Raw genomic sequence first — 144179 nt, forward strand, 5'->3', positions numbered from 1 at the left:
TGGGGAAGCAAGCTGATATTGGAGTGTCTAAACATGGTTTCAAGGTACCTAGTTTTAAGTATGCTTTTTAAAAAGTGCCCATATAAAAATTAGATCTTTTCCAAGATTTAAGAATCATGAATATATATACTATGAAAAGAAAAATGGATCTGGAATATAGCTTCTAGATAATGTTAAATTACTTTTCTGAAAAACAAAAGATTTTTAGTTGGGTTATGTTTTGATTCGGGTTATAACAATTCTATAAAAAATACACCATTTTCATTATGCTCTTTCTGAGCAGATTTACTCTTCTGACAGTACAGACTTAGAGGGTACCTCTGGCACACAAATTATAGTCCAGGCACAACATGTTGGCCACAAGAGCTGGAGACAGAAGAGACAGAAATTTTATTCCCCAGGCTGCTTGCAAACTTAAGATGTTTCTGTTAAATTTGCATAGTCCCCCTGGATAAGCATCTCCTGTCTGACAGAGAGAAGACATGATGGATACCAGAGCTGTAGTTATCTACCGAAGCTAGCTGGTCCATAGTATTCAGGTTTTTTAATGTTTGTTTGCCTTAATTATTGCCCCGAGTGGGCAGCAGGATATTTTTAGGACAGCAGCAGCAGATGAGAAGAGCAAGAATCAGTGTGGAGCTGTGTATATTTTGGTGGAGTTCATCCCCAGGGAGTTGTGTTTTATTGATCTCTGCGTGCTCCATGTGAAAGCAGAGGAAGGTCTGGAGAGACTCCATTTTAGGGGTTTGGGGCTTAACTTTCTCCTCACATAGCAGTAACACTGATATATAACATTTCACAAAACCTTTGTGCCTTAGTTTTTTAAAGAAAAAATATTTAAAGAGATTAGAGATCAGGGTATGAAGGGCTTTATTAGTTTAAAGGGTTGTAAATTTGCATCCCAATGATGTGGTTTTATTCTTTTTCCAGTGTTCCATTACTTTCCATTTCCATTTCCATCTAAACAAATTCACTGTCCTATTGAGAATTTATCAATCCTTTCCTTACCTTTCTTAGGGTTTTACAATAAATAGATTTTGCTTATCTTCCCAAACAGAAGAAATGTCTTACTGCTTCCTCTTTTGGCTTTCTGATCCAATGAAGTGCAGATGCAGAGGAGTTCCCAGACTCCTTTTGGAGTATCTAGTGTTACCCCATCCTAAGTGCAGGATCTGACATTTCACTTGTTAAATTTTGTCCCTTTAATCACTACCTAGTGTTCCAATCTATCTAGATCCCTCTGTAAAGCCCCCTACAGAGTCAATAGCACCTCCCAGCAGATCTGTTAATGATGTGCTCAGCTTCTGCATCCAGATTGTTGATAAATCTACTGAACAGAACTGGCTCTAGACCTGAGCCCTGACAAGCTTCCCTGGTCACTAGCCAGATGTGGCCCCTCTCACTACAGCCCTTTGAGCTCTGCCTGCCCTTCAGCCAGTTCTTCAGCCAACGCATCATGAACCTGCTCATCCCATGGTTGGACAACTTGTCCACAAAGGTGCTGTGAGGGACAGTATCAAAAGCCTCGCTAAAATCCAGAGGAACTGTATCCGCTTTCTTCCCTTTATCCACTAGGCAGTGACCCTACCATAGAAGGATATCAAATTAGTTAAACAGAACTTTCCTTTTGAGAACCCATATTGACTGTGTCTGATGACTGCATTATTGTTTAAATGCCTTTCAGTAGGACACAGTATAATCTTCTCAATATTTCCACTTAACGTTTTCCAAATTAACTTCCAGTTAAGGAAGCTTTGTTTAAAGTTGTCTGTTATTTTGCTGTCCCTTTCATTTTTTAAATTAAGTTTTTGCATCTTCTTGTCTGTTTGGAGGAGTAGCTTTAAGTTTTGCTGAATTAGGTCACAGTTGTCCAAACTTACCAATATAGCAATAATAAATTTTACAGTCTTAGTTGAGTTCTTGACATCTTCATGACAATCAAAAATAGAAATGGACTCAGAACTGCCCGTATGGCAAGCAGCTAAATCTTGACAAGCACATCTCAGAGAGCAAACGGGAATGTCTTGCAGAGATGTGGAACATCAAATATCCAATAATCAGGCAGCAGCCAGCTGGTGGGGTTAGCTATTTCATGTGCAGCTAGAATACAGTTATTTTTAACAAGTGGCACAAAGACTTCAAGATGCATGTACAGAAGAGAATAAGGTTTGTTAAAGTTCTGCTGAGACCTACAACAGCAAATATGCTTTTTAATCACATGCCTGGTAAAGAGGTAAGATGTTGGGGAATTGCAAAGCAAATAGGCCTCGTATTTTTTATCATTTCATTGTTATCTATCACTGGATAGATAATATTCAGGCTATATTTCATTTAAAATAATTTACATGACCTGGTGCTATTTTCCCCACATGTTGTTTACCTTGCCCTAGGATGGATGTGCTCTGCTGGAGAAAGCACCAGGTGGCTGCTTCATTTGTTGTAGATGCAAGATCGATGAGGTGGGACCACAAAATAGGGGTTACAAGGCTAAGGGTCTTTGCTGCTTGGGAGAACTGACAAGACCAGGAAAATCACAAAGCTAAATCTTTCACGTTGCTTTTGTTCCCTTAGTTTTTGTGTGTTTGACTTGCAAAAGGCATTTCAGTTTGTAGAGCTGAGGACTCAGAGCTGAAGGCTGAGCAAATGGGAACATTGTGTGAGATGTTGAAAGAGCTAACTCTGGAGCAGCAGGTACTCAGAATCTGTCCAGGCTCTGCCTCAGCTTCCCACTGTAAGATGCAAATAGTTCCACCCTCATATTCCTCCAGGATACTGTGGAGATGATTTGTGAAGCAATCCGTGATGAGCACCACAGAGAAGCTCATCAGGGAACAGTTCTACATGGAAAGCAGAATTTGTGAGTAAATCAGGCCTGGGGCTAGACAGTGAATAACAACACCAAAATAGTACTGACTAACTGCTCATTAACTGAGCACTGCCTATGCTGTGCCTAGTGGGAATTCCTGCATTGGTCATCTGGGATAGTAGTACATACAAATGAGAGAAGCAAATGGAATATGCATAAACAAACTTACCTCTGACATTCCTTAAACAAGTGCTTAACTTAGCCTCTTTGATGATCTTTTAATGTATTTTTTTTCATTTATTCAGATTCTATTTAAGTATCCTCAAATGTATTCACATCCCCATTGCAAGTATTTGTTTAGCTGGTATGGACAGAACTGTAAAGAAATGTAATCACTTTTATGGCCTTCTAATTTCTGTTTCATAGTTGCTTTCTGTAGTAATTTTCCCAAGTGTGAAACAAACTCTCAGAACAAAGAGAGCATGTGAAGTCTGAGAAAGAAGACACCAGAGAGGCTGCTATCTGTAACATTTTTTTTTTTCCTCAAAGTTTCTGTAGAGGAATTTTTTCTTGAGAATCTTAGCACCTGAAGTTTTGTCACTTGATCTTTAAAGGATATGACTGACATGTTCATATCAGCACTGCAGATACATATATTGGAAATCTATTTATGTGTACTGTATTCTGATGAGTAGGATAAAAGCTGGTGTGCTTTCCAGGGGGAAGCCTCTCAGACAAGAATTCATGCTAGTGAACAGTTTTTGCAACAAGAAAGTAAAGGATAAAAAGTCATGTGAGCCACACTTGCCAGAGATACGTTGTTATACTGTAAATATCTTTAAAGTCACTACTTGAAAGGTTTTTTTAAAAGTCACAATGATTCTTTCCTATAAAGTATGGCTTACTCCTTCTTTCTGCTTAAAATTTGTGCATGTCTTTACAGTGTGCCATAGAGAGAATGAAGGGCTCAAGGATGTCACTTAAAGCTCAGACACAAGAGGTGCAGTGAGAAGCTACACAACAAATACATTTTGTGGAATGGGTGGTCTTTTGAAACACATCCTTATGGCATGTCTAGTGTATTTCCCATAAAATGCCATTGTAAGCATGAGCAGTGGCCTAAGCTCTGTCTGACTGTATTACTATGCTGTGGCATATGAGGAAGTATTTGGCCCAGACTCCAGTAATTGGAGAACACCCCCCACCCCCGAAATAAAAAACCCAGTAGACAGGAGTGAAGTTTGAGTGTGAAGGAACAGAGCAGCAGTCAGTGAGAGCTGTTGGATGCTCTCTGGGCTGGGGGCTCACTCTGGCCTAGAGCTGAGCCTTACTGCTGTTAGCAGCCACCTCACCTGCTCCAGGGAGCAAAGGGCACAAGTGGAGTCTCAGCAGCACTGAGGAACAGATATCTGAGTTAAACTGGAAAATGAGCTCCAACTGATACACTCAACGATTTCCACAACTTTTGAAGATGTTTTTAGCTAGACAACTTACCTATTTAACCAAGTGATGTATTTGTCTTTTGTGTCTTCTTAATTTGAGCAGTCTGGAACTGAAGCATGGAGTTTAACTGCACCCCAGCAGTGCAGCAGTGCCACAGTGCCAGGTGAAACCTTACACAATGCAGCTCACAAAAACAGGAGTGCTGGCTCTCTGTTTTGGACAGTTTGCGTATTAATTTAGGATCCCTCTTTTGGTCATTACTTAGTTGGTGTTGGTACTTTTTCATCTCAGTCGGCTGTTTATCACTTTATCAATAGGTGGCAGTAATAGACGAGCCTGTGCAGTTTCTACTTGTAATAGGAATTTGGTAAAGAAAAGACCCAATTTTAGGGTAAAGCTGCTCATTTTGTTTGTTCACAAGCGTGAGTGGTGTAAACGTACTTGACAAACTCAGACATACATCCTCTAACAGACAGAAAAGTTGTTCCCATACCAGTTCTGGTATTTGTGGCCGTACTTAATTTAATAGTGCTGTGAAACTGAATTCAGTTAGATGCAAACGGACAATATTTACCTAGAAATTCAATATGCAGGTGCCTGTAAAATTTTATGTAATACCTATTCTGATAAATTTGCACACTATTTTTCACACATTACTATTTAAGTCAGTTTAACAACTTTAAGTATTAGTGTTCAGTAAAAGAAGCCTGTATTTCCTAGGAACCACTCCTCCCCCAAGTCTTCTTTAGTCTCCTTGAAGAAACAAATCCATATTCTGATGCAGACCCAACAGACAGCCATAATTATGGCATTTTCTAGGAAAATTATGTATAGAGATTTTTATCCCTATATAATGAAGATATAGGAAAAACTACATAATCAGGTCCTCCCAAAGTACGTAATTTGTTACTCCTTTGATATCAGAAATCCAACTGGGTAAATGACCGCCTTGTTGAAGTTTAGGCTTTAATATGTACCTTTACAGACTGTTGTTCCCAATGTGGTCTTTCCTTCTGCTAGAGCTGATCCTGTTGTAAGTCACTGCAAAAATGCCTGGTTACAATGTCCTTACGAGTCAGTGTTTACCTTAGTGTCATTGACAGCAAAGCTTGTATTTATTTTAAGCTATGGTGTGACGTAGAATAGCTTAAACTTCTCTCCATATTTTTTTTCTCCTTTGACCATAATTTCATAGAGGCTAGCTTAAAAAATTTACCTGTCAGCACCAGCCAAGCACCCTACTACTAATTTAATACATGGTATAGGAAGCAAAGAAGGGGAATTTAGTATATAATAGAGAGGAGGAAAGTAGTTTTTAGTATTGAAATGGTAGCATCTTAAATTCAAAGTAAACCAAGGAGATTAATCTCAAGGAGGTGAAACAGCAGCCCCAGATGTGCTGAGATGTTACAATTTACCACCAATCCACCACTGGGAACTCTCATTTCATCAGAGCAGCAATAGTTGGGATATGAAGAAAGGCTTACTCACAACATGTCAAAAACTCCTTGAATCCAATTCTGTTCTGAAGTTCTCACTCTGTGAGATGGCAGCCCCAACTCACACAGTTAAGAGAGAGCACCCATTACTTTCTGGGCCTGAACTACAAATAAATGAGCTTAATGGCATATGAAATGAAACACAGAGAGAAAGAGAGGAGTACAATGTTAGGATGGCAGCAGGCCTGGTCTTATTTTTATTGAAGTTAGCAGGAATCAAATCAGACCATTTGATGAAAATATAAACTCATTGCTTCAGCCTGCAGGAAACCTTTCTGTTAGATAAATCCACATGTTGGAGACCTTTTTATTTTTTTATATCATTGTATACTTCATGATATCATATGTATTCATTATTTAGAAAAATGTACAAGATCATTCAGATACTTTTGTGTAGAGCTGAGGCAAGGTGCTTAAGCATGAAACTCAAGTATCAATAGCAGATTATCCAAACCGCCTCAAAGGTCAAAGCAGCACAGAATATAATAATGACAAAGACATTTTATGGTTTGTGGGGATTGGAGGAAAAGATATTCTTTTAAATGTTGATTTGTGGATCAAGTTGGCATTAAAAAAAAAGCAAACCAGATGATGCCATTCTCTTTCAGAGAGTCAGTTTTTGATGGTGTTTGTAAGTAATATATTTGAATGCAATTCAAAGCTGTTACAATTTTATTTGAAGTGCTGATCTTCCTAGTGCAACTCAACATCTTCCCCTTCAAATTAGTAATTTGCCAACAGTATATCTTCATTTAACGAACTGGTAAATAAGGCCCAAGGATATTAGAGAAAGCTGTTCTGTTTCCCAGTAAGGAATTATGCTTCTAGAGTTTAACCTCTTCAAACACATTATAGACATCTGCTAACATAAATATGCACTTTATGTTATTCCATGTATTTTTTTTTTTAATTAGAAGCATGAAATCATCTTAATAGATACATTTTCTTTTTTTTTTAACCTAATGAAAGTTGTGAATTGATGAAAGAAACCACAAACATGGGAACCAGCTATTTAAAACATAACTCCAACACACTCATGACTCCTTGAAGAAAAATTTTGGAGAAAAACCTGAAGATCAAAAGAATGACATTCTCCTCTTGTGAAAAATAATTCTGGATTTTTGTAAATGCAGCTCTTGTAACCAGAGATGTTCAAAAGCACTGTGAAATGTTTCAATCTCAGTATGTCAGACACTAACCCTAATTGGAAACAGAAAGCAAGCTGTTTGCAATACCGTAATAAGCTATGGCAATTTTGTTATTTTAGATGGGAATGTTAATGATGAGCTGCAAATGCAAGTTATTGCAAAGCCTTAGAGAATAAGGCTGTATGCCCTATATTCTCCTCCCATGCTGTTCCAGTTAAAACCATACATGTGGAAGGACAAATGAAAATGTTGCCATGGTGATCGGAGCAGTTACCAAATCATGCACACTGTAGGAAGAATTCCCTAAAGAACCTTATTAAGCATTTTGTTGCTCTTTTTAAATAAATATTTTCAGAAAGCCTTTTTTATTTCACTGTCAATAAAATAGTTACTCAGTTAGCTAAACCCTATTTTTCTACCCCAAAAATAAAAACACACCATGCATTAAGAAATATTCTTCTTAAAAGTTAGGAATGGGATTCTTAAGCTGAAAACTTTAAAATAGGAACCAAGAATGTCCCTAACAAAAATAAGACGTTCAAGACACTTGAATGTTTTTCAGCATATCAAGCAGCTCTGTGCCTACTAAGATATTGATGTCTTCAGCTGCTCAGTTAAAAAAATGAATCTTTGAATGAAAGACCTCCCAAAAGCCCATTTGGTTAAAAGGAATATTGTTATGTAGGGTTTTTTTACAATAATACTGCATGTGAGACATGAGGTGAGTTCTGCCAGCAGCAGAAGCACAGTCCAAAGCCCCCTGTCTCGTGTGACCAGGCTGGTAGCTGAACGCCGTCGAGTGAAGCACATTATCCAAGTTGAATGGCAAAGAAAACAAAACCTGTACAATGCAGATATCTTGTATTTCCACTGCACAAAACAGTACAGCAGACATCAATGGAAATTGCTAAAAATAAGCTGGAGAAGGTACATGCACTTCGGGGAAAATGCACATAGCTTTGTTCACCAAGCAGCCCTTTTTAGCATCTAAATTCAGAATTTAAGTATACCGCAAGGCCCTCAATTCCTCAGCTAGTTCTTTGCCTTGCAGGTATTTAAGATGTTTATGGAATACAAGTTTGTGCGCAGGAAGGGAGGAAGCTTGATCTATTATCGGTGGCTGTTCAGAGTCTCAGCTAATACTCGGGCAGTTCTCCAACAAAATTGTCTCCTGCCTTATGGGGCTGACTGATACATTGTGTATATGAGGTACTGCAGTGAGAGGACTGTCCTAATGCACCAGATTGGAAAGCAGCTTTCATTATTTTTTTTAAGGAGAATAATAATAATAAAAGTCTGTAAAGTAACAGTTGCTTCCATCAGGTGCCTTGTATGAGCTTAATTTTACTTCTTGAGTAAGGCAGTCTTATTTCATACCTCATTCTTTTCCTCTCACTGCACTTCAAAATTAAAACAAAAAAATTTCCCAGAACCTCCACAAATTACTTGCTGACAACTAATCTGCAGCCACAAAATATACAGACGTAGTGGCTGTCAGCAGCACAGTGGTCTTGCTGCATATCCTAGAACAACGTTTATTCACCATTACTCTCCATCCCCATAAAGTCCTATTCTCATGGGCAAAAGCATGTAGAGGGCTGCTCAAAAAATGTAATCCCCCTCCCTGTGCTGTTCAGGGCAGATTTACACCCTCCACTAAGTCCCTCAGGAAGAGTTATTTCACAGTTCAGTTTACTTTCTAAATAATTCAAATCATTACAATTCGAAAAAAGATACAAGCAACCACATTTTTCTACAATTTTATTGATGCAATCCTGGTGTGTGACTGTACATCTTCATTCTGCTTGTAGCTACAATGGCACTTTACTAGGACTGGTTTTGTAGTCAAGTTTCTTACAGTCTTCAGAAAACATATTTATACACACCACTTACTGTATAAGACCGATCATTCCAAACATTGTATATCACTGGGACTTTTTCCTAAATAGTGCTACTTGAGAAAAAGGTCACACAACTCTCTTTAGATAGAAATTTGTAAAGGCAAATGAATTGAATTCACCTTCCAAAGAAAATAAGAATGTTAAAAATAGCTTCAAGGATTGGTATGACTCATTTAGGTCCCAGAAAAATCTATGACTGGCAAAGATATCTACAATTTGATACTGTACTCAATAATTTCATTAAGACCAAAAGAATATTTATGAAGAACTGAAATTAAACTTGTACATTTCTCTGAAAGATAAGCATTACCTTGAATTTTTTAGGGTTATTTTTTTTATTTTAGGGGTTTTTTTTTAGCAGAAATTGTACTACCTTCCAAAAATATTGTAGTTATGGGGTAAGTATTGACATCTGAAGAAAATAATGCTAAAAGCATGCAAGACTGATACCAAGTTTTAGCAGATGACATTTTTAATTGAAAACTGACTCAAAGAATAGTACAAAAGAGTTTCTTCTCCCTAAAGGGATTTTCAGATGCAGGTACAGGAATAATAAGGGGATCTTCTCCAATGTGTGCATCACAATATGCCAATAAATCTGCTGCAGCCTTGGATACCTAATAGAAGAGAAGAGAGAGCTACTGTAACAATTCTGAACCGATCTGAATTGCATAGATGTTTTTCATAGAACAAATGATAAGGGAAGCTATCCTAAAACAGGTAGTAGATTGCTTCATCCTTTAAATTATTAGATATCACATCTCTCAATTTGCTCTTACTAGGCCTTACATACATTTTGTCTAATATAGTGACATAGATGGTATCAATTGATATGATCCATGTGAAGCTGTTCCTCTCCATCAGAAGGAGGTCAGGAGCACAGAGTCATTAAAACATTTATACGCTAACCTCCCACAGGCAATACGGCTTCTCCTTTAAGGTGTCTGCTTCTGTAGAGGAACCTGCTTCAGCTCATACTCCCATTCATTGGTTTTAAGTTTTCCTCAAACACTCTCTCTGCCCTTTGCTGCTCTGGATGCAAAATAAAAAGTTATTTAGGCACGTGACCATGGGATTAAAAAGAAACAATAAATCAGGAACAAAACTTGAATGCCACGTGTCATAGCTCTCATTTAAGCTAAATACTGCTCTCTTCAATGAAGCAAGACTAATGTCTTCTGCTCAGTAAGTTACTATAAGTAGTCCTTTATTCACAGCATTCATTTAAACTTGAGCACTACCTTAGTATTTTTTAACTTAATATTTTTATACTTCTAAAATAAACAATTCTCAAGTCTCCAAATTCAGAACATGGGGTTATGCTTACTGAAAAGTCATATAAAAATGTAGCAGTGTGTTGAATATTCGCAATGCAAGCTGTTTTGCATTAAATGAAAAATGAAATATTAAACCTTGTAACTTTTGCAGCTTTGTGCCATAGGAATATTGGTGACAGTAGGCCAGAGTGTCTCATTTATTTTTTCAAGAATTTAGAAAGTATATACATAATTTTTTGTTCTGCTCTGTCAGCAAGATATGCAGAGCTATCTGTATCTCTTTGTTTTGGTGAATTATTGTGTTTTCAATATTCTGATATTTGAGAAAATGAATTCTGGAGTCTTTACAAAGAAGTCTTTTCCCTGAGCACCATGACAGCTTGTCTCCAGTCAAGCACTGAGGTCAGCATGTTTGCACAACTAGAGTGAAGAGAAGAAACAAATCACATTTCTGGTGTTTTTCTAGCAGGTGCGTCATCAGTGTTAGCTTTAAGCTTCCCCACTTGCTTGCTTTGACATGAGCTCAGCCCATAGCAGGCTTCAGATTAGACCTACGAAGTCAATGGGTGTTGAATCAGAATTGGCATGAAATTTAAATGAAGTTCTGAAGACAGTTACAGACTCTTTATTTCTCTATTTTCATTATTTTTAATTTCTGTGCCTTTGTAGAATGCTTAAACCTATGAAGTACCTGTGGTCGGCACCCCAGTATAGACTATCCCCCCTAACAGAGGAAACGAGTGTTATTTAAAATTAGTTTGTTTTTGAATTGGCCTGTAAGACAAAAGGGTGGCAGAGACACTACATGTGAACAGCAGGCTGCTGGGCACAGGCAAAACAGAAAACTGATCAAATCAGAAGAGGTGTTCACAAGGACCAGTGCTTCTCAAGAAGGAAGCAGGTAAAACAAGAATGTGTGCAAAGTTACAGACCTCAAAGTACAAAGGATTGTAATGATTTTCCCATAACGATCTTGTTTCTTCCATGCATGGATAAGCAACATCAGCCCAAGTATATTGCTTTTCATTCAGTGGAAGAGAAGCACAACTTCAATCCCCATTCTTAGAAGGGATAAACCCAATAATATAATTTCCTGTTTCTCTACGTATTGCTGTGCTCTGATATCATCTAACAATTAAAAGGGTTTTCACTACCAAAAGGTCAACATACATTTTTGTATCTAACTTGTTGTGTAATGCTGGTAGGAATGTTGTGAAGCAGAGTAATACATTCACAGAATCACAGAATCACCTAGGTTGGAAAACACCTTAGAGATTATCAAGTCCAGCCTTTGACCTAACACCACCACCTTGTCAACCAGACCATGGCACTTGCTGCCACATCCAGTCTTTTCTTAAACAACTCCAGGGATGGCAACTCCACCACCTCCCTGGGCACCCCATTCCAATGCCCTATCACCCCTTTCTGTGAAGAGAAACCCTTCCTTCAATGTCAGAGTGTTTAAATCACAATTTAGTTTGCTTTTAAACAAACCATAGTATAGTTTATTTTTAAAAAATCCTGCAACAAGGAACTAAGAAACGTGATCACATTTCAGCACATTTTCACAAACTAAACCTGCACTGGGCCATAAAATAAATGTATTTTCATCTGTTAATCAAATAAAAGGTTTTGAGAGGAGAAATCCTCCCACTGGGATTACAGTAGTCATGAAAGTGAATTACAGCCATTTCTTCACTGGAAGTGGAGTAGCTTAGGCCTGCACAGTGGAATAATGACCATTCACAACGGGGAGTTAAATGAGCTGATCACAGTCCAGGAGCAATGAAAACATGAGTTCCTGCAGCTGGGAGCAGTGTCGGCAAAGTCAGACCCGTGGCCCAAAATAGAGCAAAATACAACATTGCCTCCAGCAAGTTTCCTGCTCAGTGTCATTATTGGGAAGAGCAGTGGTGGAAGGGCTGTGCACTGAGCATGGCACCAAGGCTCCAGCAGGGATGGCTGTTTTGGCACAGTCAGCACCCAGAGGTGCCCCACGGCCAGGGCTGCAGCCTGTGCTGTGAAAAGGGATGTGCTGATCATCCTGTTTGTGCCATGGAAGGAGTTAAATGGAGCCCACTCTATTGTAGCTTTTACTTGCCTTTGGGGTTATTTGTAGCTGAATGTTGCTGGACAGCTTCAAAATAGCTTTTCCTGAGAATTAAAATAAATGCATGTGATTTGAATATTCAAATGAAGCTAACACATTTATCATGTCAGCTTTCCAACGCAATACGGCTTGGTCTGCGGATTCAAAGTAATTTATACATATTGCAGAAGTGCCTAAAGGAAAAAATCAGATTCCAGTTTGATTAATGAATTCTAGCAGAAAGTTAACATTTCACTTTTTAAAAATCTTTTAAGGTGTATGGAGTAGAAGAGATGGAGTATATAGGTATCACACTGATCTCACATTTTGTAGAATTACTTTTACTCTCTGTAGCGAAAACCACACCTTGTTACCAAATCAACAAAAGGGGAAAAAAATCTAACAAAACACTCAACCCTGATGCTTTAAAGAATTAGTCTCAGGAGGACTGTGAAATTTTACCATTATATTTCAGAATAGCAGAGGTGATAAAAACTGCCAAAGTTAGAACATCCTGTTAGCTGCACTAATAATTATAAGCTTCAGTGACAGGGCAAAATGCTGCAATTACTATGTCTTCTGTCTTGCCGTGGGTTGTGACTAATTACCATCCCTGCTAAAACACCCCCTCTGCTTATCCTTTACATCTAAAACAAAGAGATTCACACACATTTATTGGCATTCCCACTGTTCATCTCCCAACACTATTCACTACCAGTTAGGAATACTTCCTATCTTCCTAAGGAAAAAGAAAATGGAATAATAACTGATATGCCGAGGGTCCTAAATGTCAGAGCACTCTTGCTTTTCTGCTTGCAAAGAGAAGATTAAATAGTGCTTTATTCTGAGGACAACTCTGATAAACACCAATACTAACTTTGCTTTCTCAATTTTACTGCTAGCATCTTTAGAAGACATTATTCTACTAGTCACGAGGCCACTGTTCATCTGATTTCATTTGGTATTTCCTATCTTGAATCTGCATTTCTGGCTTTCTACTTCTTCATTATAACTCTAGCTGTTCCTCTGCCAGGTAAGACAGGTTCAATTATGATCCTTCTGGGATTCCTACAGTTTACAAAAACACCCACAATACTCCTCCTTCCAGCTACCGATCAATACACCAATAACTCCATCCTCCTCTGTTGAGTTGTCTTGTTTCTTTCACACCTCAGCAGCGAATTGCCTTTGTGGAACCTCAGAACACAGCACTGCTTTGCTGCTCTGACTGGCTAGAGGACTTGATAGGACTTCTTAAATTCGTTGAAAAATCCAGAACACAGTGGGGAGTTGGCAACTATCAACACACTTTTGACTACAACATTTTAATTGAGCAGACCCAACTCTTGCTGGTTACAGCAGCTACTGTGCATGGAAAACAAAGTGCCTCTGTAGTAGACAAATAAACTGGAACTTCTGATTTCCCCAGTCAATAACACAGATACCTCTTCAATGTTAGCAATGTGGTCTTGCCTATTGTGGGAATAACCACTTGGCTATGGCTGTTTGCAAAAGAGGGTTTAGTTAAAATATCTGGAAAGCACTGATCTTTTGTTAAATGTCTAACTAGTTTAATCAGATGCAAGACACCAGAAAAAAAGACATTAAGTTAATTTATCTGCCTTCACAGTGATGATCCGAGAACTTAAAATCTCCAGTTGAAACCACTGGAAAGTTTCTTGGTAAAATTTGGCTATGCTGAAGCCCACACTTAACTGATTCAAGATTTAAAAGCCAAGCAGATTTTTTTAAGGAATAAATAGCCAAGCAACCACTTCTCACAATCCCCCATATGCTTGTTCAAAGAAATTCTAGAAATCAAGACATTCTGAAAAGTTAAATTTGTTTTATATTAGTATAGGAACCCTCATAATTCTGAAACGTCAGATTTTCTTTGGTGTGTTTTCAGTTACAGGCTGTTTTGAAAGGTGAAATAATTGCACTTTCAAGCTATCAGTTTTTTAGGTCTGCCACATTTGCTAATAACTGTGTTCTTTTTAATTAAACTGACTGCAAAAGTAACTTATGTCTTTCTTGCACCTTTGTCTTTCTCACATATGTAATTAAGGGTGGTATACACTTAACTAATGAAGCTATCTGCATAACTGACCTAATGATGTGGTACGTGACAGTTACTACTGAATATGTAGAAGCAAGTCTAAGACAATTTACTAAGTATCAATGATTTCAAATTGCAGTAAATTGGGCTATATTTTTCCAACACTTTCCTCTGCCACCACCCCCTTGTCAGTTCTGGTCATGCAGCTGCCATACGACCTGAGTTGGGACTAACCAAGGCAGACCTTCTTTTACTGCAGGAAATAAACACCTGTCCCTGTGAACAGCTTATGTGATGAATTTGTAACACACTATGAAAGAGAGAAACTACTTTTGCAAATTCAGTGGTCTTACAAGACATTGCTAAAAACTGCCACAAAATAGAGCGACTGAAATTTCTATTTTCATATAAGAAAGACTGATCACTCATCTGAATTGCACTAATATTTCTGAATTATAAACACTTTTTTCCCAGCTGGTGAGTTTGTGATCTGAGACTATTTTAAAAATCATTAATATATACTACTGTCCCCATGCTGACTACATGCAGATTTTCAGCACACAGGATGGATGGACAAACAGATTGAGTTAAAACTACTTGAAGATTTTAATGTACAGCATTTCTGAATTGTCCTACTGACTTAATAATCTCAGTTACAGTTTGTAACAACTCAGTTACAGTTGTTTGCAGAGAACTGTGTAATTTAAATGCATTACTTTTTATAGACAGAAAGACTAAAAACTTCTTCCTTGTAGAGACTGGATTTTTTATAAAAATAATTATTCCCTATTTTCAGAGGCAGAGAGTAAAAGAAATGAGCATTGCTTTCTTGAAAAGTTCTGTGACATTATTAGCTTCTACGTGCTTGATATTCCAAAACATTTTAGACTAGTGGAAAGCAGAATGACATGCAAGAATAATCCATGGGATTTTCTAGTTTAAAAAACTGAAATCCTCTGTTTAACAGTGCCTTTAACAAAAATATTTAATCCACATATATTTAGAGGTATGATGAAACCAAATTTTCACATACAACAAGTTATCAAGTGTGAAGAATCATAACTGCATGCTGCAATCATACACATTTTTTGTGCAATGACACCTGCACTAAAACAGAACAGAGCAAAGCAGTTCAGCTTGTCTCATCATTATTCAAAAATATTGCAGTGTCTTAAAGACTTTTTCTGATTTTTGAAGGAGAAAACCCAAGAAACCAGGGCTGCACTTAAATTCAGCTACAGGTGACAAAGAAGAGCACCCGGGCACCCGCCAGCTAATTTTAAGCATTCACAAAATACCACTTTTGACAAATGTAACAGACAGTCACACAGAAGCAGACTTGAAGCCAGGCTTTGGAAATCTCTTCACTAGAACCCACCAGTACTGTGAGTTAGTATGTAATCACTCACAGTACTGAATAATGTTTTATAGCTCAACACAGATTCTTGTTTTCTGCAGTATTAAAGGGATGCTGTTTCACAAACTAGTCAGCGAACTCAAAATATCAACAATAAGTCTAAGTTTACCTTTATTCTATCCATGTATGCTTCCATTTTCAGTTGCTCCACAGCTTTCCTGGCTTGAGAAATACTGGTTGTACTGTTTGACACTAGTTCCTTCATTTTGTTTTTCCTAGAAGAGACAAAGTTGAGACCATTTAAAGTACAAGTAGGAAATACAGCAGTCACTGAGAGGACAGTTATCTGAAGTATAACCAACCCTCGCCCACCACATCAGCGCTGCCAGGCTGTAGGTCACAAATACAAAGCAGACACCATTTATTTCTGTTCTCTTGCTCCATGGCATCTTATTGCATTACATATTTGCATCCTCCATCATCAGCATTCTGCCTGAATCCTGCAAACGACATACAAATGCAGAGCATATGACCATGACTTCAGTGTGAAAATGGTTGCCCTGGTTCACGTTGCCAACGCAGAGCAGCTGTTCCCAAACAGACCTTGCAGGCATCACACAGTTTGGCTCCATGCCCCAGTTACACCTAGAAACATCAAAACAAGCTCAGAAATGTGTGCAGTGGAAATGAATGCCACACCACTCTCACCAAGCATCAGAGAGAAATTTTAAGATAGAGAACGACTCAGAATTCTGACTATCGATAAAAGAAGTTTAGAAATGAAATAACAGATTAAGAGGACATAATGCAGTGGTTTCCAACTTTTTGCTTAGACATCCCCAGTAAAGTCTAAAGATTACTAAACCCAGTACAGTACACCATACAGGATAGGAATGCTTTATTTTTTTAAAGATCTGCAGCTCTTGGGAAGGGACATCTAAGTAAGGTATGTCAGTGTTTGGTTCTCTTGTATTGCTACTCCCTGAGGGATTAGGAGTAAATCAATATCAAGCAGTCCTCAGCACTGTTACCAAATGAGTCAAGACATCCACATTCAGACATTGAATAACATACAATATTTATGCCAGAGGTGGTCTGCATATTAGACCCCCTTGTGCTGACACCACTATGGAGGGCTGGCCCAGCCCAAGAACAGTTACTATTTTGAATTCACTGGAGGTTGGACTAAGCACCAAGCCTCAGAAACCAATACAAAGTTCAGCAGAATGCAAAGGACACAGAGTGGGAGAGGCAGATGGGACACACAAGAAAAACACACAAGGAAGCATTTTGCATTGCTGCCAAAGGGGTTTTAGGCTCAGGTCTTTCAAAATGAATACTTCCAGCTTATTGCTGGATAAGAAGCAAACACCCAGAATCACACAAATTTCCCTTCTTGAACCTTGATAGCTTACCTGATCAGGTCACTGGGGTATAAGATACAAACAGGAAATAAAGACACTGGAAATGCTCTTGTAAAAAAACCTGTATGTACAATGCCCATGTTAGACTCAAGAGAAGTACACTATCCATAGTACAGAAAGAATGGAGGAATAACTCTCTAACTGCTTTGATTTTGCAAAACACAAATGCTCAGAGACAAGGCAAAGACAGTTTTTTCTTCTCACAGCCTGGTATGAAACAGACTATTTCTAAAAATCAGTAACCTGTGCTGTTAAACAGGATGGTGGAATACAAATGCCATGGTGAGCCATGCTCAGCACTAATTTGAAGAAACAAAAGAATCTTTTTCTTTCAGGTCTAGTATAAGTCAAGGCAGGGAAATGCTACTTTATATTAATTGTGCCAAAGAAAACAAGAGCTTTAACATATGCCAAGACAAAGAACAGGTTTTTTGCATATACGTGTGTCATTTGAATGGAACACAAGTTTCCCCCTTGCATGCTCTGATGAAATAAAATCGTGTCAGAACACAGCAGGTTCTTTGTCTTCAACTTTGTTTACAATATTTTAACTCATATTCCTCACAAGGCACAGGATTGAATACATGTGGAGGAACTGGCTTTGCATAAAATGCCATGTACGGTACAAAACCCCACAACCAACCCACAGCCTCCAATCAATTTTGAGACGTGTTTTGACTCGCAGTGGAAAGTCAAACAGCAGGAAGGATACGAGACAGTCACAAAAGGAGAAGATTCTGAATTACAGCACATCTCTGGGCTTTTTGTTCGACTCAGCCCCCTCACTTTTAAGTATCAACCTATCCATAAAAATTAGAATAAACACTTTTAGCTTTGTTTACAAAATGATACCCCCACAAGGATGAATCATTTGAATTTTATCATCTCCACACCTACCCTACTAATGATCACAAAGCCAAAAAAGTCAAAGCTAAATCAAGTCAGAGGCCTTTCTACATTTGCCACATACATTTAAATTAAACTGAATTAAGCAACTGCAATTCCTTGAACAGTTCAGAGAATTCCAGATCTCCCACGCGTTTCTGGCAATTCATTCACTCACACTGTAAAAGCTATAAACATTAGTGTTAGACAATTTGAACTGTCACTGGCTGCAACAGAGTTGGCAGGAACACTGTTCATAGTACTTCCAGCTAGTGTTTAAGCATTTACAGAATAAGGATTGAGTTAAGTCCATAATAGAATTTTGAAAAGGCTATTAGGCATAAAAATGCTTTAAAAAAACCTGAACCATGTTTCTAAAGCAATGCCACAAAGATAATATATCCTTACTTATATTCTGAAACACCAAATAGGAAAATTTAAAAAAAGAAAATATGTATCTTGTCTAGTAAAGCAATTTAGAAATTTTTAGCACTAATTCTAATTCTAATAAATTCTAATTTTTTTAGTATTAGAAAACAACCAGAATATGAGGCTTCATAAAAAAAGAACTTTAAAGCCAAAAAAAGTCTGGCCTTACGTGTTTCAGACATTGGAGAAAATTTCCACTTATTCCCAGCAAGGGTTTGTTTATACTCTGAAGCACAAACATTTGTTCTGTTCCAAATCCTGCTCCAACCTTGGCCTTTCCATGCATTTAAATATTTAACTACTATATTTCTGGATGTGTTTAGCATCCATTTAAGTATTTAATTTCAATATTTTTACTGACAGGTCTGGTTGCATAACCTTCTAAGACTGACTTCTCACATACCAAGCTACATATACCTCTACCTTCGCTCACTCTGCAAATACAGTACATATTTGTGCATCATTTAAGGCCCTATTACAAGTGGTGTGATGTTGACAATGAGAATTATACTCACTTTCAAACCAGGCTGTGATAAAGGTCCTTGTTGCAGACAAAGCTTTGTATGACACTTGATCCTGTTCTCCTTAGGACCTATGATAATAACTTTAAGCTTAATATTCTTTAATGAAATAAAATCATTACTTAGAAATAATGCTCTGGAGAGAACAGAAATTTTAATTACGAGATAATCTATTACACACCCATCCCCTGGAATGTGAGGAAGCCTCTCCTTCAAACACCCTCTTGTAGGATATGTTTCCTCTGAGGCTGCAGCCTGACAAATGGCTCTGATCCTCTCTCTTAAGACGACTCCTCTTAAACTGTCCAAGTGTTCTCTAGGCCTTTAGTCCCACAGAAAGGCACATTTATCATTTATTTTTATTGTACCTGGGTCAGCAGTCTGTAGGATCATGGAATGGTTTATGTTGGAAGGCACCTTTAAAGATCACCTGGTTCAAGGCTCCTGCAATGAGCAGGAGCATCTTCTACTATAACAAGTGGTTCAGGGCCTCATCCAACCTGACCTAAAATGTTTCCAGGGATGGGGCATCCACCACTTCTCTGGGCAACCTGTTACAGTGTTTCGCGACACTCACAGTAAATTTTTTTTCCTTATATCTGGTCTAAATCAACCCTCTTTTAGTTTAAAACCATTACCCTTTGTCCTTTTGCAACTGGCCCTGCTAAAAATTCTGTCCCAGTTTTTCTTGTAAGCCTCTTTTTGATTACTGAAACACTGCAATAAGGTCTCCCCAGAGTCTTTGCTTCTCCAGGATGAGCAATTCCAACTCTTTCAGACATCCTTCATAGGAGAGGTGCTCCAGCCCCTTGATATCCTGGTGTCCCTCCCCTGGACTCACTCCAATAGGTCAATGTCCTTCCTCTGCTGGGGACCCTGGAGCTGGATGCAGTGTGGGGTCTCACCAGAGCTGAGTAGAGGGGCAGAACTGCCTCCCTTGACCTGCTGGCCATATTGCTTTTGATACTTAAAAGGAGTAATGTCTCCCCATCATTTGAATTACCTAAACCCCTTGAACCAGAAATTCTCAGCTGGGTTTCTTAATGCTCATTCCTGGCTGTTTTTACGTTGGATCGATAGGGGCGTACACAGGTCCTGATAATCACCGTAGTTACAGTAACTATGCTAATGAGCAGCCTACATGCATTCTGCATGTGACTGATGCAGCCAGCAGACCTGGCTTCTACAGGAGCTCATTTATGCAGTGTGTTTTTGTGCAGCACACCGAGTTCATTGACCTGGTCTCTGTTGATTCTTTTCATTTAGGGGAACACCAACTGTGCTAACAGAGAACAGTGACAGCAGCTACAGAGCCTTTTTTAGCCAAACAGTTTCTGCTGACTGGCACCCCACACCAGACAGCCCTTTCCTAAAGCATCACTCCTGGGAGCTGCATATCAACAGCCTCCCAGCCAGCTGCATTTTGTGGGGTTTTGTGCTTTTTTTGCCTTACTTCATCCTTTTTCTGAGTGCAGGTAACGCACCTGTGCCAAACTTCTTAATTTCCTGGGCTCCTAAAAATGCTTGTGAAGAGCAGCTCTTCTTATTTTGTTTTTACAATGGATGATTATACCCAACAGCACTTCAAAGGCAAACTTAACTTATGATAATGCAGAAAGCTGCGTAAATATTTGCAGGTATAGCTTGACCCTGCATTGGGGTAAGGAGTGCAACTTTTGCTTACTAAACATTATAAATATTTGTTAGTAAAATGCAGAAAAAGTCTGAAGACTTGAGTAACATAGAAGCAAAATAGAATTTTCAAGTTCCTTAGGATGGATTTCTACAAGTAGCAGGGATGAAAAGCCACAATTTCCCCCCCCTCCAGCTCCAAGTACAACCTGAAAATGCCATACCAGAAAAGCAACCTCAAGAATTAAATCTAAAAAGCCCTAAACAAAATTGCTGCCTTAATCTGAAGTACTGGACCTGAAATTACTAGATTAGAAAACCTGAGGTTGACAGCTCTGAAGAACACCTTCCACACAAGCTCTGTACTTCTTGGACCACACAATCCAAGAGAAAACTTAATCCAATCATTCAACTAAGTCCCAGTGACATTAGCAGGAATCATCCCTGGATAATGATCTGCAAATCACATCCTAAACTGAGGAGAGATCTTCACATTTAATTATCCACTTGCAGGAACATAAACAGCAAAATTTACAGCCTCCCAGCTCTTTGATGCCAAACTGGTATACCAAAAATATTAAAAGAAAAAAAAAAAGGAAAAAAAAAAGGAAAGAAACCCAACTTCCCCTGCTATCTCACTTCTTATTCTAAGATTTACAGCAACTGGTGTAGCTCTGTAAACAGAGAGGGAGGGTAAAGAATCCTTTTCTTTTTCTATCTCATGCCTGCACAAAGAAACACTAGGAAATCACTACAGCTTTTCACTCCATCTCCTAAGGAGAAGCTTAGTAGTACAAGCAGAAATGACTAGATTAAAGGCAAGACTATTGTTCATGATAAGGAAAGAATGTAATTTTCATACCATAAACGTGGTGACTTTGAGAATAACTTCTAATCATGCAACTGCAAAACAGTGAAACTCCAGCAGCTCAGTTCTCATCTAACATACCCAGTCTAACTGTCAAGTTCCAAAAATTCTTGCCACCGTACCCAAATTTTTACTCAAAAATATCATCTTGCTTTTCAACATTTAAAAATCAAAGGAAACAATGGTTAAACTAATACGATATTTCCCAAGGACAATATTTCCGTGCAATATTATTTATCACCAGCATACAGGTTATGTGAACACACACCCCAGTAAACCATCAGAGATCCATAAAGTCTGAGGCAAAAAGATGATTCCTGTCTACTGTTTTACCTCTTTAGGTAATTTAGAAAGATAGCTGTGAGCTTTTAAAGAAATACACAGGGAATTCTCATTATTCCACTTAAACTCCTCTTAAAACGTATTTGAACTGATTTGTAACCTACAAGGTAGGAAGAGCACCTCTGGGAAGCTCGGCACTGCATCGCCTGCAGGGCAGAAGCGTTTTTCAAGTTGTTATTCCGAGTTTTGTGTCTCAGTGCACGGCCCTAATGGCTCTGCTGTGCAGCAGCTCCCAGCACCGCACACCAGCGATCCCCGCCGGCAGCAGCCGGGCAGCGGGAGCTCTCCTCCGTCAGCGCGAGCCAGCAGCGGGAAAAGGGGCCACTTCCTCGAGCCTCCGCCTCAGGCAGCTGACGGAGGAGGAACGAGCACGCCGGGCAGACCCCCTCCCCGCCGCCCGCGGGATACCTGGGCTCGGGGCAGCTTCTCCGGAGAAGGACGTGTCCCGCCGGTGCCAGCGACAACGCAGCCCAAAGCCCGACGCCGACTCCTGCGGATAACCGGGGAACTCCGGCTCGCGCGGCCGCCGCCGGCCCTTGTTTGCCCGCAGCAGCCCACGGGACCACCGGGATGCCGGGCGGAGCGGCCAAGGCTTTCCCAGGACACCAGCGCCGACCGCGAAACCCCCGCGCGGAAACCCCGACCCGCCCTGCGCCGCGCTGCGCGCCCCCGCCGCGCCCCTCCGGCACCTTCTCCCGCCCGGGCCCCCGGGCACTCCCTCCCTGCCTCTGTCCCTCCCTCCCTGTGTCCCTCCCTCGCCGTGCGGGGCGGCGGGCGGGCGCGGAGGCTGCGGGCAGCCCGGCGGTGGCACATGGCCCTGCGGGGCGGGGCGGCCGCGGCCCCCGGTGCCACCGCCCCCACGCTCTGCCTGCCTCTGTCCCTCCTTATTCCTGCTGCAGCCGCCTCCTGCCCCGGCTCCAGCAGGCGCTAGGGATCAAGCGATCATCCAGGTATTTATCAAACAGAATCACACATCACAGAATCAAAATCAATTAGGTTGAAAACGATCTCTGAGATCATCGAGTCCAACCTTTGATCGAACACCACCCACTGTCAGCTAGACCATGGCAATAGGTACCATAGCCAGTCTTTCCTTAAACACATCCGGGGACAGTGACTTTGGCACCTCCCTGGGCAATCCATTCCAATGTTTAATCACCCTTTACGTGAAGAAATTCCTTCGACTGTCGAAACCGAACTTCTCCTGGCACAGCTTGAGGCCATTCCCTCTCATGCCATCACTTGTTACCTGGGAGAAGAGACCGACGCCCACATGGCTCCAGCCTCCTATCCGGTGGTTGTAGAGAGCGATAAGGTCTCCCGAGTTTCCTCTTCCCCAGGCTAAACATCCCAGCTCCTGCAGCTGCTCCTCACAGAACCTGCGTTCCAGACCCTTCACCAAGTTAATTTCCCTTCTCTGCACATGCCTCAGCACCTCAGTGTCCATCCTGAACTGAGGGGCCCAAAACTAAACACAGAATACTCAAGGTGCAGCCTCACCAGTGCTGTGCACAGTACAGTTGCTGCCCTGATCCTTCTGGGCACGCTATTTGTGATACAGGCCAGGCTGCCATTGGCCTTCTTGGCCACCTGGGCACAGCTGAGTCATGTTCAGCACCTCCAGCTCCTTTTCCACTGGGCCACTTTCCAGCCACTCTGCCCCCAGCCTGTAGAGTTGTACCTCAAACATCAAAGCCCGAAGGGCACTGGGATTTGGGGTGAGAGCCCACAGTGCCTGTCCCGCCCTCACAGCGAACATAGGAAAGATGAAGTAAAAAGCCTGCCATGAGGAATGGAACTGCTGGGGGAAAGGGGCTGCTTAGACTCACCTTGTCAGGGCTACTATGTCAGAACAATACAATTCAGCTTCATAGATCAATTTTTATATGCTTCTCCCTATAAAAGCTGTATGGATCAGCAGCATTTAAAAGTGCCAATTAACATTTTTAACTGAAAATTTTGTCAGCTGCAAAAACCCATTGGCAGGAGCGCCAGAGCCTCAATAATTTGTTCCCCAGTAAGGTGGCTGTTCCCTCTGGAGAGGCGTAGGTTTTCTCCTACCCTGCCCTCAGCACTATTTTGCATTCCATGATAATGGAGCAGAATTTCCAAGTAACATTTGTTTTCTATATGAAAGAGAACAAGGAAGAGCCCTATTTTTAAAGGTGCTTCAAAGCAAAGGCAGCCTCTTCTGAGACGGAGTCAACGGCTTTTGGGACAGTGGCGTGGCAGAAGGAGATGCAACAGGAAGAAGGTAAATATCACAAAATAGAAATAGGTAAGTTCATAAGCTTCCTACAACCAGAGTTCCAGAAACTGATGGAAACCTCACTGGCCTATGCTGCTGCTCTTTCATTCATGTTCAACCACATCAGCAGCCTACAAAAGGCCCCATTTCATAGGCAAAGGATTTACACGCTGTTAGACAAACAACACCTGTTAGATGGTTCTAATCATGAAACCGTTGTCACTCCCAATATTTTTACCACTGGATTCTAACAATTTTATGACTTAAGCTAAAATCTAAAGGTGGGAAATGGCTGTTTTAAAACATATTTTCATCATATATTACAGAGATATTTCTTTTAAATTGCTTTCTTTTAAATCTGCAAACTCTTCCACCACAACCAGGAGTCTCCCCTACAGATTCTGAAGGCAATACCCATAAAACTAACACAAATTTCTATTCCTTGAATTTACACAAACTAGCCCCTAATGAGTCTTATATGGGCTTCAGTCAATTGCATTAGAGAATCAGGATTTTAATTTTTTTTTCTGGGAATGCTAGCTCAAAGCTGGAAACAGTAAGCAAGCTCCTGTTTTACTCAATTCCTTTCTGGTGTGTAGTCCAGAATAGTTTAAGAAGAGTCTAATCAGAGCAGCCACATTTAATTTTAATCCATTTTCAAAATTGCAAAGTACACAATAGAGCCTATTACAGAAACCCAGAAGCAAAATCAGTGCCTTTCTGACCCCACTCCAGAGCAGTAATGGCTAATAAATCTCTAAACAATGGCCATTTGTCAGTAGTTTGTAACTTACTGCATTAAGTAGCTACTACAGTAGCTAAGGAAAAAAAAAAAACAACTGTCTGCATGTATAGAGGCTTAAATATTTCAGTGGATATTTTTCAAGGCAAGCAGAGCTTTGAAACAGTAATTGTTTGATTGCTTTTGTGATAGACTAGCAGCATATGGAAGCATGACTTCCATTATCATATGCAAGAAGGAAAAAAACCTCAATATAGCCTTGAGCAAAACAAGGCATGAAGAAATTAAAAGGTAAACTGAAAACTTGTTAGTAGCAAGCCAGATACTTCCCCCACTGCTCCATTAAGTTATCTTCTATTATTATATTTTGCTTAATTCAGTTCAGAGTTTTGTTTTTCCTCCTGTTCAGTGTCATGGGTTTGTCTAAGCACTGGATCTCTAAATGCAAGATCTGGGCTGCCTTTCAGTAATGGGTTGGAGACTCCTTCTTCCTACCACAGGTGAATACCCAGCTATTGCCTCCCCTTTCTTTCTCATGATGTCTCTGCACTACCAGAACATAAAGGCCTGGGTTTACCCCAGAATCCTGCAATCAGGCAGATAGGCCTTTCCCCATGAACCTCTCCCAAATCCTGGCTTTCTAGAGAAAGAGCCTCACATCCTGTCAGATGCCTTCCCGAGATCCCAGTCTTGCAGTTTCCACCTCTCTAAGAATCCAGAGAGAAGTTGCTTTTCTGCCTTTGCAGCTCAGACAGGTTTTCAGTGAGAAGGCAGATGGAAGGAAGGGGAATGGCTCTGCTTCGAGAGCCATCATTTCATCCAAATTCTAGTCATGCATCATATGGGAAGGAAGGACATGTGCCCACATGTGCAAAGTGACATGCCCAGAGTTTCCCACTTCCCGTCTTACACTGTCTTACCCTCTTCAGTTTAACAGACACAGGATGTAGTCCATAAACAACTTTCCCACTTCATGATTTTTAAAATATGAAAGACATGGGAATCAGCAGACTGATCTGGAGCAAGGTGTGAAAAATTCCCTAAAAGAAGAAAGTTGCAATTAAGCCAAAGACGTGTTTCTAATCATCTCAGAATGGTTTGGTACAAAGATCTGTTTATTACCCAACAATGTGACAGTGTATATACAAATACAGTGTGGAATGTGACATTTACAGGAAATTTAAGTACACCATGCACAGACACTATTGCAATGTTATTTTAATAGTTCCAGAATATTAAGCTGAATAAATATTCCTTGCTTCAAAAAATCATTTTTACTTTTACATAAAAATATATAATATTGCACTCTTTACAAGGCCAGCAGTTTTGCATATCGGTTTGTAACAAGTGGAATTCTACTTTTAAAAAAATAAGCCTTTGTGAGCAACACCCCAAAACAGGGAGCACAAAAGCACCCCAAACCCATGATGTTTGGTCTTTTTTCTCTTAAACAAAGCACATCACATCAGCATGAGCCAGGAAGCTTTTCAGTCTGTATTTGGACCTTACATTAACATTTAGACAGAGAAAAATATGACTAAAGCCATCCCATACAATGCTGCTACAATAATATGCAGTTTAAAATTCAATCCATATAGTATGCAGCCACTTGCTTAACTGAACCAATGATGAGTCTTTGTGTCATGAACTACGAGAATATTTTTCTTAGTTTTTTCTAGTTTGAAAAGTTCTTCAACCAGGAAGTCTCAAGAATTTCTGAAGACTATTTGGAATTTTCAAAAGAAGTGTGAAGACTGCTTGTGTGTGTGCGTCACCTTCGTCACAACCTGACAATTTCACATAAAGTGTTCTGAAAGCAGATGAGCTTTAAACATGAGAAGATACAGCAGTTTGAATGGCAATAGCAGAAGATGTCAGAGATGAAAAAGCAAAGCAATTTAAAAGGAAAATGTAACTACATCAGACTTGAATAGCATTCTTGCTTTACCATTCACATGACTAGTAGGCACTCACTCACGGTGTCAGGTTTAGAGGTCTTCTAATCCATCAGCTGAAATACTAATTTTTCATCTGGCCTAAGAATTCAAATTTGTTAAGCCTTTCACAAGAGCGGCTTATTTTTTCCCCTCAAAACAGCACCCAGGAATACACAACAAATTTGCACAGTGTATCTGTGTAAACCTTTCCAAATCATCTGATGCTTGTGAACATTGATTATTCAACCAGTTAGATTCAAACATTTTACAGTGTATTGAACCTCAATGACACTAGAGCAGGAGCACATCTATGCCTTCTTTAACACCTCTTTTCAGAGCTCTGGAAGAAAAGGTCTGTGTGTACATAATAGATGTTCTTCCACAGAACTGCGATAGCCAACTATCACAAAGTTAGGCAGTTCACACTGCACTGGGATCTAACCAGTGTGTTTCATGATGCCAGGAGGTGTCTGCCCATCACTAAGACAAATATTTTACTTTCATCTATTGCAAAGACTATTACGTTAACAGAGAAGATGGCAAAAATTACAAATATAAAGATAACAGAAATTCAATTTTTAGCATTACAATACCATAAATGGTGCAAAAAGCACCTACTAGGTTCTTTGCTTCTCAAAAAAAGCAATTTTAAGTGGTCATTGATTTTTAAGTTTTGGATTGCTTATCCTGGAGCTAACTGTACCACACTCAACTAATCAGATATACATATGCTGACATTTGAATAGATATTTACAGAATTGATGCTGCTGATATTTTACAAACGAAGAGGGGGGAATAAGCATAATTAATTTTTTTTAAATACTTCTGTGCAAGAAGTGATTTAAAAAAATATTGTTGGTGTTTTATATTGCAGCATTGAGCATTTATTAGTCACTTTGCTGGCATTGGATAATATGACCAGAGCTTCCTGCTGACCTGGATATGCTTCAAGTTTGTGCATGCACATATGCAATCTTACAACCACCTCAGGCTGCTCTTTTAAAAACACCCCTTCTATTCAGTCATTCTAGAGACATTCAAAGTACTTCAAAGTCCAGTTAAATAAGAGATCCTATAACCTATCTTGGATTAAAGTGCATCAGAGACATGAGTTAGCAGCAGACCCACTGTCACCCAGCTGCATAGCTGCTGAGGAAGGAGTAGAACATGGGCAGCTTCAAGCGCTGCTGGTCCTTGCGGCACCAGGCGATGACATTCCCATCACTGTTAGCTGTGAACAAGTGATGACCGTCGCAGGAAAATGTAAGGCTGCAAAACAAGAAAAGAGTCTGTACCAGATGTGGCTATTTATAGTGCTGGAAGACATTAAAAGCCCATGAGAGTTCAGCCAACAGAGACCAGCTGTCAGGGGAGGCTCAGAGCCTACATTAGCGTAGCAATGTTTGCATATACCTGCTTATCCATTCGTACCCAAACTGGCTGAACTACAGCTTTGGCCAGCGCTTCAACATCCCCTGTGGTTTAATACTCATTTCTTTGCAGTGTCAGAAAAAAGGGCAGGATCAGGAGCAAAATCCTACCCTCTTCCCCTCTGTTCCTGAAAGGAAGGATTTTCTACAACAGAGCTCAGTGCCCTCTCAACTTGCTTTGCTGACAAAGGCAGAAACTAAATCCATCAGATTTCATGGCACAGCACAGGACTTTTGTTCAGATGGGCATTTCTTGAGCCATAACAGGGCTAGTAAAGCCCATTACCCTTGCCATGGGTAATGTCAGAGAGCATGAAGGTCAGCATCCATTTTCTGTCACATTTAAGCAGGAAACTTTAAATTATTCAATAGCTACTAAATCGTTATCAACAAGCTTTGTGAAATATACTGCTCAAAAAAAGTAAAAAAGACAATAACTGCTATATTTTTAATTTCTAAAAAAAAATGGTAGCTTGGATTTTAAATGGTATTTCACCATTTAAATGGTATTTCACCAACAGTCAAAACAATTTTTCAGTCATTTGTTACTACGCTAACATTAAGATGATAAAATTTGGGCATAACTCTAAGACCTCTGTGCAGACTCCTGTACCACCGGGGATATCAGAGACTCGATCCTTTGACTGTGTTCTGAAAACACTTTCGCACAAGAACTCTGCTCATATAAATCAAGGAGACTTAGAGAAAACTAACTACACAAGCCCTCCAAAATGGCAGCTTCCAGGCTACTCTGAGTTTACCCCTTTCTCCACCATTTCCCTCCAGTATCAGAAAAGAGGGTGAGGGAAAAGGCAGTACTTTCATTTAATTTTGAGGAAGAAACACTCCATCTATTTAAGTCTGACAAAGTTAAGCTAATCTCATTTTAATGCAGCTTCTGAGGAAAAATATTGAATTTAGAAACAAGAGGAATAGCTTTTATTCTGTTTTCAAGGGAATCCTGCTAATTTCCATCTGCCAGCAGCAGAAGCTAGCTATTACTGTCATTACAAATACAGTACACTTGTGCTCACTTTGCTTTCATGAATAATTAGTAGGTTTGTATTACTCTTTTTAGACATGGGTGTTTACCTCCTATTTTCATGTTCAAAACTCAAGACTATTTTGTTGTGGGTTTGCTTTGTTTGTGGGTTTGTTTTTTTTTCCCCCAAAGAGAAAAATGCATTCATTTTATACTTAAGATCTTTTTACCTTACAATAGGTTTGGCTGACTTTGAAAATGTTATTTCTCGTACTGGCTTCAAGTCCCATGTACTCCACAGTCTGAAAGAAAGAGGCATTTTTCTTCACACTTGCTTTTACAAATATTTCAGTGATAAACAATCTATTTAGCAACTGCTAAGACTGGGAGCTGAGTAACAGCTTGTCCACATTCTTTAAAGCCAAATACCAGCATGATGTTTGGCTACATGCTCTAAAACTGTGAGCCTAAGTTATAGAGCATTTTAATAAATAAACATTTCAAATGCTTACCTTACAACTCCATTTTCAAGGCCCCCTGCAATCACATTGACAGACACACCTTCGGGCTGGTTAGAGAAAGCAACTGAGCAAATACTTTCCCTGCAGTGCACGTGTCCAACAAGATCACCATTAACTGTCCAAAGTCTCAAATCACTGCCTCCTCCAACTGCAACAAAACATAGCATGGGAGTATTAAAAAAATAAAACCAGACCACAGTTAAGTCTGTAGTACTTAAATATTCTGTGCAAAGAATTCAGCTTCTTGAGAGCTCATAAGGTTTAAATGACTGAGTGATGTCTGCAATTACTTCTCTCTCTCTGTGACAGGAAGCACGCAAACCACCAAGCCACTGCAGTGATTTAGAAGCCATCACATCATATTTATAGAACATTTTACTTACAAAACACTACATGAATTTACTTTTAATGACCAATTCTCACGTACTAACAGTGAAGGCACTAAGATAGCATTTATACTAGTTATTTAAGCAGTTGATTCTCATACCTCACCTTGCATTTTAAGCAAAACACTTGAAAAATAGCAAGCAGTTCTCTTACTTGGTTGTCTGGCATTATTTGATTCTGTCAAAGAACTAATAACCCAATTACTGCTTTTGTCTTAAAAGGAAATGTAATGCTCCCTTACTAATTAAAGAATACAGTGCTTTTCAGAAAAAAAAATTAATTTGTGAGCTATAGACTTGGAGACTTTCAAGTCCATTTAAGTTTAAAAATCTAAATATTAGGTTTCTGAAACTGCCAGAATAATGTCCCCTTGCCCGTGCTCTGTAATACACTGTACTCCCCTGAAAAACTTTTGACAACAAACCTCTGTTAAAATGAACACAGCCAACATCACAAAAGTGTGAGTCTCCCAGGAATCTTTGAAATTTCAAGTCTTTTTATAAAGAGACAAGCTGTTGGCCTTCGTATCTCTACATTAAATTCAAACACCTGCCTAATCACTTCTGGAAAAATTTGTATGTTACTATGTAAAAAAAAAAGCAAAATATTGCTCCTGTATGACTGAATGAATCCTCAGATGATTAATACACACTCAGTAACTAATTTAATTACAAGTCTCATGATTTATTGGGTCTGCAAGTCAAAACAGCTCTCTTGACTGACAAATATACCTGAATCACAAACTGTTGCAATATCACCAGTGGTTTCACTAGCTGAAACTGCAGTCACAGGACTCTTGTGTCCAGCCAGACTCTGGACATAGCACAGCCTGAAGAAAACAAAGGGAACAAGCCTAAATTTCAGACTCAAATGCAAAAAAGGTCCTTTGAGTAAAATATTAAAAAGAGTTACATTAATTTCAATTAACATTTTGCTCAACTATGATATTTTTCATATTCACTATAAAATTTTAGCACCTTTTATGAGAAAAAACAGTAAGGGTTTGACTCCACAATAAGATACACACAGAACAAATTCAACTTCAAAAGGGCCAAGATACCCAAGAGTGGGAAAACCTGCATTTATAAGAAAGCTATGGAAGGAGTTACAAACTTGTACCTGTTCAAATCCCATATGATGCAGGTTCCATCTTTGCTGACACTTATCATTATACTGTATGGTTTGCACACAAACAAGCTTGTTATTTCTGCTGTGTGTCCATACAGATGGACTTGTGACTCCATTTCTATCTCTGAAGGCTGAAAAACAGCAAGATAAAACAAAATCTCATTAAAAAGAAAATTAATGTCTCTTTCTTTAAAAAAGATAAGCCTAGTTTAATTTGTCAATTTCAAAGGATGGTTCCCATTGCTTTTAATATCATTTTAGCAACTATGTTCATGCTTTATTATGTTCAACACTGACAAGACATAGACATCATTAATGTTCAACTTCTTGCTTCCAGTGCTTTAGCCTCAGCAAATACATTGATGTGATCCAATGAACTGAAATGAAAAACCACTGTAGTTCCAACTCAATTACACACCTTGAAGTCGGCTGATTTGTTTTCTGTAAGACTGTTCTTTCCATACGACAGGGAAATGACAGGGAAATATTTTAGCATCTAGTGGAAGCACTTGGAAACATAAAAGGAAAACCCAGCTCAGAAGTTGTCGCTCTCTGAACAGCGAATTACACTAGGAATTCCTCAAGTTGGTGCCAAGTTCTTCAGTGATACCAAGTTGGAAAAACATGCAGGAAGTCAAGTTTAAATATAGAAATTGCTAGGCAAAAATTAAAGCAGCAAAATTTAACACCAAACTACACTTTTTATTCAAGTTATATATTTGAAATTATTCAAACTTCCTGAAAACTGGCTAAGTTGAAAGAGCTGCTTAATCACAGTGCTAATGCTTTATTTAAGACAACTTGCTGTACAGAGATTAGAATAATCTTTGTAAAGGAAGAGAACAGTTTTCTGCTTCTTTCCTCACACGTCAGAGCACATCATCTGCATTTTTGTATGAAGGTACAGGATGCCTACCTATAGCAGGTCTACAAAAACACCTTGGAAGTTCAAACAGACAAGATAAAAGTACACATATGCTCAACTCACAGGTTGTAGAAAATTTACATGTCTTTGCACAAAATATAATCTGTGTAATACTGAAAAAGGCAATGCACTGTCTGAGAAAAAGAAAAACCTGCTAGTTTGCTCTTGCTACTGAGCATCTCATCCATGTAAGACATTTATGAAAGTACCCAGGTGTCATTCTCAATGACACCTCACATATAAAAATCCTTCTTTAATCCTTCCTCAGTTAAGAGAAAATTTACCAAAATTTTCTATAACAGCAACAAACAAGACGTGTGTTTTTATGAAGAACTGATTTTGATAACCCTTTTACTGTGCTCCTGCCACTTCCTTTAAAGCATTAACACTTGATCTGCATTTCAACACTTGAACTGAAAGCAGCACCCACATTTAGCAGCTTCTCTCTACCGTACTAATAGCATGATTCTTATGATTCTTATTGTGACAACACTGCAATGAGACAAGCTGGAATTCTAACACCAACTGTATTAAAAGTTATATTAAGTTCTTATATTAAGTTAAGAAACAGGTGCTTCTCATGCCTGAAGTGTTGTTCCATTCTTACTTCCCTCCTGTTTTTAGGTGAGAACCCCTACAATGGTATCTAGAAGTGGGAACACCTGCACGTATGTGCCTACCTTTAAACAGCAGCTCTTTCTGCCTACAGCACTCAAGCGGGGAACTGAAGTGATCACTTCCCAGTTTTACTCAAACAAGTCCCTCAAGAGCACTCTGTTTGCAAGACACCTCTAAGAGTCAGCAAGTGAAGGCTGAAGTAATATGTACAACCAGACACCTGTGGCTGAAGGGGTCATGCAGGTGTCACTTATTGTCAACACAGATCACAGTGTCAAAGCAGTACTTCACGGGGTTTTGACCATCGTAAGGCAAGGAAAAACAGAGCACATGTTGAAGCACAACATGGAGGCATTCTTTAATTCTGACAGCATGCCTTGGAGTTCCCATATCCAATTTACGTGATACCTATTTCATGCCCATGCATTGCACTTATACAAATGTGAAACAGGGCAAAATATTCATGTTTCAAGTACTGCATTGAAACAAACTGTTCACTTTATCGCTGATCAGCTGACAAGATGGATACAGAGCAGATGTCAGGAAGCACATTTGCATTCCCTGCAGCCCTGACTTGGGTAACTGACTCAACAACAGGAGCTACAAAATTGACACAAGGTCCCTCTGCCTGGGGCACATAAAACTGTCAGTGCTGAGAAATTCAGCAAAAATGGTCTCAAAGAACATCATCTGTGCAGATGAACAAAAATCACTTGTTTCTAGGAAGCAGAAGGAATTCAAGAATCATAACCCCACTAACTAGAATTTCTTTTCAGCTTTGCAGGAGGCAAGTATATTTAATTTCTACTTTTAAAAAAAATTAACTGGAATCCAAGTCTCAGTACAGATTATTTACAAATTCACTATTCTGGTGAGCAGTTAAGGTGCCTGCCTTAAGATCCAACTAACTAAAGCTTGCAGGCTTCAACTTCTACTTCATTTTCTGTACTCAGAGTGCTGCTGAGCTTAGGAAGTATGAGTGGCAGATCACCAGAAACTGGAAGAAAGCCAAGGGAAAAATTTTTTTTAAAATCACTGTGTTTATGCTCTTCTTAGTCTAAGCATCTGCTGTTTGTCACTACTGAAAACGGAAAACTGGGTAGGCATAGCAGATCATACCAAGGTTCTCTCTAGCTCATGCTAATGTAGTGAGATTCAAGAGCATCAAGGAGTACAATGCTACAAATGTTTGCTAATGCCTGTATCAAGCTACATCTAGGAAATCAATTTAGTTCAGTTTTTGCTATGGGTAATCCTGCAGACACACCTAAAATGAGCTGTTAGGAAAGTTGCCTACTCTTTGTTAAAACTATGGAGAATAGAAGTTACTGCTAAACAAAGTATGAAAGCTTCAGATGGAAGGTTCAAAACTCAGAATCAGATTTTTAATCTGGAGTTCTATTTATGCTTTCTATTTTTTTCTATTTATACCATGATTATTAGCAAACAGTATCAAGGGAGTTTCTACTATTCTCAGTATTTTCCACTAACAGATTAAGTTATGCAAGTTACTGTCTCCCTTCCCTACTCACAGCTTTTCCCCTTGGAGAATATGACAAAGTAAAGAGGCTGGGTGGTTAATACATACACTGTCTGAGAATTCATCCTGGCTCTCTGTAGTTTAAGTGCCTTCTGCACTTGAATGATTATTTACTTTGGGGAACTGCATTCTATAGTTTCAGTTAAAACATTGAAAGGCTCTGTCTCCTTCAGAGAAAAAGTTACTCCTTAATGCAGGGAGCTTCACTGTGGCAGAGACCTTCAATTCCAAGCCCTGGCCTGAACACAGTCAGAGCTGTACACGTTGTGCACTCAGGTGATGAGGGCTGTTGTTGTAAACAACAGCTTAAGAAAAACACACAAATGTGCTGAGATGTCAGAGGAGCCTTTAAAAATAAATACTAAAAATGCATGTAATTTTTTTAGCAATTATCCAGAATATGTCTCTTTCTCATTTTTCCTCTTAAAAAAAAAGACTGTAATAGTGAATACACCTAAACCCTTAATTATGAATTCCATCCAATGCAACTTACCGTACTGCTAGTGAATCTGTTCATATATGCTGTGATGACACCAGATTTACTACCTGTGAACAGCTGACAACTGTCTGGCACCCAAGCACAACTTGTTACCTTGAAAAGACAAAGCCAGAAAAAATTGAAACAGAAAAACTATTCTAACTGCTGGTTTCATTATGGCACAGCATTTGGTCAAACTGATTCTTTATTAGTTATCCTAAGAAAAGCTATGTAAAACACCTAAAAAACTAAGGAAATCCAAGGGCTAAAATACAGCTGCTCTACATCGTATTTGTTACTACGTCAGAAACAAAGTAAAGAGAGAGTTCTATGCAGCCAAAAATTCACAGCTAAAGAGCAGTGAACTAGAGCAGACTTCAAGATCTGCAACTACATCAGCCACCAAAAATCTTTTTGGCAGCATTTTACCGCTCACTGGCATATGATGGAGATAATGCTGCATTCCCTAGCAATCTTTTAGATAATCTTTTTCAAATGGATCCTAAACTATAGTGGAGTTGTTCTTCTAACATGAAGCACCTGTATTTTTTTTCTGTATTGATTTTTTCTGGGACAGAACTTTAAGTCCACGGCAATAGTCTATAGGAAGGAAAATCTACAAAAAATCGAACAAATTCAAAAGGAATCTTCATCTAGTACAGGAAAACAACGAGGAACAAGATACAGTGGAGCCATAAGGAACACATTCCAGAGGAAATCAAAAAGATTAAAAGGAGTTGTGATTGGATGCTCATCTCCAAAAAAAGCTAAAGCAAGAGTACCTACTGCTGCCAAGTCAAGCCACTAAAACTACCAGTATTAAATTGAAGAGCAAAGGAATGACTTCTTTTTACCTGATGGAGCTGTGAGCTCTGTATAAAATTCACTGGAGGTTCACTTTGCTTGCTTTTCAGTCGTAAAATGTTATCAGCATATCCCCAGCTCAGGATCGCTGACCACTGAATGTCAGTGCTGTGCATGCTCCTCACGCCTGAAGGAAGGCACGTAAGATGTGTCACACACACAGCAAGACTCAATCACTTTAACAGTCAACAACAAAAGTCTCAAGTGCACATTTTATCACAAGCTAAAATACAAAACCCTCCCAAGTTTCAAAATAAGATATTTTCCATTAGGCTACATAATCTGTAATGTATTATAAACAAACACAGTTTTCAGAGACCGAATGAACATTTGGTCTTCTCCAAAGACAGTTTGCAACCTGGACAAAACTTTTTTGCAGAAGCATTGCATCTCTTGAGAACAGCTAGAGAAACAATTGGTCATAACTCCAAGGAAAATGTTACTTGTTTTTGTTGATTAAATGTGATTTACTTTTGGAAAACCTGCACTAGAATATGCTACCAAGAAAACAAAAGAGATTGTGAGAACCTGCTTGTATATTCTCAACAAGAATCCCTCCAAGAAGTTTAACTGAAAGCAGAAGATCCTTCGCCTCTGCCTCTTTACTGCTAACTTTTCTCATTGTCTGTCTCTAAAATCCATTTCCTAAGTTTTCCTTTCTGTTGCCACAGGAGTTTTTTCAGCTGTTCTTCAGTTCTTGGACTCAATCTGCTGGCAAGTTCTAAAATTAAATCCTCACGCTTCAGTCACTTCAATGAAAAATATGAACTTAATTACAGAATGCCTCTACTGTAGTTTTGACTTGAAAATTACAAGTAAAATCCACAGTAAAGATACCACACACGTGGAAGATGTTAATGGAATTATAAACTAATCTTTGGCAAAAGCAACTAAACTTAGAACAATAGTAGCATTAGATTTAATTTTTCCATGGCTCATTTCACATATACTGTGCATATAGAGAATAAGCACAAATTCATACCTTGCTCCTTGCTATATATCATCAAAAGGCAAAACTTGCTGGACAAACCACAGATAGCTTTAGTTGGTAAAGCTTGGAGAGAGCCAAACCTTTCTCCATGTGGTTGGCTAAAGCAGACAACAGGGTCTGGAGCACTTGGGGAACCAACGTATTCTCCCCATTTCAAGCCTTTTATCCATGGTAATGGACTCTAAAACAAGCATAGATAAGGTTCAAAATTATAGAAGTTTCAGAAAAAAATAATTTCATTAGTAATGGAGAATGATTCATGTCACTTTCCTGTAAGCAATCACATGTTAAGGACAGCTGAAATATTTATTCTAAAACCAATAGAAAGATGAGTTCAAAGCACTGCAGTACCATCAGTTAAACTGTTAACTTAAAGGTAGTTCTACTACCTCTTTAAAGGCATAGGCAGCAAGCTTCTAGTTCAGGTAGTTTAGTGAAAAATAAAGATTTCTCTAAATCCAAGGATTCGGTTTCTGACTGGACTTTGGCAAAAACAAGTGTTTGAAGTGAAGAAAGTTTAATTATCCTACAGGCAGTAAAAAAGCTGAGGATGGAAGAAAGCACAGTATGTGTTCGCCTGCTATAGGTCTGCACATAGATTCCACAATTCATCACTGAAAGTATAAAACTGGTTAAGTGAAATGCTTTCCAACACCTATTTGCCAAAACCAAGATAAACTCAGATCTCAGTTTACACAAAATATTACAAATCCATGAAAGTAATTTTCACTATCACTTACTAATTTTGTGTATTTTCTTTACAGTACTATATAGCAAGTAGCACTTTTAGGGAGAAAATTCTAAACCAAGGATACATGGTACAATAATTACAGCATATGAATAGTAATTAAACCATCTTGCAACTGAAAATTACATACTGGATAGATTATTTCTTTAGTGTGTTCTCTGGTTTCTCTGAAAGCGAACTGCACTAGTAATCCCATGGCAGCAGGAAGTTCTCCTTCCATGATAAGCCTGGATCCAGGTCTACTAACATGTGCTGCATGGAACAGCTGGCGAGGCGTTTGCCCATATGTTTTTATCATTGTTTCAAGGGCTCTTCTCTGAACAGGATCTTCAACAGCAGAAACATCCATCCCAAAATAGGTCTACAGGGAAAAAAGAAAGGGGATGGGCAAGAATAAGCTTGTCAGGTTTGTCTTTGGGAAAGATTTTGCAACACGTACACACAAATTCAGAGGCATAATATTCAGTTGTTTGCTTAAGGTGTGGACCAGAAGCCATCCCACAGTGACTGATGATTAAAGAGCCACTGAGAACAGTAACCTTGTCATGTCCTCTTCATTGGAATAAACTACCACTTCAAGGATTATCATATAAGCTGCTCCTACATATAATGCCATGACTAATTTCTGTCAAAAAGGTTTTCTTTGAGACCTTTACCAATCTGCAAAACTGGAAGGGTTGCTGATGATAAACAAAAGAATTGGAAAGAACTGGAGAAGTTTATTTCCTTAACCTCTTTTTAATGAGCATATTAAAGCTCTCTTTTGGGCTAAGGAAGGAGAAAGAAACCTCATACTTCAAGAGAGTGGAAATTATTTCCTTTTGCTTGTCTTTTTCATGCCTCTCCAATTGTGCACCACACACTTTTCCTCAGTCACACCAAAGGCCTTGACTTTTCACTTTAAAAAATGAAGACAATCTTAACATTTGAAGCTCAGGATACTAACCTAAACAATACTTAAGCACAAAAAGAGGAAAAGAAAGGGAAGTATTCAGATGGCTACTTGAAAAAGCCATCACTGCCAAACACTACTGTTTTATTCGCTTTTCCAGCCATAAACAAACACTAAAAACACAAAACATTTGAATGCATTTAAAACCAGGACTACCTGCTGAGCAAACCTTGTGATATTAAGGATTGAAGCTAAAAAATACAATCCAAGATATCCATGTTACAATAAAGTAGTGAAACCCTGGAAGTCTTTACATTCAAAGACTTACTTGAAATTAAATTTACTGTAGAGAAAAATGCTCGTTAGAGGGACAGAACACAAGACATGTATGAAGTAAAACACAATGAGCCTAGGACAATCAGAACTATTTTAGTCCTATCAAAAGCTGCAGCACCACCTGCCTAAATTAAAGGCTTTTGAATTAGGCAGAAGCAGATACACACAGTTAAAATAATCAGACTACTGCAAGCCACTGCAAACAACTATCCACAGGGTTTAACCCCCAGACCTGATCATCCCCCACACCTAGCTCAAGGCAAGAAAGAGGAACAATTCACCAAGTCTCACAATACTCCCTGGGATCTTACAGTTTGACATTGAAATGGTTAAAGCCTTTTCTTATTCTTCAATACTTCATGAGCAAGAGATCTTGTTTTCCAAGCAAGCCAGACCAAACTCTCCCCCATTAAGTTACTAAGGACAGTGAACAAACAAATACTTACTGCAGGATGAAAGACATTAATAGCCTGAACAGAGGCCTTGCCTTTTTGCTTATAACCAAACACCAAGTCAATCCAGTGACAGATTGTCTGGGAAACATGATCAGACTCCAAAGCCTGACGATGAATCAAGATGAACAGACGAGGATCATTACGGGCCCAAGGTGGAAGATTGACATGGTTAACTCTGTCACCATTTTGACGCACTCCAAAATCAAAACCTAGAATCAGGGGAGCGAATAATCCAACATTTTAGCTGACAGTAACTTCAAAAAGGTCTATAGGGTTGTACAAAATTTAACAACTAAGCACAGTGATTAACAATCAACAAAGCAGCATCATTAGCAAGTCTCTCCAAAACACATTCAGCTGTACATACTCATTCAAATGGAAAAATGAGAAAACAGCAAACTCCTTTGCCCCACTGACAAAATTAGGGAAAAACTTAGCTTAACTCCCACATATCAGCTTTTTTAGCATATCCCACAAATTTGTGCCAGATTTCTCCCATACATCTACAGCTTAGCATATTCAGCCAAGGGATATAAATGTTCTCAGTTTCAACCCATATGCTCAATCATACAACTCTTTTGGGTATATAGTTTTGTTGTTCTCTTAGTATACCTTCTCTGTTAACTAGAAAGTCAGGAAGGTAGAAAAATTCTGGTATAAGCTCCTTTACGTCAGTCATTGATTCATACGAAGAGAGCCGCCAGGTTGTATTGGTAGAGTGAAAAGTTCTGTCTGGGATGTCAAAACTTTGATCTGTAAAGAAATCCAAACTCAATTGTTACATTGATGATGGACCCTAACAGTTGCACATCTGCAACTTCACATAGTTAACTACCCTCCAGTTAGCTGAGAGCATTTAGAATTCTCTTATCTCAATTGCTTTGTGTTACACATGGACTGCAAGTCAAATAAAGGTCAGATTTTTATGCTATAGAAACAAAGGTATAAACATCAGATGAACAGCTTTATGGTCTAGCTTGATAATTTCAGGAATGGATCTACTTACTGTTAAAGCATACCAGATTAAATTTTACTGAGCTCAGCTGTTTGGAACTGAAAAATTATGCTAAATAGGGCAAAATACAGCAATCCTGGGTCATTGGAACAAGGCCCAGATATGAAAGGCAAGTGCAAGCAAATGTAACCTTACCTTGATAAGCTAAAAACATTTTAGTAAAAGGTGGCAGCCTAACTAGGAAATGAAGCACAGTTCCACTGTTAGAATAATGAGATCCATAGTGATATGGTTGTACAGGGGGCATTGGATCATCCTCTCGTGCTCCTTTACGGTACTCTTCCTCTAAATACTAGAAAAATAGTAGAGAAAAAACAAAAAAAATCACAAACCTCCTCCTTAGATGCATTCCAACAACAAAAATAAGAGCTTGCCCAAATCATTTAGGAATAAACTCTCTAACTTTTCAGGAACATACATTTTAAAGTGATTTGGAATCAAATACACTTCTAAATGTTTTAAGACACACAATCACTTTTACAATCCAGTTAGGTATTGAAGTCTTTAGCCAATTTAAATGACCTATTTTCCACTATTTATTACTTTCACTTTTCCCCACTCCCCCCTCTTGATTTCTAACACAGCAGAGTCATGGAAAAACAGTATTTGCAAATAATACACCAACCATGGTGACACAGACAAGTTTGAAAGTCCAGCTGCAGATGCTTTAATTCCCCAGTATGTTGCTATTTCCTACAGCCTTTAATACATGTTAAAGAGGAAAAAAAAAAAATCAAAAAGCATCATTATCATTGTAGGGCATGTTAAAATAACAGAGTATGTGAGGGAAAACAGCCTTTCTGTTATCAAACAGAACAAATAGCTACAAATTCCACCAAAGTAATGTCAAGTAAACAGCAGTAAATTATCTTCCTGATCTTTAGCGTTCTTTAAATGTACACATGTTCCAATATGAGGCGGTACCCATTTAAATTCCTCAACAGTATCACATGGATAGGCTAAATTGATTTATGATTTTGGGTACAGGAACAAACACAAGTTCCAAGCATGTCATAAAACAATTCCCAGGAAATGTTTCCTGGAAATAAGAGTTCTGTAGCCAGGAAATACTGTATTTGTGGTTTATTCTTCCCCAATAAATATACATTACAGAAACTAAAGCCACTATGTCATTTATACATGGGACAAAGGCAAGAAGAAAAAGTTATCCAAATTACCTTGTAAGTATCCACATAACGATCCTCTTTTTCTTTAGACTGCACAGCTATTGGTTTGACCAGGTTTCTGCAACAGAAGCAGTACTGATATGTTGTAATTTTTATTACAATATTAACACCGATAATTTAATAATACAATATTAAGAATAATGCCTTTAATATAATTAAAAGGACAAGGAAAACATAACATTTTTCATGAAAGTTCAGAAAAGAAAAGAACAACTTTTAGTTAGTGCTAAAGGGAAACTCAGATCCACAGCACAGTTAACAGGCAAGCAAATGCCAAGTGCCTCAGTCAAATCAGAGGCCTCCTATAAAGGCAGACTTAGTGCACACAAATGTTAAATCAGCTTAACAGAAATTTATTAGGGTGGGACAATTCACTCAAATCCATTCACAATGAAGACTGATTTTGTAACTGCCCAAGTATTTTACAATATTATTTCCTTTTCTATTTAATTTTCGCTAATTGGCCAGGAAGTCTGTAATCATATGAATTTAAACATACAGCTTCTATGTTAAATCTGTGAACTATACATATCCTATTAGGACAATGGAAGTCAAATACGTTCCATTTGCATCTCCACACCTGTTTTATTTCAATATCCCAGGCAAAGCAGCCACTTACTGTAAAAGCCCAAGTTATTACAGATGAGGCTTGTCCCTGAACAGTTCCATTTGTGCGTGTCTGCAGTTTAGTACAACAAAGCTAAAAAGCTATATAGGGTGATCAGTTAAAGTATTTGGAAAAAAAAGGGTTTCAAGCATTTCATATTACCTATATACCGAGGGATCATTTAGGTCCAGCGTTTCATTGGTGTAGTCAGAAAGTATAAAAGGAAATACTGGATATTGCATGAGATCATTGAAGGAACGGCCCGCATGTTTGTTTAAATGAGTCAGATATTCAAAGTTAGTAATCTGTCCTGTGCACCACAGGTGGGTCAAAGCAGTAATGTTTCCATATTCCAAAAGGTTAGGCAAATTGTTAGTCAAGATGTTGTGGTACACATCATCACGGACCTAGAAGGAAATACCATACCTTTAATCACACAATTTAAAAGGTTAAAACTATCAAGACTAAGTTTCTCTCATTTTACGTATTTCCAGATATCTACTGTAATAGAATAATGTCTAGGATTATTAAGATTCTTTAATGTCTTACTATATCAGATGTGTTTTACAACATGCCTATGATTGTCTAGAAGTTTAGCTGAGAAGTTCTTTCAAAGGTATTAGGCAGAATTTAATTAGCAGCAACAGTCCATGCAACAGGTCTCTTTAAAAACTAAGGCATGAATATACATGTTATAAAGACACAGCAAAATACTTTGGTGCATTACTCTGCATTGGTGCACAGTACCTTTGTATTATCAAAAGCCAAGAGTAAAGTTCTGCCATTTGTTAGAAAGATTTCCACAGCGTTGTCTCTTAACTGCCACCAGCGCTTATGAACTTCCTTAATTTCCTCATAGGTCCAAGAAAATGATGCTGGTTCAGTTTCTCCATGAAAACTCTGTAGAATTTGCAATTTAAAAAGTAATTTTAAATAGTGGATTTTCCAAACAAGAAACCCTTCAATGCAGCCAGTTTATAACAATACAGCATATCATAAGGCAAACTTTAATTTTAATGCAATGCTTTAATACTTCGTTGTGATTTTCTTTAGCTACTTTCCCCATCCTCCACTCTCCTCAAGGCAGTGGGTAGAACATCACACATGCTCCTCAGCTGCTCCAGTTCCCTATCCAGCACTAGCAAGCAATGCCACATTTTCACTGGCTCTTAAGCTAAAATACTGGACAGACAATCAGAGCAAGCAAAGCTTTGTTGTGAATCCCAGCTCTGACAGTTCTGTGAAGGACAAAGCAGCTGGTAGCATCCTAAACCACAGGAGCTGTCTGTTTAGTAGATGCAAGGAAGAGCTCTGTAAAAGCAGTTTAAATCTTTCAGGAATGCAATCTATATCTTGATTACTTTTACATGTCTGTTGGATGGATAAACAATTAACACATCAGAAGGATTAGGTCAGTTCCCATTTCCTTCATGAAATAGTCCTCTTGAATAAGGGAAGAGCTAGAACATCATATATAACGTAAAAGTCAAGATTCAGATGCTGTGGAGCACAGCACAATTCATAAACTTTTGAGTTTCTGCACTTCATAGTGTTCCAGCTTCCACTAAGGCAACTTCTCAGGTGCAGATCAAAGCAAACTCTGTGCATTTGCTGATTAACTCAAAGCAATGGACTGCAAGGTGCAGAAGCCTCTCACATCACCCCTTCCTCATTCCCTCCCAGTCTCAGGCCCAGGCCCACATCTTTCCTGTTTTCTTCTATCACCACCAATTCCATAGCCAGGGCTATGCAACACAAACCAAACTAATCAGTTTGGTTGGCTTTGTCCAGAGATCTCTAACTCTAGTGCTACTGCCACTGAAATTGCTGAAGAAGAAAGCTACTCATGGCCATAGTCTGGAAAAATTAAAGCTGGACAACATGTTCTGACACTTACCGAATTTTCAATTGTGTCTGAAGCATTATCTTCTACAAAATACATGCCACATTTTCCTACAGCAAAAAAGTTATAAAAACGTACATGATATTGCACAATGCATCTTTGGGTTATATAAACATTATTCAAGAGTTAAGAATGCTAAGAATAGCACCTGGGGCAAGACAGTACTTAGCAGAAATACAATTTATCATTCCACATATTTTAGCAAGTGGTCTGCAGATCTTAAAACTCAACGGCAGTTCAAACAGCACTCATGCAAACAGTAAAGAAGAAAGGCAAAATTGACATATAAAGTATCTAAGCCACAAGAAGGCAGGCAACAGCTCAATTACTTAAAAAAACTAGCCAGGTTTATATATACAGCAGAATCTTACACCAAAAATATATTTATAAAGACTGAAAATTCTACTTACCTAGCAACAGTTCACCAGCAGTCTCTCTAGAAGGTGCTACACTTACACATCTTCTATTAACTCTGAAATATTTCAAAGTGGAAATGCTTATGGATTATGGTAATGCCTATCCTTACAGAGTTATGTACCTTTCAGCAGACCTAAAACTGACCTAAAGTGTGGTTTTGTTGAGGTGGACATAAAAGCATGCACTAGTCATAATCCATAGTCGAGAAAGGTAGAAAGATTTTTTATTTTCTCTACTGCTATCCTTATACCTTTTCACAGATGCTGTGGCCTAATTGAGATTGGCTGCTTAGCAAACAATGACAAGGCTGTCTAACAAACAATGACCATTCAGACAGCAAAACAATTAGCTATACAAGCAAAAACATAGTTGCTACATATTATCCACAAGCTCTTCCTTGTACACTCTCAATGTCCCATAACAAGAACATCCTCCCCTTGTGTCCAGAACATCTTCTCTCACTGACTATCTTCTTGGCCTTCTCTGTGGATTTCACTGTAATATTCTCATGGGTAAATTCTTACTGGCTTCAGGTCTGACTCTGTGAGATTGTCAGTCCAGCTGTCAACCTCCTCACTAAAGCCAACAGCCTCCAAGGTTACAGCTGAAGAAAAACTGTCCAACGTGACTAATGGTTCATATCCCAAAGAGGAAAAGAAAATAGTACCTCAACTTTCTAGACTTGCTCATTAGTCTATTTTGCATGTATATTTCTTTGGATGTGTTTTAGGCTGTATTAACAGGTGGCAAATTGACTCAACTGCAGAGTTGAGTAACGCAATGATAAAAGCAGAGAGGATGAAAACACAATTTGCTTTTGAACACTGATGGAAAGACCTACCAGATCTTAGATATCTAGGACAGTCAGAGATACTAAGTGAAAATCAGATATCCTGTCCGGTTATCCCACAAAAGTCCTATCCACAGCACACCAGATGGTATTTGGTAGCTCTAGTATTTTGCTTTAGAGTAAAGCAAGAAGCCTACTGTTTTTGTCACTTGTCTCATTTCCCACCACCTTTTTAAAAAAAATAGTTTATTTAGACAAAAAAGTGACAGCTGTTTCATTCGATTAGGAAAAGATAAGAAAGGGAAGCAAGTGTTATCCAAAACTTACCTTATATGTTCACTTGCAGCTTTGTCCTTTACAGTAGAGGAGTGAGAAGAATGTGTTTTGTCTTCAAATAAGTAAGACAATGGAGTTTTAATCACACCTATAAAGAAATCACAAATAATAAGGTACCAAGAGTCATTACAATTCAGACATTACACTACATCCAGCATAGAAGATGTTTTAATTACCTTCTTGTTTTTGCCTGTCTGGGAGAAGGTATTTGTTTGGAATAGTTAGGTAGCACCTCTGCAAGCGGCGCCTCTCTCTGTTTGGGCCCTCTGTTGGATCCAGTTGCCAAGAAGTTGGGTAATAGACTGGGTCATACCAGAGTGCACTGACCAAAAAAAAAAAAAAATGTTAGGAGTTTGGCAGCAGAGGCAGAATATGCACTTATTAATTCTGTTCTTCTTCAACTACTAGAAAGATAGAAGTTGCACAGTAGTACACAGGACAATTACTTCTGAAAAAATACTGAGACTAAATTCTGTCATTTATTTTCATGTACTATTCCACTGAATAACTTCTTACAAGCTTCTGCTGTAAGACCATTCTGAAGCTACTCTAATGAAAACAGCAATACAATGCATCCAACATTATTTTGAAAACTCTGCTGCTGCAAACATGAGATAATACTAGTTCTGCAGTGATGAAAATAACAGTTTGGTTTGTTATCAACATTAACATCCTTTATTCTACACTATTTAGTGAACAGTGCATCTAGATGCTAATACAAGCAACATTACCCCAAAAAAATTTTTTTACTCCATCTATGTTGGGAAAGATATGAAAACTTTAGGACACTCTTCATTTTACTGGGCACAGCAAAATGTATATGATGAAAGAAAAAAACTGTCTAAATGGCATAGAAATACTACTTGGCTACTCACCCAAAAAGATAGGGTAAAAAAAAAAAATCAAGTCTTTTATAAGTCTTACTATCAGATGGTTAGCAAAAGTAATTCTAATTTTAATATCATCTCAATTTCACATGCCTCTGAGTAGCATGAGAAGTGCATGTCAGGCATCAAGTCTCTCTCACTTTTTCATCGAGATGAGAAAACTCACCGATCGTGGGTAAGCTGCTGAACAAGTTCCTGCCAATGTCTGCTGGCACTTAGCTCTGCCTTATACATTCCCCTGATGTGCTGGATTACTTTCTTCCTTTCCATTCCTTGTGACAGCGACACAGCTTGTGTGATGTCTCCAGCTATTTTAGAAATGTCTTTAGATTTTGTATCTAGACGTTGAAAGAGACTGAGGAGGAGAGTTGTGTTTTAAAATGTCAGATAAACACACTGAAAAGGGAAAGACACCAATATGCCTTATAAAATACAATCAGTTTAGCAGTAGATATGTAGAATTCTTGTTACAGCAGATGCAGAGCAACTTAGCCTACATGAGATTCATGGACACCTTCTGCTTCTTAGCCATCAAAAAACCTATTACTTTTGGCCAAAGACAAGACAAGCCAGTCAGAAGATCAATGGCTATGTATTACCATGCTTGACTAATTCATGTATACTCATTACAGTAAAAATCTGGAGTAAGGACACTAATTTACCACTGATTAAATCTCCTAAGCCACTGAACATAATGAAGTCTTAACACTTGTCTGTGTGGACTTGACTGAGCTGACCTTTACAGTTACTGCACTTGCCTACTTTAAAGCACATTGTGTGTGCATCTCAAATCTGATTTTTATGGCAAAGCCTGAAATGTAAATTAATGGAAAACTCAATCTACCACAATGTACAGAAATTTACAATTACGCCAAGGAGCAGCAGTCTACATAGGTCACAAAAGTATTCAAATTGTATACTGAATACAGTATTTTATTAGTTGAAAATCAGGGTTAGTTGCAGGGACATTTAATTGCACAGACCACAGCAACAGGAGAAGTGATTGGACAGATGCAGTAGTCGTAAAATTAAGGGTGAAATGCCAAATGTGGAAAAAAGCAATTCAGTATTCTGAGGTTCACACAATGCCATTTATTATGCAACCTACCAAAATGTATATGCCTGTAATATAACAGTAAACTTAAAAGCTTGAAAGCTAGTGATGCTGCTAGTTTGAAAAAACCCCATCCATAATAACCACACAGCAACTTTGCAATGGAAAGTGATGAACAGAGGACATTTCTTAGAGTTCTTGCAGCCCCTTTAAGGTACTTACTTCTGTTGATTATTAGCCATTGTCTTCTCCCAAGCAGCTCTGTTTACACCTTCTTCCATCTCATATTTCTTCTGATCCTGAATGGAAGTTTTACACATTACTTTCTTTTCTCAGGTGGACAAAATAAGGAAGGAGAAGCTAAAGGTGATGCCAATTTAAAAAAGGAAGACTGAAAAAACTGTTCAACTGATATCTTCACAGCATTTAAAGCCAGCAAGGCTTCATTTCAGTTACTGCCATTTTATTATATTTATATATAATTTTTCTCTTTGCAAGAAATCAAAAATTTTCTTGACAATAAGAGATACTAGTAGCTTATTATGAACTCCCATCTTCATCTGGATTAAATAATACATTTAACCAAGAAGCTTCTGAGCTTGCTGTGAAGTGCTGATTGTATGTGACACAAATATTTAGAACCCAAAGAGAATTCCCAAAAGCATAAGCCATGCACCAAAGAATACTACAATCTGCAGTTAAACTCTGATCCCGTATAAGACAACTGTCTCAAATACACCCAGTTTTTAAAGCAAAGTTTTTATTCACAAACCTCTTTCAATGCTTTTATTAAATCTGGTTTTGGTCGTGGGCTCAGGGGAATGCATTTATAGCCACAACTTTTCAATGTATTCATTAAGTCTCCTGCCGATCTTTGCTGCTCTTTGGTCATCCCATCGCTGTGACTGTGCATTAACTCATACAAATAGAGCACTAATTTAGGCCCATGCTAGAAGATGAAAAGAAGGAAAGAGGGGAATACAGATGTATGGTCACTCTCGTTTTGACAACACTGAGCAGTTTTTTCCCCTCTGCTTTTATTCCCTTTTCTAGGCAGACTGCACAGATTTCTTCTACTAATTATTCTCTAATTTTAAAAGATGTCAGCTTTAATGGTTAAACTTTTATAAAACTAGAAAAACATGCTGAATTTTATCCTCACATAATAAGATTTGCCCCAGCATCTTGTGACTTTTCAAATGGCTTGCAAGAGAACTGTTTCTTCTCCCTGAGTACTCAGCTCCTGCAGCCTTGTTTATACTTCAGGAAATATGTGCCAGAGACTTCTAATTTTTCCTGTCAAGAACGCTACACCTCATTTGATTAATCAAATTAGAGCTGACAGATAATGAAGTTAAGCAGACACAAGCCATAAATTAAATGCACTCAACATGACACTCCCACACAGAAGCCATTGCTAGTAAAAGAGGGGTTTTTTTCCTGGTAAAACTGTTATTTATTTGAATAATGTATACGTGATCAGAAATATGAGTGCTATAAATGAATCCAATAAATACTTTCTCTTCTTAGTATACAGTGACTCAAATTGTGGCATGTCTTATTTCATTCTTGCAGTTCCTGAAGGTCTCAAACTGCAACATTCCTACCTGCTTTCTCCCTGTGGCTCTAAGAAATGCTTGCTCTCAAGCTTGAACTAACAGAGTACAATTAAAAAAAGCTTTCTTCTGACAAACTCAGAAAAGCAGGGAGAACCTATTCAGCTATTTGACTTAAGAAAATGGAATACACAATCCCACTTTAAGAACTGATAAAGGCTAAGTAAGGAAAGAGAGAGTACTGCTTTGGTTGAGGATTGACTGCTTCTTAAAATCTAGTTGAAATCAATTCTTACAAGCTTCAGGAAGTCTGCAGTTAAGAATTCCAAAGCAAGGATAATTTCTTCCTTAATTTGCTATTTTAGGGTACCTTAATTCCTAGCTTCCTCAGTAAAATCCTTCATGTTAAAACTCATACCACCTTTTGTCTCTACACTGCACAGGGAAGGTGTTCGATGCAGAACAGCATCAACATACCCAGACTTAATTCTATCTGTCCTCAAGACAGCACAGCAATTGCAGAGGTACGTGCAGGCCTTTTGTATGCCAATTGTCAGTCACTAAACATTGCTAAAATAGCAGTGAACAACTAGGCACATACAGTTCTAAATAACTGTAACATCTAAAACAATTGAATAGAGGTTTTAAAAACTTCTCCCAAACACTCCTGAGCTTACTTGCAAAGTTGGGCTAAGACAGTCACGCAAAATCTCTTGGTGGTTTACTTCATGTAGCATCTCCAAAGCCTGCTTCCTCTCCTGCAGCGGCCTTACAGGAGACAAGTTATGCACAAGAAGCCTCCCAAGTTGCGTACGGAATGTGTCCTTACATAACAAGAGGATCCTGTTCCACTGCTGTTTTGGAGTGCTCATTCTGCTGGTGCCCTTAGTAATGGAGACAACTTTTTAATATTACACAGTTAGGGCTTACTTCTACCAAGTTTTTCACATTACAAAATAAACACAGTTAATATGATCAAAATACAAGACAAAGTTTTATCTACCAAAATAAGTGTTTTAATTTAGTACAGTGATTATTATTATGGGTTAAAAGGCATTCAACTAAAACAATCCAGAAAGTGAAAATTGTGATGTAGAGGATTTAAAAAACAGAGGGTTTTTTTGATTGCTCATTTTAATCAACAGTCCTTTTACATTAATCACCAGTTTCTGAACAGATTACCTCAAAAGATTAGAAACCATGCCTTGGAAGGAGATGTGTGTGTTCACAAAAAGAAACTTGCCATCTTTGCAAAGTGCTACAAGTATGGCACAATGGAAAGATAATCCATCTATCAAACGTAATTTTTCTGAGATAGAAAGAAAATTATGTAGAACCACTTTTACCAAGATGACCTAAGAAAGAGTAATAACACTCTTCATATTATCCAAGCAAAAACTGATCACCTTGGAAAGGCTGACAAGCTAACACCTGTATGTTAGAAGAGAAGACTTTCAGCCCTTTGGAAGGAATTGAAAAAAAGAGAAATCTGTCCTTCCCAACTCCAAAAAATACTATAAACACAAATTGCTCAGAAAATCACCACCTGTGGAGGCACAGAAGATCTGGTTTTATAGGCTTCAGCAAACCTAAATGCTGAAGTTTAAAACACCAAGCAAATTTGCTTAGTGCAAGAAAGTCTATTTAAGTTTTGTGTTCTTGTTCAAGCAGAATTTTGCTAAATGTAAAGATAAAAAATCAGAACAGATCAATTTATTATTTTACAACTGCAGAGTAACTGGGAAGCTGAACAGGGTTTTTAAAGCCACACTTGAATGGGGAGATGCAGTAAGAAAAGCATTTATGGACCGAATACACTATGCATGAAAGTTCCTAATAAAGGAATCTTACGAAATACGCTTCAATGTGGAGAGCATCTAATTACTTACAATGGATACTTTGATTCCTTCCACCAACATTTTGACCATTTCTTTAAGAAAAGGATTTATTCTGCTAGTCAGTTCTTGCTGGCTTTCTTCTTCAGGAACTTCCAGTTGAGATGTTGAAAGTCTGCTTTGACTTGTATTTTCTGTTATACCCAGTACATCAAGGCACTCTTCGGTAGAGGCTTAAATTTTAAGAGGTACATATTGATCAGTACCGTCTCAAGCGTGATAATCCTACAATCCTTTATATTTAAAAGATTGTACAATACAGGAGAAAGTACAAGATTATATTTGTATATTAATTATATCAAACACTGTCTTTGCTGATATATTTACCATATTTATTCTCTCTTGCTTTTGCAGAATTTGAACTAGCTCTCAAAGTCATCAAGCCTTGATAACTAATGTAGTCATTTCATTAAAAAATTGCATTTTAAGAGAGCAGATGCTCCCTTTGGCAATTAAATCTTCAGGTAATAATTCAGGCAGCTAACACACGAATGGACTAATGTAGAAATAAAACAACTGTTCAGTTCATTCAGATAAAAAACATTACCCAGATTGCCAGTTACATAATACTGAGAAACAAATCACAGAGAATGATGTTTTATGGCTAAATCCATTAAACTTGTGTCAGTAGTACGACTTTCCTAACACTTCAACACTGCAAAAGCAAGAATTCATTTGTCATCAAAACAGAAACAAACAAAAAGAAATCCTACCTAAATAAATGAGCCTGTTAACAGCCAGAACAGTCAGCCTCTGTAACCTTTGTGCAAACTCAGACTCAGTGGCTTGGATAGGATTTTCTTGGCTCATTCTCCGCTGCATCATCATGTTGAATTCCTCACTTGCTAGTGAGCGCATTTTCACCAGCAGAGCATCAGACTGAGCAAGTGAAAACTTCCTGGAACCTTTAAGGAGAGAAGCATGAATAGAATTCTACTAAAATGTAGAAAAACTCAATCACTCAGCAACTGCTTACATCCAAAGAGACCACATCATTTAAGGAAACTAACATTCGAAATACATCAAGATCAAAGGGAACAGAAGTGTCACTGGGTGTTTTTGTCTTTCTTATTTTTAATTTTTAAAGCTTTTTGATAATAAATATATAAATTTCAAATAATAAGTAATACCACAAAATGAGTTAGTCTCAAGATCAGATTTATCATATAACTTCAAATGTTTTTGCACAAAAATATGGAACACACTACTTTTAGTCCTCTTTTTATTGTATAAATTGGATAAAGGATTAAAAACTAGCGATGCAACAAAATATCACATATTGCAGAGTGGGTTCATCAGCACAAATGATGGGCCAGACATATCATCAAACACATTTTGTACCATACCTATTGCCACTAATAGAAGCACAGTATCTAACTTACAAGAATATTCCTCAGAATTTTCTTGAAGTGAACTGGCAGGCCTTGACTGTACTTCCTTCTTTTGGAAATAACTATTTCTATTTACCTTTAGTGCCTTTCCAAGTTCACTAATATAAAAACATTTCACTATACTTAATATATATGTATATAACATTTCACTAGGTTGATGGAGGGGGTTCTCAAAAGATGACCATCCCAAGAGAAACATTCCCATAGTAAACAGCGAATAACAAGTCTTTGACAGGTTGTTAAATTGTATCTTTTGTGAAGTCCTTAATGCAGCTTCATTTATAAGAAACGTACAAAATCAACTTACAGCCAGAGAACTCCAAAACCTCTACAGAAGGACTGACAAGCTATTGAATACTGGGAAAGTATTACTGCTGAAGCTAGAACTGAACACAGGTTTTAAAAACCACAGTGGCACTTCCAAGTATAAATTTGGAGTGGCAGGTATTTATTTCAGGATGATCTCTAATGAAAAGCTGTTGCAACGAACCAATCCTCACATCATAGCAGTGTTAGTTACAAGCACTAACTTGATTTTGGCATTATCTTACTGTGAGGTTGGCTATTACAAGCATTATGAATCACTTTAAAAGCATCTTTACTAAGCAACTTGCGAATTTAAGAGAATCCCAAAAGAAGGTAATCTTGTGGAACCATCAAGTAATACATACAGGAGAAAGTACAAGAATGCTACGCTTCTGCTACTCACCCGCGATGCCTTTGCGCTTTTGAAACATTGTGTGATGTGGTGCTGAGGGTGATGGGGCTGAACTGGCCTGCTCCTGAGCATCTTGGCTTGCTGTGGTTTTTATTAATTCAATGGCTGCTTGAAGAACTCTTAACTGCAGAACAATTGCCATATCTAGAGAGAGAGGCATAAAAAGTATACATGACCTGCTTTACAACTCTTCAAGAATTTTTACCAGATGTTTGTAACAAGTCAAAACACAAAATGTGTCAAGAGCTATAAAACTCTAGATTCCACAGGAGTCACACAAAGTCAGCTCACTATTCCACAGATACAAACACTACAGAAATGACTTCTCATACAAAAGCCATTGAATTTGATTACTCCAAAACAAGCTACATGAAACAGCACAGAATGTTTCCATTTAAATATCCTTAAAGAACTTTTACAGTCACTGTTTTTTCAGATTAGCAGTACACAATTCTTGACCACAAGGCAGGCTCTTAAGGAAAACTACTAATTTGAGTATGACTTAGAAGAGAAAGATGCATCACCAGGAAACTCCCCCTTCTCCCTCAGCAGGAATATTAAACAAAAAACAATGGGGAAGGGATTTACTTTTCCAGTCCCATGACCCCAAAAATTAGCAGAGAACTTACTTTGCATCCTTGCATTTTTACTATTTTGAAGATGACCCAGCAGCACAAGGAGGTCTTCAATAACACGAAAATATTGAGAACCTGAGGAGCTGCAGGCATGAATTGCAACTGCTACCAGCAGCTGTTGTATATCGCATGCAAGTAACTTGTAGTCATTCAAGGGAATGCTGCAAACAAAGTTGTAGTTACCAGAAACATGACAATTCTAGTAGACTGTAACTCTTAACAAGACCCATTATTATTCCCCTTGTTACTTCTGCCTGCTGTACCTAGTATTACATTGTACTTCATATAAAAATGTTACTGCTGAAGACTAGAAAGTTGTATTTCAAGACATTTCTTCAGTGTTAACTCTGGCAGATTGGAGGCCTGCAAATTTTTGAAGCATTCTAATGTTGAGAGCAGCACAGTTTTATTGGAAAAGCAATGGTGTATTACTATCAGACTTTTAAGTTAAAGAACAAGTCTGAAATCCTGTATTTCTCAAAAAAATATCAGGATAATCTCATTTTGTAACCATGCTGAACAAAAACTATATTGAGGTAAAAAGGAAACCTTTCCATTTCTTCAGGATACCAACTAATGGAATAAAATAAGAAAACCCTGTCTCTCTTTTGTTCCCTCTATAACCTTTTTTAAAGTACAGAATATTTATAGCTAATAAAGTCATTGAAGTTACTCAAAATTTCAAATATTAAATCACAGACAGTACAGGAGAGACTTTTCAGTTTTGATATTGACCATAGGTACAGTAGAATGCTATAATTTTCTGGGCCTTTATCTTACTGATCAGTTTTATCAAGAAAAGCATTGAAAGTGCAGACAGTGTGAGAAAAATCACATTTTAAAATGTCATTTTCCTTGAATGTTTAAGATATGGAAAGAACATTTTATATTCCATTATTTGAACTGACTATCTAAACATTAACTTTAAATTACAGATGTAAATAAAGCTGAAAATCTCAAACCCAGTATTATTTTGTACATGCTCTCTGATAATTTCAGAAAGTAGAAAAAATACAATACAGTACTTTCTTGTGAGCCTTAAGGCTGTGCCTAGAATAGATAGCAACAGAAACAATACTCACTTTGTTTCCAGTCCATTGAGAGCAGCCAGTGTATTACACAACACATAGAGCAAACCATTATCAAGCAGTAGGTCAGCAACTTTTGAGCAGGAATTTATGATTTGCAGGAGGAGGCAGAAGCAGTTATGCAGCAGAACGTTATCATAGAGAGAATTCTCTATTAGACCCAGAACAGGAATGACACACCATTTTCGAAAGAGTCCAACATTCTTGACATCTTCCAGATCAAATCTGTTACCAGAAATATGAGTAAGTGGCATCCTAAAGAACAGCCTGATTAAAAAAATAGTACATGCAACTGGAATACCAGTTATATATCAGGTACTGGTATTTTGGCAAAGATATCCATGGTAATTTTCTACATTTTGCTGTAGTATCAATACCTATCTACTAAAAAATCCAGTAAGAGAAAAATAAACTTTTCATAGAGCCTCAAAGAAATTAAGTGCCTAACAATTAAATCTGATGCTCCAGCTAACTACCAACTGTCTACAATATAGATTTCATGAAAATAGAGGGGTTTTTAATCAGTGTAGAAAAAGGATGCATCACCTTTCCAATAGTCACTATTACAACCAACACAGACACTATCAAGAAAACAAATACAGCTTGTCATCAATATAACAATATACTGACTGTCAGGTTTGATATCCTATATCTGTTGCTGCTGAAGTTTAAGTTTAGCACCTGGCTTATTGTGATTGCAGAATGCAAAGCAGTGCTTCAGACCTTATTTTACTGGTGCACTAAGAAACTGCGTTACTATTGTAAGGTTATCAGCCTAGTTATAATAGTTATCGTATGACTATTATACACAATCCTAAAAATTTGGGACATTAGAATTACCTTTCCAGCCTCATAATAAATCCTGAAGTAGTAACAGTTTTGGGGCAAATTAAGCAGCCATGACTAAACATTGCAGTTAAACAGGAATAGTTTTTGAGTGGTGAAAATCAGGTCAAGAGGCAGAAGTAATATGGCTACAAATCCTGCAGAGGCAGCGATTGAGAAGGAACTTTTTGGAAGATTTTTGCACTGATTATATTTACACATGTGATTTCTGCACAAGCATTTAGTCAGACTAATTCTAAAAAATATCATTTACTTATATAGCTGTCTGCTTAAAGATAATCTCCTTTACTGTCAATATGAGGTGGCTCTTTGGTTCATGAAAATGGGGTATCTCTGGGATTTTCCCTAAAAGGGACAGTCATTTAAATTTAGAGCCAAGACCAGGAAGCAGCCGTGGCTTCAAGATTTTTCCTTAATCAACTTCCAAAATCCAAGAGCAGAAGTCTAGTGACTACTACTTAAGGATACAAATCAGTATCATGTAGGATCAGAGACAGAGTTAAACTGATTACAGAACATTTGAGTGCAAAGGCCTCTGAGGCACTCAGAAAGTCTGAGTGTTTACAAGATCCCAGCTCACAGCCTCCATCAGATGAAGCTGCCTGCAAACAGTTTAAGGGCCACACAATAGCCCTAAAGATTTTAATACATTTCAGTGTTAAGCAAGCAAAACATACCAAAATAGTTTTGAAGGAACTTTTTTTATGGCTGTTGACCAGCAAAGTGTACTGCTTGTAACTCACACATTGTTACGGGACATAAAAACACAGCATTACTTACTCTTCATCCAAGCCAACAGAACGGCCAAAAAGCATTTCCAAAAAGCATTCTACAACTTCCTGAGTCCCTTGATGAAGATACAGCTGGTTGGCTAGCAAAGAGAAGCCTCGATTCTTTAAGAACTTCTCCTTCTGCTCCCTCCTTGCTCTGTTGAAATATGCATCCAACAACTAAAAATAAATGCATAATTATGGTGTAAGAGTTAAACATTTAATATAATTGCCCTAAAAGTTAATTGTTGTCTGTGATTGAAATAACATTTTTTAAAATTCAAGATTGAAAACATCAATTATACTATTGCAGCTGCAATCAACACTGTCCTTGTTACAATCAACATCTGATAATATATTTTTGATCTGAAGATTCTTATGTTTTTCATAAAGTTTGGGGCAGATGCAATCACACAACAGTTAGCAAAAAACACTCAAACTTCCTACATTTGTTCCATCTTGCACTTTGGTGTGCACACAAATGCATGCATGACTTTTGTCCTCAATAAAGCCATACAGTCTTACTCTTTTTCAAATTAAAATAGAAATCTACTCAAAGTTTTTCATCTACATTAAGGAACACTGTCCTTAATACTACAAAAATCTCTGAAAATGTTGTAAAGCCTCAACTCCATCTTCAGTCCACAAATGTGTGGATGACTCCTCAGAATAGCTCAAAGTCAACTCTGATAAAAGCCAAACTAAAGTGCAAGCACTTTTTTACCTACTGCATTGTGTTTTGTGCCACTGACTTTCTACATTGTTGCTTCCATTTACATTGGTAATGCCATCATAAACTCTTAAGGCCTTTGGCTTATGTTATAGACTTTGTTTATCTATTCAAAGAGTCTGTGTTTATGTTGCTTTGTTTGGTTGGGTTTTTTTTTAAATCCATGGGGTGGAAACTTATCTTAAAATTCAGAAATAGATGCAGAAAATTGAAGAAAGCTTAACAAAAATATTAAAAACCCATCACATGTCCAACATGTTAACCATGCCAGTTCACATCTTTTTATCAGAAAACATTTGATATAGGCCTACTTTAATGACTCCTTGTTGTATGAGAGGAGATGGGTGGTTCACCAGAACTATAAGATAATCAGGTTGGATAAGTTTGTCCATCACATCTTCTAGCATGATATCAGGTAGGATTAGGAGAACTCCACGCAAGAGATCATATAATCCACAACAGATAAGCACAAGATAGTCTTCTGCACATCTGAAAACAGAGGAATATGTTTTACCACTATTTATGATCTACAGCAGGGAAAATTAAAAAATGCAAAGTTGTAATTCTTGAGGGACAGGAAGAAGGTAAGGGTTAGAAATTTGGAAGACATCATTTCTCCAATACTCCTACTACCAATCTTCATTAACACTTATTTTTAGATGGCAGATAGTAAAAAGTAGTTCTGACCAGAACTACTTTTTTTGTGAGCAGTTCCCACTTCTACTGTACATAGCAAAAATCCTGATTTTAAAATTTTTTAATGTAAATACAGCAAAAACTGAAACAATGTACACTAAAAGCTTAAAAATTTGTGTATGACAGCCATTGGAAACATTCCCTTACTTTTCAGGCTTCGAAATTTTAGAGAATAGTAATCAAGACCAAGAACTGTAAAATTAAAGCTCATGTTAATTTATTATTTTATGCACTTACCTGTCATCAGGGCTTTCAGATGGTTTTGGGGTATTCTCATTGGCTGAAGAAAAAGCAAGACTGTCCCAGTCTTCAGGAAGTACACTCTTCTGGTCAGCAAAGCTTGGCCAGCGAGCAATGGCTGATGATGTTCCAAGAACAGAGAATGCTAAGCCCAATCCTGCAAAATTACTCTGACCCTTCTGAAACGAAGGCAGTCCTTTCAGATTGTCTGGACGCCGTAGCAATGCCTCAGCTGCACCACCACCAGCAGCTTCATTACCTTTCAGGTCTGCATCAGCTTCTTTACTCTCTAATGCATTTTCAGATAATTCTACTTCTTTTGCAATATCCTCAAATGTTTCAGCAGATGTTAGCTCTGAGTCACAAACTGTTTTTGCAGACTCACAGCTGCTAAGGAAGAGTTCTTCCTGTACTCTCCTCATAGTTTCAGAACTTTCTACAAAACCAATTCTACCCTGAAGATCAATGTAGTCACGTTCACCAGTGATCTGCAGGTCATCAACACTGCTTGCCATTCTTTCAGTAAGTCTTTTTCGATGAACTTGGGGTGAGGAAGTAGGTGATGCTGGTAAGCTTTTAGAAAGCCTTCTATGTGCCTGAGAGCTTATCTTCTGCTGTACACTAGCCTTGGAAGTGCTCCCTAGAGAAATAAGGATATGATCAGCATTTCTTTCACACTAAAACCCAGCTTTTCTCTCAATGTTATGCTCTTCACCCATTTAAATTGCAGTGACCCAAGTTAATTTTATGTGCAAAACTGATTCAATGCCTAACACAGCTCAGATTTGGTTAATCAAAGTAGAGATAGTAAACTACTATGTAGCCATATGTTTAGCAAGTCACAAATGTGAAAGAAACAAAATGCAATGTAATTTTTGCCAATATACTGGAGTTTCTAGATTTAAGTTATGATCCTTCCACCTAACCCTCAGCAGGAACTTCTGTAGAATCACTGAGGGTAGAGGGCAGAGCTGGAGGTGTCTACACCAGACTCCTTGCTCAAAGCAGGGTCAAATAGAGCAGGTTGTTCTATTTGGAGCTTTGTGTAACAGGTCCAATCTGCAGTATTTCAGTGGACATCAAAATACTACTCACCAACCCTTTTACACTAAGGTTTTACACATACTTCAAATTAGAACAAGTAAGTGCATGTTTTATTTAACAGCGCTTGCTTTTAACTGCATCTTTTGACCTGAAACAGTCAAACTTTCAGAGCATGTTACAAGTCTTTAACAAAATATAGTTTTAAGAGGGGAAGTAGTCTGTATACAAGACAGGTAGAAGAAGTTTCCTGTTAGTCTAGGAAAAGGAGTTTTTTCATTCACAAGTATTTTGGAGACCATGAACCAGTTAGTACTAATGCAGTGACGATGCATCAGGAATGTATTTTTTTATGAGCGAGATATATATGAAAGAAATGCATGAATATACATACACACATACTCGTGCCAACACAGCCTGACCAAGCTGGCCTTCACACAACAGGGGAGATCTACACAGCTGCAACAGTCTTACAGTCAAGCTTTCACACACATTAGCAGGTAGTACAACAAACTGCAAACCCAAGTGCAGGTAGCAGGCTATTTAATGCACATACAAGTTCAGATATTTTATAGAATCATGCAATGTTAAGTGGATGGAATGGAGCTCAAAAGTCTTCTAGTCCCAGCACCTCCTGCCATGGACAGGGACACCTCCCCACTAGACCAGGCTGCTCAGTGCTTCATCCAACCTGGCCTTGAACACTGTCAGGGTTGGGGCATTCACAACCTCTCTGGGCAACTTGTTCCAGTGTCTTGCCACCCTCAAACTGAAAAATTTCTTCCTAATATCTAATCTAAACTTCCCCTCTTAATTTGTGCCCATTACTCCTTGTCCTATCACTATTACAGTTCCTGATTAAATATAATATTTTATATAAATAAATGTATAATTTATATAATTTTGAAATTAAAATTAGGAAGCACAAACACTCAAACATCTATTTTCACAAAAAACATTATTTTGAGTATTCCTCTGGCTCATACGAATAATCTCTATTCAACAACAACAATCTGGAAATACTGACATAAAAAAAAGCACTCATTTAGAAGAGTGAGATTTCATACATTTTCCATATGGGAAAAGGACTGATTCCACACACAATTTAATACTGTGATATGCTCTTTATACCGCCGCTTTACTAAAAAGACTAAAAAAACTTGAATAAACACTGTTTCAACTGAAGTAGCGCTTCAAGACTCAAGTTCCTTTTCCTAAACAAAGTAGCAACAAGATATCAATTGTAAAGGTGTTACATTGTGATACACAGAATATAGCCAGTCACATATGAACTGAAATACATGGATGGATGTGAAGGATTATGCACAAAAAGTATCAGCTTAATGCTTTCTACCCAGATAAGATAGCTGCCTATGGCTCGCTACTTCAGCTGCTGCCAGGTCAGGGTGCTCTCATACATCTCTAGCAGGTCTGTTTAACAAATGAAATGATTCTGCTTATCTGGTCCACTTCACTGCCTGAGCCATCAATGTGGCAATTTGTTTCAGCTTAAGAATGAGGAGCAGTTTAGGTAGCATGTTCTGTTCCATCCTTCTTACTCTGCTGCTCAGGCATCAAATTCCAAGGGACAGGGGGAGATTTGTAAGAAATATCTGTGGGAAAGTAACACTTTCAGGCATTCTAGTCATTTGCCAAAAGAGTGTGTTTTAACATCCTTGTTTTTCCAGTATTGTTTTACCTTCCAGTGGTAAAGCTGTAAATCCAGTTGGAGATGTAATCACAAATGCAGAATTGTCTACTGACTTCCCACCACTGCTGGAATTTCTCAGGTACCTAAGTGATTCAACTTTCTCCTGGAAAATTTTGCCATCTAGAAAGAAAAGATAAGGGGGGAAGTTACATAAAAACTTTTTATGTTTGCATTGCTGATAAATTAGACTCATAGTAGCCAGGCTACATTTTGAGTTGATCACTGGAGGCTAATGAGAAGTGCTCAAATCCAAAAGACTGAGAAAAAGCACTTTTTGGTTTAGTGATATAACTTCAAAATTTACTTTAGAACACTGAAAATATAATGATGAACTAAAGCAATTATATTTAAAGACAGTCCTTGCAGACATACTGACAGCACTGACAACTGACTTTGTCATGTCAAAAACAGGTGACTGTTCTCAAACGGCCTAAAAAGGCTTCAAGTATCAAAACATGCATTCTTCCCTCACTCAGAATTTTATAACAGTTAGTATTAGAAGACAGATACAAATAAACACAACCGTGCTGCCTTTGAAACGGATCACTAAAACTGGAGGTACACAGGTATTTGCAAAAGGAGAAAATATTTCAAACTTGGATGATGCTTTCCACGCTTACATAAATCATAGCTTAGGTTGTACAATGCTAATATTCAAGCATGAACTATACATTGTTTCACATTTTTAAGAAGTGCAAGAAATATTTTTTAAAGCTCACATCATTTTGCCAACATGATGATCCAGCACAGATACATTAAAACAGCTGTTGCTCTAGGTCTGCACCCCTCAAAGCCCACAAGCACTGCCAGTAGCTCGTATGCAATGAACTGATGGAGCCTGACAATGACATCCTGCAGTGCAACTAATCAGTTGCTAAAAATGCTCCTCAGGCTGATTATTTTTCTAGGAATTCAGTAACAAGAAACAAGAAAAGTGCAGGAAGGACCAAATACACATTTCTGAAGAAGTTCCATTTATAGGTAAGCTAGATGTTTTTTCTAAATTTGCCTGCAGACAAATGTGTCCAGAAAGGCAGCTAAGATTAAGCATTCTATTTAGCAGCATCAAACTTTAAAGAAAGTTAAAGGCATAACCACCAGAGAAATTATCTAGACAGAAGAAAGCTCTCAAAGTAAACCAAGCAAACAAAGTCTAACTGTAACCTGTCTCAGAAAATTAAAACTAGTCTATAGTATTAAGTTCCAACAGTTCAATATTTTTTAATAGATATTCATTAAAATACAGCACATCTTTTTTCTTTTAGATATTAGTTTATGACAAGATTTTTATTTTATTGTTTATTTCTAGCTAAATGTGGCATATTTACCTATGTGTAGGGAAAAGTAGAAGTTGACAGGGTTGTGACAAACATATGTATTAGTGGGAGGGTGAACTGCTAAGAGAAAATTAAAGACCAGTGTCAGCAGTTCCAGGTCTGGGGGAGAACCAAGTACTTCTTCAATTATTTTCACAAATGACCTGCAAACCTCCCGAGGCAGGGATGTAAGGTGTCCTTCTTTATGCTCCTAGAAAGAAAGAGTAGTACAACTGTAAGCTACTGGCAATTTTAATTTAACAAATTGTCTTTTTTTTTTTTTCCAATTGTCATGCTGTAGTAGAACAGACAAGAAAAGAAGCTCAGCTAATAAAGCTGTATTCTTTAATTTTGAGAGGAGCTACTGTACCTCCTGAAGGTTATTTAAATCCATCATGCACCAAATATTGCAGATGTTATACAAGTTGATTTTCAGAAAAATGAACATCTGCATACTATACTGCTCTGTCAAGAAATGCTGGAACTTTAGGACATGAATCACCATTGAAAGTACAGTTTATTATCATTGGATTACATATTTGTAGAGAAACTAATAGTTGCCAAAAGCAGTAACTCAAACATATTAATAACTTTCTGAACAATACCACACTGAGTCTTCTGTATTTCCACTTCAGCAGCCCTTCTTATAAACATACACATTTGAGATTCACTGATAATTATACTTGTAACTTCAGCTTGATCAAGCATTCTATATAGTTTGACAACGGCTAGCTGAAAAAATCTATGTATATGGATTTTAGAACAAAATTTCAAGAAACTTGTGGGAAACTTCATTGTAAGGTGAGCATGGTGATTATCTTGTTTCTTTCCAACTTCTCTAAATTTGCCTCTTTTTTTGATACCCAAGCACCTTAACTGAGACTGCTGTAGGAAAAGATTAAATGAAGTTAATCTGAGTAAGTTTTTTCAAAGAAAAAACTTTGTGTAGTTTCACCTTTGTTCCATCACAAAATTGCCAAGTCACTGTTGATCAATTTGAGTAGATTTTTTAACCAAGAAATTAATTTTTCCCTAATATACAAAAAAGACAGAAGAAATACTATGAAACATTCTATATCTAGGCATTTGCACTAATATACAATTTCAAAAGTTAACTATACCACTAAAAAGTTTCAAAAGTAAGGAAAACCAAGACAGAAAATAAGAGTGCAGAGAAAAGGGATTACAATACATATTTTCACAAATGGATACATGTACTATAAGCAGGAAACCATTTCAAAATCATGTTCTTAAGAAGTGTTTATCAAAGGACTGAAGCATTTCCCTAAAGTCCTTTCTGGTGTAGCTATTTCCATGCCAGGGAAGAAGCTACTACTGTACCAAAAATTTGAGATGAGTGCTCAGACTGAGCACTACAGGTGGGCTGCCCCATTAGCTCTGATGAGATATGGCACAGACAGCTTCACTGCGCAGTATCTGGTTTTCAGTAATGAAGACAAGAACCAGCACAAGACATCTCAGGTGTTTCTACATAAAAGGGACAGTTCATTTCAGCTCCTGCAGGTGTATGGCTGTGCAAGTAACCTGGTACCTAGGTTTCCAAATCACACCAGATGGTTACAAGCTCTTGTCCCTTCTGTCCAGCAGTAAATAGAGCACCCAGTAAGGAACTGTACCAGTTTACAGCAACAACATCTGTTGAAGATGGAAGTAGTCCGGAAGCACAGAGGGCAGTCTACTCAAAGTTTGCTACAGAATTTAGTCCCTTCTACACCACCCTCCCCAAATAAAAATGGGTATTTGCCAAACACAAAGTAGGATTTCAGAGTGGAAGTACCTGCAGAACCTGACAAGTTAACAGGAAGTGATGTACCACTTGAGCTTTCAATAGCTGTTTAATGTTAAACATCTGTTGGTGATGGTTAGCTCTGATAAGGATTTCTAGAGCTGCTAACAGGGTTTCCCAAACACCTTGCTGAAAAACAAAAAACAGGAATGTAGCTTCAAAAATATATTTGTGAGTCTACACACCAAGGGAAAAAAACCCAACAAAAAACGATAAACACAAAGTCAAGTTAGTTTTACACCTAAGATGATGACTAAATCAATGCAACTGGTCAGGTCAGAACAGGTTAGAAACTAACCAGAAAAGTCATGTTTGTACAAAATTAAGCATGTTTTAATGATTAAGCTATGAAAAAAATTACTTGTCTAAAATTAGTTTTGTACATTCTTAGCTATATTAAGCCTGAATGGTTATTTTCAACAGTTTAACTCCAAAAGAAAACAGGTCTTCCTTAGTTTCTCCACAAAAAAACTTATCAATTCAACTTAGAAGTCATATGCATGCATCACATTTACAGATTTAATACACTAAGGCTACCTCCATCATTGATAATGGGAGATAAATATTAAAACAGCTATTCAAAGAAAAACAAGGAACATTAATTTCTCCAGTTACATGTTAGTAACTGGAGGAGTAGTAGTTGTTAGTTAATTACTACAGTTTTCTAAAATTAATTTCAGAGCTGATAATACTGTTTCTAAATATTGAATATTAGACCTGAAGTATTTCCAAAATTAAAGTATTTACCTTTGCTTTAGACCATATCTTCCAGTCAAGCAGCAGCTTTTCTAACAATTGGACATCTTGAATAACTGCAGTAGAATCTGGGTCAAGCTGGAATTGCCCATTTTCATTTATATAGAGAATCTCATCACTGCAGCATCCTTCAAGGAGAGTCTTAAAAAGGGGGGATTTTTTTTTTTTTGAGTATCAAAACACAAAACATTTGTTCTATCCAATTTATAAAAACATTTGTTCTATCCAATTTATAAAAACATTTGTTCTATCCAATTTATAAAAAAACATCTTTAAAGAGACAGCATACTCTTGATAGGGAAGACATATCTACCTGGTCAACACCAAACTTGCTTCAAATCACTGTTCTGCCTTTGTAAAAGCAGCTTCAAATATACATTTAAAATCACAGAGAAGTTTTTTGTCCTAATATTGACCAAAATACCAGGTTTAAAAGAGGACTTTACCTTCAGCATGCGAAATCCAACAATGCATTTTGGTTTGATCAACACCCGATGAATCATAGAATAACCATTACAGTTGTCCATCTCCTGTATTCTCTGTTGATTGCATTTTGTTAAAGATAGTATAAGTTGTAGTGCTAAAGCTTGAGTGTCTTCACAGCTGCTAATCTCTACTACCTGAGGAAAAGGCAAATTTAATAAGACAGTTTAAGTGAGAAACATCTAGAAAAAAAGCTTTGTTGCACTCCTAAATAACTACTTCTGGATTAAATCTCTTTTGTCTATGTGTGTACATGCAGATATTATGCTTGAGGTGCTAATTTCTACTGTGCTAAATTACTGCTATGGAAATAGAAGTCACATTACAGAAACCCCTTTCTAAGAAAAAAATCTGTTCTAAATAAATTTTAAGCAGAAGATACTTGCCATACTACAAAGTCACAAGGTCATGAAATACATGAGCCACTAATAAGAATAAACTGTTTGCCCTGAAAAAAGTATTTTTCTTAAGTGTTTAAGGAAAGCTATAAAAAAGTTCCTGAAGTTCTAGACTAAGTCTAGCTGTAAATGTCAAACATTAAAGTTTTATTTTATCCATAAAGAGACAAGCAATTTGATAGATGAAGACCATGAACCCTTTTCCCCCTCTTTGCTTTCTACGATTCTTGAATCCCAAGAGCAACTACTATTTTTACCAAAAATGTACAAGAATGAAATCTCACATTAATGGAACTTCAGTTCCTATAGGTTCCCTTGACATGTACCTGTTAATTCTGCTGCACTTATAATACAGGTGTATAAATGTGTAAGACCTGCATTGTCTCACAGCTGATCTATTTGCTTGCCTTACTGATGCAAACAGTCTTCAGCAGGATCTATAGAAGATACTTAGCATAAATTTACATAATACAGTAACATGGATTAGGATTTTCTCCTCAGATTTCACTATCAGTGGTAAAATTACAACAGGCAGTGTCTTTATAATCATTATCTAATGTGCATTTGTTACTACTCTTGCCATACCCTTCAGAACAATGCCAGAGGCACACAAATCAGACAAGTCTTAGGCCTACATTAGTATTTTGTATTAACTGTAGTACTTCAGAGACTGCTAGCACAAATATTAGCCTCTCCATGTAAAGGCCACAGTTAAGCAGTAACTAAGTTACAGCCTTCCTATTTTTCAAATTGCAATTTTTATTAGGATAAGACTTTGAACACAGCTGAACAGTTATCACCAAAAAGCTCTCACTAGTCATTAGATAAAAATAAAGCTTTGCATACCATGTAGTTTCATATTTATTCATACTTGCATTTTGAGTATCCTGTGGTTAAAGATATGCAATGAATTTAGGTGCCTCAAAACAGAGACCAAAAATACAATCAGTTCTACAACACCCTTAAAAACAATCTCTTTTGATATTTAAAAGCCTCATTTCTAAATCAGAATGTAACACCCCATCTTACATATTGGCAATATTATAAAAGCCATAATGCAATAGAACTATAATTACATTTCCAGTTTAAGACAACCTGCATGATGCGGTCTTATGCCACAGATATTTTCAACAAGTTTTGTTTAACAGAAAAGCATCACATGCAGACTAGAGCAAGGCAGCTAGAACAATGATTTTCTACCCAAGATACATGGAAAATTTTATATGGGAGAACAGATACACACACACCCCTCCCCTTACCCTAGCAAAGAGGAAAACAAATGCACCAGTTCCTCCAATTTCATGTAGTATACTCTGCAGAGTTTTATATTCAACTGGCTGAAGTGCTTTTAGGTGATGAGAGTCCAATACATTGCTCTGAACTTCTTTCAAACTGAAAGGTCTCTGAGAAGGTACAGTTTTCACCTGACCCTTCAGTCTAATGACAGGCTCGTATATGGTGTACTGACCAGGGCAGCTTGTGGTATAAACAACAGCAAGACTCTCCTGAAAAAAAAAGGAGTTTAAATTTTTTTCTAGAAATATAATACCAAAAACCACACACACCAAGGACACAAAAAAGCCAAAGGCAAAAGTCACCTAACAGCAAGTTGTAACAACTGTGGCAGTTCATTTCTACTGTAGCGTTAACAGGCACTGAGGTTGCGTGTGGATGCATGCACACTAAAACACGACAGGATTTCCAAATGTTAGCTAACTCATGCAATAGCTAAAGCATAGAAAATTAAGAAAATGCTAAGAAATTTCACTAAGGATCCCCCTCTCATTATCTGAAGAATTACATAACTTTTTTGCATAAAAAAACAAAGTTACTGACAAAATTTAAAATAAAATGAGCATAGAGAGGCAATGAGTAAATAGTTTCCTTTTCTAAAGTAGCAAGCCAAAATACTGATGCTTATTAAAAACTCCACCAGTTTTTTGTTTTAATTCTATTCTTTATTCAGCTTTGCCATAAGAGAAACTCAACACAAGTTTTGTTAATGAAGAGACTTAAACCAAAGCTCCTATGGAAAGGAACTAACTTATTTTCACAAACATGTAATATTATCTTATTTGGATGTTATTTAGAACAGAGAAATAATTTCATTTAAGCAGCTTGCACTCTATGCAAAAGTGCAAAGATTAATTTATCACTTGAGCACAAGTTCTCTCTGGCTATTTGGTGTTCAGTAAGGCAAAATAAGCTTATAAATTGAATGACTGATTTGTTAAGCTCTTATCCCATTCATTCCTTCTTAACCTACTCAAAATTTAGTACCATTGTTTACAAGGATCACATCGAGACAGAATGATCCTTTGCCCACAAAATGAAATCAGAAAAATCCCTCTAGTGGGAACAATTCATACAGCAGGAATTGCTAGCGTATGAATTCCCAGAATATAGCAGGCTTCACTGATAAGCAAGTTTTATTTTTTCTTCCTCTAGCCTAAGTATATTTGCACCTGAATCTAGCAGGGCTGTTTCAGCTGGGAAAGATGACAAAAGCAGTATCTGCCAGCTGGAAAATGACTTTTCAGCTAAACTTGATGCAAACTTACTCCCTTCAAAACCTTCAAGGAATTGGGATGAATTCTTTTGCTTTCTTAAAGCCAGATAAATCTTCATTTCTCCTCTCAGTTTTAATCTTAAAAGGTTAACTTAGCAGTCCTTGGCTACCTTTACACAAATGGAGGGAAGAGCTACATATCCATTCTAGAGCTTTTGGAGGTGCCTGTTTATCCACTATGATTTATGTGCAGTATTATTTATAGATGCTGGAACATGTAGAAATTTTCAGAACCCAACCTAAAGCAAGATGAAATGGTCACCCTGTGTGGAGTTCAGCTCCCATTAAAATAAGTAGGAAGAGCCCTGCAGTGATTTTAATGAGAAGAAGATTCAATCCTCTCTACTTTGATCAAATGAAGCACTTTGGGAGACAGCGGGAAACATGTTGCCACTTTCTTAATCAATTCTAAAATATTAAGGAACATTTTTAAGTAGAAACTTACAATTAAAGGCCCAAGATCCACTTCCTTTTTTGTCATGAAGAGCTCCTTAATTTGTTCACATTGTAGAATCTCTTTACTTATGTACTTAGAGAAGTCAGACAATGTTTTGCCATATTTACAAGGCATTATAGATGTGAAGTCTGGGCCACATGTGTATAAGTAAAATGCTTCCTCCAGTCCAATATTTGCACCTAAAACTCAGATAATAATCTGTTAGCTCTTGACTATACAATAAGGCAAAATTCATACATTGGTTAGCAGGATCAGAGACTTTACAAGGAATATCACCAACTGGATTTTGTAGGCTCTGATGATAAAACAATCAGTGCAGCCTTTTGCTTGCTATTAGCCACAGTAGATCAGTGACTTCTGACACATCACAGGCCAGATCAATTCAGTGGCAAAGACAACTGAAACCAAGCCAGGAAAATGACCTGCATGAACTGAAGATCAACATCTCTGAGTAATTTCACTTTTTAAAATTAAAAAGTCATCTATCCAAGCCTCCTCAAAGCTTTCAAAGCATAGCAGGATTACAGACAGAAACAATATGCTGCATTGTCTTGGGGACTTGGGTAGTGACTGAGCAGGATGCAACAACAGCACACTACAAGTGACAGAAGGGAAAAAATCCCATAGGAGGTAGAAGACCAAATGAATCTTCCCTTTCTGGGCAGCACATCTTGGGTCATCTGTGACCTGAGAACACAAGCTCAAAAGAAGCACCCAGAAGTACCCAGGTCTGATGTGTGGGGGCATGACAACTATACAGCCGCAAATCCAGGGCTCTCTGCATATGTCAGCCATGCAGGCAGTAGGCACGTGGCAACCAGACCATGTAGATTCTACAGGTTACATTTATGACAAGTATCTTGCCTATGCCCACACAAATACACAGCTACACATACAGGACCTGTATGCGCCACACACCCTGGGCAAACTGATCTCGCTTGTGGAGTAGTCCTGACTGAGCCACAGCACCTGAAATGCCAGGTGACAAAACAGCAGGGTTCCAGCCTTCAGCATTAAACAAACAGTCCAAAATACTAGATAAAATTTCCCAAGGAAGGGGGGGAGAATTATACATCTAAGAAATCCCCAGAGTAACACTACAAGTTCCAGAAATAAGCATGCTTAACTCAGCATTCAGTAGTTCAGATTTTGTTAACTTTTTTATATGCTTCAAGTGATTTGAAGCTAGCAGCAGGTAACTGAAATCAATTTTCCAGGTAAGAGACTGAGTGCTTTAAGAAAAAAAAAAACAGAGCAAATATCACTCTCTCTCTACCCCCTATCCCAAGGTATTATTTTAAAAAATTCTGAAAAAATTGCCAATTATGGCACTAAACAGAAAGCAAGAGAATATGGCAGAAGGACACATTAGGAAGTATCCAATACTGAAACATTTGCCTACATTCTCCCTGATATATTATGCTGCTAAAGGGTGTATTGTTTTTACTGTAAAAACTTGGCATGTTAAACAACATATTAAAATAAGCATTTGATTTTGGAGGGGAAAGAGGAAATGAACACTCATTCAAGAAAAAAGCATACAAAAGTACCATTAAATAGAAGCAGATTTCCAAGATCCCATCTACCCGACAATCGAAGCAAATCTTCTTGGGATGATGCACAATGGCCAATCATGCAAAATGTTTTGTTACTGTCAGATGATAAGCTTGTTTTCCTTGGTAGTGCAAAATCTAAATTAATTTCACATTGCCTAAAAATACATATAAATAAACAAGTTCAAATATTAAGAACTGATCAAAATTGCTATCTAAGATATCCAGCTTACGTTTAAAATTCATTTTAATATTCAGTAGATGAGAAGCCATGCTGTCATCAATGCTAAATTACTGAAGTCCTCTTCAACTTCCAGGCACCTTAAGACTCAGTAACAATGATACATGTATTCAAATACTGCACAGAACAGATGAATACAGTCCCAGCTAGGGCTGCCATGAAATCAAGTTTTCCTAGCTCTGACATACCTTCCTTCTTTCCTCTGACCTCAAAGTGGAAATGGTATGAGCACTATACACACTTTTAAAATACCACAATTTTTCAAGCATTTCTGCTATTCCTAACAAGTCAAAGCCCTTTGAGTATGCTAAAGCATATCATGAAAACTGTGGCTCACATATGCTGGAAAACACCATGTTGAGGATTTGCTTGTACCAGGAAACATTGTCAGAATTGGTGTGCTGCACAGCCACAGGCAATAAGCCTGATGCTTTCAGAAAGCATCCAATTAACTTTATGTGCCTTTATATAAACAGACTGATTGGACTGTAAAGGTCATTCAAAGCTTCCTGAAAGAGCCTAACTATTAGCAAACTAGCAACTAAATCTATACACAGAGAGGCCTCAACATCTACACATGGGGAGAACATTGTAGTATTTTTAGCTTCCTCCCATATCTCCATATTTGGACTTTATTGAATACCAGCATGCACAGGCTTAACATAGCCCTCACAGTCTGGACTTTAGGAAGACAGGGAAAAGACTGTGATATTTAATAAATTCATTTTTCTCTAATCAGTAAACAATTCATGCACATACAGGCCCACTCAACCTAGTATCAAGTACCTCACTTAGGAGCATGGACCTTAACTTTGCAGTGGAAGTAGTACTTCTCACTGTCAGTTCTTCTCTAAAGTATTTTTTAACTTCTTCCCTATTCATTTCTCTCAGTGGAACAAAGTGACTGCCTTTTCTCCGACTCCTCTTAATTCCTACTTTCAACAATATTGCCAGTACCTGACCTACACCTCCTTAATTTGGATTCATCCAGATACATTATGTCTACTGCTAACTTCATGCCATAGCTTATTTTGGCTTCTACTCAAAATCTTGTAGTACTTCCCTCTTTCACTTATTTGTGATGAAAAAAACCATTGATGTTAGCACTGGTCCATGGTATAAACTGACAATTCTCAAAGTAATCCATGAATATTCCGGATTCCTCTAAAGAATTCCTAGCAGTGTAACACACCCCCTTCTCCTATCCTAGAAGACTACTCAGCCATAACTGCAGCTTGCACCAAAATATTGCAGATGTTTTCCTACCAGACAATATCTTTTAAAGAAGATAAATGTCTAGGTACAACTAATATGTTCTTTACCTCTGACCAGAAACCCACAGGAACAGCTTTCCATGGAAATTTTTCTTGCCTTCTGGCTTCTGCAGATATTTTAATGCCAAATGCTGCCACCTGCCCACAAGGAAAACGTTCTCTGGAGACTCAGCCTGTGCCAGCAGACCAGCTTTCATCTCATCATTCGGATCCATGCACATACTATGCAAACAGCAGAAAAGGAAAAATGAGGGTGTGTGTTTTCACATTTGCATTTTAAGCCACAAATCTACTCATTTTGGCCTCAGTTAATTTAAGATTGCATTCCTTAACTTTGACAGGTAGTTTTTTGGATCACAGTTCTATTTTTAGAGTGCTCAACATAACCTAGGGAAATCATCACAACACTTTCAACTTAGTTATTTAACTTGTCTGCATAAATCTGCTTACATTTAATATAAAGATATCTCTATTTCAGAGAAAAGTTATATTTAATTTATTGAAAACACGCAGGTGCTTTGAACACTGAAATAAAGTGTTCTAAAATTGCAGTTTTAGACACATTTCAAAGATATTTAGGGATTATTTATGAGAACTAAATTAGGGCTAAAATGTGCTCAGAAGATTAAAACCAAGACTGTCCCAGTAAGTATTACACAACAGCAATTTTCACAGCTGAGGTGTGAAAACCTACAGCTGCAAAAACCTTTTCCATCTTCACACCTTTATTGTGTCATTTCACTAAAACTTGAATCGCTACCTTGTGGGCAGTTATTTATAAATGACTACATGAAACATGAAAGACCAGAGCTTAACAGCTGAAGCTGATAAACCTGTAGATCTGTATCCAATACACTTACTTGATGTTGCCCCATCAGTGTGCAAGATGTCTCTACTATAGAAATTAGTTCTCTACTCTCCATCAGTATTCTCTGCAAGCTGCTACTAGAAGTAACAATACAATACGTCCACCAGACTGCTTCTGGACTAATACACCATACCGAAATATGAATGCTCCAGTGTTCAAGTCTGCCCAAACTTGTATCATCAGAGCTTTGGAACCCAGGGAAATGATATGAATACAGCCATCTTCAACAAGTTTATCTCCCAGGCTTGGATATTCCATTCCTATAGACTTTGTTTCTTCTAGAAATATAAACATGTTGCCATTACAATTCAATACAACAACAATGCTTTTCACAGCATATATCAAGCGTGAAAAGAAACAGTTCAGGTACTGCACAGAACTGGGGTTTTTTTTTATTAAAGTGGTTTGGTTTTGGTTTTTTTAAGTGGGCTGACTAATATGCTTGATTCTCTTTAGAAACCTAGGTCTCAAACTGAAACTTAACATTAACTCAGCACTTCACGTGTTTTTGTTTGTAATATGTAAATCCACTGAGCTGAAAACACTCCACCAATGATGCTTTTGACATGCCATATCATAAAACATTCCTATGCTGAACTATCAGTATGCACCAAGAAATCTTCAGAGTTTTCTTCACAAATCATCCTACCCTTAAAAAGCATGATCTTGTATCTTGTATTCTTACTTTACCAAGCAAAAGCACAGACCTAACAAAAGCAACTCTAGTGAGTTCCAAGGTTCAGGGTTGGGTTTTCCCTCCTTTTATTTAAATACAAAGAGAAGGAAAAAAAGAGTAAAGGTATTCCAAGTGTTGCGAGTGGGAGACATTTTAAATAAGAAATGTTTCCCCCTACAAATTATAATCCAAAATATTCTGCTCAGAACAGTTTGGGAGCAAGCGAGTCTCTACAAAAGTATAAACAAAATTATTGCACAGCTATTGGCATTTACATGGTGCACACACAAGGAAGAGTTAAGAGGATTTATACTGAGTCAGCCTGAGACTTGATCATCAATACATGAAGTCAAATAAACTTGAGCACTTTTTCTCCATGACCACAGCTGCAGCATTTACTATTTTCATCATAACATGAAGTAGCATAAATGTTACTAAAGTTACAAATTCAATAAGAATACTAAATTTTTAAGGAAGCAGGCATTAATCTAATTTAAGCACTAGGTGTGGAAACATTGTATCTGTAAGAATATGGTACAGTAGTCATAAAAAGACCAGAAATACTACCACTGCGCTGTTTAATATCAATCATAAAATTTCAAACTTTTGAATACGGTAGATAGATTAGTAATATTTGTAACCAGAGTCCTTCAGTGCTACCTAAATAGAAACAAAGTACTATATTCTCACCTGTGCTGTCAAAACTGTTCTCTCTTACAGCTACGAGTCTGCTTCTTCTCTTGACTTTTTTCCCCTTTTCTGTTGAATTTTCTGTTTCATGAGCATACTCCAGACGAAACCACAGTGAGACACTGAAACCATCAGACATGTGTGGCCAACAGTTTTGTCCAACTAAAGGCAAGTGAATTGGGGCTACATGCCAAGAAGAAAGTAGCTGGTGACTCAAGTTTTCACCATCTGCCTCTTTCTTACTCTGCGACAATTTTGCTCTTTTTAGTAGTCCAGCAGTTTTACTGTTGGAAGTGCCAGCACATTTTTGTGAGGAACTGCTACTCAAATTTGTGCCATTTAGCAAAGGGAAGGCAAGGTATTGTAGTGGATTCATATAAATATTAGTGTCTACAATCTTCAGTACACCCTTGAGTAGTATCTCCTAGAAGAAATAAAACAAACAAATGAGGAAAAAAAAAAAAAAAAAAGAGAAACTGTTCACACCACGTAGTCAAGTATCATGCAACTAAATAGAAGCCTACTCATCATTTAAACTTGGATTCATGTTTTTCCAAGGGAGGTGGACTTGTATATCCAAGCCTACACACATTTGCAAAAGCATCAGGTAGCAACTTCAACAGACTGTGGCCCAACAAAGCTCTGGAGAGTCAGTCTGGGCACATCAGACTTCAAGTTTCCACGCTTAGGAATCAGCTGAAATGCAGCAGGTGGTCATTGCACAGTCTTATCTCATTTCTGTTATGTGCAAAAAAAGACTGCACCTTTTACCCTGTGTTTTGAGGCTGGTTAAGAATGCACACACAGGCCACCACTTTGTTATTTTGCATAACCAGTAGCAAAACTAGCTGAGCCCTTATGCCAAAAAAGTTTCTCTTGGTAATTTGGCCAATAATTACAAGCTACCATTGAAAAATTGACTTGTGAGTCTTTGTTTGGTTTAGTACTATTTCACACTGCACAGTCATTTTCTTATTTTCTTCGACTTGTATTTTTCTACAGACTCTAACACAAACCAACAGAGTTATTTCAGCAGTATATCCCACACAAGCAGTAGATTCCAGCATTACACAAACCAGCTTCGGACACTTTTGAAGGTAATTCCTGCTACTATAGCATTCCTGAAATAGTGAGATGCTTCATAACTTTAAAGGAATTGCTTCAGATTTTACAGTATTATTGTTCTGCCATCCATAACCACAATGTCAGCCTCCTTGAGAGGATTCTTGATTTGTTGTGCTGAAGAGAGTTCCCAAGACCAACATACCCTTCAAAACCCTTCTCTTCTTATCTCCTCTTTCCTTTTCAAGTTTTGAGAATGAACTATTTCTACAATCAAATTTTATTTGCTCTGATAGTTCAAACACTGCTGTTCATCTCCTTATTTCCCAAAATTCTTGGACACAAAAGGATTTTCTTTTTGCTTCATTTTTCTCATTAAACCTCTGAATTTTGCTATGTGCTACTCCATACATACCGTACAAGGTGTCTTCTCCAAAAATATCCTCAGAAGAAGGGTTAGCTCTTCTGAACAGGTCCGTGAACTCATCAAGGAAACTAGCAGATCTACCAGCACCATCTGGCATGCTAAAAATAAGGAGACAATAATATTGTTGAAATGAATTTTTTTGAGCTTTAAAAATTCATATTCTATACTATTATGGGGAAAGATTAACTTGGAATTCAATGTGTTTTTCAAAGACATTTCAAATTAAGGAAGCAATAACAATTACAAGATGAATTCTAGAGAGATCCAACAGTACTTCCTGACACTACCATTCAAAATTTCATTGAATCAATCAATGCTATGCTAAATTTTGTCCCAGGTTTGCAAAATGGAGTCTGAAAGTCTGAGAATCAAGTGTCTGCCTTGCAAAGGCTCTCCACACAAAGCCACCACGGATCCAAGTCCTGGGATAGGTTTACATCATCTCCTGGTTGTGAAGCACTCTGATTATGTGAAACTATATTAGGGCAAGCATTTCATCTGCTTCCACATTCTTGGATTAGCTATCTGCTTTCCAGTTAGAAATAAAACTCAGTGCATCATCAAGATCTGTGTTACAAAGAAACTGGAAATAAGGACTGATGTTGTGATGGAATGAGAATTCATCAGCTGCTATTTTTTCCAAGCAATGTTTAACACTGTCACACTAGTGTTTATGGTTTCAACTATCATTTTCAGATCTGCCAGTATTTGTTTAACTTATTTCCACTAGCTCAGAAATAACCCTATATTTACACTAAAGTTGCACAAGTTTCTTACAAGTTAAAAAAGCAGCTGTGTAAATTCACACATGCCAACAGATTTCCTTTGTCAATTTTGCACTTGCACTGTGAACTAAAAAGTTCGACTGTGTATACACTAAATTTTAAAAAACAATATTTAAGTTACTTGGACCTTTAACTCACCATGAAAACTAGATTCTGTTTGTGTCAATATATTCATAAATCCTCCCAAAAGATGTTTAACAGCTCCCTGTTAAAAAGAGTAGGTAAAATGAATATCTGAAGAATATACACCTGCTCAAAGAGCTAAGAAAGAAATTCTTCCAATCAATTCCTGCCTACTATTGATTTTAATGATAATTCCAATTACTTGAAATTATGGACTTTTTTTATATTTGATGAATAATCTTTCTGTAGTTCAGTTGCAGAGGAGAGACTTTGAAATTCAAATTATTATCTTTTGCAGGAGGGATACTCAATTCAGTTATTAAAAAACCTATCAGAAATTCCAAAGGATCATGAGGATATGAACATTTGCACAACTAATTCCTAATATAAACTTTTGAAGAAAAAAAGCATGGAATATTTTTGAGGTACATGACTCACAGTTTCTAAAAGTGTAAATTCACACATGCCAACAGATAAAAGTTTAGAATGCTTACATATACACACATACAAGCAGATATCTGCCTGTTTTTCTTAAGGCTCTGACAGTCACCAAATCTATCTCTCTCTCTAGGGATTGAACAGTCTTGATAAAAAAAGACACCTACAAACTTAAAAACTTTGCAGGACAAATACCTTTCAATAAATTACTCAGTTCCTGGTAACTTAAACGCAATGCAGTGGACAATATCAGTAATTTACACTGTTTCACATCTTATCAAATCCCATAACAAGTGAGAATATTCAAGATCACTCTATTAGGTACTAAAAAATTAAAGAAAAGATACACAGCTGCTAAACTGTTGCCTCTGTTAATAACATTTTTACCTGTTCTATAAGTACAGTGGCATTTCTCTCCTTCTGGTTGATGATTTTCAGGCAGCTTTGGAATACATGAGCAAGCACATCTAAACTTGCATTACCAGCTGAGAGTAAGTTTAATTCTAACATGCAGATTTCAGGATACATTAATTCTCCTTGATTGATGTGTTCAGCTAGGTCATTAAAATAACCTGAAGCACCAGTACATCCTGGTTCTGCTTTTGCGTCTGCTCCTAAAAAGAAACCACATGTGTCTTACTGAAACTTACTCATCCAAATACAGTTTGCATGACTTAAGCAGAACATCCAAGGACATATCTCCAACCTTCTCAAGGTACAAACCAAAAACAGTCACTAGGTTACAAGCAATTTTCCCAAGTTAGCATAATTCGATATTCTGCTTCAGATTTTCCTATTTTCCTGCTAACACAGAAGGGCAAGGATGCAGTTTCTCCCATTACATGCTCTTAAACTATCTGGCTTAATTTCCTGGGAATTGGACACACATAGTAATGGCAAAATATGCAGTTCATGAAACACAACAGTAAAATCATTGTAACAGAGGCTCAAGCTTCTATACAAAACTTTGAGCCTGCCAAGATAGGAAATACATTTAAGTAATTTCATATTAAAATTCTGGAGGAAGCAGATTGTTATTTAACTCAGAAAATACACATGACAGAATATCTGTATGACAATCACAGAAAAAAAAAACCCCAAACATGTAAACCTCCCCTATTACATTTTGGAGAGACTTTAAAATACATTACTTAAAATTATTTGGTACAGACATATGCTACATGCAAATGTATCATGGAAGTGTTTCAGATTAATTTCTTAGTTCAGAAATGCTTTTAAAATATTATAAAACTATTGACAAAGCCTAGTCACGCAGATAAACAGCAGCAGTTTGATGCAGCTCTATTAAAGGCCATTACCGCTCATGCTGATCTCATACCAGAACATATGCACCCAGATGTGCTCAGCACAAAGGAAAAAATTAAAGCAAATTCATGTTTAAAATTAAATATACAAACAGAATACAGCAAGATATGAGCACATCAATTGTTTAGAATAAAAAGAAATGTTGTATAACAAGGGGACTATCAAGTCAAATGAAGCATGTGATTGGGAAAAGCCAAATAGTGCTTGACAAACCTGATTGCCTCCCACAAGCGACTAACCTCCTGGGGTGACATGGAATGAGGAGCGGATGCTGTCTACCTGTATTTCTCCAAGCCTTTCCATAGTTTCCCACAGGCTCCTCCCAGAGAATCTGATGCATTAGGGTGGAGACAAGGGGTCTGTGCACTGGGTGGGCACTGGCTGCCTGGCCACATCCAGAGGGGGTGGTAAATCCTTTTCAAACTGGAAACTGTCACAAGTGGGGTCCCCAGGGAGGGATTTTGGGTCCAAGGCTGTTTAATACCTTCCTGAGTGCTCTGGGTGATGGGACCAATCTCCCCTGATGGAGCTTGCCAGTGATACCAAACTGAGTGGTGAAGTGGACACTTGGGAAGGGAGAGCCAGCCTGCAGGAAGACCTGCATAGGCTGGAAGAGTGGGCTAACAAGAACCTTATCAAGTTCAACACGGAAAAATGTAATGTCTCACACATGGGAAAACAGAATCCAGGAGTGCAGCACAGGCTGGGATCTGCCTGTCTGGAGAGCTGGGATCCCAGTGGACAGCAACTTCAGTATGCATCAACATGTGCTGCTGTGGCAAAGAAAGCCAAAGGGATGCTGGGCTGCATCAACAAGGACACCACCAGGAAAGAGAAAGAAATTATCCCACTCTACTCAGCACTATCAGGCCTTACCTGGAACTCTGAGTTCAGTCTTTGTCCCCACTATGCAAAAAAGACAAGAGGAAAGATTGAGAGAACTGGGCTTGCTCAGCCTTGAGAAAAGGCAGCTTGGAGGACATTTTACCACCATTTAAAAGGTGTCTATGAAGAAGGTAGACTCCTTTTTTCCAAGGAGTCACATGGACAAAGCAAAGGGTAATGGGTACATGTTACTTCTGGGGAAATTCCATATAGATGCAACAGGAAAGTTTTTCCTAATGAGAAATCAGTCACTGGAATAAATCTCCCCAGGGAAGGGGTAGATTCCCCAACATTGGGCACTTTAGATTCAGATGGACAGGGCTCCAGGCTATCTTGTCTAGATTGTGCCTTCATCAAAAAAGGTTGAACCAGATGATCCTTGCGGTCCCTTTCAATCTGGTATTCTATAAGACAATTAGACTATTTAATTTTCACCAGATACTTATAGTTCTAAAGAAAAAAAATTTGAGCATTGATTTTCAAACATGCTACTGATAAATATCTCTGGAGTTTCTAAACCACAATAATATATTTGAGCAACATGAGTTTAGAACAAGAGTCACATAAGCCAAAACAACCAAGACAGAACTTCTTCAACACTCAATAAGAATATTTATCATCTCTCCATCTGTAACTCCATCCTACTTAAAGTAAATAAAGTTAATTATTTCTATCTGTTAAAGGTGTTTGCCTTGTTTTGGTACATTTCAAAAGACAAACAAGCTTTGCTATATTATAAAGACAGCTTTGTATATTCAGAAAGTTCCCATTTACCTTCATTCTTAGTTTCACTATCATCAGGGTTACTTTCACTATCTGCTTCATATCCTTCCTCTTCAGCAAAAAGTTTAAGACTACAGCTTTGCGATTCTTCGGTTTCTTCAGAAATTTCTCCAGGTTGTGACACAGGCTCCTTCTCAGTGTAATGGGTCTGTACAATACAGCCAAATAGACTATGATTGGTCAGAAAAAAAAATCTTTGAATCAGAAAAGCAAATAATTTAGAACCATCCAAATGCCTATTTTCTCCAAGCCCATTGGGAAAATAAACAAATTAATTGTACACTTTCAAGAAACTTGAGATACGTTAAAATATTTCATTCTTTTGTAAAAAACTGAATCCACAAAGAGGGATTTTTCTTACTAACTACCTAATCAGAGTTTTAGTAAGCAGCATTAAAAGTAACTGTGTTTCCAAATCACTATCACCATCAGCATGCACCTTGACATTCACTCGGAGGTGAAGATGTTCACAGTCAATAAGGTCACTCAACATCCCTGTTTGAGGCTCTTCCTTTAGGAGTTCATCACACTGTTGTGAGATGAAGGAGTAAAGAGAACATCAGGTTGACTGAGCTTGCTACTTTTTGGGGCATGACTCATTTCTGAGCAGCAAATGTGGGGATCGTATCAATAAACAGCATTCCACTTTCATACGAGAAGCAGAGATTTCATCTTCAACTGTCACAATAATCAAACATATTTAAACATTTCCTGTCAAGTTTACAAAGACCCAGAGAACAAACCTGAGAAAATCTTGCATTATTCAGAATTAGACTGCTTAACTGGTGTTTCATACCTTTTCAATTTTTTCTTCAGAATGATCCAGATCAGCAGAAAAAGTGCCCAAGGCAACTCGAAGCAGTGCTTCAAACAGAGGCTTTGCCAAGTCAGTTTCTACCACTTTCGCCAGAGCAAGCTGCTCTCTTATTTCAAGTAAGATATCATCCACACAGGTATTCTGTGTTTTGGGGGAGAAAAAACATTTTGATTCACGTTTCTATTTCTAGCTGACACAAACAGTCTAGCTCTTTCATTTAAGAGCCTCTCCTTCCACCTACACAAATCTTGATGCCATGATGATTTTTTTCTTTTAAACCCCTTTTATACCTTTTTACAACTTCTGTATTCTTAGTGGGTTTTGCCTACATTCTTAAACTTGTTTGTTAAGCTAAGAGATTAAACATTTTAGAAGTTTTGTAGTTAAGGATCAATATGCCCCAGACCCCAAGGTCCTCTCCAGAACACATTTTACAAACTAAGATAAAACCATCCAAGGGAAAGTTCCTTAGAGAAAGAGGGGCTCATTTGAGCCTCTCATTAGGGAATTTTTGATAGATATGCTAATTAGTAAGACCTATAATGTTATACCAGATCTTTTGTGGGGTGTGCATTGCAATGTGCATTGAGACCAGGAAAAAGCATCAATCTGACTTCTCATCTAAAATCACCAGACTTCATCCAGTCTCTTGAAATAAGAAAGATTCATCCTATATGCCATGACATTTAATTGGAACCTACACACTGAAAAAATCTGGCAAAATGCTGTTTTCTACTATTTGCAGGTAAAAGTGCTGTTTCAAAAATAAACATCTTTGAAATAGTTTCAGGTATGCTGTGCATTCAAATCACACCACAACACTACTAGAAGTTAACAAGACAGAGGGTGACATGTCCAAGATCACAAAAGTAATGAGTGTTGGAGACAGAACTCCAGTTCTTTCCTCTACTTAATGCCTCCTGCTTTGCAACAGATTGCCAAGTAAAATTCAAAAGAGCAATTAAAACATTAAAGAAAAGAGGTGTCTTCTGTGAATTAACAACTTCTTGTGGAACACTGAATTAGTCCACCTCTAAGGCTTAAGGAATAACTTTTTCAGGTGTCCTTTCAGTATCTGTGCCCTTCAGTAGTCCCTTCTCAGGCAAAAAGCAATGTGAGTCACTATGTATAACGGTGACATCTTGCCTACACAGCTTTCCTGCAGCATCCTTTTCACACACATTCTCCACTGAATACTCTTTCTAAAAAGAGTATTACTCAAGCAGACCACCACTCTACCAATCTCATTACTTAGCTGTATGCTTTCAGTACTATACAATATATGGTACCATAAAAACAGCATAAGGTTTTTACCTCCCTAGAAGAACTTTTGACAAAATTACTGTTAAAATAATATTGTATGAAACAAATATGAGCAAAGCAAGCTAGGGAAAGTTGCACAGTACCTGGTGAAACATCTCCCCTTCCGTCTTCTGCTGCATGGTGCTTGCACTGTGTAGACAGATGGTCAGCAGAGCTTCTAGAAGTCTGATACCTTGAAGTGCCCACTCAGTCTCTTCTCTTACAGAAGTCCTTATCCCTTCAAGCTTGGCAGCTGAAGTAACTGAAGCATGCTCCATGCTCACAGGGCTGTCACAGGAGACAGAGCCAGGCACCAGCTGTTCAGCACCAGCAAGACTGCCAGAACTATCAAGCTCCAACTGTGTCATCTCTCTGCTTTTAGCCAGCTGAACAGAATCATCCTTGTTGAGAAGCTCAGTACAAGGATTCCCATGTGAACTTCTGCTGCTTTCACTCAATACTCTCTCCCTCTTTTCTCGTTCATTTTCCTTATGTTTTGCAAGTTTCTGAATTATCAGGATTAGTAATCTATGGCATGCTTCAAAGCCTCCAAGTCTATGGAACTGTCTCTGGAAAACTGAACTATACAAATAGATGCAACAACACATGGACCAAATATCTGCAGCCCTATGAATATGTTCCAGAGAGGGCAAAGTAAGGCTTTCCAGGGACAGATAGGGTAATTTGTGGCCTAATGGCTCACTAGCTGTACTATCATATCCTGATGTATCTTCACACTCATTAGCTGAATCCAGATCACCATCTGCTTCTTTACTTACACATAAAAAAGCAACACAGAGGAACAGGTTTATTGTGTTGACACGAATGTCTTGGCTCACAGACTTTTTCTTTTTTGGGTAAGCCTCTTTCAAGCCAGCATAAAACTTGCTCAGGCTTTGAGTAACTTCTGAAACAGCATGCTGGCTACAAAGAGAAGTGGGCAAGTCAGACACAGATTCCTTTTGTTCACTGTTCAGGCCTTCCAGTTCTGGTGTTGCTTGGTCTTCCTGCTGATCATCGAGGCAGAGTATCAATGTCTCTAACACCTTCAAAGAATGGCTTCTTAATGTATCTAAGTAATTTAGCTCAATCATTTGATTCACTCCATTACAACTCAGAAACAAGTCTCTAATTACCCTGCAAGAGAAAAGCATAAGAAAGTTACCTTTACAAAATCAGCCAAAAAACTCATGTAAGGTGAGCAATTGCTATAAATTACTTTAGAGAGAAAAGGAAGTTGTCTGCAGTACTCTAGGATCCTAAGTCAGCATCATCTAGCTGGTAGTGGAAAATTCAACTTTTTTTTGAGATATAATGTAGGAAATACCTCCCGCTAAAAGGTGGACCACAAAAATATATGATGTTCAAAACATTAAAGGCGGTTTATTAACTTTATTTATGACATTTTCTCTTTAGCGGTATTTCCTTCCCCCAATTTTTTATTAGCAACTGAAGCTAGTAAGTATCTTTATTTCTCTGTTCTGTGATTTCAACAGAAAGCAGAGATTCCTTCTCAAAGAAACTTGAAGACATACTCTTAGCTATGTCTACTAGTTGCATGGATGATGAATTTCAGATAAATTTAGGAATACCTTTCAAGCATAAGTTTTTGTGCAATTGTTATGCCAGCATATCCAATGACAAAAAAACTTTCCATATATTTGCTTCCAAGTCTATTTTTCCGTTCTTCTACTCTCCAAGCATTATGTTAAGTTCATACAAAATTTGGGGTAAGGATCTGGAAGTTTTTTAGCATATTATGTTTGCTCGTAGATATCCACCTTACTTACCTCCCATGTCCTTCCCCACAGGATCAGCTTTTAATCTAACCAAGTTACTCTAGAATCAGAAGAATCATTTACTTGTATATTCCCACCCTTAAGCCAGCAAAAAAAAAAATAGGACATCTTAAACTTTTTTCTTAATCTAAGCTTTATTTCTCTTGCCTCTTTGCCACTAAGTACACTTTCAAAAATGAATAGCTTCTGACACAGTTTAGGTTAGGATAGAAGTTAAAATTGTATGAGATAATCTCTTTACATAAATTGGAGTACTAGTCTACTCGTTGTCTTAAGTAAACCCACTAAATTCACTTCAGGACTCCAAGAGAAATAAAATCAGAAGCTTTCCTGGACAAAAGGACACATTCATATTCTGAAAAAACTTCCATATATTTATTAAACAATTACTTAATCCATTTAATAATGAATAAAGTTTCTATTTTATGCCCTGGGAGAATGTTTGTGCCTTTTTTATGTTTTGGGGTTGTTTTAGTTTGTTTTTAAACTATGTTTCAACGAACAGGATTTTGTAAGTTAGAAACCAATTATTTCAGGAAAAGTAAACATCAAGCCTTATTTTTGAAAGGTAGTTTCTATAGTTCCTTCTATTATAGAAGGAAAAAGGAAACAGATCAGAAAACTAAGTAGTCTAATTCCCACAGAAAAATGACATATCAATCTGTTTAACATTCCAGACTAATTTTAGAATAAGAAATGAAGAGGCAGAGAGTATGTCACACAGGACAAAGATTTTATTTGTTGCTACACAGTTTGGCTTGTTAAAGACCATAACTCATGAGTAAAGAACCCTCACCTCCTAAGGTTTATGAATCTAGGCTTATACCTCGTTACTCAAGCATTTACCTTGTTGCCACCTGCAATAGCAAAACATTGCCTAGAGTCCAAAGAAAACTTACATTCTGATCAGTAAAAAATATACAAAGCTCTGTACCTAATTAGCATGTTTTCCAATAATTAACAGAAAATCAACCAACCTGGATTTCAGCAACACAGGGAGCATCTGCAAATAAACCTGAAGCACTTCAGAAGGCAAATTCTGGCTATGGTAACTGCACATCTGTTTATCACCTGTACTTATTCCAAGTTGCTGCTGAGCATGGCAAGCTAGCTCAACTCCTCTCTGAAGCACAGGATTATAGATACAGTTATACAGTTTCCACTGGACCACTACATTTCCCTTTTGAATTAAGTGGCAAATATGGCTTGCGATCTGGGTGCCACGTAGTTTGTCCTCTTCAAAAACAATGTCCTGATAAGCCTCCAGTGCATGCCATCTCAACAACATATCTTCAGATCCAGTGCTAGGCAGAATTCCCTGAACTCTGCAAGAGGAACTAGACAAAGGACTGGCATCACTAGAGTTGCCCTGCAAGGCATCTTCCAGCTGAGCAAGCTGATCACAGTCAACAGTACATATATTGCATGATGACTGTATAATTTTTGGAGAGACTTCTGCTCCACCTAGTTGATCCAATATAAATTTGTTAAGGATGTTCAGTATGTGCTGTTGAAAGTTTTTTAGGATTGGCAACTTGGAAGCGTGGAGCAATGGGACAATCACAGACTTCGGGTCCATACAACAACATATTCCTACATTATGTACACCTGAGAGAATCTCAGCACAGGTACTGGTCAAAGAAACTTGCTGCAACAAGTGCAAACACTGGTGTGCACAAACAGCAATGCAGCAGCATCTCTCAGGATAATCAACTTCTCCATCAGCAGTTTCAAAAGGGTTTTTGGAAGCTTGGTTTTTAAAAGCAGATACAGAGAGCCCAGAGAGATCTCTGTGGTGATTCATGAAGTGAGAGTACTCACATCGTCTGTGCCTCTTTCTTGTACACATTGATTGGTGGAGCTGCTCTGATTTCACTTTTTTGACAGTGCTGATTATTTTCATGATGCTGTTGATCAGGGCTTTCAGATGTTCTGAGGCTTCTCCAGGTACTCCCTCATTCTTCATACACAGCCATTCCATTTGAAGCACTGTTACTTCAAACAGCTTAAATCCCTGCTGCTGTATGAACTCATGAACCAGATCTATAGCTTGGCTAAAGTAGAATGGATTAGAGGCTGCACTTTGTAGGCAGCAGATCAAAATCTGCAAGACCCCTTCTATAACCTCAGGTAGAAGCAAGGCTCTGTGACGATACCTAGAAAACATATAGTCATCCTGAACCAGCTGCTGTAGTGTTTTCTTGTATCCTGGAGCAAAAGGACCAGGTTGCTTTTCCAAGCAAACTCTGATTTTTAATGCTGCTTTAAGTAAGTCTGTTAAATTTCTTCGTAAATTGTCAGGCATTGTTTCTGTATTGCTAATGTCTAAAGACATAAGATGTAACACTGTTCGAAAGAGCATCCTTTGGATCAGAGCCACGGGTTCTTCTGTCCACCCTGCAGAAACCACTTCATTTTCTGTGTTACTACTTACATTGCAAGAGTCTCCAAATCCTGATAAGAACTCTGTCAATGTGGGCACAACATTCGCTGAAAGAGCAGAGCTGTGATTCAAAGTAATATCAAATTTGCACACTTTCTCTAGGAGAGATAGTAAGACATGGCATAAGTCAAAAGGAGAGTTATTCATGCTGCTCTCAGAAGTTCCTGCAGCTGGCTCATTCAAAATCCCAAATGCTGGCCTAACTTTGCTGGAACTTTCTAGATTAGGGGCATCAATATTAGAATCTGGTACCACTTCGGCAGGTCGGCAATCACTTTTACCTCCAGGGTAGCTGTCCCTACCAGAAGCCATTAAAAAGGGCTGCAGTAACTGGGAGCGCCTGTGTTTTGTTATTACAGCAGTCTTTTCATCCGAATTGCCTTCGGAATCGGACGTGGACAGCTGGGACCTCCTTGCATCTCGCACAGAGTAGCGGTGGGTGGTTTTGCGCAGACGGCCGCTTTTTCGAGAGCGAAGACTGAGTTTCACAGAAGTCTGAAGAAATGAATGAGCGTTTCCATCCAAGCTTAGTTTTTCCTGAGTAGGTTTCACAGAACTTGTATTATTCTCTTTGGTCACACATATGTCTACTGTAAAGGGTATATTAAAATCTGTTGAAACAGCAAAATAACAAAGGAACATTAAAGGAGCATTATAATATGTAAAGCATTTTTCCTAATTTTATAGTTAAATACTTCCAGATTTAAAATATGCAGCAAATTTGTATCTTAATAGGTCATGGTTTTGCATACACCTATGTCAGACATTTTCAGTATAAAACAGGCAGCAACAACTCATGTTTACGGGCCATACTGGCTATTTTTAAAGCCTAGACAAATTATTTCATTTTCTATTTAGGGTTAGACAAAAGTGTGCTAAAAGGTTTCCTAAAACTTTTTGTTGGCACAACTATTCTCAAAAAACCATTCTCAAGACAAGATGTCATCAAGGCAGGTGAAAGAACTTTTTGGCAAGCAAACTAAAGGGAGGAAGAAAGGTCTTTTTAACTTGATGCTCCGTTGTCACTTTTTGCAACTCAGCTGCTATAGGAACTGGGTGTGTTAGCTCACAGACCTTTTAGAATGCATGAGGACATTGTTAGTGTACTAGTGGTAATAGAAAAAATAAATTTCTCTACTTATTATCAGTGCAAATCTTCAAGTATACAGACCTCAGTCTTTACTTCACCACTAATTGCTCCAAATATAAGCAGCAGAAATAAAAGCAGGGGATTTAAAAATAGTCAGGGACAAAAGGGAGATGGAAATGAATAAAGGTTAGAGTCCTGAATATTCCTACAAAAGCCAAGACAAAATCCCCAACTTTCAGGTAAGCAGTATAAAATAGCAAATATAAAATTTAAATCTGATTCTATGGGCAAGAACATTTTGAAAAATAAAACAGAAGTACCACTGGTTCATTTATATCAGTAAACTCAGATCAAATTATCAAAAAAAGCAAGCAGAGAAACAACTCTGCATGTTCTTGGATTAAGTCCATTGTTGTTTTAAAGTAGTGATAGGACTAACGGGATGCTTCGGGCAGTAAAATAAGTACCATAAAATAAGTGCAAGTATCCTTCACCCCATAAGTTCAGTATTTAGAAAAATGCCACAGTTAACAACAACAGCCCCCACCCCCACAAAACCCCAGAAGCCCACATAATAGCTATAAACATGATTTGAGCTGAAAGAAAAGATGCTTCCATGTGCAAGCACTATTGTGCCATGCTGTTTCAAAAGTCATAGTTGTGATACTTAAGGAAGAAACATCATCTACTTTGAAGGCAGGAAATTAACCAGTACTTTACCAAACAAAGGATATTACCTGCACAGGAAGAAAAAAGCTGCCTAACAGGGGAACTTACTTCAGTCCAAGAAAAAACCCAACTACTTAGTGCACAACTGCATACATTGTGTTTACTGTATCAGTACTAAGAGAGGGTAATTTGTAGAAGTAAAAGCTGTGCATTACGTAGTGTGTAAACCACATCTTAAAACCTCTCTACACAACAGCCTTTTAAACTAACTCTGGAAAAGCCACTAAGAGCAACCAAAACATTTCATTAATTCCATCATGCTTACAGGCATGAAAGAATGATGCAACTGAGCAAGCAGGAAAGCTTATTATATAAAAGCTCTATGAAACTGGCCCTTTAAAAACTCCAAGTCTACAAACATTAACAAAAGCGTTCAATTTGGAGGAATTTCAAATAGCAAAAAGAACCCTGGAAGAGCTTCAGGTATGAATCCTTAAAAGCTCTCTCAAACAGTCAGGTAACTTCATTTCTTTCATTCTCTTTGTTTTACCCTCTGGGAGGGAAAAGAATGCATCAGACAAATCTAAGAGCCCAAAACAAAACAAAAAAATCTGACTAAGATCACTGCCATTTCATTGTTCAGTTTTTAGACAGCAACACAAGCACTGCCTTTCACACTGACCAAAAGCCTTTACCTTCTCTGCACAATTTTCACCTTCCTTGTATGCTGACAGGAGATTGCCATTTTTTAATTTAAATTCTCTGCAGAATTCACATCTTCATTCCACATTAGAGGATATGTGCTACAATGAGCTACTTTTAGCACAAAGTCCTAGGCTCTATAGTAAAACACAAATCACTTATTTTACATGCTTAATACTGTCAGTGATAAAACATACCTATTGCTTTTTCTTCCTGGACAGGGATTTTCCACACCAATGGCAGAAGGGACAGCAGGAGGGTCAGAAGTTCTTCTCGACATGTCAGCTCCTATGTTAGGAACAAAATAAAACCAAAAGATCTTGTACTTTTAAAAAATAGATTAACCTTCTTTATTTTACCAAGCTAGTCAGCATTCAGTTCCCTATGACTTTCTGCTGTTTTAAGCACTGAAAAAAATGACCCAACTGCAAAGACTGCTATAATCATTAACTAGAGCCAATCAGAAAGCATCCAAGATATTTATTACACCTCTGCAACAGTTTCTATACAAAGCTCTCCTAAAACCCCTTGTAGAAAGAATTACCCAAAAAAAACCCAAAGCCCCACAGAAAAGTCAGAAGCACAGAACAGTGATTTTAAAAAGTCAACATGAAACCCCAGACAAATTTGAAACTTTGCTCCAAAAATGTAACAGCAAAAAAGTCAAAACCACAGAATAACCACTAAAAACCCTCCACTCCAGCTGGGATTCTAACACTTATATACTAAGAACTTCAGTGGAGGGAAGAACTGTAGAAATCAGATTTCAAACACAATTCCTATGGGATGCTTTGCAGTGCTATCAGAACGGTTTCAGTCCTAAAGAACAAAAACTTTTAAACAGAGAAAGCTGACTCAAGCATTTTGGCACTTTACATCATTCTGGGACATGCAACTGAAGTCTCTTTCCACCCAGCTACTGCACTTGAGCTTCACAGATGCCTAGGCAAATATGAGCTGGCAAACAGGTATATGATTATCTAGTTTTGCATTTTCAGCTCCTGCTAAAGGACAGAATGCAACTGCAACATATCTTTTTGAATTTCCAGTTTTCCCAATTAACTCATGCACTCTCCCATAAAAAGGAAAGAAAACCAGCACCAAGAACAACATGAGCCAGAAAAATCCACACAGCCAAAGCTCAATACAAAAATTAAAACCAGTTAAGAAAAGCTACTACCTGATCAATAATTGAGTTCAGAGTGGTAAGCAAAATAAACCCACGGCCTTGAACTAAGTATTGTCCCAGTGCTGCCATATGAGTTTCTTCTTCTTCATCTTCCTTGGCTTCTGTCCTCTGTACCACTGCATTGCACAGTCTGTTGACATCAGTCAAGAATTCCCGTGCCAGTGAGTTACTGGCACTGCTCATGTCTGAGCTGTAAGTAGAGGAAAGGACAGAAATTAACTCCATCAGAAAACACATACCTTTTAGACAAAATACTGGGGGGAAAAAAAAGGAGTGTTTCTTCCCTGTCTCTCACCTCCTCCAAAAGATAGTGTCTGTTGAACTAAGGAATCAATACAGCGATGTAGGGTGGAAGGGAAAGAAAAGAATGAACTTAGAGAATATCAGTGAAACTTTAGCTAACAGCTCAGGACCCCAAACACTGATTTTATAAATCTATCAGGTGAAAGCATGTGACAGACCATTCCCTCCTACTGCATAAATGGAAGCTAATGACATTGTTCCAGCTTTTCTTTGTAACCTCTATGCAAGCTTCAACATTTGTCTGCTACTAAAAGGTATTGGACCTGAAGCATAAGAGCAAAACACACAGCACGTACACATCATTGTACGGAAAACATATTCTTTAATACGTTATTTGAACAATATCATATTATGTATTCCAACAGTATTCAGGCTGTTTCAAATGGAAAAGAAAAAAAAAATTACTGAGTTCAGATAATTTTGGGAGTTGCAGAAGTACAATGCTTTAGATTTACAACTAAACCAGAAGGTGTTTTCCTTCTGGCACAACTGAGTGGGTAGCAGTCGCTACTAGAGTGTGCTTAATTCAAGAGACAATTCTGCTGCCACTGTTCAGGAGGAAATACCAAAAACATTGGTTCTGCTTCCCAAACTGATTAATTTTGCTTTGGATGCTCAGCACTAGTACATGAAGAAACATTTAACTCAAACAAGACAAGAAATGCAAGACTCAGCTGTAGAAAATTCTCAAGAGGATCACTGAAGAAAGCAAAACAAAAACAAGAACCAGTGATGGCAACTATGGAAACAAGATGATTTAATCCACATAAACCCTACTTAATAAGTGCTACAACAGCACATTTAACTCCTATTTCTGTATAAACAGCTGAAGTAAAAGCTTCAAAAGTCAAGTATTTTCATTATATCCAAGCACAGAATATGCGAAAAAAAAGCCAAATAACTTTCAGTGCAACATTTAAATATAACAGATGGATTAATATGTAATTAGTAGGTAAAAAATTAGACCTTCGCAGTAAAAGCAAGTTTGTTTGCACTAATGGTACAGAAAGCTCCTTCTAGTAGCAAAACTGCAAGCACTTATATATATGACATTCACTGTAGAAGTAACAAAAAAATTCTTACCAGAATCCCTTTGCCAGCTTAACACATCTATCTCCTACCTGGAAGAAAAAGCAAATATATTCTGGAAATATCACTCTTGGTTCACCTGTTTTTAAAAACAGAAAATTATCATGGTTAATATGAAATTGATTTTTTTAAAAGTTATTTTATGATAGCTATTTGAAATTTAGGAAGAGTCCTTGAGGGTTTTTTGAGCTTCAAAGCCCTGGTTTTCACTTTTAGCTTAGGACTGTGCACAACAGAAATCCTATTACAGAGAAAGTAATTGGCATATATGAGATAAATTAACATAATAAAATTCATTAGTTTTTAAAAAGCAAAAGGAGCTAGGTATGCAAGTGTAAATAGTTCCCTCCAGGAACAGTATGAATTTTTAGTGATCACTACCTGCATATATAATATTTGAAGAACTTGCAGCTCCAGGTACAAGTGAGGGATAGCAGGAGAACTGAATTATGCAGTCAGGTGTTGAGTAAATGCATCTTAAATCTGTCCTAGTCTGTCCTGCCAGAATACCAATCTTTATTACACTAAGCACTGGGGAAGATTTAGTTAATAAAAATTGAAAATTTGTCAGTGGGAAACTCATCAAGTGAAAAATTATCACTGGGAATGCAAAGGGTCATAACCAAGAAAAGTCTCAAAAACATTAAGCTACTAAAGGTCTCTAAGTGAGCACTCAGAAGACATTTATTATATCCACAGTTAATTTTGGGGGGAAAAAAGCCCCCAACAGATAGAGACAGGAAAAAAAGGAAAGAAATACACTAAATTCATTATTTTAGTATTCTCAGATGGCAAGTAAATAAAAATTGCAGCTTTAAGTTAGTTATGATGAGCATGACCATTACATGACAGACTTATTTAAGGAAGGAGACAAACACTACAGGTTACCCAGGCAAGCACCTAATAATTGGCCTCCCTCTGAGTGCTAGGAAACGTGTTGCATCCACAGCCTCACAAAAAAACTAACTTACCCATTCAGCTAATATTCACAATTTATTGAAATAGAATAGTTTAAGCTAGTGGTTTTGCAGTTGCTCCAGACTAATAGATGTAGAGATAAGCTGTCCATCACATTTTAGTATCCTTCCAGTTGAAGCTTCAGTCTCCAGGTTTCCTGCACTGCTTGCATTATTACATGGATTAAACATACATTGCCATACTCTATCAAAAGGGTGGATCAGTAGCAAGATAAAGTACGATTTTGTTACCATTAACACAAAAAGACACTACGCATATATTCTGAATACAATAATTTAATATAGAATGGATAAGGAATTAAGATGCTCTCATCCTACAGTGCAGAAAAAAAAATTGTGAAGAGATATGCTGTTTAATGGAGCACTTCTTTTAGGACTTGTTTCAACAAGTGCTAGCGAGTTTTGTTGTACCTATTTCTTTTTCTGCAATTAAGTTCTGAAACAGACTGACAGCACAAATGCGTCTGTCAAAACAGTTTGTGATATAACCTCATTATTCAACTTATCTTGAGGCTAGAGACAAAGAACGTACAAGGAGAACTGAGAGCTAATGAAGAAGCTTCCAAAAAAAGCTGTCTGTGGACAGACAACCTTCTTCCCTTTTGTATTTGCTTCCTGACAAGTGACTTGAGCACTTTAGGAACCTGACTTTTCAAAGAAGAACTCCGTGAACCACTTGCCCTCCTGACATTATAGCACAGTAAACCCTCTGCAGAGGTTGGGGTGTTCATGGGGGTGTTTTTGTTGTTTTGGGTCTTTTGTTTAATTGCATTTTTATTATTTTTTTGTAACCCACCCCCACTCTAAGGTTTCCACTTGCTTTTCACCCTTCTCTTGTAGATCGTGGTATGCTGATACTCCACCCTACACAGCATAGACTTTCATCTCCAAGAAAGTATGCCAGACAACTTGTTTCAAGTAGGATCTACTCTACTGCAGCACTTTTCTTTTGTTTCAAGTGACACATCTTTAACTGCTGTGGTGCCTGGTAATATGGAAGCAGATGCTACACAAAACCCCTGTACTTTCAACTTCAGAGATGTCACCTTAACAACATAAAACCTCCAAAACCTAAAACATCACTTATGAACTAAGCTGTATGAGAGCAGAAAGAAACCTACTAGAATGCTGTATACAGTCACAATGAGACATTTACAGTTTTACAGCTCTGAAATACACTATGTGTCAGAGCTTCACACAGCCAGCTCCTCAAAAAAAAAAAAAAAAAAAAAAAAAAAAAAGAAGCCATTTCTTTTCCTAGAACACGAGTATCATAAAAATCACCTCTACTACATAGTATTTATTTATAAAAGGAAAAAGCCCACAAGTTAAAAAAAAAAAAAATCACTTAACTGTGAATAACCTGATATTCTTCTATAATCTGCCCATTTCATGCCAATCTTTGCATCATGCTCATAATTCAACCTGTATCATGTCTGCCCTCTGGACCCCTTCTGCATCAGCTCTCAAGGGAGTTATTTCCTATTTACTGTTGTGGTAGAAATCGATTTCTTACACCTGAAAATTGTATTTTCTCTGAACTTATTTCCATTTTTATGAAGTACCTAATCAACTGAGCATCTTAAAATGTAAGAGTGTCTTGTACTTGCTTCAGTGGACTTTAAAAGAAAATATCAAAATTGTTCATAAAAGGATGGAACTCAAAAATAAGACCACTTCAGCAATCCTGAACACTGAATCATTAATATACTAGATTAGTGCTAATGATGAGATGTTATCTCTAACAACAGTAGAATTTGTGTAAAGAAGAAAATGCAACAAAAGCATAGTCAGAACTAGTACTCTGTATACTAGAGTGAACTGGGCCTTCTCCTTAGTCATGTTTTCAGCAATGCATTGCCCAGAAAGGCTTGGAATGTCCAGTAAACAACAAAAAGCAGTAACTATTAAATTACTACAGTACCATCATAATGAAATACAGTACTAAGTCAAAAGCCCTCAATACTAGTCTATTACCTCCAGTAACTGTTGCATAACAGATGCAGCAGGAGTAAAAGAATACTAGATGACATATAGCTACATGAAGTTGTTAATTTATTTATCTTCCCTAGTTTTCTGTTTCAGGTAAGAGATAAACATTGACCAGGCGTGGCACGTGTGTAAGTCCATAAAAGTACAAACTGCAATGAAGTTGCATTTTCAGTAGGTATTAAAATTAATGCTTTGAAAAAAACCTTAGTTTCCATAAGACATAGTGCAATCAAGTTTTTTCTGGCCTCAGTTCAAAACTTGCAGCCTTTTCACCCATTCTGTAGGATAAAGTATGTGGGAATACAAGTTCACCACTGGCCAACACGCACTACATTTAGTTTATACAGTATTCATTTCCATTAGCAAATGCTTTTCCCAGTCTCATTGTTTGCACTTAATGTTTATTCTCTGGAGAGCATATTTGCTACCTTTTGAAGGATTTTTACATTAATATATCAATCATTATTTAATCAGATTTATTCTGGGGTTAAACTTGCAATTTAAGCTCAAGCTTCTGTTAGCAGAGGACAGATACATAATGAAGAGCATCCGCATCTTATTAACACTGGGACACTCCACAAGAGGCTTTTGCTATTGTAGCAAAGATTGTCACAGTTATTGCAGAAACTAAGTTTAGCTTGTTAGTGGCAGACAGCAATTTTGATTGTCTGGTTAAAGAAATTCACTAACAGACTAAGAATAAAAACCTCTGTGCAAACTGGGGAGGAAAAGAAAGTGCATGAGAGCATGCAACAGAGAAATACATATCTAGTGTGGCCTGGAATGAAATGGGAAGTAAAGTGCTGCCTTGAAATCTGTATGTGGTGAGAGAATGCAAGTAAAGCCTGGAAGTAGTGCATCACCAAAATCAGCATTCTTCATTTTCTGTTGTTTTGATATGATTCAAAACTTTACACAAGCTGGAAAGAAATACTCAGCTGACATTGCCAAAAATAGGTTACACAGCAGGAGCAACACATAGACCTAAAGAAAACAGGAACCTGCAGTTTAAGCAGAGCATCTCAGAAAGCTTGAGACACTTTGATGCTTTGCATTACTGATGCAGGGCAATCAGCCAAAAGCATAGCTTACAAAACACAGTGAACATTTGCAAACCATCCAACAACTCAGCCAAAAACATGAGCAAACAAGAGCAAAACCAAGACACTTTCAAGTTTGGTTCATTCTCAAAACAGACATACCAGACAACACTCTGGCTCCACAGAAGACCCCCTACTTAATATTTTCAACCACTGTCTGCTCTGTCCTCTGCTATTATTTATTAACTATTTGGGGTTACAGAAGCAGAAACCCCATTACATACTAAGGCAGTGCTGCTCCAACCATGACATAGCACATGAAAAACCAACCTCTTAACATACAGAATTTATTATCAGACTGCAGGTAGCTGTCAATTTTTTCGGCACAGTGCTATTTCTAGCCAAGTCCTTGATTTTGTCAAGGAGTTCAGTAACCAGCTTTTAGCCTTATGTGTAGTCCACTAGATCAATATTACTTCTGAACAAGTTATTCAGAGTCTCTCTCCCCATAATAAAGAAAAAAGTGAAAACCTAAAATGCTTGGTATGTTTGGTTAAATAACACATGCACTGTCCTTTTAACAAGCCAGGAAATTGTGTCAAGTGCACAAGACAGTAAACAAGTATTATTTTAATGAACCCTCAAAAGTATGGTGAGACCATCAGAGCAATGATGTTTTAGTACACACAAGCATGTTTATGTCTGTATAATCTTAATATTGCCACTTTTATGTGTTAACTCCCATCTCACTTAAGAGGGATGTTTGTCTTGCAAGGCCTGAAGTTTGAGAGTCCTGCTTCTACAAGTATTGTAAACCTTCTGTAAGTATGTTGTTTACTTGTGTTCTACTGCCATGGTATTAAAAATCTAATCCATGAAGCTCGGTGCTTGTACAACCAGAGAATTAAAAAATTTCTACCTGTAAGTGGATGCGAAAGAATTGTATCTTGCACTGAAAAAAAAAAATATTTAAAGGAATTATCTGTGCTTACTGAAAAAAATAGTCTTTAAAGGAATAAAAACATTCATTTTCATATTGTGTATGGTCGGGGAACACTGACATGGATGGCTAAACTAGCCATTCCTGATGCAGAATAGGAATGCCAAGGGAAAAAACCAAATGAGATCAGACAAATAATATGCCAGGTTTGTTCAAATAAAAGAAACATGTGCTCTCCAAAATACCTGTCATATATATATACAAAATCAAGTCAGCAAACATACCCAAGGCTACAGACACTTTGAGATACACAGAGGCATTACAGCAGGTGCAGGCAGGTCACCTTCTCAGAAAGGGTTTCAGAGCTGTCATTCTTCTGATCAAGACCCAGATCTGTGGTGTACCACACAGGGAAATAAGAAGAAAGAAAAAAACCAAACACTTGCTTACTCCCAAATTATAGTTTCCCATGATTTTCAGGCCTCAGGTTTTTTGACAGTTTGAAATAAAACTCATGGGTAATGTCACTGGGCACAAAGCTTGTTGCAGACTACACTTCCAAAACTTGGTCAGCGTATTCTTTCAAAAGAACCTAATGTACTTACTAGAGTTTAATCAGCTTCCTGTGATATATTCTGAGTGCTGAGTGTTTATGTCTGCTCTCTCCAACACGACTGCTTCTAGAATCTTACTTGTCTTGCATAACTATTGGTGAAATCAGCTCTAAATTATAGAACCATTGCTCAGAGGTATCTCAGATTAACATATACACATTATTCTTGTCTACATACAACAATACACCCTACTCCCTCACACAAGTTCATGTTTTTCTGTTCAACAGTTTCTAAAACGTCATCTTAGGACATTTTTTCACGTTAAAATTCATCAGGTTCTCAGGTTCTGCCTTGAGCTACAAATATCAATATTCCCTTTACAAGTTAACAGATTATCAATAATTTCCTCCTTTTGAGTCTGGGGGAAATACCACTGAGACAGAGCTAATGGCAAAGAATCCCACAAGCTAGCTGCATATTACACAAGTGCTTTGAGACAGCTTCTCAGCTTCATGGGGAATTTTGTTTAGTCGTCAAGCAACATGAAACACCCGTGAATACATTCTTGTCAAGCCTGAAATCAAGCACAAAAATGAGAGATGATTCATCTAACAAGATAAAAAGTACAACACTAATGAAAGACAGGCTCTCAAACAACCACCTACACTCAAGTTATACATTAGCCCGGTACGTATGCTATACTCAAGTTTATGCTAAGATTGTGGTCCTACACTATCCAAAGTCAGTAACTACAACATAGCTGTTAGCCAAATTAAATCCATTCCAGTTCATTTAAAATTTTCACATTTCAGACCACTGCATACAGGCATGGAGCATAAGCACTCCTTACAAGAGGCATGGGGAAAGCTGGGGGCCTTTGAAGATAATCACTGCAGCACCACGTCAAAAACAAATATGCTTGCTATCACGAACATCAGCTAAAACACACTGAAGAATACAATGCTGTTACCAATACCATGAGAATGCTGGCAACAAGCTTTGTTAGCCAAGTTGAAGGCTAAGATCTCTTCCAGATCTTATCCAAAGTGTCAGAGGCCAATACCTCTGCAAACACATGGTACTAATTCCACCACAAGGTGGAATCTATCAAAGACCAGTAAGTTCTTACAAAAGAAAGATGAAGGATGAAGATCATCTGTAAAACATTCGGCAGTGAGAAGGCAATGCTCCTAAGTGAGCCTTGTTCTGAACACTACTCAGACTGCTAACAAGCTCTTCCCTAAATAAAAATAAATACAAGTAATACCCCTAGATACCTTCTTCCATACTTTAGGTTTGATACTTTAACCACAGAACAGACTATAAGCAAGCCTTAACAGTCACGGCTGCACAGTAACAACTAAATCTAAAGATCAAGACTAACCTGCACAGACTCTACACAGTGAAAGGAAAGCAGCAGTCTAGCACAGCAGGTAAGTCAGAAGTTCAGGGCCTCTGTCTCCAGTACTGAGCCCACAGAGATCAGCCCTGCACAACCAGGCAGACTTTGTGATACTCTCTCTTACATTAATCCACAGTACTGGAGATAGTGTGGTCTCTGTGACTATAGTTGGGGCCACACTACAAGTATGCAGACCATCCTGCATTTTGAACAACAAATATCCACTCAAGTCATGATCTAGAGGCTCATATAAAACTTTTTGTAACTTATAAGATCATACACTTTGATTGTACCAATACTTGGAGAAAGAGAAGAAGTAAAAATTTGAGCAGTATCTTGAGGCACTCTTGGTGAAGGGATATGAATGAATAAAGGCTATGCTAAATGAAAGCATAGTAGTTAGAGGATTAAAACTACAAAGTGCTTAAGATAAGTTTTGGCATTGTGACTAAACTACCCACTAAGAACAACTAAATAAGAGGGAAAGATCAATGATCAGAGTTCTTTTTTTAAAAAAAGTCATTAAAGGTCAGAAAACTAATTCCACTTCTGAATCTTTAATACTGGTCAATGAAGTAGGTACTTTCTATTATCAATCAGAAGCAGACAAAACAGCAGCTGGCAATTTTAAAAAGTTACCTAAATATCTGAGAGTTACATACACTGCTATTCCTGTTAAGATCAGTATGCCAGCTTCTTTACAAAACTGGAAACAGCTTTGGTGGTGTTAGGGAAACAGACCCTGTATTTCTCCCGGGCTTTACAGCAAAGAGGCATTTGTTTCAGCTGCCTGTCTCAGACTGAACTGGACTCAGATGACCCAGTCAACATTCCAGATAACTGCAGGCAAAATGACTCACATCATCTCATTTTAGGTAGCTTTTCTCCAGTGGGAATGCAAATAAGGAACATCTAGGATTTTTTACTTATTTTTGAAGTTTAAACAGCACTCCAAATTAGTCAAGGAGTACAGACGCCAACAGAAAAATTGCAATCAATAATTACACTTAATTACACAATAATTACCTATAACAATGACCAGAAAAATGAAGTTTCCCAGTATACCTATTACTAGATAGACAAACATTTAACAAAAGGCTGAATCACCAGAAAAAACCTTTAATCTATGCACAATACAAAGAAAAAAAAGCACCAAAATAGGAAGTCCCCAATTATAAATGTGTATCACACATGAGCACACACAAAAAAGATTTTACACTCTTAAAATAGTGAGGAGATGCATGAAGTATGCCAGATGAAGGTACATATGTAGCCAAGTAGTATTTTCAGTAAGCAAACACAATTTGATAATTTTTCCTGCAAATGCTAAGGACTTAGTGGGACTCCAATAATCAAATTGACTTTGTAACTGATGTAATTTAGGCTTCTAAAAATAGTTCTAGAGTAATTAGGAGTACCTTCTGGAGTGGAAAATACACCCCCACATCACTCCCCAGCATTTTCTCTATATATTCAGGCACATAAAGGAAGTTTTCTGCTTTCCTTTGATCTTTTCTTAATTGAAACATGCAAATAAAAAAAGAAATTACACATTCCTCACTGACTCAAATCTCCCCATATCACTGAAAGATACAAGAAAGAAAAATTATAATAATCATGTAGCACCCAAGGTTTTAGACTTGAGGGCTTTTGCTTTGTTTTTTCTACAGCAAACCATAAGAATGTTTGATCTCAGTTCTTGGAAATTAGGATTGTTAAACTCTCTTGCCTTCTAATAGAAGGAGAACAGGAAGGTCAAAGACTAGCACTTTTTTAAATACTATTTCAGTGTCTGTTTAAACTAGTGAATCAAAACTGTACAGATGTCAACTTCTGAAATCTTACAACAATCAGCATATTGCTGGATTTTTATCAGCTCCTGCAACAGAATTATAAGCTATCAAGAACATTTCTCGCCCTAAGTCTTAAATATTTTCCTTACTAATTCACATTTTTCTAGAATTAAGGCACTGAGACATATTCATCCCTTCAGATTGCTGTTTCTGTTACTCATTCCCCATCTTTTAGCTAATGCACTAAAGTCTATCAAATCAGTAGCTTACTGAAGTTAACAGATCTAGTTACATACTTTGCACCATTTATTACCCCAAAGAACATAAATCTTTGGTAAATGCCTTCACAATACTAAAGAGGAATAGATGAAGTGTATTTTTTTCTGCAAGTGTTTGCTGAAATAAAACTGCACAGAAGTTAACATCAGTTTTAATACTTCCAACAAACCCTTGCGTTTGGCACTACCTGACAGTAATTCCTTCTAACATTTAATCTTCCCAATTTTCTCTTGGGAAAGCAAAAAGATTTTTCTCTACTGTCAACAGTTGGAAAAATCAGAAACTCCCTCCTCCCACCTCACAGTTATGCTCCCATACTCACTCATGCTCCCATACTTTTCTAACTGAAGCCAAGGAGCTCAACTTTCTGGGTGCACGAAAAGCGAGCGAAGAATTCATAAACATGAGAATTAGCTGAGATTGTCAGAGTAGTTGAGCAAGCATCTGACAGACACAGTCTAACAGGCACTAGTCTTCCACCATTTTTGGCAAACCACCATTCATTACTCGCCTTCCACTTCCCACCTTTTAAATTATCCAGGAAGTGTGGAAAAGCTTTTTCATAATGTAAGTAATACCCACAGTGCCTCAGCAGCACATGGCTCAACAACCCCATACAAACACAAGTGTCAGAGGACAAGCCCCAGATGCCTGCAGGGAGCTACACAAGCTCAGAAGTGCAGAAGACAACCCTGCCAGTGCTTCCCACTGCGTGGTCACTGCAAAATCTCACCCACAGTAAGGGCAGGCAGTAGGGAGTTACTTACGGGGGAGAAGAGCATTAAGAAATAGAAGACAAAGAAGCAGAAGAGTGGAAGCCCTGGCTCCTTCGTAACACACCAAAATCACAAAACCCATGAGGTACAGAATATGAAGGAAGATTAAATGTGCAGTAGTGACTAAAAAAAAGCTACGGAACTTTACAGAAATATCCAAAACAAAGATGCACTAGAAGTTTCAGCAGGTACAGGTACCAACATACAGCATTATTCTAGGACTTCACTACATGGATCACAGTATTACATACCTATCCCTTCTTCCACATACATAAGCTAAGGAATTTCACAGGATTTCTTTCCATCTTGCTCTCTCACTCCGCATCAGATTTAATCTGTATCTTCACACAACATAGATGCCGAAAAATCACACTAAGAAGATTCACACTTCTACTTAAATAATTGGTACAAAAAAACCTGACTTTCCAGAAAAAGAGATTTTAATCAGACCCCATGAATCAAAGAGCTAATAGCTTATAGCAAAAAAACCCTCAAGACTACACATAGCCTCTTCCTCCTTCCCCATCACAAATTCCAGTATCACTTGTGTAGAGTGCTCTATCTGGAAGCAAGATTTTACCTTGCACTAATTTCAAAGTCCCTGAGAGCCATATTCAAACGCAATACATGAATCTAAACAGAGGAAAAGAAAACCTGATCCTGCATACCATGCTGCTTTATTAGTTCTCAACAGACCATGGCAGCTGAATCAGAAACCCTGCTGAACCTCAGTAAAAGCCCCCACCTCTCAAAATGCAGCTAGGGGTATAGAGCTCAGCCCACCTGACAGCTCATGACTAGCAAGAAGATACTTCTGTTCTTCCCCAGCAACACTTCTCTTCCTCTTATCTCCAGCACTGCACTCATCCAGTTCCTTCTTGATGTGACCCACCCCAAGAGGTTTGCAGAAAACTAGCATTTTCAGCTGGATTTTTTGTTGTTGTTGAATTGCCATATTGAGGGATCAGACAGTTGTCACTGTCAGTGAAGGGAAGGCTGCAGGAGGGAGATCTCCCCCTTCAGCAGTAACAAGCTGCTTGATCAGCTTAGCAAGCTCAGACAAGTAAGTCCAAGTCACACAACAGAAGGAGCCTCAAGTCTCTTCTACCTGATCCTGTCCCAGGTATACCATCCTCAGCAGTGCTGTCACAGGAGCCAATAGCTGCAGTGACACCAGCTCGACTACTTGATCCTATCTAAATGCCCGTGAACCTTCATTGAGCAATAATTTTCCAAAGTACCTGATATTCTCACAACCATCTCTGAACTGGAAAAGAAAGCAAGAGACAAAGTAATCCCAGGCATATATACATAAAGGCCTCCCTCCACTGCATATTACAATCCTTTTCTAACATTCTAATCCAATTTTCCAACAAACATAACAAAAAAGATGAAGTAGTGACATCTCATGCAACAGCTACTACAGTTCTTAGCGAAGGAAGCCCACAGAGCCTGACAACTCCTCAAAAAGAAATAAAACAGGTATAAGTGTGTCTTGTCAATGACAGCTGTTCACTGCAAAGAACTGAAATTCACCCACAGAGGACAAGCAGGCGTGCTCTGCACAGCACTTCCAGGTGCAGCAGAATCCACTTACAAAATAATCATTTCACCCTAATTCCCTCTGCTCCTTTCTGCACTCAAAAGACAAGCATCAAAACTAGTTTTGCTTCAGATTTCCTCCATGGGTAACATTATCTTATTTGAAAAGAGATCAACATGACAATGGTGAAATTCTGCGAATATGAAGGAAATACTAAATGACCAGCTGCAAGGGTGTACAATTTAATACTAATAAGGAAGCAGCATGGTCTATTACAAAAATCACTGACAATAGAAATACAGAGCTGAGCTTCCTGAAGTGCTTGTTCACAGGATCACAGTATTTACTTACACTCTTGGAGCTCAACTGTAAAGAGAACTGCATGAAAACAGCAACTTACTTTCAGTAAGTGTTAAGAATGTGGTTTCTCTTTTCCAATGTTTATACATCCAGTGTCTCACTTTCCAACAGATCCTACACTATTGTTCAAAGTGCTCACAAAGTGCTCTTTCCTTACTGTCTTAAGCTGCACTAACAAGTGATGTGGCGACACATGAAAAACCTCAGGAACTAGGAGGAAGGAGGAAGCAAAAGAAGCATCAAAGGAGATTTTTCATTAAATGCTTATTAACCTAACAGAAAAACTTCTTACAATCAAACATTTTTGATAGAAAGCTGTCTTTGAGTATTGTTAAAAAAATTCACACGACAAAGAGAAAGGGAAGGCAGGAAGGGAGTGACATCAAAAAAGCTCTTCTTAAGAAATCTGTATAGTCTAACAAAGCAAGTGACAACTGACTTCCTGAGATCTCTTATTTACTATTAACTTTGGTTTTAAAAGTAAAGCATTGAAAATTATATGCTTTTAGCTTGCAAGAGTCTCTGTCCAAAGGACAACAAGGAAGAACAATAAAATTAAAACACCATAGAAAAAGATGAGGGTTTTTCCCTTATCTATGGTTATCTATGAAAACAACATTATTTTTCATTCACTCTATTCAAAACATCCACCAGAAACTCTCAGAGCCAGTAAACCACAGATTTTCTAAAGCACCTGAGAGGATGCTTTCTTCTTTGCACTACTGGTCTGTGAGCCTACAAAAAAGGCAAAAAGGAGACTCAAGAATATTTTCCTGAGTCCTTACCACACTGTAGTTCCATTACGATAAAAGCTCTATGCAGACATGGTTTCTTGTCCAAGCAAACAAAATCAGATCCTTCCTTCAGGAAATGCTAAATGTTCCAGACACCTCTTTTCTGCTACCTAGCATAAGATTATGATACACATGACTAAAACAGATAGCTGTCCCACCATCTCATCAGCAACAGTACACAAGCTTGTGTCACTAGCTCCAGATTTCTGTAGATCCTTATAATGAAGTCTTACTGATTCACATGGCACTACAAGCAAAAAGAAAGAAAGAAAGAAAGCAAAAAGTCTGCCATCCAGATTTTTTTTAGCCAGTCCCATTTATAACCACATTAGATGCTTTTCTAACTCCTAGGCCATGACATTCAGTCATCTGATCTTCTTTCTGAATTTCTTCAATTGCTCTGCTTTTTCTCATACAAGAACTTTTATTTTCACTTCCAGTGATGCACCTGCTTTTCCTGCCTTCTCCCTTCACTGCAGATGTTAGTAAAAGGTAGCTCTTTAGTTCCTCTGGGGATATCAGGCAATATGCAATTCTCAGATTTTTGTTTTTCTCTCGGAAAAGCATCTTTGAACGTTCTCCCCACTCTCAAAGAATATGTAGAAGAGTTCCCATCGCTCCTCTGTCCACTCATTTTGATGGATGTTGTTAAAAAAAGGTAGTTCAGGTGCTGAAACGCTGCGACCCTTGTATATTCCACGTCCGCCAGCGTTATCGCGTTTCCGTGAACAGCCCACATTTGTTTTTCTTCAGTCATTAGCTGCAACACACGCCTCGCTGACAGCAAAGGCGTTATGTTCCCGCTTTGCGCCAACACCTCGCACACAACGTTGGAAGGGACCACAGTGGGGCATCTGCTCCAACCTCCCTGCTCAAGCACGGTCATCCTAGAGCGTGGCACAGGATTGTGTCCAGACGCTTCTGAAACATCTCCAGCGAGGGAGACTCCACAACCTCTCTGGGCAATCTGTTCCAGGGCTCGGTCACCCGCACAGCATCCCGGTAACACGGGAGGGGGCGGAGGAGAACCCGCACGCACCGCCTGGACTCGCACACGGAGTATTAAACGTCGCCTTTCGGCAAGGCCGAGGCCTCATGTCAGCAGGGACCGCTCCGGGCGGCCCCGGGAACACTCGGGCCCCGAGCCCGCGGCGCCCCTCCCGCCGCCGGCGGCCGCTGCTGCCCGGGAGCCCCGGGGCGGGCCGGGCCCCGCCCGCGCCACTGCCGGCGGCTCCTTCCGCCTACTACGGCCGCCGCCGCCGGGCTGCCCCGAGCCTCCAGCGGTATCTCCAGGCGACAGCAGCGCCACTGACAGCCCGCCCCGGCGCCGCGGCTGCCGGCTTCGGCCCGCCGAAACCCGTGGACAGGGCCTATGCTGAGCGCCCTCCCACGGCCCCGCGCCGCCAGGCGAGCCCCCGCGGTGGCGGTACCCGTCCCGCCCTTACCCGCTCCTCGCCCCGCCGGAGCCGACGTACCCGGCCGCCCGCTCCGCTCTTATCCCGCTGACAGCGTCCCGGCAGCCCATGGCGGGAGGTTCCTGCCCGGCCCCGCCGCGCCGCCCGCCCCCGTCTCCCCGGCAACACAGCGCTCGCCCCGCCCGCTCCCGCCCGCGCCTCCGCGCCCGCCCTGGGCCCGCCGCCGCGGCTCCGCCGGGTTGGCCGGGCTGGCGGCGGAAGGGCGCTCCTGGGAGTGCAGAGGCGAACCTGCGACTGCCGGCTCCCCGTGCTCCCGTGGTCGGCCCGTGACAGCGCCCGGTGAGTGCCACATGGGCAGCCGGCCGGCCTGCAGCTCCTGCTGGGGAGCCGAGCGGGCGGTAGGTCCCCCCCTAAGCCGGTTCACTCACCACCACCACCCTGCCCGGCTCTAACGTCAACATTAAAAACGCCCTTAACATGCGTGTCACGTATCTGTGGCCTTTCCTCCCGCTGGCGTCTGGCGCTGCGGGGCTGCTGCGAGCCGCTGTCACCGCCGCGCTGCGTTGCCTCACGAAGGACTCCGGAGGGTCTGCACTCTGCTTTGGTATTTGCTCAGAGTAAACTCTTGGAGCAGGTTTACGGCTGCGGAGCTGGGCTTTGGCACTTGGCTGGAATGCCCAGAAGAAAGGGTTGCCCTGAATGCTGTTCGATCAACTCCCTGTCAGAACTGGTTCGTGTAGGCAAATAAATAAATAGTAAGGCTTGACTGCATGTCATTGCTCTCTCCTGCTTCAGGAATTCACCTTGCACGGCCAGGGAAGTTAGTAATTTTCTGAAAGTGACAGCAATATGTCACAGGAGGTGTTAATAAGAATGTGCTTCATGTATTCATGAATGCCTAGGTTTGGCATCACCATCCTGATTCTCGAAATCAGAAAAATGTACATACAGGGGGTGCACAAGAGTATCTTTCTCACATCCTTATGCCTCTCCCCTGTGCATTGGCCTCCTACTCCCTGACCTTTGCTGCCTTTTCTGGTGAGGACGGTGTAATTGCATTTCACTTATCCATCCCAGGGCCTGATGGCTACCTTGGTGGCATATTGGCTTTGTAAAACTTAAACCAGGCTGCCTGCAGGGATTACACGGATGGACAGAGCCAAATCTTGGGAATACTTCAAACAGCAGGATCCCAGGACCCACCTGCCAAAGGAAGTTTAGATACACACGAGGTAACAGCAGTTAAGTCTTGCAAATATAAACTTCGATCTGCCGGTACACCTTGCTTCTCATACTCTTTCCCATGGCATCTATTTATGACCACATTTCTTATTTTTTTCCCTTGGCACCTGCTTTTGGCTGTTGTTCATGTTTGTCCTCACCTTATTGACAGGGAGCAACCTATCCCTGTCAGATGGGTACTGGGCTAAACAGGCCTCTAGTCCAAGCCAAGAGAGCAACTTCCCTGCAAGGACCAGCTGCGCTGACCCCAAGACAGTGCCTTTCTCTGGGAATTAAACACCTAGCCAACATTTCTGCACTCAAAAATGGCTTAAATCTCTTGAGAAAAGCAGTCCTAGGCAAGTGCCACCAGTATTTCAACAAAGCAGGAAGGGCAAGGAGCCTAACACACTGCTTTGCTGTTAAGCAAGGTTACACAGCACAGTCACAGAGCTGCAGGTGTGGGAGCCCCAGTGACGCCCCATGTTCCTGCCTAGGTGCCCACCCTTGAGAAGCTCAGAGAGACAAGTGGCTTTCAAAGGCACCCAGGCCTCTTCAGTGGCCACAGAGGACTTAGGGAAAAGTGGTTCAATCAATGTCCTGGACTTTAGATGCCACTTAGTTGCTAATTCAGGCAGACTAAATCCTACTTTTAAGCCAGTTTATTTTAAACTCCTGGAGAATGTGGTAGGATTCAGTCCAGCCCAGCCCATCTGGCACTGCAGCTACTGGAGAGGAAAGTGAGCCAAGATTCCCAAACCCAGGCTCAGGAAGTCCTTGCCCTAATAATGCTCACACAAATCTTCTCTACTTCCTGCAGCCAAGAAGAAGGAAAAGTCTCTTCTACCTCAGAACCAGGACTTCCTGTTAACTGAAAAAAAAAAAAAAAAGAGATACCACTATTTTATCTTTCTTTCAGATCTTACAGTTGCCAAAGGATGAATGCATATGTGTGTCCCTTCTCACTGCTGACGGCATCCTGAAGACAGAGGTTTCTACTGGCCTCTCCTGTTAAACTCCTGTCTGCCAATACCTCCAAGGCTCTTTGCTGTTCCCTCTGCTGCTGCCCAGTTTTCCTCAGCAGCAGGTGTAGGACAGAGCAAACACAGTGCTTGGCATTTGCACATTATCTATGGAGTCCTCACTGGAGACCAGTGAGGCTAAGCAGGCTGTACATTGCGTTGTGTGATTGTACAGCAAAGCTGTAACAGCAGCCATGAAAATGAAGTCAACAGCCAACAGCATGTGAACTCACCCTTGCAATATTAGATTTTACAGTGCAAAGAACGTGAACATTTCAGATTGGTAATATAAATTTTACTGATATATATAAGACTTTTCAGAAGAGAATTGGCTATTGCATACAACCATCTGGGTGAATCTTCAGAATGCATTTACTTAAAATCTTTAGAAGGGAAGTATGCCATAGCCTAAGTTGAAGTGCACTGAACAGTTATCATGTGTGCTAAAAAAAAGATTATAAACTGTAGAGGCAATTAAAGTTTTTATCAGAATGATGTTTTTCTCACTTGAATGCTTCAAAGTATAACCTGTCTTTCAGCCATGCAGATTTTAAGTTACAATAATTAAAGATCCTGCTCAGATACAACACTTTGCCTGATCTTCAATTTCAAATCAAAGTTTTTCAGTAAAGTACTAAGTACTCTGAATTCATTTACATCAATATAAATTTGCAGCACCTTCATGAAAGTGAGTAGAATGACACCAGTTCATACCAGAATAACTTCAAATCAAGTCTGGTTCTTCTTATCATCATTGGTTCACTGATGGCTCCCTTAATCCCATTAACAGCACTTGAATCTCACTTGAAATCTATGAAGTTCTTCAGCAGAATTCTTCCTGGGTTTCTACTATAATTCTCTCTCTTCTGCATAGATGGAGAAGATAATAAGATGGAAAACGAGCAAGGAGCAAGAATACAAGTGGTATTTCCCTACTGTTCTCCTGAAGAATAGAACAAGCCCACAGCACTGAGACCTGCACAGATCACGCTGGTACTCAGATTCTTCAGTGTGTGGTAATAATGTTCACAGAGAGTGGTTTGAGGTCAATGGTTCCAAAATTTTAATGTTCAGTGAGCCACTGTCCGTTCCCGGAGCTTCTTAAGTACTCACTAGACATTTTTCATAAAGCTCCATCTACTCTCATCATAAACGTTTCAGCTGAAAGCCTTGCAAAAGTAATGTAAGGTCTAGATTTTCTAAGCCACTTCTACAGTCTCATTTTCTCTCCTTTCCAATGAGCATGTATTTGTCTAGGAAAATTTACTTGTGTTTTAATGATATAATAAAAACAATATTTAAAACCGTGCAGTAATTAATATAATACGTGAGCTGTCTTGAGTCCATGATCTTAAATCAGAGCGGTCTGTGGAAAGGGCATTTTTTGTCAGCTGAGATGAGCAGCCTTTCAGCAGGGAATGAATAACGGTCTGTTTTCCCAAGGAAGCACATTACTCCTTTATTCCTATACTACTTCAAAAAATCAAAAGAGTGAATAAAATAGAAAAAGAGTTTTGCACTTAGGAAATCAAAGAATGGTCTATGTGATTCATTAAAAATATATACTTGTCTAGGTGTGGGTCTATCTATATAATGAGGAGAAACAGTTTGTGAGTATCTACTCACTTCCAGATCAGCATTGGAGGAGTTAGTTGTTGAATGAATTCAAGGACAAAGAAATACAAGCTGAACACTTCATGTTTGCCTTCTTCATGTTTGATTACCGTGAAAGACCAGACACAAAAGTAAAACATCATCTAGTAGGTCAGAAGCAAGGGTGAAATTAAATGCTTCCAAAAGTGGCTTAAAGCACAGGAATTGTGGAAAGTCTCCCTAGTTGTTTATAATCCTTGTTTAGGTTTGCATACTGCAAGCAGGACTTGATTTCCAGTGACACTTGATTTTTCATTGCAGTTATTCCTGGTCAGCACACTCTGACATCAGGATGTTTTTACTGATGGTTCTAGGGCCCATTTCCAGAACAGGAGGTAGGCAGTTAGCCTGGTGAAATGACGTTGAATGACCCCTGAATCTGTCCAATGTCTAATCTAGATGAAAGAATTAAAAATTACCTGCATTATCAGTTTTGAATCAGTGAGTCCATTTTGACCGGCCTTGGCTTTTTCATTTAGAAGGAACTAATCCAGTTTAAAGTTTACTCAAACACAACTGAGGTAAATCACTAGTTGCAATGTATGTTGAACTAGAATTAAATTGCCTTTAGTGCAATGAGTTTGGATGATGTAAGAAAACTTGATTTATGCAGAAATTATTGAAGCGAGAACAATTCCCACTACAAAGAATGAGAGAAGCCTAATGAGAAATGCAAATGGTTTAAAAACATATGTACAGACTTTGAGTCTCAGTTTGGACCTTCTCACGGCTCATAAATGCATGAATTACACCACATCATAGCCTCTTACAGCTACACATTGTCATGTGTCTTAAGACTCACACCTGTTCTGCAGGACACAAGCAAAGGATGTGTTCTTGAAGTGAGTCAGTTCAAGAGGTGAAACTGAGATGAAACCACATTAAAAGCATGTCAGGCTGCAGTTTTCACATGTCCTTATTAGGCACACCATTGTCTTTAGCTGAATCTACAACCCACGCAAAATTACTATCATCCTAATCCACTGCAAAAACCGTACCTGCAGTTCTAAATAACAGATATGCTTTATACTTATCTTTTCCCAATCAACTCTATGAAATTGCCTAATTCATAGAAAGAAGTATTATTTTTTTAAAACTTCTTTGTAATTCTTATTCATAGGAAAAGTTCTAGCAGATTTTCATTTTCACCTGTTATGCACCATTTCTGAATTTTTGCACTGCTCTTCTTGAAAAATTAAGGTTGTACTTTAGAATTTAGAATGGGTAGATATTTTATAAAGGGCAAACAATACAAAAAGAGGTAATTCACAAAAGCATGCAGAGGCCCCTGAAAGTGACCTTGTTGCCATGTGTGCATTTCTGTCATAATTTGCCTATCCATTCATATCCTAATAAAGGTTATTCCCAAGAATTTGTCAGGATAACAATCTGTCTTTTAAAGAAGCATATCATGAGAATGGTAGATCTGGAAACTGTAGGTCCAAACCCCATCAACTATGTGGCTGGGGCAATAGGAGTATGTATTTGTTTGGATAAAGCTTAGCCAAGCTTTCATGTTGAACCCTTTCACCCTGTTTCTCACACTCCTGGTGTATCTCTTCCCATTTGCAAGAAGGAAAATCCTATTTATTTTGCCTGAAGACAGTTGGAACCACCTGTCACTATTCTAGTGACAGCTAAACTTTCTCCATTGCTGTTTAGTTTGTCACATGGGATCAGTTTCTGGTTTTGTTTCAATGCAGATACCTCCATGTCTTTTTCACTGTTTCAGTTTCCTGACGGATTTCAGTCCCACCTTCAAAATGGCCAGTCTGGGTCACAGCAGACCTTTCAGCCCAGCATCAGTTGCCTGCAGAAGGCTACATGATCAGGACAAGTATATGGTGACACAGTACCTGTTCCACTTTGCAGCTGTCTCCAGTTCAGTAACATCCTGGGACAGATGTGGTGTCTTCATGGTTTACAGACTTTGATTCATTTTTCTTCCATTGATTTGTCCAGTAGCTGTGCAAGCCCCCAAAAGCCTCTGGCACCCACCAAGTCCTGCAGTGTTCATGTTGAATTACATGTCTGGCAAAAAAGCACCTTTTTTAATTTGTTTTGGACTTTTTACCTGCCCATTTCTCTTAGTTTCCTCTAGTTCTTCTGCTTGGTGAAGGAGGGAATAATGACTCTTTAGCTCCTCTCTCTACACTGCTCATGTTTTTAAGACTCCTTGTCAAATCACCCGTCTGCTTCTTTTGTTCTGCTCTGAAGAGTCCCTGGCTGTTTAATCATTCAGTTTGTACCATTTGTTCAGCTTTCTTGCCCTTTATAAAACTGTGTGTCATAACTCAGGGATCTCTTCTGGCCGAGTAATAGGACTTCTCTCTTCAACACTTCTCTTTCTGCACACAGTGTTAGGATTCCTTTGACAACATTGATTTTTTTTTGCCATTTTAACCAAATAATTCATTGCATAAAATCCTTTTTTTTCTGGCTGACTTTCATTTTTGCTACCTAGAGGAACTTGCCATCAGGAAATTCTCTCACCTCAGGCTATGCTTCTTTTTTCAGATAACTTCTATGTGAAACAACACAATTCCAGGGGCAGATTTCTGAGACTTCACTGGGGACTTCCCTCTCCTCCCTCCTCCCAAAAAACTCCATTGAGCTGTGAGATATTTTTTTCTATAAAAGTTATATCAATTTTTTTTCATAATATCACATATATTTATATACCTGCTAATTACATTATATATTATATTTTCTACCGGTTTGTTCAATATTTCTGCAGCCTTTTCTTTGAGACTTGACCTTTTAACATTTCATGAGTTCAGTATAGTCAATGTGGCATTAGAAAGATTCAGCAGCACAACTTTGTATTTCATTAAAATAGTCACTCTATATTGATTAGTTTTTGTTGATGGTTTTTTTAAAGAAAAGTGGATAATACAGGCCAACCACACAGACCTATTAATCACAAGACTATGAATAAATTATGAGGCAAATATTACATTTTTCTGGCAAACTATGATTTTTACCCATGTATTAATGCTACATAAAAACAAATAAAGGCAGCTGTTTAAAACATTTCTGCTTCTGCATAAGACTGATACTGCATTTCTCCCTGTGATTTCTGATTATCAGTCTAATAGTTCTAATTTCTTAGTGACTTTGCTGGAAAAGAAAAGGTGATTCAGCAAAAACAAATGTTCAATATTTGCAAACACTTTTTTTCTGAGCATTGAGTATCTCCATCTTCAGAAGCAGTAACCACCTCCAAGCATGGAATGCTAAGCAGCATTCAGGGTGCTCTTTATCTGCTGGTAAAGCAGACACAGAGCAATCATAAGGCTGCTTTCAAATAATTCTCTGGTGCTGAGACGGCTCATGGCTGCCTGTTCCGCCATGCAGGAGGTAGAGGTGTGGTGTCAGGGGGAGGTGAGGGGCTGGTTCAGTGCCTGTTCCCCACCAGTCACAGTGTTTGTGGGTGCTCGTGGCAGCATTGCAAACAGGACATTTCCCTAGAACTGCTCTAATGGGGACAAAATGCTCCCCCCAGCCCAGCAACTCCAGATATTTAGAGATGTTTGGTTCCCTGTTGGTACACATGCCAGCTTCAGCTTATCCATGAATGTGAAACATGTGCTGCTATCAAGCAGCCCAAGTGGTTAAAGCCTCTTTTGTGTGGTGGACAATGGCTGAAATTTAAGCATGGGGAGGCCTGGCAGATTGTCTGTACCACACACCCAAACACATGACGGCAAGTGCCATGTGCTTATGATGGTGGAAGCAACCACAGCAGGGCTGCAGACACACCCTGTGCCCCATGCCACCACTCGGAACACTATCCTGGGCCTTGAAAAGCAAGGCCTACGGCAACGTAGTACTCCAGAAAGAACTGAATCAGACAACGGAACTCATTCCTGAGACAACCTTATAGACACTTGGGCCAAAGAACATGACATTAAGCGGTTGTCTCACATTCCCTATTGTGCAGCCTCTGGAAAGATCCAACCATATAATGGACTGTTAAAGACTACGCTAACAGCAATGGGTGGTGGGAGGTTCAAATATTGGAGTACACGTTTAGCAAAAGCCACCTGGTTAGTCAACACCAGAGGACCAATTGGGATGGCCCTGCCTAATCAAAATTTTACATACTTTAGAAAGGGATAAAGTTCCTGTGGTACACATTAAAAACATGCTGGGGAAAACCTGGGTTATTGCTGCTTTAGGCAAAGGCAAACCTATCCATGGGACTGCTTTTGCTGAAAGACCTGGATGCACTTGATGGGTGACATGGCAGAAGTCCAGCATGCCTTAAAGGGATTTGGCTTTGGGTGAAAATAAACAATTAATTACACTGTGTTGTGTTAATAACTATCCAGTGGTAATATTACTACTTCTATTGTGGCTACGTGTGCATCATCTCACTGAGCATGTCATGGCATCAATCTTAACCACAAGCATTCTAAGGATCTGAGCCTGACTTCCCTCTGATGGTCACACTCACACCAATGAAGAATGAACTTTGATAAAACTGAACAAGCGCAGCAGTACTGGAATCAGAACTGACCCAAATGGGCAGCATGCAACAATCCAACACCCACACCTTCTTTCCTGCTTGAAGGACCCTTATCAAGGATGATGGCCAAAGTCACGGAATAAATGATTCAACACACTTTTGTGTGTGTGTGTGTGGATGTTTTATGAACATTTGACAAAGTTATTCCATAGACCAAGAGAATTATGTTTGTATGTATGTCTATCAAAACAGATGTATAGAGAAGGTGATGGGATATTGGGGAGTGTGAAACTTGGCATGATATAATGGTATGGAATAAGGGGTGGATATTGTCCTGGTTTCAGTTAAGGTAGAGTTAATTTCTTCTCAGAAGCTGCTACAGTGCTGTGTTTTGGATTTGTGATGAGAACAGTGTTGAAAACACATGGATGTTTTGGTTTTTTGCTAAGTCGTTTATTCTTAGTCAAGGACTTTTGTTTTTTCTTTGTCTCTTGCTCTGCCAGTGAGGAAGTATGTAAAAGAAACTGGGAGGGAGCACAGCTGGGACAGTTGATCTGAACTGACCAAAGGGATATTCCACACCACAGAATGTCATGTTCAGTATTTAAACTGGGGGAGTTACCTGGAATGACAGCCAATCTGGGTTCAGGAAGGGGGGTCTGGCATCAATCAGCAGAGCATGAACAATTACATCTTGCATAATTTTGTGGTTTTTCCTTTATTATTATTATTATTATTATTATTATATTTATATTTATATTTATATTTATTTTCAATTATTAAAATGTTCTTATCTCAAGATAAAAGTTTTACTTGCATTCTCCTCCCCATTCCATTGCATATTGGGAGAGAGGATGTGTGGTGTTTCATATCCAGCTGGACTTAAAACCATGACACAGCTTCAGCTCTGGCACAGTAGGGGACTCTGACAAGAAGAATGATGATCTCGGGCAAGCGAAAGGGTGCTAAAGAGCCAGCATGGATGGTACGCAGGGTTTGCATCGCCTGCTTTGGAATAAACCCAGCACATGAAGTAAAAACACTCAGCCATTGTGCTTTTCTGCTTTTCTGTCTCCAAATTAGCATTTTTGGGCAGGCACTAGCTCTGAAGACACAAAATATGCCCATTTCAGACACTGTCACTTTCTCACAAGGAGCAGGAGTCTGTTCCTCAGCCGGAGTCTTTCTTACAGTGTCCTGTCAGTTCACCTCCATGGTCCTCTTACTACGTTTTCTGTTCTTTCTCCAAGTGTGGTGAGCATTCCTCCAAACCATGGATTTACTGCTATAATGTAGCGCTCAGAAAGAGAAAAAAACCATTGATTCAAGTCAAGGGAGTGAGCCAGTTTTTCAGTTTTATGTAACTCATTGGATCTCTGTGGTTATTTAGTTGCATTGAATAATTCAGTGCTGCCTGAAGTGCAGCAGCCTCTTTGTTTCCTATGAAGGGAAGAGTGCTGCATGCTTGTAGGGCTTCAGACATCTATCCAGCAACTGGCACAGACTTTTTCAGAAACATATGCATTTATACATTCAGACACTAGCTCCCAGCACACATCCAGGCCCTCTGCCAAATCCTCTCGTTTTCACAGTATAAGGCAAAATCCTGTTCGCAGTTTTGTCAGCTTTACTCTACTGCTGTCAGCAGAGTCATTCCAGAGTCACACTGGTGCAAATGGGTTTGATACAATCTTTAGTGTTTCCCCAACCCAGCACACACCATCCTAAACCTTTTGCCCCTCCTGATCAGTGTTTCTCCCCTGCTTGCTGATGTGGCATACAAGCTGATGCACAGGTGCCAAACCACAAATATCCATCCCCAGACAAACACCAAAACATGTGTGACTCAGGTGCTAATCATCCCTGAGTCCTCATGCCGGACCTCACCAGAGACTTCCCTGCTAACCTGCACCCCAGGCAAGTGCCCCAGCCACCTCCACTCTGGTTAATTTTCCTGCACATCCTCACACACCACTATTACCACTCCATGGCAAGAGGAACGACCCTCCCTGGGGAGCTTTCTTCCCCTCAACAATCTTTCCCATTTCCTAGCAGCGTCCCTTTACCTTAGAAATCAGACATCATCACAAGGAATAAAAACTGATTGAAAACCTGTAGAGCATACCTGCTTTCCACAGAGAGTTGCTACTAAAAAGCAAAGGGGCAGCGACACAGAATTATGTGGGCATCATCCTCCTGGACACTCCTCTGTTAGCATTTGACATGGACCCAGCCAGAGGGAGGCTGCTGCATCTGCACAAACTGCTGCGGTGGAACCTTGGATTTTCTGTCAGACTGCTGGACGAAATCACAGCTTCCTTGCTGGTATGCTCTGGCTCCCTTTCAGCTTCACAAAAGCAGCCTGTCCTGCAGAGTCTTGGAATTCAAAAGTTGCTTTGGCTTGTTTACCTTTGAGTTGGTTATGCTGCTGTGTCTGCAGTGCTGCTGGAGAAAAAAACACGTAGGAAAGGAAGGAAAGAAAATGGATTCCTGCAGGCTTTTACTGTCAGTGGTGCAGGAGCATGAATAAACAGTGCAGACAGCTAAAAAGATTGTGCTAAGTGGTGCAAGGGTGTAAAAGCTTTCCAATGTGCCATTCCATTGTGTTTGCTTGAGTATTGTATATAGGCATATAAAGAGGGAACAGTTCAGCCTTAAGGCCATATTCATGAACTGAGATGGCTGAGTGAAAAACTCAAAACTCTGTCCTGTTCTGCCAAAAAGACTCTCAATAAGCAATCTGAGCTGATCTGCAAAAATTGTTTCTGGTCTCCAACTGATGTCATTTCTCCAAGCACAACATTAACAAAATAAAAAAAAAAAAGGAGAAGGGTGATCAGACCTTGCAATTCAAAGTCTATGTATACCTCTCAGAGACTGAAGTTTTAGATGTCTCCTTTTGAATTTCCAACTGCAAGGACAACAAGGCCAGGATTCCCTTATTCTAGTCACACTAAAGAAATTATATTGGTTCTAAAATACCAAATTACTTGATCTAAATCTGAGTGATCCCAACTGCATAGGCAACAACCCTCTTATGGCTAATACTGGTGAGCAGGTATCAGCAAAATGTGAAGACATCCAGAGCCACAAACCCTTTAATACAGTGATCTGCCTTAGCACTGTGAGTGTGCTAAGGTGTCAAAAACACTAGTCACTAAATCTTGATGCACCTCCCCGAAACTGTCAGTGTAATATTTGTGGGTTTTATGAAGAGTCTGATGGTTGAGACTTCTTCTTTTAGCTTTCCTAATAAATATCACCATGCTGATCTACCTATTAGTCTTAATACACTGAATTACCTTTACGGCTTCTCCTGTCACTATAATATGGACTTGGGATTTGCCTTGAGTATATACTAAGTGTATTTGTTTTTTACTTTCTGCATAGTCACATCTACATCTCAGGGCACAGTTTCACTAAGCCCAGGTGCTGGAACAGGAGTGCTCATGCTTGTCTGATCTTGCAGTCAGCTGGATCAGCCAACTGACCCAGCTGAAAAACAATCTGCTATTTTTCTATGGCAAGTTTTCAACCAGATCAGCTTGCTGATCTCTTTGATGGCATAGTCACAAGTACTTTGCCAACATAAGGGTGGAGGGGGACATGCAAGATGGAGGATAGTGCCATCCATTTTGATTTCAGTCTGCATGAACATCTCTTAAGCCTCACCATGAAGGCAAAGTTCACCATACACTTGGACAGCACAGATCCTGGATAAGCACAGTTCTACCATGCTTGAGTCTGTATTTATAGTCACCAGACCTGCACTGCCTTAACTTCAGAGGATTTACTCCAAAGTTATAGTTGTCTGAGGGGTAACTCAGGCAATCTCTGTACAAGGAGCAGCCGGTATGAAGGAAGGAAGATATGGATCATCGCCAGTGCAATGTTGTTGAAAACATTTAATCACTATTTAGTTTGACTTCTCAGCTTTGCTAACCTTTTGGAAATTTTCTGGATGTAGAAGTCTTTTCTTTTCTTATACCAAGAGGAAGCTTCTTCTGAATTTCAAGGAGACAAAATGTAGCACAGAACACTATGAAATACTATAGCAGAAAAATCTGTCTGACACAGAGACCTAAAACCATTCCTGCATTGGTGCTGTAGTACCTTCATGTCATAAGGTGACCAGGAAATCTGTTTGCACATCTGTCTGGGCATTTCTAAATATTTTGATGGCATTTAGAGTTTTGCTTGGAAGATAGACATCTGCAGTAGGTAAGTGGATCTTGATCTTTGTATTACCTAACTTCTCCTTACAATAAATTCAACATGCAGTCGAAACAAAAATTCTTATATGGTGAGTGGGGAGAGAGACTAACCTCCAGAAGGGAACTCAATCCACCCAGTAGCTATGCATATGTGGGGTGAACTGAACCCTGAAAATGCCCCTCTCCCTTCCTCACCACTGAAGGTGAAAGAAGCCAAGACCTTAAACTGAAGAAGGAAAAGAACTCCTCTGGACTCACTAAAGGATGAATCTGAACCAAAAAAACCCCAGATTCATGAAGATGAAGTGGGCTGTCAGAGTAATCTAGAGCTGTGCGTGTCAGGTGCTGTCTAAGCAAGGCACAGGTGAGTCAGAAACTTGTGCAAGCCTGTTTTATTCTAACTTCTTGAGCTATCATTAACTTGTGGAACTCAGGCTGCTGGGAAGTGCCAGGGACAATGCAGTTGTATGGGCATGGGGAGAGGGGTCTCTTTTCTCAGGTAGGTGACTGCTGTGGGCAGAGGAAGCACACACTGGGCAGGAGTGCAGAGGTCCAAAGCCAGGGCAGAGTTTAGATCCTGCTCACCCTGAGCGTGTGCCCACCATACTGGAAGACAAGCACAAGCACTTGATGTAGGTCCAGAAGTCTGCAGCACTTGAAAGTCTGGAAATGCTCCTCTGGCAGAGAGTGAAAGTGTCAGGCTTACAAGTTTTTCTGCATATTGGACAAAGTCAATTTGTCACTTGCTGGCTCCAGTCCAGGTAGGACATAAATCTTATGCTGAGTACAATTTTAAACAGACATTTCTGCTCAGATAAGAGGGCAAGTGTGGTAATTTGGGAGCAGAAAAGCCTCAATGCTGCATGCACTCAGTGCTGAAGCAGTACCGTTTCCAGGGCCTGCGTGTGTCACAGCTGACGGCAGTGGAGCCTGAGTGATGGAAATGGCTTCCTCCAGAGAGAGCAGGTTTGTTGCTATGCTATTTCTGAGCCCTCTGCTTACTCCTGTTACTGGAAAGGACTTACGTTTGTTTCTAAATCGGTGTCTATTGATTAGCACTTAGTAACTGGCTGCACAGCTTAATATAATGATCATAGTTCTTGCTTCTTTCCTTATTTCTGATGCTCAGAAGACTGTTCTTTCTTTTTTTAGTTGCAGGATGTTCTTGTTAGCTCAGGTTAGCACTGTGTGTACTTCACAGTCCAGGGTATTTGGGATTTTCTTTTGAAGCATTTTATACTGGCAATGAAGAGAAAACAAAGTGAATAATACTCATTTTGAATGAAGTTGTGGCTATATACCAAAACATTACTGGGGTGTAAAATACCACATAGCTCATCAGTTTTTACTGCACTAGGTATTTGGTTGGCTCTATTACAGAAAACACTTGGTTTTCCAACAAGTATATTAATTACACTTACAAACTATACTGTCTGTACATCTATGCTTTGGTTGAAAAATAAAATTAATCAGAGGAGTCTGTTAAGATTTGCCCTTAAAAGATACTCATTGCAAATACCACATTAAAAAATTACTGCTACCTGAGCAGGTACTGGATTCTCTCTGTACTAGTTTCCTGACTGGGGCATTACACTTTTTGTGATTATATCTCTAAATAACTTTTACTTATCTCATGCGTTCCAGCTCCTTTCCCGAGGAAAACCTGGTATCAGATGTCAGTTATTGGTTACAGGAATTTATTCAAGCATTTTCTTCAGCAATTTCCACTACCTTTCATCCTGATAAGAGAGTTAATTGAAAACACCAGTAATACTACATGTGGTTACACAATTGGCCAAAAGCAATTCTCATCAATATTTCCTGTAGATGTTCAGTCAGATGCTCACAAAGATGGCAACAATAGCTCCAATGTAGTCCAGTGGAAAGAGATTGTATGGACCATTATTGTATGCAGTGTGTCCTCTCATGTGATATTCATGCCCCAGCCCTATCCACAATGGCTCTCTAATATCTGCTTTACCGCAGATCAGGTTAGGTTATTGTTCTTCAGGACTTGTTGGGGAAGAGGATCAGACTAAGCTCCTGTTGAGGTTTCTTGGGGAGCTCATCTATCAGCATTTCCAGGAGTGCTGCTGTACCATTCACCTCTGCTTCCAAACACTGCAGCAATGCCCACTGCAGGTCTCCCAGCCACAAGCCACTGTCCAGGCAATACTGCCTAGGATAACATAGAAGTTTCCAGATGGATCCTTTTCCAGCTGCCGGATCTGAGGTGCAGTGGTGCCAAACTCCTGATGAAGACACAGATACACTCATTTTCCCATCCAGCAGTTCTGTAGTTGCTAGTCTTCATTTTGCAACCCAAGAACCTCAGTTTTTGGTCAGAGTCTGGATCTAAAAGAGGTCACAAAGAATTGTTTCAGGTGCAGCATGGAACCGTCCTGGCAGGCTGCTGCTAGAAGGTGTCTGATGACAATATCATGAAATCTGGGAGATGTCTTTGAGATTTTGGCTCTTCCTACACAGTCCTGTCATGTCCTGAAATCAACTCGGACATCTCTCAACTATTCATGACCAGTAGGAAATGAAAGCTGATCATCACCTTCTTTTCTAAGAAAAGAACTTCAGACTGGTGTTTGCACTAGGGGACTGAGTGGAGTAGCCCAGCAGACTACATACTCCATCCTCTCCCACTGTACAACAAGGCCCCTGTTTGAAAACTTAGAAAAAGCTTCAGGTGTCTGGGACTGGTGTCTAAGTCACCATGACTATAGACAGAACTGATATGGACACCATGGAGACAGAAGAAAGACTCTTGCATCTGGAATAATATCTCTACAGTGCATAAGTTAGATCCGTTTTGCTTACACTGGTGCTGCCTTACCAGGCCAGTTCTTGAATACATATTTTTTACAAGGTGATGCTGGAGACCAGAGGTTCTCCCATGTGGCATGCACTCTACATACCAGCTGCTTTAACACATCCTACTTGTACTGAACATGCTCAGGAAATCCTGTTCTAACACTTTGGATGCCACCAGAAGCGTCACCTCAGCAGCACTAATGCTGTCCCAGCCAGTGGTAGCAATGCTAGGCCATTTAAGAAAGCTGGATGTCTGCTCCTGTTAACACAAAACCTCTAGGAGAAGAATCAGAAAGATTACAAAAATTAGAAGATCATACTAATGTAGACAGCTGATGCTCTTTTAGCAGCAACATACAAAAATTTTTAGTCATCCTTCAGAGGATTCTAATCTATATCTTGGCAGGATGGTAAAACAAAACCACAATCACAGGATATACAAATGACTCATGCCAGGGGGTTCTGCTTCTTCTTCTTCTCCAGTGTTCCACCTAAAACACAAAAATGCAGAATGTAATGTAAGAGTCAAGAAAGGGTGGTAATGGTATCTTTGGCTCTGTGCTTCACTGCTCTCACAACAGCCTCCCTCCCAACCCAGTGAACAGTGTAACAGCTCCTAACATTCTGCTTGCACAGCTGTAAGAGAAACACAGTGCAACTCAGTCACAGATGGAAGCTGTCATTGCAATAAAATGGCCAGAATCAAATCATGCACCTACATTCAGGGAGATTTTGAAAGGAGATGCTAAGAAAGTTTCCTTCCTTAACTTCATCGTGACCTAAAATAACAACAAACAGCAATACACATCCTTAATATTTAAACACTTTCAAACAAAAGAGACATTTTTGTTTCATTTCAGTCTTTGGTTTTTGTTGTTTCTTTTTATTACTAAAACAGGAGAAAGGATAGTCTTGTGATTATAATCACAGGCTACAAGTCAGGAGATCAACATCAAGCTTTTCAAAATTTTTCTCAGTAGTTTTGGTCACTGTTTGCCCTAGGAAAGAGTGAGTGACGTGCTTCCTTAGCTTACAGGATTATAAGAACTTTTAAGAATAAAACCCAGAAATGCTGGATTTAAAGTCTGGTGATCAGATCAAATTTGGTTAACTAGAGCTAGTTACATTTCCAATAGAAAATCTGACTAAATGAATGCTCTCTATATGTCTAAATCAGTGTGGCTGCTTGTCTTAAAAGCAAGCTTGGAGTAAGCACTCAGTGCTGTACTGATTGACCCATGGCTCACCTACGAGATGCTGTTTTCAGGCCATGGCCACATAAACACAAAAAAGTCAGTTGCCAAATACATTACAGGCTGAGCTTTTCTGTAGCAATGTGACAAGGAAACATCATGTAGTGTTACTCACGCAATCTTGTCAATTTCTCTCTTACATTTACAGTGCAGTACTGCCTGAAGTGTGGCCTTGGTTCAGGGTCCCGTTGGGCCAGGTGGGATACAAATAAATGATCTTCTTTCTTAAAGCAGGTTTTGAAGCCAGAGAAGATCTTGCTGCACTCACTGCAGAATTGTGTGCTTCATCAGACAGCGTGGGAATTGTAGAATCATAGAACAGCTCGGGTTGGAATGGATCTTAAAGATCATCTTGTTCCATCCCCCCTACCATGAGCTTTCACTAGACCAGCTTTACAAGGAGAAGTTTACTGGGAGAGAAGCAAATACAGCAAGATAAAGCAGAAAATGCTGCTGCTTATAACAGCATTGTTGGTCAGAAAGTAGACAGCCCCAAGAATGAATTCTGGCTGCCTCGAGCTGTTGGAAACTTCTGAGTGCAGGCCGTGGCAGGAAATAAAAAAGCACATTGAATAAATCACTTGATGCTCTGATTAAGAGGCATGGGACTGTGTATCATGTGATAGTTAAAGCTGTAAGCTCCAGACTTGAAGATATTATTTGGTACATGAGCAGTCTGAATGGGCAGATGGTATTCATGAGCAGGATTATTATTTCTAGCAAAACAGGTCAAACCAAGTCACATAGAAATGGCATTAAAATGTAGATTGTTATCTCTGAAGGTGTGTGACTTTTAAAAGAGAGCTAATGAATTGGGCTTATTATAATTGCATAATTTTCAACAATAAAAACATTCTGTGTAGTAAAGTTTTGCCTTTGTTTCCTTTCTGCCAACTAACTACACACTCATTTTCCAGCACGAAATTTGCCTCCAAATAGGAATGGATCAGCTGACTAGTACTGACCAAAAGTATTCATTTTCCTACACTACAGAATAAGGCCACAGGCTGAGTGACATCATGTCGTGAGTGAGAGCAAATGCTGCACATGAAGTGTGGTTCGCTGCCAATAATGCTTATCCTTATAAATAGTACCCAGACTCACTTCCCCATGGCTTTTCTGTTAGCAGGCACCTTCATGGGTTGCTGACTGCTCTGAGCCAGGGCTTAAAGCAGGTTGCATAGGCAGCTCTGGGATGAAACTCTCTGCCCCGCAAAGGTACAGAATCACTAAGATTGGCAGAGGTGCCCATGTTACTTCCTACTGCAACCTCTGATTGCTGGCTAGACTGAAGCAGAGGGTAGGAGGAACTTCTTTTGCAAACAGAGGTTCCAGAAGCCTTTTAAAACTCCTGTCTCCTCACAATGAAGTGACAGCGATCCCTGGGTAAGAGTAAGCCGGGCAGCTGCTTGCAGGGGCAGGATGGCGAGCTGGAGCAAGGTGCCTGCAAAGGACCAGAAGGCACTTTGTAAGGGGCCTAAGGGAAGGAGACACCCTTCTGCCACTTCTACATGAGCATCAGCTCTCTGGGACCATTTCCACAGACCCATTCCCAGCATTCTTCTTTGCCATAAGACCTCCCCAAACCCCAACACATTAGCAGAGTATTAGCAGGAAATTAGCAGGAAAACATTACCTAGGTTGACTTAATGGACATGGAACACATGGGAATTTCAAGTGCTCTGCTTTGTCTTCCTGAGCTTGAGTGGGAGAGACCCTGCTCAGCTCCCTACAATGTGGCCAGATGCCTCTTCAGCCCTGAGGCAGCCTCCAAATCTCCTCTGCACCAGCTGACATCAGGCTCCCCAAGCAAGCCTGGGAAGTCCCACTCGAGGCCACGTCTTGCCCAGAAGTCTGCAGACAGGTGATGAGCAGCAGCCCACGCCAGCACGTGGTGCTGTGTGGTGAGAGGCAGCGGTGGCCCTGCAGCTCGCAGGTGCAGGGAAGGCACTGCCAGCCTTTGTCTCCCTGTGCTGCTCTGGCAAGCTGGGCCGGCTGGGGCTGTTGGAAGAGGCAGGGAGCTCCCTCACCTCAGGCAGGGGAGGAGGCAGCAGGCAACAACCTCACAAGCCAGAGCAGAAAGAGGCCACTAGCCTAGGACAGCTCTGCTCACTTGTGAGAAACAGGGTGTCTCTTCCCTGCTCCACCTATGCCACTTCAGCATCCCAATCCTAGGAGTGTGAGGAAATTATATATGTGGCTTCCACCAAGCCTGTAAAGGCATGGATGAGAAAATACACAGTACCTTGGCTCCACTGGCTGTTGGAGCTGTAGCGTGGAAAAGCCATGGAGCTGCAGAAGAGCGAGAGGGTAACAGGGAGAGGTGAAGACTGAAGGGATTTTGTCACAGAATTAATTACTCCTTGAAGATGATGGTCGTCATCAGGCAGCTCCCATACGACATGTGATTTCAGCTGGGCCTTCTGAGACGGTAGGGGCCAAAATCACCTTGTTACATCCACAGGAGAGAGGGCAGTGCTCTCCTCATACAGTGGATGGGCTGGCTAAGCAACACCAAGAAGGCTCAGATTGCATTGGGATAATTGTGTGGTGGGCACTGCACAAACTCACAGTAAGGCAGTGTTTGCTGCAAGGGGCTTGCACTGCAGATTGATCCACTAGTAAAAAGTAGAAGGAGGGAGGAGAGAACAGACCGTCATAATTTTTCTGGGCGAGGAAAGGAAGCCACAGCTGAAGGGAATAAACCATGGACAAAGGACAAGAGAAAGAACAGGCAATGAAACTGGCTGGAAGTGAAGGAACTGGGAAAAAGGGATGGCAAAGGGTTTGGCTTGATAGCCAGTCTGGAGAGGAGGTAACCAGGGACACAGTACGATCCAGGAGCAATGCCAGCCAACTTTGCCTCCCTGCTTTTGCTTTAAATGCACTCCCTGCATCAGCCAGCTCTGCCTCTGGGGTCAGAGAGACAGGGGCTGGTATGTGCAGAGCAGATGTTGAGCTGTGTGATCCTGAAGAGAAAGATTGTGTTAGATCAATATCATACCAATTTCCATGTCAGAAGGTGCAAAAGCAAGCAACTATTTTGGCTGACTGCTTTATACATAAAATATATAGTCTTGGTCCCAGAGTAGGGGTATAACAAATTTTGCAGTGACACTTTTATTCCAAGCCTCAGACTCTACTGCAACCAATCAAAATGTGCTTCATGTTTCTTCTACCCATGCCCACATATGAATTTAATATGCATGACCAGAACACTTGTGAGAAATGCCGAAACAAGGCTTTCGGCAAGTAAAACTGTACCTTTAACCACAAGACAAACACAGTGTAAGCATGGCCTTTAACGTGCCTCATCCAGGCAATGGGGCCACAGAGATGGGGGCAGAGGGGCTGCAGCAGTTTGCCTCTCACAGGCACCTGCTCCTTCCTCCCTGGGCTCAGTCTTTCAGCAACGCTGGCAATTCCTGGCAGCTGTGGTGGTCTCTGTGCATTGGCCAATGGCTGCCCTTTTAAAAGTTTCACCTGAAGGACATTTATTGATTCTTTGTTTCTTATGTTTTCCTATTTATCTTTTTTTCCCCCCTTTTATTTTAATAGGTTGGAAAGCAAGGTATGGAAAGCAAGAACTAGCAAAGGGAAATCAGTGACATTCCTTTCTGGGTCACAGAGACCAGAAAGGTTGCCAGTTTGTTGGCAAATATGCAAAGAACTGAATCTAAGCACATTCATTTGATGTTGCAAACAGGATTTAAATGCTGCATTAGGCTTGTGACTTCTCTTTCGACTTCTACTATCCATAATTCATTATTTGTTGCATGTGACTCATCAGTTAAATCATATGCATTATTTCTGCTATGTAGTGAGTTTATCTAAAACTGGTCTATTAAAAAAAGTCTCCCTGAAATGTCAGCAAAAAGAAACAGTTTTTGCAAATGTTGGTAGAAAACAAAAGAGAAACAAAAGTAGGGTAAATTGAGCAAGGATGGTTCTTGTATAGGTAAAATATCTGGAAATATTTTATTCCTTTTTCACTCACATCCTGTCGAGCTATGCCCATTCACCCAGAGAGAGACTAGGCACAAGGGAGGCAAAGGTTATGTCTGATACAGATAAACTTCTCTTTTATCTCTTTATGGTCTCAGTTTCTGAGCTGTAATTTGAACTGGAGATCAAGTCAATGTAACAAAGACACAAAACATTAGTCAGACTTCAGTAGGCACAGATCCTGAGATTCAGTTTCCAAACTTTCCAGTTTGTAGCTAGCATCAGATGTCATAAACTGTACCTCTATTCTTTTAAAAGGGTTCAGTGGTCTGAAGGGAGCATACGAATACCAGTGACAATTTACAGTATGCAGGTAGTTAGGTTTTCTTGCTCTTTTTTGTCTTCCTTCCTCCATTTATCAGATCTTATTGTAAATTCTAGCTCATCTCTTCACAAGCACCTTTACTTGACAGCCTGCAGCAGAGAAGCAGCCTTTGACAGTTCAGCTTAAGCCTTTCAGAAGGAGAGAGAGAGAGTAATTTGAGTATATGGGCTTTGAAGACCATATACTCACCATATAGGTGCACCTGAGTGTCACCACCACACCTTAATCCTGTAGTGATCCAGGGAAGCCTTAGTGTAAGTATGCACCAGGCACCGTTCAGCAAGATGGCCAACATGCAAATGAAAGATAAATAAATGACAAACTGCTACAGCTTCAGCTTGCAGAGTGTCAAGTAGCTCTTGGAAAGTGTTTAGAACTTTCCACTTCAGGTAATTTCCACAGAGGCTGAGAGATTTCAGCATGGGCAAAGTAGGTCTGTCACTTTGTAATATTGAGCCTTAGAGATCAAGGGAGCTGCAGAGCCCCTGGGCTGTGGGAGCTTTGCCCATGTGACAGCTACACACTCAGTCGACATGGCTCTGGCAGCGACTCCTGAAGCCTGTTTTTCTGTGGCAGATAAATGGAGGTCTCAGGAACTCCAGACTCTGAAGCATTCCTGAAAAACCCAAGGTCATCTCTGTCTTGCTTAAGGATAGAATTCCCATTTTTAAGTGTAGCTGTCCTGAGGAAAACCCTCCTCTTCTTCATCTCCACAATGCAGGCCTAGAGACCACTTATGGTACAGATAACAGGATCATGGCAATAGAGACAAGTTAGTTGACATCTACTGTGACACACAAAAGGAGAAATTTCTACTTGTTACCCCTACTTTTAGTATCTGTACTGCTTTATGCTAGCTGGACAGGTTTTATTGATGCATTTATTAAAGCTAGTATATTTATCTTAGTCAATATTTACATATATGCGCTTCCATAGCAGCTGTGTACATGACAGACTAAGTAAATTCAGTTTAAAAGCCCAAACAGAGCACAAGAGGCAGAAAAAACAGTTCTCCAGGCCTCAGCAGAACCCACATCACCCCCTTTAGTCACTCTGATAACCAGTAACTTTCTAACTTCATTATACAAACATATTACACTGATATTGGTGCTTTTATGTTGCTTCTCTTCAAAAGATTTATGTCAGTGTCTCTCAGGTTAGGGCTCACCCATATCCTGCCCTGCTTGCAGATCCCCAGGGGTGTGCAAAGCCTCCAGTATCCAGGCTAGCCATTTACTTGTGTAGGAGCCACTGAGGGATCTGGACTCCTATACAGAAGTAGTGGGCTGTGGGGCCAACCTGTGACTAGGACACTCCTCTCCCCTGCACTATTGCATGCTGTGGCACTGATTGTGTGCTACACTTCAGGCTGAGAAGCTTGGGACTTCACTAAACGGAGTTGCAGAGACAGGAGAAACTAGTCACTAAGTATGAGGAATGCTGTGAGAGAGAGAGAAGGAGAGAGAGAGAGAGAGAGATTTAACAGTGCCCAGTGGAGATGCTTTACTAAACGAATACAAACCTAATAAACAGAAGAGCTGCTAATTATCAAAAGGAGTTAAGCAATGAAAAGTGGCAGAAAGCCAAGCAGCAATATTGAGCATCTTAATGCAAAGAGAAACTACTCAGCAAAGACACAGTTTGTAATACAAAAAGAAGGGACAGATCATATTTTAATATGATTTGCATTGTATTAATAATCTTCTGAGCATTTTTTTCTGAGTGAAGATATTTATGTACATCCAGTGGATGAAGGATGATCACAGAAGTTATGTTGTTTTAAATACATTGTTTGAAGCCAAGTGTTTCTCCTTTGGAAATAAAAAACAGGCTCTAAAAGTATTTAAAAATGAAAAGGGAAATTCTGTAAGTCTGAACTCCAGGGCTATAGTGTGAGGAGAACATGCAGATATTTTCAGAGAAAAGAGAAGGTGCCACAGAAGAGACACACGCACTTGCATTTCTAGCTCCTGGAACTCCAGAACACTGGCCCCAAGTCACTGGTCACTATGGTTACAGACAGATGTGAAAGCTCCCTTTGAACAGACCATCAGCTGCTGTTGTTAGTGAGCCCCCCAGAGAGCCAGAGAAAGATGGGAGAGAGTGGTAGCCTTTCCCCAGCCTGCAGAGGAGGATGCCCATGGTGGTTCAGAGGCCTTTCAAAACCACGCCCTGCTAATGAACAGAAACAGTGCTGTAATGTACAGGCTGTGGCAGGGCTAGCACAAATGGGCACAGGGAGTGGGATTGTCCCTGAGAAGCTGATCTCACGAGAAGGCAGGGAACAAAGTGGCACTAATATGCAGCCACTGACATTTTAGGCAGCATCCATAAGCAAGGCTGCCATTTTCTTCAGAGGTGGGGCTGAAACGGAGGGAATGACTGGGAGCCATAGAGCCACATCCCAGTTCGAACCAGTCCTCTTTTTTGCCTGTGCTCTGTATCATTTAGTGTTTGCGTAACAAAAGCATCCAGTCATCACAGCAACATGCAGGAATCTGGATGATCCTGAGTCAAGGACTCTTTGGCACAAGTTATTGCTCTGACCCCAAGTGTGGGCAGTCAAAAATGAAATGAAATCCACCACAACTGGAGTGAATTTTTGTCCTTATATAATGCTGTTTTTTGGATGGAATCATTCCAAGTGATACTCCCTTGATTCTTTTATTTGTCCTGTGAGTCAGGAAGCTTGCACTCCGCTCGTGAAACTCTGCCCACTTTTCCCTGGGATATGTCTGTGTATTCATGTGGATATCACACATCATTTTTCAAATTGCTCTAGCTGCACTCTTGGGTAAATACAGCATTAACAGTTTTCCCAGTCTTCTTGCTGACTTGGCTAACCATTAACAAAATCATCCTTTTTACAAAGTCCACAAAGTGCCTGTAAGCACAAGGTGCAATGTTCTTCTCTTCAGCACACCAGGCTCTGGTTTTCAAAGATGCGGGTGATGAGTTGCAGCCTCCTGAAATGTTGTTCCATTTGCACATGTGAACTAGAAATACTTAACTCGTTGCTTTATGCAAGATTTCCAGACTCCTGGGGCAACTCTTTTTTTACCCGTACATAAACCTTCAGTAGGCCAAGAGAGGCTTTGGGTATTATTTTTATGAACTACATTTGTGCTTCTCCAGCTTCCTGTGTACTGCTGGACAGGGAAGAGGTCAGAAAACAGTTGATCACTAGCCTTCACTGTAGAAAGTAAATTGTGGGCAAACAGCAGCCAGGACAGGCTGGTATGAAGTGATCTGTCAAGAGGTAAATGGGCTGTTTTCCTAAGGGCAAACCACCATGGTGGAGATAACAGAAGGTCCAATAACTGAGTGATTTCAGTAATTCAAATTTTAAAGGAACGTAACACAGTAAGCAAAGATGCATAAGAAGAGACATGCAGAGTGAGAGAAAGCAGCAAGATATTTTCTGGGAAAAGCTAAGTCTGTTTCATGGGTACTCCTGCATCTGTAGACATAATCTGAATTTTACTCAGCCCTCTAATCAAAGGGCACTGCCAACTATGACCAGTGAACTAACAAATGTTGGCTTGTTTGGAAGGAAGAGCTGCATCACTACAATTATTTCTGATGGCACTCTTTGCCTAGAAGGTACGTGCCTTAAAAAGACTCCTTGGCATGTACATGGAAACGAGGAAGAGCTTGACTCACGGCCCTTGTCTGGAGGACCCACCTCATCAAGAATCTGCATTCTGTCTTGCTTAAGGGTGTATTTGGGGAGACTGTTTTGAGAAAAAAACTGTGACAACTTCCTCTCTGAGGAGGAACACAACACATGCTTTCATATTTCATTATCATCCAGATGCATTTCCCAAGTCTTCAAAAAATGTTCTTCTGTATTGTCTGGCAATGTGAAAGACTCACGGACTAACCACCCAGGGAGGGGAAAAGTGAAACTTTGGGAGAAGCTACATTGCCTTATGGCTTTGGCACTTGCTGATCTTAGAACCATCAAAAGGGCATGGTATCTTCTTCCTTTCCCCAGCCTTCTTCTCATTCCTCCTCTTCCAGCCGCACACTGCCATCAGGGCTGCCCCAGCTCCCTGACTGGTCACACAAGTAGCAGAGGGCAGAATGGAGAACTGGGGACTGGGCGGTGGGAGGGGCGTGGAGAGGAAGGAAGACCTTCTGCTGTTGTAAAAGCTTCGTCACCATATGCAGCTCTGGGTGCTGAGAAATGTGCAAACACTTTGGTAAACATTGGTATGAAACAAATTGTTGGGGTCACAGGGAAATCACTTCTCTCTCTAACTACCTTCAGCTGCCAAAATAGCATACCAATTGTTGTGAAAGAACGTTGACTTTCAAGTTGCAGGTTATGTTTCAAGTCCGAGAAGATAAATCTCCATAAATGTACTTATAATTTGCCTTCAAGAGAGGAGGATGTTCTGCCACCGAGAGACTGGACCACATATGCTTCTTGACCCTGTCTCTCTCTCAGAGGGAAAGCAGGTGCCTTTTTCATACAGTATGTGTTCCTAGCCATAAAACAGATGAGGCATCTGTCATTCAGAAAAGAATAAAGAAGCTTAAAGGCAAAAAAAGAAAATCCAAGTCACAAAGATCTATTTTACATCTAGAAGATGCAGGCAATAAAGTTGTGAGTCACCCATAACAAATTTGTCTGCTATTTTGTGACTAATGCATTAAATTATATAATTCACAAATGTCCAGCCCTTTAGGATTTTACTAAAAGCTGTTTTCTGATTCAGAGATAGAGATAGCAAAATGAAGTGAAAAAGCAGGGCCTTTTGGAGAAAGGGAAGCAATCAGCATTAATGAATTTATTGTGCAAAAGCCCACGTGGCTGAAGAACTACGCATGTACACACACACCTGGCTGCTTCAGCTGTCAGTAGTCGTGAATGCAGCTTGCTGATGCCAAGCAGAAATCTGTATCAATACAATAAGTTATTTGTTCATTTCTATATTTGTTATAGCCACAACTGTAGCAACAGAAAACAAACAGCTATGTTTTCCAAGAGAAAGTTAAATTTGAACAAAGTTAATCAAAGTCCATGCTGAACAACTCAGCTAATAGGTTGGCAGAGCTCACCTACTGAGTCACAGAGGCACTGCTCCAATATTTGCAATGACGACAGCTGGGATATCACTGTCAGAAGAGAGAAAAAGCTCATTCCCTTTCTGATCCACATCTCTGGCCCCTGAATATAGGTCAGAAGCATGTGTACCTGTGTTATTGCATAGACTCAGCACATTGCAACGCCAACAGTGTATTTCAAGAAAACGTAACCTCAGAGTTAGAGACACATAAGAACTAAATCTTTATCTTAAAAAACCAATAAAAAGTAAAGTTGTGAGGAGGGCACACATGGTAAATAGGTAGAAATCATCAAATAGACTCACCTTAGGTAAATAAGCTAAATCTCTGCCCAGCCATATAGACAAGTGCATGTAAAAAACCCTTTGTCTGGTGCCTGCAAGGAAAAGGAACAATTAAGCTGAACTCTGGATGCAAGTCCCTGGCTGTTGGATGCAATGCCAGGGCTCATAATTATTTAACTTCCCTTCACTCTGTTCATTAGCACCCAGTACTTTTCATGCTCTAGGGCTATTGTCTCAGCCATGTCAATTTGGATGGGTTTGCCCCTGGTTTCATAATATTTAATTATCTTTCATAAAAGCCCAGCTCTTGCATTTATGTGGTCAGTGAAGAAACTCCACTTCCTCTTTAAAAGCTACTCATATCCTCAGAGCTGGAGATCGAAACACAGAAAATAAAAGTGCTAAAGTCTCAGAAAACAGAAGCCTAAAAAATAAATTAATATTCAGTATTTTCAGAAACATCATGAATTTTTAAGCAAATATTATTTTTTATGGGAAGACTGATTTGTGGCTTTTGGGCCTCTGGTATGATACGCATAAGTTTACATAGCCTTCTTCCCATGGCAGTGAAGAGGAGCTAAATAACTCTCAGTATTTTAAGATTGGTTAATATCACACGCAACACAGAAGAATTTTACACCAGAGAGATAGCTGATGACACATGTCTATTTTATAAAAAAAATTAGAGTTTACCATAAATATATTATTCCTTAAAAATTCCATACTGAAGATTTTAACCTTTGGTTACTGATTCTAAAATATAACACTCTATCTTTAAAAATCACACTCTTAAAAGAAAATGAAGTTCTGGGAAAGCTCTTCAAAAAAATCAGTATGTTTCAAAAGTTAATGTTAAGAAGGCATCCTGTTTAGCAGTTATTAAAAGTAGTGATTTCCAACTAATTTTTAAAATTCCTTGCAGATTGCATTGTTATTTCCTGCTTACGATCATACTATGAATAAACCAGGAAATGCTACAGAAAAAAAAAAGAGTAATACATTTCAATTGTAATGGGGAAATTGTATTTTCATTGGATTATTTGCAAGGAATGGATTAAATAGATTAGAAACCTGTTTTGAAAGGACAAGTGAGATCATTTTACACATTTCTTTTTCTTCTAAGTAGAGGCACTCTGTGGAGGCATGTCTTGCAAGCGTGCAGCGTCTGGTTCTGATAACAACTCTGGGCACCCACAGAATCTGCCATTTTTAGATCAGTGTGGTACATTTAACACAACAGGACACATCAAATGAAGAGCAGGATATATTCATCTCAGCACAGAGTGGGTAGGTTGAGATGAGTTAAATGACGCTCTGATTCTATACATGGTACATTTTAATTGCGTGTTGTACTTTGAATATAAAAGAAGACCTGGTTTACCCAACTTTTATGTAACATTTTTCCTCATTAAGAATTTATTAACAGTTTCATCAACACTGTAATCACAAGAAGGAGAGGCACAAAAACCACTGAAGTCCATTAAAAACCATTAATTAGCTGGGCAAGCTAATTGTTCATTCACAACAGCTGTTGCCTCCGTGGGATTTCAGTGATCAGCTGTGGAAACAAACGCACACTGGAACATATTAAAATCAGAGAAAGTTGTGGGGGGGTTTTTTTGTTTTTTTTTTGTTGGTTTGGTTTTTATTTTTGCTGAAGGAAACAATCCCAAACAATCCTCAAAGGTGGAAAAATTTCATGAAGGCATCAAGTACATAAACCTGCACAGTCAAAATTGCTTTTCGTTTTCCTGAGGAGCACTTAGAACACTGAAAATGTCTCCTGCTGCTACATGATTTACTTCCCTAACAAAGCACACTTTGCTTTTCTGAATCACAGCCATGTGGGGCTTTACTGTATACTGCAACTCTTTGTTTGATTCATAATTATCCGATAAGATTTGCAGCTTTGCCCTCTGTTCTCCCTGAAAGCAATGGGAGCCATGTTACTGATTTCAAGGACACGCAAATGTCAGCAGCTTTTCCATCCACAGCAACTACATACATGCAACCACCCCACTTCAGGCTCCAGTTACTTAGTTCAAAGTCAACTGTAGAAGAAAATAGTGCATCTTTATCTAGTCCTTACTTCCTGCTGCCAGTGAAGACAGGCAGTGACAATGCTGACTGCAATTTCCCTTTTTGTCTTAAGACACCGGGTCTTACACTGTTTCTACCTCTACAGAGAACCAGGTGCTGTTATAGGCCCTGTGCTACTGCCTAGGTTGAGAGGACTTTTGAACCAAGGTTTCAAATATGAAGTCATTTGAAGGATAATGACCTACATTTTCCTTTGAACAGAGGCTGACTCATTCAATTTTTTGCACACTGTGACTGAGGAATAGTGGTAATTTCAGCCAAAAAACACTAGCCAGCTAGTGTAAATCACACAATGTCAATGATGTATCTTGCTTTTAATGTAATTTTAAGAGTGGTCTGCTCATGCAATCCTAGCGTTCTCGTCTTAGCTGGTGCAGGATGTATCGATGAGGATAGATTTTTTCATGTCTGTTCCAGAGGGAGCATGAATCACTACAATAAAATCCAAGTCTCTCCTTCCCTCCCTGCAGATGATCACAATTCCAGCAAATCCTTTTTGTGTCATCCCTTAGTAGTAACTGGAGATCAACCTCTGAAAACCTCTGAAATCTCATCTCTTCAGGCAAGACCATATAGCTGGCAAGTCACATTTTCTTCAAGTACCTCTAATGAGCAGGTTTAGAATACAGTCAACATATTTGAAAATAAAATACCTTCCAAAATCACAACCCTAACTCGCCTAACTTCCGTGACAACTTCCACAGGGAAAATGTGTTCACTTGCTCCTGCTTCACCATGGAGTAGACAGAAAGAACTGTTTCAGCCTTCAAAGGACCAATGTTTTGTCCCAAAGTTATGAGCTCCAGCTTCTACAAGCAAGCTTGTGAAAGAGTCTGATGTTTGCTGATATTGCCTAATTTGTTATATACTAACATCAGAGGCTTAGACAGCTTGTCAATCAGTGGCTTTCACGAACACTTAGTTTTAAATTTTCCATCATCCTACAGGCTGAAAAATTTTCAAGCAGCAATTTTTAATATAAAAAATGTTCCTAATTATTTTGGGAGTTAAAGTATTAGAGCTGAGTATACAATTTGCTTTCTTTGTAAACAGAGAACAGAAATACCCATGAGCATGATTATACATTCTGTTCCTGATCCCTGTCTAATAATGCAAATTTGGCTTTGATCTCTTCTAGCTTCTATAGGTAGCTCTGTAGGTGAGAATGTTGGGGTTTTTTAACAATGTATTTTTATTCTGTATGAATATATAGATATTCTGTATGAATATCATTCTGTATGAAGTCTGTGAGCTTGCTTTTCCAAAACAGAAAGCAGCTAATATGATTTTGCTGCCTTTCATATTTGCTTGAGTTTTCAATTCTGAGATTTCAAATTTACTTGGAACCAAACACCTTGTGATACACCTATTCTGTGCAAGGAAAACCCACCACCTCCCTGTAGATCCCTGTCCTGATTCTGGGACTGTCTAGAAAAACTGCCTCATCTCTAGTCCCATTGTTTTTCAATATTATGAAAAGGAAGGAGACCTGCTTTTTACTCAAAAGGGAAATTAATCTCAAATGCATAATAAACTGTTGCTATTCTGTTGTGAAGAACTGGAGGTTATTACAGTTTTTTCACAGGCTCTGATAGAAGAGCTTACATTGCTACCATGATTCTGTTACACACTCAGCAGATTTTAGGGTTTGTTTTACAAATACATTTGCTTCCAGTTCCCAGCCTGATCCCTGAAATAGGATATTCTACAAGTGCAAGCTACAAAGAAAGCAAGGAAAGACAGCATTTTACTCTCAAGCAAACAAATAATGTTAGGCATTAAGTGGTGTGAGAAATTTTATCTTTGAAAAAACATTCAATTAAAAAAGTTAAAAGTAAAAAAGAATAACATCTATTCACAAGAGGGGCTAAAATTCTTTGGGATATTGAAGAGAATGAACTAGACATATTTTTCCAAGAATATTGGCTCCTGTGTGCCCAGTAACTTCTTGCCAGTGAAGGTGGCTTAGGAGTGTTAAACGTACATGCACAGGCAGGTGCATTGACAAGTCATGCTGTGCCTTAATATTTGAACTTTCACTGTTTATCTGTTTAATAATATGCAAACCCTGCCTGGGTCATCTGAGGCAATGGTAGCCAATGAGACCACAGAAGTTGCTCAGGCAGGCATTTAATCTTGTTATCCTGTCAAAACCCCCAAAGGTTTGAATCCAGACCTGGCCAACAACAGTGGCTTGGAGTGAACTCCTAAACTGAGGTCTTTAGGAGGAAGAATAAAGCAGAACTGAAGACAAAGACCCTGCTAAGATACTGAGAGGAAACCTGGTCAGTAGAAGAGACAATGTGTGAACTTTTCTGTTCCTTAAACACTACAGTGAATATTTTAATATATACCCTAGCAGGGATAAATACAACCCATAATATTTTAGTGGACAGGGGAAAAAAGACAACCACAGAACAGTTTTCAATGAATGAGGCAAAAAATAAACACCTACTCCAGGTATACAAGCCTGTAATGGTGCAATCTCCCACCAAGATTGCTGCTAACTGGATAGAGGGATAAAGAAAACAAGGAGGAAAGAGTGAACACAAGATTTTATCAACCAGGTTTCTAGAAAATTCTTGATGAGATAGGAAGATCTGACTGTGAAATGTGTCTTTAAGCCCAGCATGTGCATAATTCTGCTCTCCTGTACACCAGCTAAACAGAAAGTCACTCCATTTCACTTGACTGATTTAGACAGCCTCTGTAGAGAGCAGGAGTTGATCAAGTGTGAGTCAGTGTGTTTGCCTGCTGCCATCAGCCCCAGAGGAAAAGTCTCATAGCTGCTGAACTTCCTGGACCTTCTGAAGAGCCAAGGTTGGTAAAAAATGGTGATGAATGCAAGATGACTTATTCTGGGATTTCACAAAAGACAGTGGAAGAGAGGGAGTACAGTCCAGAGGGGCTAGTGGTAATCAGACATACAGATATGCTTGGAATGATCTTCTGACTGGTACAGGAACAGCCCAACAGCACAGAGTATAGCAGCTCATCTTGCAACTATCTATGAGTTCCCAGGCTTGACCTAGCAGGCAGTGGTCAAATACTACTCCATCATGAAAAGATCCAGGTGAAGCATTTTCCCGCACCCAGAGAGTCATCCTTTCCTCTCCTGTACAAGGTGATGCTGTCACCAGTACAGGTTCTCTCAGACACAGTTCAGAGTCCAGTCACACAGCCCATTGAATCAGCTGCAGCAGGGAGAGAGAGAGGAATACTTTAAGGCAGATTTGTCATCACATGTTTGTAACATGAGGGTACAAACTTAGCTACTCTGCAGTGCAAATCCTTGCAGCTCTGGAGACTTACTGTGTTGACACTCACACTTGACAAGCTAACCCAAGATGAGTTCTCTTGGATAGCTTTATTTGGATTAGTACTGCGATGGAAGCAAGCACTGCAGCGCTCTCACTGAGCTGTCATTCTTGAGCATGAAGTACATTATGGGGAGAACACCTGTTTTATTAAAGCATAAGATTTCTTCTTTCTCTTCCTATATTCAGTGAAAAGTATTTGCTTTATCCACTGGCTTTGGACTCCATTTTTATTTACTTCAGGTTTTACACACTGCACAACAGATGATCCTATTAAATGTGTTATGCCTAAGAGCCTGAGCACTGTTAAATGAAATTATGAAGGCCTCAGACAAAAAAATAATAGTTAAATACACATGGTAGGTAACGCTATTAAACTATTGGACATGAACTGATCACTACAAACGGAGTTACACAGAACATTTAAGCAAGCAGAATAATAACCTGATTCTGCTAATCAGTCAATTTCTGTAATGTATGAAGAGGCCGCAGCTTTATATACCTGCTTTATAAAAGAATCACTTTGCAAGATATACTGAAACAAAAAATGTCATACATATTGATGCAAAAGAGGAAAGTATAATGATATATGACCCATGGCACCATGTATAACCTGACATGCCTTAGGAAAATGTGGTCTGCATCTAAAATGAATAGCTTCTATGCATGACTCCTGCGAATAGCACTTGAAATCATGACACAGACTGACTCAATATACATGAAATTCACCACCAGATCCTAAGAGCTGCCTTCTGTCTCTTTTCAACCAGTCAAATGTCGGGCCATTAGGAATCAGTGGTTTTGTCTTCTGGTGGAAGCACACAGAGACTGTGGCTCACACGAAAGGGAAAGCTTCTTCAAGCTCTCGACCATACACTATAACATGGACAGAAAAAAAAATTCAAATGCTGAAAAAATATAAACAAAGCCTTGAAATGCTCAGAAGACTTTGCTTTCACAGGTGTGACAGGTTATACCTATAAACATAACCACCAGTACTTAGCCAGACTTCTGTGAGACGGTGCAGTGACACTGGAGAGGAAGTCTGATGGCTCTAGGCAGGTCACAGGGGCTAAAGAGACCATTATTTATCTGGTCTTAGGGGTGTCCAAATTGAGAAGTAGTAAGCTAGTTCTGTTTAATCCAATTATTGCATCTAAATTACTGCTTAGATGTTGAATCAATCCTTCCCAGCAAAGAAAATATTACTTTTTTGTGGTTTTTTTTCATATAGAGCAACAAGTTCCCTCCAGCTCAGTGGAGCTTACCGTATAATTTTCTTCTGGCCATGATGTTCCTGTGGTGTGCACAGCTGCATGCTGACCATGAACTCGTTTTGTGTCGTTGAACAGCAAGAAGAGGGTAACAGCCCTCTCCTTTTTCACTTTTTGTCTCTAGTAATGGGCACACAGAGTTGGACTATCTGTGAGCCAGCTTGTTTTCAGCCACAAGAGGAAGGAATGGACAAATACTCTAAAGCAGGAACAGAGAACATATAGGCAGCCAACTTCTACCACCCACTATAGGCAATTTGTGCCTTGGATACAAGAGCATGTTGCTGAAGAAACCCCCAAGGCCACTTTTTTATTTAAAAACATGTGACTTCACAAATTGTAACTCTTCTCCCTCTGTTTGTTTGCCCCATAATTGTGTATACCACCACTGACTTCTCCTCACTATCTGCAAGTAGATTTGCATGAACCTTTTAAATTGAGGTTTCAGATTAATATAATAGGAAATGTAAAAATTTTTAGATCTGAAGAAATAAACCGGATTTGAGGCAATGTATGAAAAATCCTAAAACTTCAGCTACTGGGAAAACATGGTACTACTTAAGAAGGAAGTTTATCCATAAGGTACTGAGCCAAATTTGTAGTGGCACACATAGATGAAGGAAAGAACCCTATGAATCAAAACATCATTATTACCTGTATATCTGACAGCATATATGCAGACAGACAGGTTACATATATTGCTCAAAACCCATGTTTTCTATGCAATATCATTGTTTTCTCTAAGAAAAATGAACTCTAAAATATGTGATACCTTTTACAAACTCAAATTACGAATAATTTTAGTTAGCAAAAGTCATCCAAAGCCAATAAAAACCATTAACAGTTTTCCTCCCTAAAGATAATAAGCATTCTATTAAGATTTGGGACAGTACAAGGTAAATGTTATCTGTTTTCTTTTAAATATTAGAAGGATATCCGAATCTCTGAAGATTTCTCTTTTAAAGACAGTGGTGACTTCGCTCCTGAACTTTTTTCATCACTTCTCAGAGTTCATTAGAGACAGGCATAGTTTCCACTCTCTTCTCATCAGCAGCAGACAGTGAGCAGCAACATGAACAATTCACACCCCTAGCTGCAGTGCAGCAGATTGTAAAGAGAGGAAGCTGTTGGCAGTGGCTGACCTGACCTGAGGAAAAAACTTGTGAGTCATGGAGCCTTTGTTGTTTTGAAGATTAAGTTTGTACTCTCCATGAGAAGGATTCTCCCCCATCCTTTCCCTCAGGAGGAAAATTGAAACATGAGCCTGTTGGAGCATGAGCAGTGAGAGAGGTCCTCGTGCAAATGGTTGCTTTAAGAAGAAATGAAACCATGTGAAAGCAGTTGATTGCAACATTTTGTTCATCTAGGAATTGCTTTTTAGTGCTCAGTTTGACACCTCCATTCATTTTTTGAAACAGAGATTTAAATTTTCAGTCTTGCATTCTATGTCTTAATCAATAGCTGCTTGGCTATTCTGTACTGGAACTTCCCCAGTTTCATTCTCACTGAAAATTAAAAGCTCAATAAATTATCTAAACCACCACTGAAGTTCAGAAAGCAGAACAGAAGAGCTTTCTGATCCCTCCCAGCTTGCAGGAATTTTTTTCTTCCTGAGAATTTGCTATCATGTTGGCCTGGGGGATCACGCTCTGACAAAACCAGAACAAGGAAAATGCTCAATTACCCAGACTAAAAAGTGGTTAAATTTTTATGCTTTCCAGAACTTTACTGTGAAATAAAACACATTTAGAGTAAGACAGCAAAAAGGAAGTGATCATTCCAAGTCCCTTCAAAGATAGTCAGAGATTGTAGCCTGCCTAGAGATAGTCTTTACAGCATGTATCCTTCCCACAGGCTTCAGGGGCACAAGAGAGTGCTGTGTGATTTACCTTCTGTCAGCTCTTACGATGGGAACCTAGTAACAGGAGTGATTTTGTTTCTGTACAGACAGCAAATACCTGGTGATACTTCCACAACAGTTAAAGGTTTCCCAGTACCCCAAAGCATACATTTTTGGTTGCTTCCCTCTGTCACTGGATGAGGTCAGAAAGGTTGTGTCATGGGTTAACAGATTTTTACCATACTACCTTTGAAGTCAATGTTAGCATTTCCATTTTTCTCTGTAAAAATGACAGATAGCAAATTTCTGGTAAAGCATTTCATCCCCTCTGAGTTGAATTTTGCAAAAATAAACACTAAAAGGTGAAAAGGTCAAAACCCACCCCCCATGTTTAGGGAACTAAGCCAGTCCCAGTTCCTAATGTTCAAGAGAGAAGACTGTAATAGAAATTAGTTACCCACATCTATCTATTGTTGCTCCCCACTGTCAGGGATGGAACAATGGAATAAAGGGGCAACAGGACTGCACTCAGTATGGCAATGCTTAGGAGAGGCTTTGCATGTGTGTGAATTATGGTTTCACTAACAACTGATGTAAATCAGTGTCAGTGACATCATACAGCCCTAAACGATGTCCATCAGGCTGCCTGCTTTCCTGCAGACACACCATCTGTTTCAGCCGAGGGTGCTAGAGGCTCGAGTCAAAGCCTATTGAAGTTACTGGAAAGATTCCCATGAATCTTTGCCTCTGTGACTCATCTGGAGCTTATACAATGCACAAAATGTCAGGCTCACAAACTGCACTGTGCAAACACAACAGCTAAAGCCTAAACAAAACACAGAGCAGCAGTCAGCTCTCTCATACCAACGTATGCCAGGATTTGGTCTGCTAAAAACATGGCAGCTGCAGCCGTGTAGAGCAGGAGTACACAAGAGGAGGATAAAGCTCAGAGCTGCTGCCTTTTACTGAGAAGACTTTAGGGGGCAAGAGGACTCTCTTAGAGCCAGAGGAACCAGTTCTGCATCTTGAGTGATACTGCCATCAGCGGGGATGATGTGCCTAAAAGGAAAAACATGGGTCACAGTGCCTGAGTAAATCAAACACCACAGGAGAGGTGGGAGGAAAGAATCTCTGAAAGAGCAATAAGGCTAAGGAGAATTCAGTGGCAGTGAGTAAAATGGGAGGATGACACAAAAACAGTCAGCTGTATCTATAGATTTAACTTGTCTTCTCTAAGTAGAGATGACAGTGTTTTTCTTTCTCAAGATTATATAAAGGCACCCAGTTCCCTGCATGGAGCTTCCACTGAAGTCAGTGTGAGTCATTTGTGCAGGCTGCTGGGAAATACATTCCCAGGAGACCTAATTATTGCATATATCATAACGAGCTTGCAGAAGAGGCTTTATAAACATCTGCCACTGTTTCATTATCTCCAGTTGAGGAAACAGAACAACTGTCAGCCTAAACGACACAGTTTGGTATTTTCCACAAATTCTAAAAATAAAGCAGTGAAGGGCAAGTCCTGATCCCACATTCAGTTTTCACGTTACTGTCAGGTAAACTGTGTATTTTAAAAAGCATGCTAATTTTATCTCCAGTCCCCCATCGGAACAGGCAGTTGTTAGGACCTCTTCTCTCACTTTAGGTACAAGAGACTACAAAAAGGCCTCCCAAGCCCTGATTTACTCTTGGGCTTGCATAAAACAGAACACTCCACCAGTGCTAATTGTTCAGCAGAACCCAATGAGGTGAGAAACATAAAATTTGAACGTATAAGTCCAGCAAAACAGAAATGAGGTTTTATTAAGGACAATGCTTATGTGCTGCTCTCCATAGATTAAAAAGTCTATTGGCCTAAAATTTATGGCCTAAAAATTTATGACTAGAACTTTTCCTGTCTGCAAAGACTTACCTATATTATATCTATAAATCTTTAGAGCATGAGTTGCTTGTGATTTAGTCAAGACCTTTAAGTGATCAAACTCTTTATTGATCAAGTACTGAACAAGAGCCTTATGTATGACAATGGAGATGTCTATCCCAGCACTAGCAGCAGCAGAGGCTCTATGGCAATCCTAATCATTTAGCTCATAGAATAGATACAAAGTTTGTTCTTACTTTCTCATTCCAGGAGGAAGAATGAGAGGCTACAGGCAGGAAAAAGGAAAAGGACTTCAGAAATCAGCAAGATGGAAAATGAGGGCAAAATCTCAAGCAGAACACCTAATCCTGAAACTAAAATCTGGGATTTGCATCAGAATATTTCTGGATTAGTGGTTCTTTATATGCCTCATACTCAAGAAATTGCTTCTCCTGAGGGACTTTTCTTGGTGGGTGAGGAAAGCAGTTTCACACGACACTTTCTCCATATGATTTGCAACGTACTGAGGGAATAACATCTCTCACTGGGTACAGCCTACTGAAAAATAGAGTTGTGATAAAAGCTTGCACTCATCTTTATTATCTTGCACCAGACAGTGAGGGTGAAATAAAAATTATAATTCATAATAAATATTTAGCAAAAAACAAGAAAGGGAATAGGGATTATGTGATTTTTCTCAGGCTGACAGTGCTTCTCTTAGTTGATCAGTTGTCCTATGAAGGCCTTCCTTGTACACACTTTCCCGATAATTTGTCAGAGGAAGACGCAGCTACACTCCTGTCCCCTGTACAGCTTGCCTTTTAGGCAGTGTAGCCTCACACAAGCAAAGTAGTCCTTATTCATCAGAGCAAGGCAGCAGAACAGATTGACTGGCTCAATAGCTATTTAAAAAAAATAATCAAGCTGATCTATGTAGCTGTCATGAGCTTCAGCATCTGGACAGTTTTTTATCTTTTTAAAACTTCGTTGTCTTTTACACAGTAACAAGACAATGCAGCAAATCTGAAACATGTTACATAAATAGAACAGAAAATAGACTCAAGGACTAAAATGGCTCCAGATGCCATCTTTTACTGATGGTTGCTTTGGACTGAGCCACATTACCTTGGAAAAACATGGAACTGAACAAAATATACTATTTGGTTTTTGTTTTGTACAAACGCTCTCTGGAGTCCTTTCCATACCCGTGTATTCTGACCATGAACCAGTGCAAGTGAGAAGTCACTCCAAAGAAATTAACTGATATTAACTGGAATAGGAAAAATGATATTTAAGTTCAACAAAACAGTAGCTGTATCTACCTCTAGGGCATCTCTAACACAAGAACTTACGTTATCTTCTCAAACACTGTTCATGGGTGAGAACTCCACTCTACTTCCATTTTGTCGCAAACTGAGAATGCAGCAAATACAGAAAGGCATTTTCCCAGTTCCAGGAAGGTTGCTAGGTTAGAGCAGGTTTGGGCACAACTGAGATCTGGCTTTCTCCTTTAAATAACATTAGTAGGCCTAAAATATTCTAATTTTAAAAAATCTGTAACAAAAGTATCATTCTGCACTGTGTAGCAGGTATCTGGGACCCTTTGTTATATTTTTTTACTGATTACCAATCCACGTACCTCAAAATTACGTGGGAAAACACTGGCATCAGACATTATCTGGCCAAATTGGAGTATTACTGTCTCAGTCTGGCTCTGTGGCTCACACGCATGCACGCACAAACGCATGGCTAGCTTCAGTACAAAGTCGGTGGCAAAAGAGGCAGGAAGGGTCTTTGTTTATGTTCCAACAGGAGCATTTCTTCCTTCTGCACTGTCGAAGGTCACCGAGACAAAGAGGAGAACAATGCTGAACTCAGAGGTTTTATCCAGGGGCAGGGAAAAGGCGGGACTAGGGAACGGGGACCGATGGGGAACCCCTGGGGGAGTGGTGATGGGCAAGGGCCAACAGCCAACCACGAACACAGAACTGGGCTGTATTACGAAAACAGAACATGGCACTCTGGGAGAGGTTTCTTTCCCTCACCATGACAGCTAAGTCTCTGGCACCAGAGACTCTTACCAAGAGCTCTTTCTGTCCCTTGTGCCACAAGCTAGCCAGCCACCACACTGGAAGAACTCCAAGTCCTATCAAATATATAGCACAGGCTGCACCTAGTATTTTACCACTGTATTTATAGAACTGGGATATGGAAAGATTTAACCAGGGGAAAAAGCCACACTCTTATTATGGCTTGAACAATTCAGAAATTACAAAGTCTATACCCACACTGCTCAAAGGATTGTCTGATGTGTCCTGTTTAAGGGAAGATGCCTGAAGCTGAATTTCCCTTCTTGTCCCAGTTCTTTTAAATTTTTTAATTTTTTTTCCCCCTGAAGTTTGCTTTCTCAGCAGAAAGAATGTAAAGACATAGGAGACTCAGCTGAGCTGGGCATGCCTGTGATGATGGATGATGGGACTAGGTGCCAAAAGCTTGTACGCAGTGCTGCACTCTTACAGAAAGCCCTGTGTGTGAGTGCCATGCTGTGAGGCAGTGCCTGGACGAGGCTTTTTCAGGACAAAGCAGAGCATCGTGGGTCCCCGTGTTCGGAAAAAACCTAATTCATGTTGGAAGGAATGCAGAAAAGGATGCTGGGGATCTCAAACTAGCTTATAAGAGGAAACTAAAACAGCCAAGCTTGTTTCATTAAAAAAAGTCTGTGAGGGCATATGATAGCTTTTTGTAAAAGCACTGGAAAGGGACACAAAGACTGGGAAAGAAAGGCTTAAACAATGCCATAACATTGGCACAAGAACATGTGGTTGTGAACCAGCCACATACAA

At 39.1% G+C, this 144179-nt stretch overlaps 2 protein-coding genes across 9 annotated transcripts; both read right to left on the reverse strand.

Moving 5' to 3' along the window:
• Positions 1-8640: 8640 nt before the first annotated feature.
• Positions 8641-22351, reverse strand: GNG4 (G protein subunit gamma 4). Of its 4 annotated transcripts, XM_042025283.1 has the most exons (4): positions 22089-22168; positions 15952-16079; positions 15749-15854; positions 8641-9414 (listed from the first exon to the last, which is right to left on the reverse strand). In XM_042025283.1, exons 2-4 carry the CDS (start codon positions 16026-16028, stop codon positions 9286-9288), a joined length of 312 nt encoding a protein of 103 aa, XP_041881217.1. In that variant the 5' UTR covers positions 16029-16079; positions 22089-22168; the 3' UTR covers positions 8641-9285. The 4 variants fall into 4 exon arrangements, with proteins under 4 accessions (XP_041881217.1, XP_041881220.1, XP_041881219.1 ...); XM_042025286.1 differs by lacking the exon at positions 15952-16079 and having other exon boundaries at positions 22089-22351; XM_042025285.1 differs by lacking the exons at positions 15952-16079; positions 22089-22168 and adding an exon at positions 18833-22007.
• Positions 22352-25767: 3416 nt separating this feature from the next.
• LYST (lysosomal trafficking regulator) lies at positions 25768-104748 on the reverse strand. 5 transcript variants are annotated; one of them, XM_042025290.1, is made up of 54 exons: positions 104631-104727; positions 90730-90814; positions 89639-89665; positions 89335-89533; positions 88352-88442; positions 84228-86304; positions 81556-82588; positions 80129-80290; positions 79324-79480; positions 76726-76952; positions 75916-75982; positions 74981-75090; positions 73504-73927; positions 72271-72415; positions 71318-71491; positions 69752-69912; positions 68190-68380; positions 66435-66680; positions 64741-64914; positions 64286-64435; positions 63530-63667; positions 61744-61942; positions 60404-60535; positions 57661-58303; positions 57039-57216; positions 56008-56177; positions 54376-54606; positions 53288-53454; positions 52650-52802; positions 51263-51454; positions 50544-50722; positions 49332-49538; positions 47871-48047; positions 47321-47397; positions 46211-46399; positions 45334-45479; positions 45149-45245; positions 44025-44086; positions 43609-43664; positions 42459-42611; positions 41874-42118; positions 41096-41162; positions 40053-40209; positions 39515-39655; positions 38894-39111; positions 37350-37580; positions 36463-36652; positions 35471-35607; positions 34632-34730; positions 31047-31186; positions 30659-30756; positions 29532-29688; positions 29250-29321; positions 25768-27876 (listed from the first exon to the last, which is right to left on the reverse strand). In XM_042025290.1, exons 4-54 carry the CDS (start codon positions 89524-89526, stop codon positions 27738-27740), a joined length of 11418 nt encoding a protein of 3805 aa, XP_041881224.1. In that variant the 5' UTR covers positions 89527-89533; positions 89639-89665; positions 90730-90814; positions 104631-104727; the 3' UTR covers positions 25768-27737. The 5 variants fall into 5 exon arrangements, with proteins under 5 accessions (XP_041881224.1, XP_041881222.1, XP_041881221.1 ...); XM_042025288.1 differs by lacking the exon at positions 89639-89665 and having other exon boundaries at positions 104661-104748; XM_042025287.1 differs by lacking the exon at positions 89639-89665.
• Between the last annotated feature and the right edge of the window lie 39431 nt (positions 104749-144179).

The sequence above is a fragment of the Corvus kubaryi genome, unplaced genomic scaffold (genome assembly GCF_017639235.1).
Source record: "Corvus kubaryi isolate FWS band 111438036 unplaced genomic scaffold, C.kubaryi_AGA036_p1.0 37266, whole genome shotgun sequence".
NCBI lineage: Eukaryota > Metazoa > Chordata > Aves > Passeriformes > Corvidae > Corvus > Corvus kubaryi.

What these genes read in the sequence shown, in the direction of transcription:
- LYST (XM_042025288.1), bottom strand. Translation starts at nt 89,526, where the DNA reads ATGAGCAGTGCCAGTAACTCACTGGCACGGGAATTCTTGACTGATGTC. An exon ending in TGGAGAAGACACCTTGTACG is followed by an intron (nt 73,928 to 74,980) that starts GTATGTATGGAG and finishes TATTTCTTCTAG; the next exon opens with GAGATACTACTCAAGGGTGT. An exon ending in TGCTGGTGAACTGTTGCTAG is followed by an intron (nt 43,665 to 44,024) that starts GTAAGTAGAATT and finishes TTTTTGCTGTAG; the next exon opens with GAAAATGTGGCATGTATTTT.
- GNG4 (XM_042025283.1), bottom strand. Translation starts at nt 16,028, where the DNA reads ATGCCATGGAGCAAGAGAACAGAAATAAATGGTGTCTGCTTTGTATTT. An exon ending in AGCCTGGCAGCGCTGATGTG is followed by an intron (nt 15,855 to 15,951) that starts GTGGGCGAGGGT and finishes TGTCTCTTCTAG; the next exon opens with GAAAAACAAAATGAAGGAAC. An exon ending in CATACATGGATAGAATAAAG is followed by an intron (nt 9,415 to 15,748) that starts GTAAACTTAGAC and finishes CTCTTCTATTAG; the next exon opens with GTATCCAAGGCTGCAGCAGA.